The sequence below is a fragment of the Salvelinus sp. IW2-2015 genome, linkage group LG1 (genome assembly GCF_002910315.2).
Source record: "Salvelinus sp. IW2-2015 linkage group LG1, ASM291031v2, whole genome shotgun sequence".
Taxonomy (NCBI): Eukaryota; Metazoa; Chordata; class Actinopteri; order Salmoniformes; family Salmonidae; genus Salvelinus; species Salvelinus sp. IW2-2015.
Window position 1 is genome coordinate 17,069,537 of NC_036838.1, and position 111,120 is coordinate 17,180,656.

General features: G+C 41.3%; 2 protein-coding genes across 3 annotated transcripts; one reads left to right on the forward strand and one right to left on the reverse strand.

Annotated features, from left to right (window-relative positions):
- Nucleotides 1–13,813: 13,813 nt before the first annotated feature.
- On the forward strand, nt 13,814–74,580 carry LOC111961838 (eyes absent homolog 2-like). Of its 2 annotated transcripts, XM_023984415.2 has the most exons (16): nt 13,814–14,286; nt 46,374–46,443; nt 50,450–50,490; nt 51,686–51,810; nt 52,115–52,228; nt 58,723–58,799; nt 59,106–59,286; nt 59,423–59,562; nt 60,005–60,088; nt 65,824–65,913; nt 67,782–67,840; nt 68,770–68,930; nt 69,179–69,293; nt 69,684–69,805; nt 70,187–70,287; nt 70,763–74,580. In XM_023984415.2, exons 4-16 carry the CDS (start codon nt 51,708–51,710, stop codon nt 70,841–70,843), a joined length of 1,428 nt encoding a protein of 475 aa, XP_023840183.1. In that variant the 5' UTR covers nt 13,814–14,286; nt 46,374–46,443; nt 50,450–50,490; nt 51,686–51,707; the 3' UTR covers nt 70,844–74,580. The 2 variants fall into 2 exon arrangements, with proteins under 2 accessions (XP_023840183.1, XP_023840192.1); XM_023984424.2 differs by lacking the exon at nt 50,450–50,490.
- A 15,722-nt stretch (nt 74,581–90,302) lies between these two features.
- On the reverse strand, nt 90,303–98,914 carry tgm5l (transglutaminase 5, like). The gene is made up of 14 exons (XM_023984436.2): nt 98,818–98,914; nt 98,087–98,266; nt 97,663–97,896; nt 97,091–97,209; nt 96,698–96,826; nt 96,072–96,249; nt 95,717–95,852; nt 95,431–95,534; nt 94,893–95,132; nt 92,676–92,705; nt 92,250–92,459; nt 91,808–91,965; nt 91,417–91,553; nt 90,303–90,639 (listed from the first exon to the last, which is right to left on the reverse strand). The coding sequence occupies exons 1-14, from the start codon at nt 98,822–98,824 to the stop codon at nt 90,486–90,488; spliced, it is 2,016 nt and encodes a 671-aa protein (XP_023840204.1). The 5' UTR covers nt 98,825–98,914; the 3' UTR covers nt 90,303–90,485.
- Nucleotides 98,915–111,120: the final 12,206 nt, after the last annotated feature.

A 111,120-nucleotide genomic window follows, 5' to 3' on the forward strand; every position in this document is an offset into this window, starting at 1 on the left:
CATTGTTCTCTTTCATAAAAACAAGGCTCCCTCTCTCTCTCTCCCTTTTTTTTTTGGGGGGGGGGCGTTTAAGATTTAAAGTGTAATCAAAGCAGGCCCCAGGAGTAGTATAGACAGGCCAGATAGCCGGAGGCTGGTGGAGAGAGCATTTGAGATGTGTCTCCAGTGAAGAGTGCGTTCTGACAGGAAAGCCTAGAGCAGGTGGAACCAGAAAGAGATGAGAGGTGCTGTAAATCAGCTCTTTTGCTCTGTCTCTCTCTCTCTCGCTCTCTCACACACACTCTTCCTGTCTCTCCGTTTCTCTGTCTCCCTTCCATTTTGTTGTTCTCCTCTCTATTTCCCATTGTTTCGAGGACTGATAAAGGAATAGCACTAAGAGACACGCACACACAGAATGCCAATAGCCCTCTGCTACCTCTAGACACAAGAGCTCTGCAGCACAACAGACAGGAATCACAATACAGAATAGTTCAAATTAATACGATAACAGCTTTTCAGATATAGCATTCATTATGATAACAATGCAACCTATATATAGTATGGCTGTCTGGTGTTTTGGTCATGCACTGTTAAAACAATACATACAAAAAACAGTATCTTGTTGTTTGATAGTCAAAAAGATAGTACATCTACAACCTCTAGTTGTTGATGCAATATTTTTCATTAAGTTGGTTGGCTGTAACCCCAGAAGGGGAATTCCTTGTTTTTGATTGCATTGTTACAGTATGTTGCCACAACACTGCATGGGAGGGAGCTTGTTATTCATGTGGGCAAAAAAATCATATGATTAAACTTGGCAATAAGTATGGTAAGTTTATTATGATCATGCTCATATCATTGCCGGTGATTTTAATGCAYGGAAACTGAAATACGTTGCACCTCAATTTTTATCAGCATGTCACCTTTACAACTAGAGGCTACAAAACTTTAGATCACCTTTACTCTATACACAGAAACACATCCAAGGCCCTCCCTCGCCCTCGCTTTGGCAAATCAGACCATAACTCTATCCTCCTGCTTCCTGCTTGCAAGTAAGAACTCAAACAGGAAGAACAAGTGGCGTGCCCAATACGGAAGTGGTCCGATGAAGCGGATGATAAACCACAGGACTATTTCGCTACCACAGACTGGAATATATTCCGGGATTCAGCCGATAACGTTGAGGAGTTTACCCCATCAGTCACCGGCTTCATTAATAATTGCATTGACGTCGTCGCCCCCACAGTGACCGTACGTTCATACCCTAGCCAGAAGCCCTGGATTATAGACAACATCCGCACTGAGCTAAAGGCTAGAGCTGCTGCTTTCAAGGAGTGGGACACTAATCCTGACGCTTATAAGAAAACACGCAATGACCTCCGATGAGCCATCAAACAGGCAAAGCATCAATACAGGACTAAGATCAAATCCTACTACACCGGCTCTGACGCTCAATGGATGTGGCAGGGCTTGAAAACTTTTACGTATTACAAAGGGAAACCCAGCCGCAAGCTGCCAAGTGCCTCAAGCCTACCAGATGAGCTAAATGCCTTCTAGGCTCGCTTCAAGGCAAGCAACATTAAACTATGCATGACCTTTAAACAGGTTTCATTTGCAAGGCCATGGGGTCAGATGGAATACCAGGACGCGTACTCAGCTGACCAGCTGTCAGGTGTCTTCACTGACTTTTTCCACCTATCCCTGACCTGGTCTATAATACCAACTTGTTTCAAGCAGACCACCATAGTCTCCGTGCACAAGAATGCCAAGGTAACCTGCTTTCATGACTATCACCCTGTAGAACTGACATTAAGTCATGAAATGCTTAGAAAGGCTGGTCACGGCTCACATCAACACCATCATCCCAGAAACCCTGGACCCACTCCAATTTGCATACCCCAACAGATCTACAGATGACGCAATCTCTATTGTACTCCATACTACCCTCACCCACCTAGACAAAAGGAATACCTATGTAAGAATGCTGTTTATTGACTACAGCTCAGCTTTCTACACCATATTCCCCTCCAAGCTCATCACCAAGCTCAGGATCCTGGGATGAACACCTCCCTTTGCAACTGGATCCTGGGCTTCCTGAATGGCCACCCCCAGGCAGTGAGGGTAGGCAACAACACATTCGCCATGCTGACCATCAACACAGGAGCCCCTCAGGGTTGTGTGCTTAGTCCTCTCCTATGCTCCATTTTCACCCTAGCATGACTGCAAAACATCATCAAGTTTGCTGACGGCACGACGGTGATAGGACTGATCACAGAGAACAATGAAGCAGCCTATATGGGGGAGGTTAGTGTGGTACCAGGACAACATCCTCTCCCTAAACGTCAGCAAGACAAAAGAGCTGGTCTTGGACTATAGGAAACGGAGGGGCGCGCACGATGGGGCTGTGGTGCTCCAGAGCTTCAAGTTCCTTGGTGTCCACATCACTAAGGAATTAACATGGTCTACACACACACCCACACAGTTGTGAAGAGGGCACGACAGTGCCTCTTCCCCCTCAGGAGGCTGAAAAGATTTGGCATTGGATCCTCAAAAAGTTATTCTGCTGCACCATCTTGACTGGCTGCATCACCGCTTGGTACGGCAACTACAAGGCATCTGACCGCAAGGCGCTACAGAGGGTGATGAGTAAGGCCCAGTACATCACTGTACGAAATAAGTTCTGTAGTAAAAATATTAATTACACTTATTAATTTAACTTGGATGGTGTATCAATACACCCAGCCACTACACAGATACAGGAATCCTTCCGAACTCAGATGCCGGAGTGGAAGGAAACCGCTCAGGGATTTCACCATACTGTACGGCCAGTGGTGACTTTAAAACAGCTACATGGCTGTGATAGGAGAAAACTGAGGATGGATCAAAAACTGTCACACCCTGATCTGTTTCACCCATCTTTGTGATTATCTCCACCCCCATCCAGGTGTCACCAATCTTCCCCATTTTCCCCTGTGTATTTATACCTGTGTTCTCTGTTGGTCTGTCGCCAGTTCGTCTTGTTTGTTTGAGTCAACCAGCGTTTTGTCTCACCTCCTGCTTTTTCTAGTCTCTCTTTTCTTGCCCTCACGGTTTTGACCCTTGCCTGTCCTGACTCTGAACCTGCCTGCCTGGCCACTCTGCCTGTCCCTGACCCTGAGCCTGCCTGCCGACCTGTACCGCTGCCCCCCTCTGGATTACCAACCTCTGCCTTACCCAGACCCTGAGCTTGCCTGCCATCCGGTACCGTTGCCCGACCTCTGGTTTTCTGACCCCTGCCTGTCTTGACCTGTCTTTTGCCTGCCCCCGTTAAACTATTGCTTATTCGACGTGGTCTGCATCTGGGTCTTCCCTTCATACCTGATAAAAAACATTGTAGTTACTCCACAATACTAACCAAAATTGACAGAGTGAAAWRAAGGAAGCCTGTACAGAAAAATATATATATAAAAAAAATGCACCCTGTTTGCAACAAGGCACTAAAGTAATACAGCAAAAAATGTGGTTTTTGTCTTGAATACAAAGTGTTATTTTTTGTGGCAAATCCAATATAACACATTACTGAGTACCATTCCCAATATTTTCAAGCATAATGGTGGCTGCATCATGTTATGGGTATGCTTGTAATCATTAAGGACTGGGAGTTTTTCAGGATAAAAATAAATAGAATGGAACTAAGCATAGGAAAAATCCTAGAGGAAAACCTGGTTCAGTCTGTTTTCCAACAGACACTGGGAGAAGAACACCTTTCAGCAGGACAACACATAAGCACGAGGACAAATGTACACTGGAGTCGCTTACAAGAAGACAGTGAATGTGGAATAAGTCAAGGGGTATGAATACTTTCTGAAGGCACTGTATATGTACATAGCTAAGTCAATTACCTCGTACCCCTGCACATCGACTCGGTACTGGTACTCCCTGTATATAGTCATGTTATTTTTACTCGTTATTGTTATTCGTTATTCACTGTGTATTTATTCCTAATGTCACTATTTCAATTTTTGTTGTTGTTTATTTTTTTTACTCTACACCGTTAGTCTACACCTGTTGTTTACGAAGCAAGTGATGGTCTTGGAAGATCCTAAGTCACGCAATGCAACTGCCCCAGGCCATTCAAGTTGATTTAAGCCTAATTACAATGCGCTACATATTTGCAGAAAATGAATGTGTGTGAGATGTGTTTTACACTATATTTAAAGAGACAGGAGGGCAAAACTGACGTTTCCCTAATTTTACAGGAAAGCAACTATAAATGTCATGCCACAAGGGTGTAAGCTCATGGAACTACCACAATGAACTATTATCTCGAACACATTTTTTGAATATTGCCCCAAACATATGTTGACCTCATCTCAGTTCACCCATGTCATTGGCCAGGAGATAAATACGGAAACAAACTGTAGTTGTTATGATGGCAACTGCTTTGCTCATATGACCTATGCTGTTGTATTATTTCCAGAACAATACATTCTCCCACGAGCAACTCCATCATATTTTCCCATAGCTACTCAACAACAGCAGTGCAAGCAGCCTGACTAGGGTGGAAACCATAAACATAAGTCAAAAGCTACCTCACAAAGCCCTATTATCCCACCAACACTGCTGCCTTTGCCTGGAGCAGGATTATTCTCACCGTTCCAACAAACCATTATCTCAGGTGGCTTACTCAAAGAGACGTCGTCACCCAAGTATGTCTGAGCCATGTCACCGTCAGTACACACACTGCGTATTGTCAATGTAAACAGAGCCCGTGTTGCGTGTGAAACTATTTCACACTGTCTTTCTGGCCTATAGAGAGTTCTTCAGAAAGGTTATACGTCGACACGCCTTGTCCCCTTTAAGAATAAAAAATCCCCACTCATTCTAAAATATGCATGGGCCCTGCAGCCTGATGCATTTTTGACTGCCGTGGGAACCTGAAAATCTATGTGGGAACGTATCTTTCTCACCTCTGCGCCGACGTGGGAAATAAAAGTTGCAATTCTTGCAGGAGGTCATAAGATAGGGTGACTGGCTGGATGTGGCTAGGCTTTATAAGCATTCATGCGGGGGTTATAAATCTCTTGAGGCAAGAACAAGTGTCAATCATGGTCATCGGCCAGAGAAGCCCCTAGATTGCAACAGACCTCACACTTTGCCATAAAGTACTAACAGGGTTTTATGACTTCCAAGGTGCTCATAACCTCTTACATTGTTGTTTACATAGCTTATAGTGGGAAGTACCATCTAATTGTTACTGTTGATAATAATTTAAACATATTAGTATATACTGTAAGTGTTTTTGGAAGATTTTATTGTGAATAAAATATTGGGGAGTAGTATCAAGTTGTTTTTGTTGATATAACATACAGCATCAAATTGTTTGTTGTTTGCTGATTTATATGTGATATGACAGGTATGTAAACAATTTTAACACAATTTGACACAACTGGTGTAATGTGTATTTGCATTTGAAAGCAAGTACATTTATTAAATGAGTACCTGCCTCAAGGACATTCAATTCTACATTTCCGCAGAGACCTTCCTGTACATTTATGATGATGTATCATGGTTCATGTATTTGGTGATATGTGTGTCTTGTCTTAGGAGCACCCATTTTCACAGGGTTGAACAAAGAAACAATGGCTGGCAAGGAAGGTGTACTTAGCTCAGAGGAACAGTAGGGTGAACAAATATTATTATATATATATTTTTTTTTTGTTGTGATAACTGATCAATTAATTTATACATTTATAATTGGTAGGTTTTGTTATCTGTGTAACAAACTTTTTTTATTTTTTATCTTTGATGGTGTGGTTTTCATATAAGCCCTTGTTCTTCCAACCACACCTGCACACCTTTTTTAAATGTATTAGTTTTTTTCTGTATTGTTGTTTATCACTTGTTTTCTTTGGTGCAAATACGTTTTCCTTAAACTAAACTTAATCTTAACAAATTCAGTGTAGAATTAGATAGGATAACTTATAGATAATAGGCCAAATAAATGTAATAATATAATGTTGTTGACATTTTCTAAAAGCCCCAAAATCTAAAAGTCTAACCTACATAATTCTAACAATAATACTGAAAATATGACATTGCATAATTCACTATGATTATATTTTCAGAATATATGAGATGAAAAGCCACAGAACCAGTGACAACAGTTTTTAATGTATCACGTACATACGGTCCATCGTTTTATATAATTAAAAATTTATTCTCACTCTTTTTATTACTGCACATATAAAGTAAATTGTGGTACATACATCAGAAACCTGTTGTGTCTAGGTAAGTGGCAAGGGTGGCCTCACTCACAGGTTAAGAATTCCTCCCGAGAAACTGTCTCTATTGGAGGTTTACAGCCTGAAACATCTGTTGTAATTTTTGTCAAATTGAACTTTTATTACCTGGTCATTAAAGCCGTTGAAATGACAAAACCAGATGGGCTCCGCTGCTCTTACAACTGCAGTGTTTTTATGGTGTTGGTGAAAATTGAACCAAAGGGAGCCCTCTGCGTTATAAAATTAAGGCAATCATTCTCACATTCCGCAGACAAGGGGATCGGTATGGAGATTCGCAGCGTGGGGGCGGTCGGGGTGGTGGGCCACTCGGTACCGGGGTAAGGGGTGGGGGTCGGCTGGGTAACACACGCATCCAGAACCACCCTGAGAGAAAGTGCTCCCGTTCACTGGGAGGGAGGGAGGGTCGATCCAATGATGGGGGAGGAGGGGGAGGAGGAGGGATGGACTGGGAGTCACTTGGGTGTTTATTAGGTAACATGGAGGCAAAAAGTTAGAGGGAAGGATGGATGTAGGAGGAGAGAGATTTGGCCTAAAGAGAGAGGGGAGAGCAAGTTTGGGGGTTTGGAGGGTGATGGGGGAGTGGTAGGGGGGACACACAGATGTGGTAGTTATTACAGGATAGCTTCCACTGTGTAAACACCCTGTGAGGTGTACTATTACATCCGTCTTTCCCTGTTTACGTTCTCAGCATAGGCCTTATAAAAGCGTTTCAAGGCTCAATTGAGTATTTTATACACATTTTACTTGATGTAGCAAAGTATTTTGATACTTAAAAGGAGAATAGGTTTTCTGAGGGAGCAAGACCATCATCAGTGCCATTAAGCCTTGTGACAGGGCGACCATTGCAGTGAGCCAACCAATCTCTTTAGAGGAAGACAAGACAATGGTTGCTTTTATTTCTCCGCCGCACATTCCTATGGAAGAATGGAACTTGCCCACCCGCCTTGCAAATGAATCAGAGGCAGACAAACTCCATGTCTGGGTCACATTACATCCCAGAATCATAGGTAATGTTACGGAACTTTTCCATATTTCTCCCCGCACCACTTCCCTCTGCTCTTCTGTTTTGTTTTGAGTTCCACAATAAGTGAGAGAGTATCAATATAGGAAATGTACACATTTGTCAAAGGGCTATTGAAATTCATCACCAACGCATCAAAAGCGATGGTGAAATTGGAAAATGTACACACGGTTATACTCCTACTCCGTGTGCCAAAAATAGCAGTAATTGGGGATAATTTAACCTTATATTCCTTGTTTTCAGTCTCTAAATAGGAGTTAGCATGCACGAGAAACTCCTGCCTGCGTTCCTGCTGGTTGACTTTATCATTCTTGAGGTGTCAAAAGGGTGTCAGAGAGATCTCTCTATTGGAAACGCACCAGGAGACCTGTTTCCTCTTTTGCTAGGCCTGCAGTTCGCAGGTTCACAGCGACAGACTTGCTCATATTACAGGATGTACATCCAGACTGGGAAGGACACGACTCCGACACGACTCCCAGACAACCGCCTGCCCCTATTCTAACGTAGTTTACATTATGTGGCTTAGGTTTTGTGTCTGTGATATAAAATATATGCTTATGCTTATGTGATATTATATGCACAATGTAGCCTAATATCGATGCAATTGGTTGAAAAATGTTCTGTTGGTATATTGCTTATGCAAATTTGCTGATACTGTATGTGCCTGGAAATGCTTCTGCGCTTATTGTAGCAAATGTTAGGCTACACATAGGCCACTTGATGTTAATGCACACAAAGCATACTGAAACTGCGGTGGGATATATTCATTTATGTGACATAATGTCTATTATTTCTTTAGAGTTCTTGGGGGGGGGGGGGGGGGGGGTGCTAAGCTGACATATGGAATTGTTTTAAGATGGTCATACTATGGATCATTTAGCTATTTGATTTGGAATTTTAGGACCCCTTTAGGACCCCCCCCCAAAAAAAGTATTTGATAAAATATTGATTTTGGCCCATAGATTTTAAAGCCATAGAAACACATTGAATAACACATTCTAAATGGCAAAGTACAGTCAAAAATAAATGTCTGTAAGTGTCTGTCCTACATCTTGGAGATATAAAAAAAAAAATCTGGAAATATCTATACACTATCGGTCAAAAGTTTTAGAACATCAACTCATTCAAGGTTTTTTTTTTTTTTGACTATTTTCTACATTGTAGAATAATAGTGAAGACATCAAAACTATGAAATTATACATTACCAAAAAAGTGTTAAACAATCAAAATATATTTTATATTTGAGATTCTTCAAAGTAGCCACTCTTTGTCTTGATCACAACTTTGCAACATCTTGGCATTCTCTCAACCAGCTTCACTCGGAATGCTTTTCCAACAGTCTTGAAGGAGTTCCCACATATGCTGAGCACTGTTTGGCTGCTTTTCCTTCACCCTGCGGTCCGACTCATCCCAAACCATCTCATTTGGTTGATGTCAGGGGATTGTGGAGGCCAGGTCATCTGATGCAGCACTCCATCACTCTCCTTCTTGGTCAAACAGCCCTTACACTGCCTGGAGGTGTGTTGGGTCATTGTCCTGTTGAAAAACAAATGATAGTCCCACTAAGCCCAAACCAGATGGTGTATCGCTGCAGAACGCTGTTGTAGCCATGCTGTTTAGTGTGCTTGAATTCTAAATAAATCACAGACAGTGTCACCAGCAAAGAACCCCACACCATAACACCTCCTCCTCCATGCTTTATGGTGGGAAATACACATGCAGAGATCATCCGTTCACCCACACCGTGTCTCACTTTGGTCTGGAGCCAATTTTGGCTCCAGACAAAGGACACATTTTACTCCGGTCTAATGTTCATTGCTCGTGTTTCTTGGCCCAAGAAGTCTCTTCTTCTTATTGGTGTCCTTTAGTAGTGGTTTCTTTGCAGCAATTCCCATAAAGGCCTGATTCACACAGTCTTTTCTGAACAGTTGATGTTGAGATGTGTCTGTTACTGCATTTATTTGGGCTGCAATTTCTGAGCCTGGTAACTCTAATGAACTTATCCTCTGCAGCAGAGGTAACTCTGGGTCTTCCTTTCCTGTGCGGTCCTTATGAGAGTCAGATTCATCATAGCCTTGATGGTTTTTGCGACTGACCATGTCTTAAGTAATGATGGACTGTCTTTTCTATTTGCTTATTTGAGCATGAAGCTGGTTGAGAGAATGTGTGCAAAGCTGTCAACAAGGCAAAGGGTGGCTATTTGAAGAACGTCAAATATAAAATATATTTTGATATGTTTTACACTTTTTTGGTTATTACATGATTCCAAATGTGTTATTTCACAGTTTTAATGTCTTCACTATTATTCTAACATGTAGAAAATAGTCGAAATAAAGAAAACCCTTGAATGAGTAGGTGTTCAAAAACTTTTGACCGGTAGTGTATATAAAAAACATTTACACACATTTAACCCTTTTTTGGGGGTAGGCACAAAACTACCTTCGTACGGCATTCGTTTTTTAATCCGATACTGGTTACCTTTAGATGAGTGCCGTGCTACTTGTGGGGGTCATAGAGCAAAAAGGAGAACACCGTTGCTTGTAGGTCAAACCCTTTTTAGGTCAAACCGTTCGGACGCTACATCCAATGCAAAAAAAAAGATATCTCTAGCTTAAACTGATGGATTTTGATGAGGATTTAAAAAAAAAATAACCAGTGCGTCAATCGACTCTGGGGGGGGGGGGGGTATAGCCTCATATATTTGCAATTGGTTGTGAAATGTTTAGTTGAAATACTTTCCATACAGGGCCTCTACCGGGTAGCAAAGCCAGGCATGGAAACCCCAGAAAGAATTAGTGCCCCCCCCCCCAGTTATGTTTCTCAATTAACATAACAAATGGTATATGATTAACCATGCCAATATAGCGCTGCCGGGCCTGCCAGTAGCGCAGACTGGGACAGAGGCTATATGCCAGGTGTGTGCTCATGATATGAGGAGGTGTGAGGGAGATGTAATAATGTAATATTTAGTAGTTAGAATCTCAAAATGCATTCTGATTGGGCACCTAGCCATGCAATATAAATATATACWTTTTTTTTTAAATCTACCAGCTGGTGCTGAAACGGTCACAAATATACATATATTTGGATTGTTTTCTTTCATTGATCCCTATATTCTGCACCTGTTCTCTCGATGTATCGGGATTTTTTTTTAAATTAAAGTTACACCGTATTTAAAGGGATGGCCTAAGATAAATGTACTGAAACCCCTATTGAATGAAAACTCCACAAGAAAATCTGTTGACGAGCAAGTGGGAGGGTTTTCAGTGGTTTAATTAAATGTATTCAGCACACACAAGGGAACCACGCCTGCAAATCCCATTAAGCACCTAAATAAGGGAAGTCTGAATACCAACTACTGAGAAGTGCGTAGGAAAGGTGTGCATAGGAAAGGGCCCTCACAAAGCATTATTAAACGGCATTTGTCAAACTTTAAATGAAGTATATCTTGAAAAAGTCTAATTCAGCCTGAAAAAAATATATAAATGCAAAACGTAARGTGTTGGTCCCATGTTTCATGAGCTGAAATAAAAGATCCCAGACATTTTCCAGATGCACAAAAAGTGTATTTCTCACAAATTGTGCGCACAAATTTGTTTACATCCCTGTTAGTGAGCATTTCTCCTTTTCCAAGATAATCCATCCACCTGACAGTTGTGGCATATCAAGAAGCTGATTAAACAGCATGATCATTACACACGTGCACCTTGTGGGTGGGCCTACAACCTCCCAGGTCCACCCATGGCTGAGCCCCTGCCCATTCAGGTGAAATTCATTGATTAGGGCCTAATTAACTGATTTCCTTTTATATGAACTGTAACTCAGTAAAATAGTTGAAATTGTTGCATGTTGCGTTTATATTTTTGTTCATTGGGCATGTATAGTATAAGCCAATTATTATGGAAATACACTATTTTGCCTAGAGTGTATAAGCAGGTTATATCAAATGAAATGAAATGAAAGAGTTTTTGTCACGTGTGGACTAACAGTGAAATGGTTACTTACGGCCCGTCCCAACAATGCAGAAAGAAAGAAAATACAGAAATAATAGAAAAGTAAAGCACGTAATAATAAAAGTAATAATAGATGCACAATTAGTAACGATAACTTGGCTATATACAAGGACTACCAGTGCTGAGTCGATGTGCAGGGGTACGAAGTAATTGAGGTAGATACAGTTGAAGTCGGAAGTTTACATACACCTTAGCCAAATACATTTAAACTCAGTTTTTCACAATCCCTGACTTTAATCCATGTACAAATTCCCTGTCTTAGGTCAGTTAGGATCACCACTTTATTTTAAGAATGTGAAATGTCAGAATAATAGTAGAGAGAATGATTTATTTCAGCTTTTATTTCTTTCATCACATTCCCAGTTGGTCAGAAGTTTACATACACCCAATTAGTATTTGGTAGCATTGCCTTTAAATTGTTTAACTTTGGTCAAACTTTTCGGGTAGCCTTCCACAAGCTTCCCACAATAAGTCGGGTGAATTTTTGCTCATTTCTCCTGACAGAGCTGGTGTAACCAAGTCAGGTTTGTATGCCTGCTTGCTCGTATACAGTTCTGCCTAAAAAATGTCTATAGGGTTGAGGTCAGGGCTTTATGATGGCCACTCCAATACCTTGACTTTGTTGTCCTTAAGCCATTTTGCCACAACTTTGGAAGTATGCTTGGGGTCATTGTCCATTTGGAAGACCCATTTGGACCAAGCTTTAACTTCCTGACTGAAGTCTTGAGATGTTGCTTCAATATATCCACATAATTTTCCTCCCTCATGATGCCATCTATTTTGTGAAGTGCACCAGTCCCTCCTGCAGCAAAGCACCCCCACAACAAGCTGCTGCCACCCCCGTGCTTCAGGGTTGGGATGGTGTTCTTCAGCTTGCAAGCCTCCCCCTTTTCCCTCCAAACATAACGATGGTCATTATGGCCAAACAGTTATATTTTTGTTTCATCAGACCAGAGAACATTTCTCCAAAAAGTATGATCTTTGTCTCCAAGTGCAGTTGCAAACCGTAGTCTGGCTTTTTTATGGTGGCTTTGGAGCAGTGGCTTCTTCCTTGCTGAGCGGCCTTTCAGGTTATGTCGATATAGGACACGTTTTACTGTGGATATAGATACTTTTGTACCTGTTTCCTCCAGCATCTTCACAAGGTTCTTTGATGTTGTTCTGGGATTGATTTACACTTTTCGCACCAAAGTACGTTAATCTCTAGGAGACAGAACGCGTCTCCTTCCTGAGCTGTATGACGGCTGTGTGGTCCCATGGTGTTTATACTTGCGTACTATTGTTTGTACAGATGAACGTGGTACCTTCAGGTGTTTGGAAATTGCTCCCAAGGATGAACCAGACTTGTGGAAGTCTACAATTTGTTTTCTGAGGTCTTGGCTGATTTCTTTTGATTTTCCCATGATGTCAAGCAAAGAGGCACTGCGTTTGAAGGTAGGCCTTGAAATACATCCACAGGTACACCTCCAATTGACTCAAATTATGTCAGTTAGCCTATCAGAAGCTTCTTAAGCCATGACATCATTTTCTGGAATTTTCCAAGCCGTTTAAAGGCACAGTCAACTTAGTGTATGTAAACTTCTGACCCACTGGAATTGTGATACAGTGAATTATAAGTGAAATAATCTGTCTGTAAACAGTTGTTGGAAAAATTACTTGTGTCATGCACATAGTAGATGTCCTAACCGACTTGCCAAAACTATAGTTTGTTAACAAGACATCTGTGGAGTGGTTGAAAAACGAGTTTAATGACTCCAACCTTAGTGTATGTAAACTTCCGACTTCAACTGTATGTACATATAACTAGGTATAAAGTGACAGATAGTAAACAGTAACAACAGCATATGTGAAAATTTGACCAAAAGGGGTCAATGCAGCTATTTCATTAGTTTTATGGCATGAGGGTAGAAGCTGTTCAGGATCCTTTTGGTTCCAGACTTGGTTCATCATTACCGATTGATTTGCGGTAGCAGGGAGAACAGTCTATGACCTGGGTGGCTGGATTCTTTGCAGAGAGAACAGTCTATGACTTGGGTGGCTGGATTCTCTGACCATTTTTTAAAGCCTGCTTCATATATAAAATCGTTACTTTATATAAGCAGGTTATAAGTGTTACTTTAAAAGGAGAAGCCTAGAAGATCTCAAAACGTACACACATTAACGACCTATAGAAACCAGCCAAAAGCCTAGGGTCATTAGAATTGAAGGATCCATCCACACATTTGAAGTTGCCTACTGTCAACACCATCACAGACTTTCAGAGAAAAGCCCTTAGCTAGTGAGCTCTTCTTCTCTTTTTGTGTCAACAACAGTTGTCTTTGTGTAAACAACAGTGGAGAGAGGCCCTCTTGACCAAACAAAGATGTAAATGTGAGATAAAGAGATAAAGGAAGAGCTCAACTCTGCTTGAGCTATTTTGTTAACTGAAGAATAGAGAGCCAATTGAAAGCAACTCCTGCGTAATGGAACACGCACGGTCGCGCGCGGGGATCACAAACAAACACACACACACACACAAATGCACTGTACAGCACTCGGCTCGTGGGTATTGAGAACATCCTCAGGAGGAGGAACCAAGATTTTTCTATTTGCATAACATCACTTCCCTACCAGCGTCAAAGCAAACACGCTCCAGAAGGTGTATATGACACTAATCGAGAAACGGCGCAATGTTTTGGATGAAAACGTACCCTTAGATTTGGTCGATAGCTGCCATTTCGGGTTATTCGACCATACACGAACGATTCAAGAAGTCCAAACGAAGTGCGCATACAATTCTAAAATCTTACAGTCATCACTTTGAAGAAGATATATGCATAGACAGTGATAAAAGACGTGCTGTGACTTCAGCTTGACCATTGAGCGTTCCAGTTTCATCTGTGGAAGACGTTTTGCTCTAGAGTGTTGAACCCACTACGTGATATGGAGAGACAACACTGTTGAAAAAAATACCGGCATTTTCTTTTTCCTGACCTAAACACAAATCATGGTAAGTGGATTAATAGTATATGATTGAACGTATCATGTCATGCTGCTTTTCGAAAGTCTCATTGCCTGTTCAGAAAAAGTGTTATAGCATGTGTTCATTATGTGTGGAATTAAACGATTTTTTTGAGCACTTGAATTATCCGTGGGCCTATAGGTCAGGCTACAATGCTACAGAACACGTTTCAATTTAACTTAAAGTAGGCCTGTATGTTTTTGTTGTTGTCATAGTACACTATAATAAACTATACAAACAATACTTTACTAGAGCGAGGCAATGTGATATCAATATTAGTCTATTACATAATGTAACGATAATATGTGTTGCGCTTGTGCCTATTGTATTTTTAAACCAACAATTTATCAAATTTATCAAAAAATAAATCAGCAATTTTTTGCATTTGAGTTGATGACAACTCATGCCCTAGCCGTATCAACTGACGACAACGTAAGCCACCTGTATCCTGTTTCAGTAGCCACAAAATTTCATTTGGAACATTATTGGTAAAAATGTACAGCAGTTTTGAATCATTCTTTAATAATTATCGCTCTGGATAAGAGCGTCTGCTAAATGACTTAAATGTAAATGTAATACGCATTTGACTTTATAGCTCAAGCGCCAGTAGCCTACAAGCCTACCCGTTTGAAAACCAAACACATCCACAGCTTGTAAATGTGGCTACAGTATATGAGACAGTGACTGATATTTCTTATCAGCGTTTTCCTTTCTCTTACATGTTTGTATTTTTATTTACTCTAGTTAAATTGGAATGGAATTACAGCAAATTACTATGCATTTAATGAAGTAGCCCATCAGACAATTTCAAAGACATTTCAATCCTATTTCCAATGAGTAGCCTATGTACAGTAATCTATATTTTCCTAATTTAAAACTGAAATATATTGCACTGCAGGTTAAGGCCTAACGTTACTTGACAGCCAAATATTATAATATAAAACAATAGCTATGATCTATGAGTTATGATTAATATACTTCTATGCATATTGCATACAATACCCATTGCGCCATTGTACATTATATTATAAGCTATAGTTAAGTTTCCAGGGAATCCAACTTTTACATGCACCCATAATCTATTACCTAACGTTGCCTTTTTACTCTATGGCAGCAATTACAGTTTAAGGCAACATAACTTGGTGTGAGTTGTCCAGTTACTGCCTAGTAAGTTTAGAAAAATATACATTTCACAGTTAATTTCACAGTTATTCTAAATCACTTCGTTTTTCTCTGTGTGTGTGTGTGTGTGTGTGTGTGTGTGTGTGTGTGTATGTGTGTGTGTGTGTGTGTGTTTGAGGAAAGTGTCTGTCTGTGTACTACGGGGAACGTTGGGGGAGTTTACCATTCTGTCCTACTTTTCGTTAAAGTTCTTTGTTTTCCTTCGTGGCAGTTGAATCCTTTCAACACTTGTTCTTGGCCTAAGTACTGAAGATTACACCTAAATCACGGAGGCCCTTTCCTTGCCAGGAACCTAATTAAGTAATTTACGGGAACCACGCTAAGCATTTTTCAAAGACGGGTATTCATATTTCTCAAGGACCCCTTCATAGCTCCAATCTAAAATCGCCTCCTGTGTTTTGGTAGCCATTCCAAATACCTTTAAACACTCATAGATCATGAGAGCTTCAGTCAGAAGTAGCCATGTCTGGATCTCTCCTTCTTGCTCGCAGCACAAAAATAACAAAACCATTATTCGGTGTCTGAGAAATGCAGACAATGGTTCCATTGACATCTTGATCCACACTTAATAGTGCATGTGGCAAATGTTCAGTCATTGCTTGCATATGGATATTACATTTCTTTGACTTGTTGAGGTGATCAAATATGCATACCTTTCCATCAGAAAAATAAGAACGCTATTACAATACCCTTATTTTATTAAAATGAATATAATCTAGTGCTGAACACTAGTAGGCCTACTTAACTTAATCAGTTAACTGAAGATACAATTATTCAGCTGCTTTGGCTGAAATTGTACTCAATTGTGCCCTAATTCATATATATGCATGTGGTGTAGACCCAGGAAGTGTATTAGTTTTGTATCTGACCGATTACAAAGTTTTGAGCAAATCCACCAGAATTTTACATTTCTCATGTAACTGAATGGGCAGAAAGACTACAACCCACCATTTTGTATTTCAGCAAACAACCAAGTATTAAATCTAGTAAAATATGCCATATCAACTATTTCCCCCAATTTTATAAAAAATCTTTGACTTTTTTCAACTTTCRTCCAAGTCAATTAGTTATCTGAAATATACTTGTGGAGCAAATATCAGCTCAACCAGTATATTTTTTGTATCAATGCTGAATATAATATATACAACTGAATATAAATGATCAGGAACTTGCTCCATATCTGAATTTCTACCCACACAAACAACATCTGGGGAAATAAAAAAAAAGTGGACCACATACCGAAGGCAGTGTGTACTGGGGTGTGTTTGATTTAACACTCTGTTTCGTATCCTAATGATATTAGGCCCCATTTTTGGAATGGCCTTCTGCTTCGCGGGACCCTCTCCCTTCATGGTTCCTATTACTTGAGTCTAATAAATAGTGAATAAGCAGGAGCCCAAAGTCCTGGATCGAGGAGAATTCCCCATCCTGTACCACGAGGCACCCCCTCTTAAGAAAACACAAATTAATTCAAAACTCCTCTGTAGCCAAAAGTTTGTGGAATTATACATATTTTCATAGGAAACTCTGCTCGTCCTGACTTTATCTCCACTAATTTCATTATTTCACAGCTAGCACATTTGTCTCTCACTGGGAGTCAGGGGGCTTGAATTCTGGGACTCAGCCTGTATGCTCAACCAATCCTCTGTGCAATAGAGCCACTCGGGTTAAATTCAATTGAACCACTCGGGATAAATGCAATGGATTGGGACTGTCCTAAGTGTGTGCACTAAAGCAGCACGTGCAGATATTCTGAATAAGTCAAAAGATTGTGTTTTCAAAGGGACTAGTGAACTGCACTTTATTTGCAAAATCAATCTGTCAACCAGAATATAGTATTCTCTTCTATTCACTGTTCATCAAATGCAAATAGGGTTCTCAATAATCAAATTATTTAAATTACAGCAGCATCTCACCGTTTTGGTTGTTAACCCTCAACCCAGATGTCTTAATATTTATTTAGTAGTTCATACTGTATTTATATTCTGTTCACTGGGGACAGCTAATGGCCATAAAAGCAGCAAGCTTAATGTAACATACAGCTTGTTTTGGTCACATTCACTTATCAATTTATTTCCTCCAAAAACAAATTTTAAATCACGAGGCAGGTTTAATGCAACTCAGTCAAAGCATTGAACTGATCTGTGTGTAAAACTTCCATCAACAATACGCCTCTGGATTTAAGCCTTCGGTCCATAGGCTGCAACCAAAGAACTCTGACTACAACGTCCGTCTGTGGAACTATGATTTTAGATTTCACAATGAACAATTAGAACAAGAACAGCGTTTGAGATAAAACATTGAAGGACATTGTTTCTTGGTTTTTAAATATAACTATTCCTATTCTAATTGTAAAATCAAATGATTGTTCCCCTTTAACAATCAGAACCTAACTTCCATCTGTTGATTTAAAACCTTAGTAACACTTTACTTAAAGCTTGCAATTATATTGCCTGATGATGCAGAAATAACGCATTATAAGACTTATCATAAGCATACGACCCCCTTTATAATGTCTCATAATAATCTCATAGTTATCAAATCCTCATACCTCCGTGTCTCACTGTCTCTTTGCAGTGACCATTTACCCAATAACCCCTACAATGACCATTTCATTTAGGCTTTAGAAAGAGAGAGGCGAATGCAATACAGGTTCACTGTAATCCTTGATTACCACGAGCAATGGATCTATTGTGTTGGATGAATATGGGGAGTGTGAGGAGGTAACACTGAGTGAATGTGGTGAAATGAGGAAGGGAGATTTGAAGGAGAGGGTGGGTCTCATTTGCTCTGCTTGAGCAGTTTGTGGAGAAGCTTCCATACCCCCCCCCCCCCACACACACACACACACATATGCGTGCAGATACACACACGCACACACACCCACACCCACAACAAGCACACACATACGCACACATCACACGCATAAGGAACACACACACACAATTCCTCTAAATACTACAGAACACCTTGGGAGGCCTTCACATTCTAATTCTGACAGACCAGGAGAGAGGACACACACACACGCACACACACAAACACACACACACACACACACAAACACAAACACACACACACACACCATGCTGTTGTGTTCAACCTGTTCACACCTGTTGCTTTCCTCTTTCACAATTTCCACTAGAGCCTAGCTCCAGATTTGAGGATATTCACATATTCTGCTCTGTATCGGGAATTCTGACCTAGCTAACATACATCATACATTATTAGTTTTTATACAGTAGCTGTATCATTGACACCTGTGTTATAACATCCAGTTGCACTGGGCTGTTTACCATGGGAAAAAACACATTCAGATATTAAGTTTAAACTGATGAGTTTCCCCTACAGAGAGTCATTTAGCTGTTACTCCTAATGTGGTGGAATGGCAAGTTCTGTCACGTCAAGTAAACTACAGGTAAATCATTCAGCCAGGCACTAGCTAATGTTGCCACGTCTTTGGGTAATGGCTGTATGCTTCGCTCCAGTGTGTGTGTGTGTTTGTGTGTGCTGGTGAGCTCTGGACAGCTGCTGGCAACTAGGGCGGGCGTTGTCATTGAATGTGTAGACAGAGGGGAAAGGGTGGAGGGCAGCGCTTTTTGTCCAAATGACTAATAAAGAGGCCTGCTCAGTCTGTGTGTGTGTTCCTATGTGCCTGCCTGCCTCCCTGCTTTTTGCATGCATGTATGCCTGACTGTGTGTGCGTGTGCCTGCGCGTGTGCCTGTGTGTGTGTGCCTACCCCCCTCTCCCATCAGTGAACCAGATGTTTTACCTGAGAGCAGACCACCATCTGACTGGGGTCACCCACCGCTCTGGCCCACACCTTCGTTTTTAAGGGGGCGTCCGGTAGGTCTGCCAGCTGTCCCTCTCCCTGACCCTTGTTCCGGGGCACTGATTCTGGGCAAGAGTTGGTGGGGGGGGGGGGTCGGTGATGGTAGCGGTGGAGGTGGAAGGGGCTGTTTTAGGACGGGGTATTTAGGGGTGGATAGATAGCAAGAGAGTGGGGGGGATAAGGACAGACAGAGAGAGAGAAGAGAGAGAGAGAGAGAGAGAGAGAGAGAGGGAATGAGACAGAGATAAAAGAGGGAGAGAGATCCATGGTAGCTTGATTGAATGAAAGGCGGCTCGATTACGCGGGGTAGGGGGGTGCAGACCCCCGTGCAGCTGGCATAAAAGCAGGCTTGTTGGTTGGAGTCCGCCAAGTGGAAAGGAAAAGGCCACCAAGTCTCTCAGCTAGTGTTACACACGCACAAACGTGCACACGCACACACACACACATATACAAATGGCAACAGGTACGAGAGGGAGGGACCTTTTATGAGCTCAAAGCCACTTAATTGCCATTTTCTCTTTTCTTTTGAATGTTAAATTGGATTTTATTGGTTCATTTGTTGTTTTTGATGGACCATGGAGCATAGTAGCAGCTTGTTTGAGTTGAGTACATTTGTCACATTTATCCCTGGGTTCATTATTTAAACTTTTTCTTCGATTATTTCAATGAATACTTTCAGTAWTATTGGCCATTTCATATGATTTGTTATGCTTTTATTTAGATGTTTCTTCCACTTAGGAATCTTTGTCATTCCTGCAACTATCAGCATAGGCCTAGTCAGTTTGATAGTACATTACTGAGGCAAATTCAAGCTCGGAAATGAACTTAAATCTCTCTCACCTCACACATAGCCTGACTTGGCTTGCCTTGCTCCACTCAGCTGTATCCGTGGACATGTGGAGCAGGTTTTCCAAAAACAGGAGATGATTTTGAGCCATAAAGGTGGCCTATATGTATTTATTTGTTTGTCCCGATCATATGGTTCAATCAATGAACACATAAATCAATAAACACATCCCATTAACATTATTGTCAATAACACTTTCATCTTTCTGTATGTCCTTCCCCACACCAACAGCGATGGTTGTCTCATAGCAGACTTGCTAATTACACTAGCAAAGATTATCTGACCATCTGACTTTTGACAGAATCAACTTTTTAAAGATTGTTCACCTCTTAAAAGAGAATTTCAATGACTGCCMAAAAAAATAAATGTACAGCATTCACGATGATTCAAGTTATTTTGAATTGAATTCCAGAAGCAGGGATTAGGACTGGGGAAACTAGGGTACATATCTAGGTACAGATCTAGGATAAGCTTTCTCTCCCAAAATCCTAAAATTAACCATTAGTGGGGAAGCACAAAAATTACCCAAGACCAATGTATAGGGGCTACTTCCTCCTACTGCCAACATGGGGGGGGGGCTCTGTTCTAGTGTGTGTTTGTGTGTGTTCAGTGTTCTAGTGTTAATGAAATCCCTGGGCTCGGAGGTCATCCCTGTGTAAGAGTCTTCTCTCTCAGGAGCCCATTACTGGACTCTAATCGCCCCTCACATCTGCTCACAGTCTCAGACACACACATGCGCAGGCATGCACACACACAAGCACACACACACACACACACACAAGTGTGGCAGGCAGCCTTATTTACGAGCCATGCGGTTCAAAGGCTGCAGACGGGGTGAAGCCGCAGGCTCTGTGTGCTCTGAGTGGGGACAGGTCCAGTGAGCATGTGTGTGTGTGTGTGTGTGTCAGTTCCTAGGGTATAATATATAGAATTACATTTGAGTGTCTATGTGGAAAGTTGCCCGTGTGAATAATAATGGTAATTTTCTATTCTGTTCTATTGTGTTCTATTATATTCTATTCTATTGTGTTCTATTCTATTCTATCGTGTTCTACTGTACTCTACTTATTCTACTCTAGTCTGTATGTGGGTTGGCTATGCAGAGCCTGAGAGGATTGTTGGGGTATGACAGTTTTGTGTTGTGTTTATATGACTCCCTTAGCAATTTCATACCCAATACCGCGACTTGACTGTACACTTTGTAAACTCTCTGTGATTATGTTGTCTCAGCTGAACATTACCTTATTGCTTGTACGCGCCTCTCTAGTTAATGTCAAAATAAGTATTGATGCCCAATTACTCCCGAATGTACTGTCGACAACCTAGATGATGCACACTTGACTTATTACAGTACATATTTTCAGATAGGCTTATCTCTTTGTACTATTCTTTACTGTTCTTAGTGTTTTTTCTATCTAATTGCTCTGTAGTTCTGTGCCAAAGGGCAAACACAAGGTCATAGAGGTTATTACGGGCAGATGGCACTAACGTCCAGAACGGAGTCTGTTTAGCCATGGCAGGGCTACAATACTGAAGTCTTGTTCAGGGGCCTTTGTTGAAGAGAGAGCGGGGGTCTGTCTGTGTGAGACAGTGTATTCAGTACCCCCAGGCAGTCGGTGGTGCAGAATTTAGGGTTCCAGGTGGAGGTCCATATGGTGTCATTAAGAGGTATTCGGTCACCTTCTCCACCTTGTAATGCATGTCACCTGGAGCCATTATGTTGCAGGGAGAGGTCAGCTCATTTAGAGGTCATTGCCATTGTGCGACTTGCCTGCCATCCATCACACTGGCACACACGTACAGACACACGTGCACACACACACTAATCCACTCATGCATTCATGCATGGATGGATGCACGAAAGGACACGCACACACACATTTCTTCAGACTAGACTAGATGCATATTTTCGTATAGTACCTTAGGATATACTGTTCATACACATTTTTAAAGCAAAAGTAACCACACTTTCATTTATTCAGGCAATGAACCGTTCCGAAGGACAATTTAGAAATATCTTCCATTGTCATTCCAAACGTCAGAGAGAGATATATATACTGTATGTATGATGCAACGCGTCATTCAATGCACCAGAATCCGATATCCGTGAAAAAAAGCCAGCTCTTGCAAAAATGAAGTCGGGAAGGTGAACCAAGGCCGACCGAGGCCAATGGGGCCGTGGCCCTGTTGAGGTTTGTTTTATCTTCGGTTTCAATTGGAACCGTCCAGATCTCCTTGTGTTCCCATGCCCTTTTGCTCCGCTGCTGGGCTCCTCTGGACTCTACCAGGAAGCACCCTGCACATCACAGGGATGAGAGGGGAAGTCAGGGGGCTTGGACAGGGCTGTCACCGTTTACTTTCCCATGTTCAATTCCCTACTAGCATGGTCAGTCTGCTATGTAGTGCGTACTGCTTAGTATTATATCCTCTTTGTACAACCGTGAGTCAACAAGTGTGTTTTCCTTGTACTGTGTGGTGGGATTACTTTTTACGCTTACGAATCAGCTGACTGGAAGAGGTCAGATTTGGGCATGATGATTCACTGCTAAGGCTTCTAGTCATTGTTTCTGGTTATTATTTTATCCCTAATGTTTATCTGGCGTTTACTGAGAATAGAATGGTATATAATAGAATGGTAATGACTCAGTATGACATAATAATGAGTTAGGTTACTCTGTTTTAGGATTAAATTCAAACAAGAACCGTTATGAATCATTTTATGCAAGTAGTTTGGCTCAAATAATGTATACTTTTTTAAAGTAAGCACCAAAAAGTACTCATAGTTACCAAATACTTTCTCCGAAAATACAGAGAAGATACCAGGTGAAATGGAGTTGTAAACTAAAGTGTCACCTTTCTTACAGTATATGCTTCAATGTGTCTATCCAGCCTCGCGGCTTCCCTGTCCAGTGACATCAGTCTACTATATATCTACATGCAGTGTCTTAACAAAGTATTTATACCCCTTGACTTATTCCGCATTTGTGAACCGTTTCAGGAAACTAGGCGTATGTCGTGGGTCACTACTTCACAGGAGAGCCGTTTGAACGTAAACTTAAAAATAAAAAAATAAAAATTGTTATAATAATAAAGAATGTACGCATACCACACTGCGCCTTGGTCCGATTCATACGACAAACGTGACATCCCTCCATTTTGCTGTGATGTCTTACGAGGGTCCTGAACCTCCCTATTTGTAACATTTCTACCGATATTCCCCTAAAAATAAATACTTTACCGAAGACTATAATGATATTTCCCAATGACTGATCATGGTTTTTCAGATCCCTTAACAATACAGTTTGCAGGTCTGAACCCTGATATTATGACATAACAACCATTCCTGGACCTGACTCCAAAAGCGAGATACCGATGGACAGTACCAGAAAAGATGCYCTGTTGATTATTTTTCCTTGTGGCAAAGGCTGCACAAGGCTGTTTCCTGTAAACAATTATTTTTGTAGCAAGTCTTTTAGATAATATCTAAAATTGGAACGAACGGATTGTTGCGTCCATTTTTGTTTTTTATATCAGTTCATAGACCAGATGCCAAGGTATTGGGACATCAAAGACCTGTTCCCAACTATCTTGAATTTTATATGGCATTGCTGTCAGACCTTTTACACATGATTTTTAATGGGTGACTAATTCTGTCATTTCTTCTTTAAATTAATTGTCTCTTCCAATTTTGTGTCAGTACCACGATGAGTTGGTTATAATATTGTATTTAGCGTACACCTCCATACACGGTTGTTAGTTGCTTGTGTGACGTAATTTTACCGTCCTTGTTTACAATGTCGTTCATAAATATTATCCCCTTCTTGTACATTTTTCCAAGAAAATTTGTTTTTTCTCTATCAGTACATTGAAGTTTAGCCATATTATTTGCTGTAATATTAGAGCTGCCTTTTCTGGAGGATGAAATTAAAATGGTATCAAACTGACTTTAAACAGCGATCCATTATCAATCCCCTGAAAATGTAAGGTTTTAATCTGCAAAAAGGCTAAGAATCCACTCTTAAACATAGGATTGGACTCTCTTAATAGCTTGCTAGAAAACCAGTTTGGATTTAGATACAATTTCACAACAATGGAGCCTTTAAGAGAGAGGTTTAATGCCTTAATATTTAATAGTTTAACCAATAAATATGCTTTTTTAACGTTACCTGGTTTGCCATTCCAAATAAAGTGAAATATTATTTTCTCGCATTATTTGAAAAAGGATTCTCCAGGAGTCGGTAGAGCCATGAATAAATATGTAAACTGCGATATCACTAGAGAATTAATCAGGTAATTTTCCCGTAAATGGATAGGAGTAAGTGTTTCCCTCTCCACGGTTTCAAGATTCGATCTAAACTCAGCGAAAAAAAGAAACGTCAGTTTTTCAGGACCCTGTCTTTCAAAGATAATTAGTAAAAATGTAAATAGCTTCACAGATCTTCATTGTAAAGGGGTTAAACACTGTTTCCCATGCTTGTTCAATGAACCATGAACATGCACCTGTGGAACGGTCGTTAAGACACTAACAGCTTACAGACGGTAGGCAATTAAGGTCACAGTTATGAAAACTTAGGACACTAAAGAGGCCTTCCTACTGACTCTGAAAAACACCAAAAGAAAGAAACCCGGGGTCCCTGCTCATCTGCGTGAACGTGCCTTAGGCATGCTGCAAGGAGGCACGAGGACTGCAGATGTGACCATTGCAATGTCCGTACTGTGAGACGCCTAAGATAGCGCTACAGGGAGACAGGATGGACAGCTGATCGTCCTCACAGTGGCAGACCACGTGAAACAACACCTGCACAGGATCAGTACATCCGAACATCACACCTGCGGGACAGGTACAGGATGGCAACAACAACTGCCCGAGTTACACCAGGAATGCACAATCCCTCCATCAGTGCTCAGACTGTCCGCAATAGGCTGAGAGAGGCTGGACTGAGGGCTTGTAGGCCTGTTGTAAGGCAAGTCCTCACTAGACATCACCGGCAACAACGTCACCTATGGGCACTAACCCACCGTCGCTGGACCAGACAGGACTGGTCGGTGGTGATGGTCGGATTTGCGTTTATCGTCAAAGGAATGAGCATTACACCAAGGCCTGTACTCTGGAGCGGGATCGATTTGGAGGTGGAGGGTCCGTCATGGGGCTGTGTGTCACAGCATCATCGGACTGAGCTTGTTGTCATTGCAGGCAATCTCAACGCTGTGCATTACAGGGAAGACATCCTCCTCCCTCATGTGGTACCCTTCCTGCAGGCTCATACTGCAGCCATACTGCTCATTCTGTGCGTGATTTCCTGCAAGACAGGAATGTCAGTGTTCTGCCATGGCCAGCGAAGAGCCCGGATCTCAATCCCATTGAGCACGTCTGGGACCTGTTGTATCGGAGGGTGAGGGCTAGGGCCATTCCCCCCAGAACTTGCAGGTTCCTTGGTGGAAGAGTGGGGTAACATCTCACAGCAAGAACTGGCAAATCTGGTGCAGTCCATGAGGAGGAGATGCACTGCAGTACTTAATGTAGCTGGTGGCCACAACAGATACTGACTGTTACTTTTGATTTTGACTCCCCTTTGTTCAGGGACACATTATTAAATTTCTGTTAGGCACATGTCTGTGGAACTTGTTCAGTTTATGTCTCAGTTGTTGAATCTTGTTATGGTCATACAAATATTTACACATTTTAAGTTTGCTGAAAATAAATGCTGTTGACAGTGAAAGGACGTCTCTTTAATTGTTTTAAATTAAGTTTAATTTAAGTTTAATTGCTAAGTTTTCTATCAAAGTTAAAATTTGCAAGATCGCTCAACATATCCCTTGTCCGGGATACATATACCAAGCACATTGATTTCATCATCCGCCCATTTAATCGGGGGACCATAAGGCAATTGAAAGTTTGATTTCAAGTTTGTATCTTTTAGAGACCCTATCCATAATATAGTATATTTATCATAGTTGGGTTTTAGTCCGGAGAAACTGGATAAATGATCCAGGTCCTCAATGAGGCCCTTCAAGGTTGAAGATTAAGAGAAAACTTGAATCATCGGTGTACATTGATACATAAATGTTTAGACCCTTACGTTATCATTGCATTTTTAAAGCTAACAGTTCAATGGCCATAATGCATAGGTATGGTGACAGAGGGCAATCTTGTTTTACTCCTCTTGACAATTCAAAGTTCTCAGAAAATGAACTGGTATTTATTATTTTACATAAAGGATTGTTGTACATGAGGTATACCCATCTAATGAGAGATTCTCCAAAGAGGAAAAAAAATCCAGGCACTTATAAACAGATTCTAGATGTACTGTATCAAAGGCTTTCTCAAAATCTGCTAGAAATATTATACCTGGTTACCCTGCATTCTCAAATTTTGTAGTAGTTGTCTAAAGTTTTCTCCAATATATCTTCCTTTTAAAAATCCCATCTGATCGTGATGAGTGATGTCCGGTACGATCTTTTTTTATTTTTTGAGCAATACATTTTTCCAATATTTTTTCTTCTTTGTATTGCCCCCCTGGCTCCTGCTTCAGTAGGAGAGAAAATAGCACCTATTTTTGTGTGTCCAACAGTCTGCCATTTATATATGAGTAATTAAAACATGATAATAATGGCTCTTTCAGTATTTCATAAAAAGTTTGATATATTTCTATTGGAATGCCATCGAGTCCAGGTGTTTTCCCCGTCTGAAAGGAGTCAATCCAACCATGGTTCGTCGTGTGTAATTAGGCCTTCACGAGATTTTGTTTGTGTCGCAGATAGTTTAACATGTTTTTTGGGGGGAGAAAGATATCACAAAACCCATCGTCAAGTGAGCAACTTTGTTTATGAGATAAGGATTCGTTTCTATATTGAAGGTTTAGGAATTTTTGGGGATAATGTGCTCAGTTCTTTTTAAATAAATGGAACTCGATCATTCCTGAATAAGTTCCTCAAACTCCTTTTGTTTTGTGTCTAGATTATTCAGTGCTTCTGTATTACATGTATCTACATCATTCATGTTTAATGTTAGATTTTATGTTTCTGTTGTACGTCTTTTCTCTGTTGACCGATATCGTTTTTGTTTTTATGATGAAAATTGAAGTGAATGGCTTCTAAAGGCTGATGTGGGTTCGCTGAACCTGTATTATGCAAGAAAAAGTCTTTTGAATTTAGTTTTTGTTAAGTAGTGTCAGTCAATAAACCCTGGTAAAATGTCCAATATACCCATCCTTGTGGAAAGTCTGTCATAGCTATATGGAGGGATATAAGTTGATGATTGATCACATTTGATCGTTAAACAATACCTTTTTCACTTTTGGCACCATAGAAAAATATCCCAGAAAATAATCAATCCGACTAGCTTGATTATGCCTTCTCCAAGTATATCTTACGAGATCCGGGTTTTAAGCCTCCAAATATCCGTCAATTCCAACGTGTCCATAATATTTATAATCTCTTTGAGCGCCAGAGGGTGATAGTTGGTAGTAGGGTAACATGGGGTAAGACAACCCTCCCTAAGACCAATGTCTAATTGCTGACATAAAAAAGCTTAGTTTGGAAAGAACAATTGTAGCTGGATGATGGCCATGCTTAGGGTAACAAACTATAAAGGAAAATAAAATGGCTACAGTTAACAGATTTGTAGTTATTTAATCAAATTATTTTTTTTAGGAAAGGGGCATTTTGTCCAGATTACCGGGGTAAGGTTAATCCCACGCCAGTTAAATTTGAGCATAGCTCGTTAGCCCACCTCTGACACTGCTCGCACCGTTTCCAGTCCCCACGGTAACAGAGAAGAGCTCGTAACAGAACAAGCATTCTGCATCCCCTTCTTTTAGGGTGTTTGTTGTGGTTTTGGAACCTGGAACAACCTYTTTCAGTGGCGTCACAGCTTTCTTCAGTATCACAGGTTTCTTTCTCCCTTTGCTTTCTTCCTTCTCTCTTATTTGTTTGCCTTGTTCTCCAGAAACCTCGTGGGGTGAGGCTGTTAGGACTGTAGCCGACTCAGCCTTTCTTTTCCTAGGCCTCACGTCCTGTATCCTTGGCCTGGGGGACAACTCCAAGATGACCTCTGCCACAGTTTGTTGTTGTAGAACTGGTACTTTAAACAAAATCAAACAAACTAACTAACAAATAAACAACAACAAGAACTCATGCATATTGGTTTAATAAACGAGTATTTCTAATCACTCTATATGCTACTATATATTTCCTAAAATGAATGCTGATGTTTTTTCTTACCAACATTCGGAGCAAGGTCACTGAAGACCTGTGGGTGCTGGGCAGGCTGTGGGATGGAGGTTGTGGCGGAGGTTGATGTTGTTGGCRGAGGTTGTGGCGGAGGTTGTGGCAGGGGTAGAGGTCATGGTGGGGGTGAAGCCAACAGCTCGAGCCAGACTGGTTGCTTGCGGGATACGGATGGATACTCCTGGGTGCCGCTTCATAAAACTGTAAAACCAGGCTATGCCTGCCAACCGCCTTTCTTTATTGAATGTGTTGTGGATTCCAAACAACACATTCAAAGGTATGTTTTCGGACATCCCAAGATGTAGTCCGAAAAGGGCTCGTCCATTTTTGGGATATGACACACCAGATCACATTCGAAAGAGACAGTGGAGACTGGTAACCCACCCAAATGGCTGTGGCCTGGGGTTTTGAGTTGCTTGTCTCAGTATTGGGTGGCACATTTAAAGCATGGGCAGCTGCCTTAATGTCCTGCCCATTTCATTGTCAAATAGACTGACTTTTCTGCCATCTTCAAATATGAACATTCTATCATTAATAGGAGGTTGGGGAAGGACAGAGGAGTTGATCCTGATTCGATAACCCTCACAGCTATCCTCCAATCACAACAATAATCCAAATATTGGAACTCTATCACTAAGCAACTGTTTTTGTTTTGTCCAGACGAAACTAGTCTGTCAAAAGTTGCTAGCTCACATCTAAACGCTCAAACTATATACATACTGCAATTCCAACCCAAAAACCTCTTTGCTTTGATTTTTTCAATCCCAACCTGGATCAAGATCCCTGTTTCCTAAATTGTTTTGTGCGCCCCTTGTGTGCACTTCTGGTAATACTGTATACCCCAATATGGTACAGAAATGGTATGACGGGATGAAAATCGGGATACCACCCAACCCTAGCTTCAACTGGCTCTAAGTCAACCTCCAATTTCCCTCCCACAGAAACCTCCCCTCCCACCATACACATGAACCCTAGGGCCCTAAAGAGGTTGGGGCCCATCCCTTGAAAAGAGCACGAAGTGGNTTTCCCTCCCACAGAAACCTCCCCTCCCACCATACACATGAACCCTAGGGCCCTAAAGAGGTTGGGGCCCATCCCTTGAAAAGAGCACGAAGTGGAAGAAGTTTGGAACCACCAAGACTCTTCCTAGAGCTTGCCGCCCGGCCAATCTGAGCAATCGGGGGAGAAGGTCAGGGAGGTGACCAAGAACCCGATGATCACTCTGACAGAGCTCCAGAGTTACTCTGTGGAGATGGGAGAACCGTTCAGAAGGACAACCATCTCAGCGGCACTCCACCAATCAGGACTTTATGGTAGAGGGGCCAGACAGAAGCCACTCCTCAGTAAAAGGAACATGACAGCCCGCTTGGAGTTTGCCAAAATGCACCCAAAGACTGTCAGACCATGATAAACAAGATTCTCTGGTCTGATGAAACCAAAATTGAACTCTTTGGCCTGAATGCCAAGCTTCACGTCTGGAGGAAACCTGGCACCATCCCAATGGTGAAGCATGCCGTGGGGATGTTTTTCAGCGGCCGGGACTGAGAGACTAGTCAGGATGGATGCATCGAGAGATCATTCATGAAAACCTGCTCCAGAGCTCTCAGGACCTCAGACTGGGGCGAAGGTCCACCTTCCAACAGGGCAACTACCCTAAGCACACAGCCAAGACACCCTAAGCACACAGCCAAGACAACGCAAGAGTGGCTTCGGGACAAGTCTATGTATGTCTTTGAGTGTCCCTGCCAGAGCCCGGACTTAAACCTGATCGAACATCGCTGTAGAGACCTGAAAATAGCTGTGCTTCAACGCTCCCCATCCAACCTGACAGAGCTTGAGAGGATCTGCAGAGAAGAATGTGAGACACTTCCCGAATACAATTGTGCCAATCTTGTAGGATGATTGTGCCAAGCTTGTAGCGTCGTACCCAAGAAGAATTGAGGCGGTAATCGCAGCTAAAGGTTCTTCAACACAGTACAGAGTAAAGGGTCTGAATATTTATGTAAATGTATTATTAGAGTTTTTTTCATTTTTAATAAATTAGCAAACATTTCTAAAAAACTGTTTTTGTTTTGTCATTATAGGATATTGTGTGTAGATTGATGAGTGAAAAAGTGATTCAATATGTTTAGATTAGATTAAGGCTGTAAACTAACAAAATGTGGAAAAAGTCAAGGGGGTCTATATACTTTCCGAAGGCACTGTGTATACAGTACCAGGCAAAAGTTTGGACACACCTACTCATTCAAGGGTTTTTCTTTATTTTTACTATTTTCTACATTGTAGAATAATATTGACGACATCAAAACTATGAAATAACACATATGGAATCATGTAGTAACCAAAAAAGTGTTAAACAAATCAAAATATATTTTATATTTGTGGATTCTTCAAAGTAGCCAGCTGATGACAGCTTTGCACAATCTTGGCATTCTCTGAACCAGCTTCACCTGAAATGCTTTTCCAACAGTCTTGAAGGAGTTCCCACATCTGCTGAGCACTTGTTGGATGCTTTTCCTTCACGCTGCGGTCCAACTCATCCCAAACCATCTCAATTGGGGTGAAGTCGGGTGATTGTGGAGGCCAGGTCATCTGATGCAGCACTCCATCACTCTCCTTCTTGGTCAAATAGCCCTTACACAGCCTGGAGGTGTGTTGGGTCATTGTCCCGTTGAAAAACAAATGATTGTTCCACTAAGAGCAAACCAGGTGGGATGGTGTATCTCTGCAGAACGCTGTTGTAGCCATGCTGCTTAAGGGTGCCTTGAATTCTAAATAAATCACTGACAGTGTCACCAGCACAGCACCACCACACCATCACACCTATCCCTCCAGGAGGCTTCACAGTGGGAACCACACATGCATAGATAATCCATTCACCTACTCTGCATCTCACAAAGACACGACATTTGGAACCAAAAATCTCCAGTTCGGAGTCATCAGACCAAGCACAGATTTCCATCGGTCTAATGTCCATTGCTCATGTTTTTTGTCCCAAGCAAGTCTCTTCTTCTTATTGGTGTCCTTTAGTAGTAGTTTCTTTGCAGCAATTCGGCCATGAAGGCCTGATTTACACAGTCTCCTCTGAACAGTTGATGTTGACGTGTCTGTTACTTGAACTCTGTGAAGCATTTATTTGGGATGCAATTTCTGAGGCTGGTAACTCTAATGAACTTATCCTCTGCAGCAGAAGTAACTCTGCCAGTTTCATCATTGCTCTTGTGGTTTTTGTGACTGTGTCACGTCCTGACCATAGTTCTTATGTGTGTTGCTTGTTTTAGTGTTGGTCAGGACGTGAGCTGGGTGGGCATTCTATGTTGTGTGTCTAGTTTGTCTGTTTCTGTGTTCAGCCTAATATGNTACCAACATTTTGCAGGGATGGGAAGATTTGTCTAGTCCTGGCTGATGGAACTCGGACCCCCCCCCCCTTCTCCCCAACACCCACACTGGTCCCCCATAGAGACGCTTCTTCCCCGGCACCTCTGTGCAGTCAGACCATTATTATTATGCTGTGCCACAGTATTTTGCCACCTCTCTGATTGTCCGAGTGCGACCCTCCCCCAATGGGTTGCTGCAGCCAGTGTTGCCAGCACTGCCATGACCTGGGTGGGGGTACTCCACCAGAATTCCCACCGGCTAGGTACGAAGGTTTTCTTAGCAGCTTTAAGAATTTCCTTTCATATTATGCTCACCGATACGGGGGCTTTGGCTTAGATTGGACCAACCCTGCCATGCAGGCTCAGAGTCGTGAGGGGGTGGTGCTGCTTTAGTTGGTCTCTGACTGGATTCATCTTTCTTTCTTGGCTATGTAGGCTACTTGCAGTAAGCCTATCAAACGGGTAAAGACGTCTCATTAGTGGGTGGGTGTGGGTGTAATTATTTAGGTATGGAAATATATAATATGATTCCAAATTTGGGTGAATAGGTTTATTAGAATGCACATTTTACTCTCTGACAGCATGTCTGCTTCCATGCATAGACAGATCTAAAGAAAAATGTATTTCATATATTTCAGAAGAACAGAATAGCATACTCTAAGTAGTTCTTATGTTAGGCCCTGATCTGGCTATGCCATATGGCTGTGGGCTACATCTAGTTCCTTTAGCAGATAAGAATTGCTTAGAATTCTGTGGCATTATTTTATATTATTTTATAGTATGGAGAATACAATTCAACATATCGTAATAAATTTGAAAGGATATTTTCTCCAAATGATTTCTGAGGGAGTGCGCACATGCGGCTAATCTGTGTTGAGCGGTTAACAAAAAAAACAGGTCCTCCTATATGTTTAATAACTTTTGTTGTGTTACAAACTATGGGCTATATGTTTTCATTTTTAGTACATTCTAAGGCTGCATGATGCAACTCTAATGATGATTTGAAGTCGCATGAAAGGCATGTGCTCTGCTTAGTTTTTTGCACAGGCTGCACACCCTTCATCAGTCTCCCATTCACAATTTGACAAGCATTTGGTAATGGCTTGAATTTCCCGGCAGCATCCCCCTTGTGTGGCCGTAATGTCCCCTTAAAAACTACATGTGCCCTTGGACTGAATATAATAATTATGATTCCCCTCGTTGGGCTGTGTGTGCCAAAGCACCACTCACTCACATGGCTCTCTCAGATATCTAAATACTTGAAAACCTGCTCAGGACCTCAAACTGGGGGCGAAGGTTCACCTTCGAACAGGACAATGACCCTAAGCACACAGTCAAGACAACGCAGAAGTGGCTTCGGGACAAGTCTCTGAATGTCTTGAGTGGCCCAGCCAGATCCCGGACTTGAATCTCTTGAGAGACCTGAAAATAGCTGTGCAGCGACTCTTCCCATCCAACCTGACAGACCTTGAGAGAATCTGCAGAGAAAAAAGGGAGAAACTCCCCAAATACTGTTGTTCTGAGCTTGTACCCAAGAAGACTCAAGACTGTAATCGCTGCCATAGGTGCTTCAACAGAGTACTGAGTAAAGGATCTGAATATTTATGTAAATGTGATATTTCAGTTAAAAAATTATACATTTGCAAACATTTCTAAAAACCTGTTTTTGCTTTGTCATTATGGGGTATTGTGTGTAGATTGATGAGGGGAAAAAATATTTGATCAAACTTAGAATACGGCTGTAACGTAACATGTGGAAGAGTTTACAAAATATTATGAACACCTGCTCTTTTCATGACAGGTGAATAGCAAAAGCTATTAGCAAAAGCCAAGCCATGAGGTCGAAGGAATTGTCAACAATTGTCAATTGAGACAAGATTGTGTCGAGGCACAGATCTGGGGAAGGGTACCAAAACATTTCTACAGCATTGAAAGTCGCCAAGAACACAGTGGCCTCCATAATTCTTAAATGGAAGAAGTTTGGAACCACCAAGACTCTTCCTAGAGCTTGCCGCCCGGCCAATCTGAGCAATCGGGGGAGAAGGTCAGGGAGGTGACCAAGAACCCGATGATCACTCTGACAGAGCTCCAGAGTTACTCTGTGGAGATGGGAGAACCGTTCAGAAGGACAACCATCTCAGCGGCACTCCACCAATCAGGACTTTATGGTAGAGGGGCCAGACAGAAGCCACTCCTCAGTAAAAGGAACATGACAGCCCGCTTGGAGTTTGCCAAAATGCACCCAAAGACTGTCAGACCATGATAAACAAGATTCTCTGGTCTGATGAAACCAAAATTGAACTCTTTGGCCTGAATGCCAAGCTTCACGTCTGGAGGAAACCTGGCACCATCCCAATGGTGAAGCATGCCGTGGGGATGTTTTTCAGCGGCCGGGACTGAGAGACTAGTCAGGATGGATGCATCGAGAGATCATTCATGAAAACCTGCTCCAGAGCTCTCAGGACCTCAGACTGGGGCGAAGGTCCACCTTCCAACAGGGCAACTACCCTAAGCACACAGCCAAGACACCCTAAGCACACAGCCAAGACAACGCAAGAGTGGCTTCGGGACAAGTCTATGTATGTCTTTGAGTGTCCCTGCCAGAGCCCGGACTTAAACCTGATCGAACATCGCTGTAGAGACCTGAAAATAGCTGTGCTTCAACGCTCCCCATCCAACCTGACAGAGCTTGAGAGGATCTGCAGAGAAGAATGTGAGACACTTCCCGAATACAATTGTGCCAATCTTGTAGGATGATTGTGCCAAGCTTGTAGCGTCGTACCCAAGAAGAATTGAGGCGGTAATCGCAGCTAAAGGTTCTTCAACACAGTACAGAGTAAAGGGTCTGAATATTTATGTAAATGTATTATTAGAGTTTTTTTCATTTTTAATAAATTAGCAAACATTTCTAAAAAACTGTTTTTGTTTTGTCATTATAGGATATTGTGTGTAGATTGATGAGTGAAAAAGTGATTCAATATGTTTAGATTAGATTAAGGCTGTAAACTAACAAAATGTGGAAAAAGTCAAGGGGGTCTATATACTTTCCGAAGGCACTGTGTATACAGTACCAGGCAAAAGTTTGGACACACCTACTCATTCAAGGGTTTTTCTTTATTTTTACTATTTTCTACATTGTAGAATAATATTGACGACATCAAAACTATGAAATAACACATATGGAATCATGTAGTAACCAAAAAAGTGTTAAACAAATCAAAATATATTTTATATTTGTGGATTCTTCAAAGTAGCCAGCTGATGACAGCTTTGCACAATCTTGGCATTCTCTGAACCAGCTTCACCTGAAATGCTTTTCCAACAGTCTTGAAGGAGTTCCCACATCTGCTGAGCACTTGTTGGATGCTTTTCCTTCACGCTGCGGTCCAACTCATCCCAAACCATCTCAATTGGGGTGAAGTCGGGTGATTGTGGAGGCCAGGTCATCTGATGCAGCACTCCATCACTCTCCTTCTTGGTCAAATAGCCCTTACACAGCCTGGAGGGTGTGGTTGGGTCATTGTCCCGTTGAAAAACAAATGATGTGTTCACTAAGAGCAAACCAGGTGGGATGGTGTATCTCTGCAGAACGCTGTTGTAGCCATGCTGCTTTAAGGTCCTTGAATTCTAAATAAATCACTGACAGTGTCACCAGCACAGCACCACCACACCATCACACCTATCCCTCCAGGAGGCTTCACAGTGGGAACACACATGCATAGATAATCCATTCACCTACTCTGCATCTCACAAAGACACGACATTTGGAACCAAAATCTCCAGTTCGGAGTCATCAGACCAAGCACAGATTTCCATCGGTCTAATGTCCATTGCTCATTTTTTTTGTCACGCAAGTCTCTTCTTCTTATTGGTGTCTTTAGTAGTAGTTTCTTTGCAGCAATTCGGCCATGAAGGCCTGATTTACACAGTCTCCTCTGAACAGTTGATGTTGACGTGTCTGTTACTTGAACTCTGTGAAGCATTTATTTGGGATGCAATTTCTGAGGCTGGTAACTCTAATGACTTATCCTCTGAGCAGAAGTAACTCTGCCAGTTTCATCATTGCTCTTGTGGTTTTTGTGACTGTGTCACGTCGCTGACCATAGTTTATGTGTGTTGCTTGTTTTAGTGTTGGTCAGGACGTGAGCTGGGTGGGCATTCTATGTGTGTGTGTCTAGTTTGTTTTTGTGTTTGTGTTCAGCCTAATATGGTTCTCAATCAGAGGCAGCTGTCAATGCTTGTCCCTGATTGAGAATCATATATAGGTGGTTGTTTTGTGTTGGGGATTGTGGGTGGTTGTCTTCTGTCTTTGTGTTCTGCACAGAATAGGACTGTTTCGGTTTTCACATTTCTTGTTTTGTTGTTTGTAGTGTTCTAATATATTCTTTATTAAATCATGTTGAACACTAGCCGCGCTGCGTTTTGGTCCTCTCCTTCATCCCAGGAAGAAAACCGTTACAGACTTCTCTTGAAGAAACTTTCAAAGTTGTTGAAATTTTCCGCATTGACTGACCTTCATGTCTTACAGTCATGATGTACTGTCGTTTCTCTTTGCTTATTTGAGCTGTTCCTGCCATAATATGGACTTGGTATTTTACCAAATAGGGCTATCTTCTATATACCACCCCTACCTTGTCACAACACAACTGATTGGCTCAAATGCAATTTTAACTTTTAACAAGGCACACCTGTTCATTAAAATGCATTCCAGGTGACTACCTCATGAAGCTAATTGAGAGAATGCCAAGAGTGTGCAAATCTGTCATCAGGGCAAAGGATGACTACTTTGAATTATCTCAAATATAAAATACATGATTCCATATGTGTTATTTCATTGTTTTGATGTCTTCACTATTATTTTACAATGTAGAAAATAGTAAAAAATTAAGAAAAACCCTTGAATGAGTAGGTGTGTCCAAACTTTCAACTGGTACTGTATATATATATATACAGTTGAAGTCGTACGTTTACATACACCTTAGTCAAATACATTTAAACTCCGTTTTTCACAATTCCTGAGATTTAATTATAGTAAAAATCCCTTTCTTAGGTCAGTTAGGATGACCACTTAATTTTAAGAATGTGAAATGTCAGTGTTATAGTAGAGAATTATTTATTTCAGCTTTAATTTATTTCATCACATTCCCAGTGGGTCAGAAGTTTACATGCACTCAATTAGTATTTGGTAGCATTGCCTTTAAATTGTTTAAACTGGGTCGAACGTTTTGGGTAGTCTTCCACAAGCTTCCACAATAAGTTGAGTGAATTTTGGCCCATTCATCCTGACAGAGCTGGTGTAACTGAGTCAGGTTTGTAGGCCTCCTTGCCTCGTACACGCTTTTTCAGTTCTGCCCACAAATTTTCTATAGGATTGAGGTCAGTGCTTTGTGAGGCCACTCCAATACCTTGACTTTGTTGTCCTTAAACCGTTTTGCCACAACTTTGGAAGTATGCTTGTGGTCATTGTCCATTTGGAAGACCCATTTGTGACCAAGCTTTAACTTCCTGACTGATGTCTTGAGATGTTGCTCAATATATCCACATAATTTTCCTTCCTCATGATGCCATCTATTTTGTGAAGTGCACCAGTCCCTCCTGCACAAGCACCCGCACAACATGCTTCACGGTTGGGATGGTGTTCTTCAGCTTGCAAGCATCCCCCTTTTTCCTCCAAACATAGCAATGTCATTATGGCCAAACAGTTCTATTTTTGTTTCATCAGACCAGAGGACATTTCTCCAAAAAGTACGATCTTTGTCCCCATGTTCAGTTGCAAACCGTAGTCTGGCTTTTTTATGGCGGTTTTGGAGCAGTGGCTTCTTCCTTGCTGAGCGGCCTTTCAGGTTATGTCGATATAGGACTTGTTTTACTGTGGATATAGATACTTTTGTACTTTTACAAGCTGTTGAATTTTACAAGCTGTTTAAAGGCAGACAACTTAGTGTATGTAAACTTCTGACCCACTGGAATTGTAATACAGTGAATTTTAAGTGAAATAATCTGTCTGTAAACAATTGTTGGAAAAAATACTTGTGTCATGCACAAAGTAGATGTCCAAACCGACTTGACAAAACTATATAGTTTGTTAGCCAGACATTTGTGGAGTGGTTGAAAAACGACCTAACCTAAGTGTATGTAAACTTCTGGCTTCAACTGTATGCAAAAACAAATTATTTTAAAACATTCCCAGACTTGAACAGTATAGCATATTTTTGTTTATATCTTCATCAGATCTTGTATTATATAATTACATTTTCTCATTTTTAAAGACAATCCCAGACATGGATAGTGAAGGGTGTTTCTTTATTCATTCCTTTTATGGAAACTTTCTATTTTTTAAAACAGTAGTTTTGGTGTACTGGAACATTTGGTAATATACATTTTATCGACTACCAGAGCTACTATTGACCATACATCACCCCGGCTCCCTAACACATTTACGGTCTTACCGTGTTTATGTTTTCCTTTCGGTCATTAACGCAGGCACATAAGTGTTTTTTTGAGTCCTTTGCCCTCTCCACAGTAGGAATACTATGATTTACTATGAAAACAGCCTGTACTGCAATGACTCACGACACCGTGTTTGGAGAAGCTGGGAGGTCGGCTGCGTCAGCTGGAGTTGCCAAAACATATGATTCATCATTATGTGCAATGTATTTTTTGGGGCTAATGTGCTAACATGAAAAGCTTTAGCCTCTGTAGATGTAAAGTAGACCCTACACAGACTTTTTTGGGGTCAAGTCTGCTGTTCAATATTATGTGTCACAACCTATGTAACTCCAATCCTCTTTCAAATGTTCTAGTTATAACAATTTTTGCTTTCTCTTTCTACGTGATGAGATGTCTTAATTTAGCTTTTTTCCATTCTCTCTCTCTCGCGTGTACGCCCGCCCTCTCTCTATCTCTCTTTCCCTCCCTCCTCTTTCTCTCATCCCCTGGGGCCCTATCTCGTTCTGCTGTGCAGTTGCTAATATCCCTCTTGTCCCCATCTGTCTTGCCTCTCCTCTGTCTCTGTCAGTCTTATGTCGGTGATGAGGCCACAGTAAGCAGTAGTGTTCTGCATGGCCAGATTAAGGTGCCCTAAAGGCACTTATAAACTGGGTGGTTCGAGCCCTGAATGCTGATTGACTGAAAGTTATGGTGTATCAGACCGTATACCACAGGTATGACAAAACATGTATTTTTACTGTTCTAATTACATTGGTAACCAGTTAATAATAGCAATAAGTTACCTCGCAGGTTTGGGCTGAGGGCTGTGTCCAGGCGTTGTGTCATGTCCGCGTTGCGTCGTACCTAAGAACAGCCCTTAGCTTTGGTATATTGGCTGTATACCACACCTCCTTGGGCCTTATTGCTTAAATAGACCACTGTCAACATCAGGGGAGTGGAAAGAGCTGTTGCTTTTTGTCCTCAACCATGACGAACCCCCTTACTCGCTCTTACTTTCAACCGTTCTTTCACTCTCAACCTTACTCTCTCTTTCTCTCTTCCTATATATATACACATCTCACTCGCTCTTACGCTTCATTTTTTGTCTTTCTTACTGTCAACCTTCCTCTCTCTCACCGTCAGTTATTCTCAGTTAATATCTTAACTTAATTGCCACAAACAGGTTGAACAGTTGTAAGGGCTATGTACCAACATGGATATGTGTCTACATTGAAATTCCACTGTATCCACGTATGTAATTGCTATGTAAATAAACCGTTTTCAAGCCACTTATTGAAAAGTGGGTCTGAAACTTACGGGAGAAAGTGACAATTGTTATATTATATTTACAGTTACATAATATGTCAAATCAAGGCAGGAAAACTCATGACTGAAAACACATTGGAGGTACTCTGTCGGGAGGATAGCACTACATCACATTTTTAAGTTAGGTCATTCACTCTTCTTGAGCTGCAAGATGAGAGCATGTTCAAGTTGTTACGCAGTGAGGTTCTGTCCGCAGTCCAAACACTTAAAAGACACACCCTATCCCCTCAGCCCTCAAATTAAGTGGACACTTTTGATGATGTATCATGACGTCTGACGAGTATACACTTGCAGGACAAGGGGCGAGGGAGGAAGGAATGATTTTTAAATGGCCCGGAAATTCAGCACTTTCTCATCCCCACCGGTAGCTTGTGGGTGCTTTATATGCGCTATAGTCAATTATGATTGCATGTCTACTTATATTAACTATATAATTATTAATATACGCCTGCTGTATAATAGCTAGCAAATGAATTAGCTAACTAACGTTACCCTGCCTAGCTGGAACTTGTTTAAAAATGTTTAATTCATACAATTTCCAAAAGATAACCAATCAAAAACATATTTACTGTTTACGAGACGTGTTTGTGCCGTCATGTGCATTAGTAGCACAATTTCTAACTTATTTGCATTCGTTTTTTCTTACACTTGTATGTTGACTTCTCCATTGATGTTGTTTTTAAGTTTTGGCGGACTTTTCTTAGCGGGAATACAATCGTCGCGAATTGAATTATGGGTCGTTTCAGGCCACGGATTGAACATAATTGTACACTCGCAAACTCGACTAAAAGCGGGGGCTGAGGGGCTTACGTTTTAAACTTCCCATGCTTGGCTATTCATTTGGACGGCCCTTCAAGATGGTGACGGGGATTCCCCCAAGGTCATAAGGCGAGGGTAAGTGAACCGCAGTCTCTATTTCTTTCAGACAGTAATTACATGAATCCAAACCCTTCCTCACTATGTTTTTTTATTTATTTTTTCTTACCAAGGAAACCTGGACACGGGTTTTGATTGAAAACAGTGCTTAGAAACACACTTAGGAAATCTATTCCTTTTTTAATCGTTTTGATTTAAGCGGTTGTAGGGTTACACATTTTAGGGAATATTCAGAGGTGGAAACGTTCCGTGGGAATTAACGGGAATATATGGGAATTCATGGGAATATATGGGAATTAACGGAAATATATGCAAATTAATATTAATACGATTTAAATGTAGATGTTTTTTGCATTGGATATATTTACCATAACATATGGTAAACCTTTTACCTTATCATAATTAGACATAATTAATAGAAAAAATATATATATATTCCAATAGAAAAAAAAAATATATATTTAGTTATGAATGTTGCTTTAAATAAATGAGTTGACTCTTCACATGGGATAGTTTCACTGAACAACAAAATAAATGGAATATTGAATGATCCCCAATGATCCATCGCATCTCCCAAAAACGTTTTCAACATACATCTGTAAAATGATAGTCTAGAAACTAAAGCTTTGGTTGTCATCCTCTCAGGCTTCCATGTCTTCTCCCTGGACCTCCTCAATGTCCACCTCTTGAACATCAGACTCTGAGGCCTCATCTTCACTGTCACTTTCCAACCATGTTGAGGATGGCTCGTTGTCAGGCTCAAACAGCCTCACATTTGCCTCAGAGCCTCAGATYCACAGATCCACAAAGGCCCTTCCACCAGGTGGCTGATGAGATATGTTGGCACGACTGCCATATAGCATCTCCATCCCAAAGCCCTTGTTTAGAAGTGTACTTCGCCAGACTGCCAAGAACCTTGCCCTCATCCAGGCCAAGGTGGCGAGACATGGTAGTGATGACACCATAGGCCTTGTTGATCTCTGCACCAGACAGGATGTTCTTGCCAGCATACTTGGGGTCCAACATGTACGCTGCGGCGTGTATGGGCTTCATGCTTTTTGATCTATTTCAGAACTGCAGTTTCCTCTGCTTGGAGCAACAGTGAAGTAGGCAGGGCAGTACGGATTTCTTCTCTACCATCTGTAAGCCGAGTCCGAACATCAGACAGGATGGCAKTGTCTCCCTCAATCCGTGCAATGGCTACTGCTATAGATTTCAGGAGTTTCAGGCTGCTTACCACTCTCTCCCAACATACATCATCCAGGAGGATCCTCTTGATGGGGCTTTCCATATCGGCAGACTGTGATATGGCCATTTCTTGGAGAGACCACTTCCCCTCCAGGAGACTGTCAAACATGATGACAACACCACCCCAACGGGTGTTGCTGGGAAGCTTCAATTCTTCTCACTTTGCTTGGTGAGGTAGATTGCTGCTATAACTTGATGACCCTTCACATACCTAACCATTTCCTTGGCTCTCTTGTAGAGTGTATCCATTGTTTTCAGTGCCATGATATCCTTGAGGAGCAGATTCAATGCATGAGCAGCACAGCCAATGGGTGTGATGTGAGGGTAGGACTCCACTTTAGACCAAGCAGCCTTCATGTTCGCAGCATTGTCTGTCACCAGTGCAAATACCTTCTGTGGTCCAAGGTCATTGATGACTGCCTTCAGCTCATCTGCAATGTAGAGACCGGTGTGTCTGTTGTCCCTCGTGTCTGTGTGTCTGTGTGTGATCTCAAAAATGTAAATGTAATGTAATGCTCTTGTAGAATACTGGTTGAGGGGTAGAGATTATGTAGTTAATTATTCCTTGCCCAGGAACATTCGACCACCCATCAGAGATTATTGCAATAGAGTCTGCTTTCTCTATGATTTGCTTGACCTTCACTTGAACTCTGTTGAAATCTGCATCCAGCAAATGAGTAGATAAAGCATGTCTGGTTGGAGGGGTGTTTGCTGGGCAAAGAACATTCAGAAATCTCTTCCAATACATATTGCCTGTGAGCATCCGAGGTGAACCAGTTGCATACACAGCTTGAGCAAGACATTCATCAAACTTTATCTGACTACGTTCCTCCATTGAGTCAAAAAACATTCTGATTCCAGGAGGACCATGAGCTGTTGCTATCAATAAGGTGTCTGATTCATAATTTTCACCTGGAATAGAAGTAGAGGGCCTTTTGTCAGATGTTGCTTGTTGTGAGCGTTGAGGGAACTTGATGCACCTGGCCAGATGATTCTGCATCTTTGTTGCATTCTTCACATGTGATTTGGCACAATATTTGCAAATGTACACAGCTTTTCCTTCTACATTAGCTACAGTGAAATGTCTCCACACATCAGATAGTGCCCGTGGCATTTTCCTGTAAAGATTAGAAAAAAATAAGTAAAAACAAAAATCAAATACAATTCCATGTACAGATAAATAGTTAAGCAGTTAGATAAACAACTCCTTTGTAAGATAAATGTTTTAAAATGAAACATGTATGGAAACAGGTGAATTAACACTCATCAGTTAGCAGGCTCAAACAAGCTAAAACCTACATGGTAGCAAAAACTAACTAGCAGAAATTAACAAGTTAGAAATGATTTAAACACACTTTGCTGTAGGCCACTATTTACTAGTTTACAAATAATCATGTATGTTATAAAATATATTCACCCAACCCAGTATTGTAATCAAAACTTGCCAGAAAGCATGTAGTCCTTAGCTCAGACAGTGTAGTAGTGTGGGCTCAATAGCGTCTCATTAGTACGCAAGATCTTGAGAATCAGCTGTACATGTGATGGAAGAGTGCACTGCACATGTGATGGATGAATGCACTGTGCATGCAGAGGGTTGCAATTCCATTGAATTGGGGATAGTTTAACCAAAATATTCCACAACACCTAGAATTGCCTTATGTGTATCCCACAAAAAAGTAAATTTTTTGACGAATTTAAGCAAAATTCCCCAAATTCCCGGGCTTAACTTCCCATGGAAGATTTCCGAAAATTTCCTGGAAATTTACCCAGAAAGTTGCCAACCCTTTGCAACCCTAAGCGCTTGTCAGTAGTTGGTATTCAGACTTACCTTATGTAGGCCCGTGATGTGCTCTGCAGGTATGGTTCCCTTGCGCACACTGAATACATTGAATTCAACCGCTGAAACCCTCCCAGTTGCTGGCCGTCAGATTTTCCCGTGGAATTTCATTTGTTAGTGTTTTCAGAAAATGTTTCTAAAGCCATCCCTTCAAATACGGTATACCTTTAATACTGTATATAGTATCAAAATAATGGGTTGAGAATATTAGGGCTCAATGAATGAAATCCATATATGCATATTTGTCTCCGTTTCAGCACCAATTGGTAGACTTCAAAATACTCTGATCTTGGAGATTATTTAGGTTTCGAAAATATTTATGAATAAAAAAAAAACGGGTTTGGAGAGTCTTTATGCACAAAATATATTGATGAAACAAAAATAGAGTGGTTTGATTCATCCTGAATGTTACCATATTCAAATTGTTCAATCCATGAAATATTGGAACGTGAGAGAAGTGTACCATAGGGGATGAACAATAGTCCTATAAATCTACCCTAATAATCCTCACTAATCATGGAACTATAATGACAACGGTCCAGTCATCTTGAACCCATGCGCTGGGCTCCAGGTTTAAACGGCTAAGTGTGATCTGCATTCCATAATGATTCAAAGAGGCTACAGACATGTACTGTATATCTCAAATTATTGCTAGAGGAAAGAAAGGTAAACGGAATCGAATGTTGCAAAATGTACAGGCTAGAAATGGAAGACAATGAACACTAAATGACAGTTATGAGTGTATGTGAGTATTACTGACGGTGGTTACCAATAATGGATCATATTTAACATGATACAAATTGTAAAAAAAAAAAATACAAAAAAGGTACAGCACAGCTATTTATAGCCTACTGGAAAAAGGGCCAAAATACATGTTGATATGATTTTCAGTTTGCTTCCATATGACTGGTTTCACATTTGTATCCAGCGATCATAAGGAAAAATCATCTACAACTATTTATATTTGTATTTACAATCTGCTTCTCCAAACGGATTACTCATTTGCCTAGCTCTTATTAGTTTTTAAATTACAGTACATGGAGAATGGTGTTATTTCTATCAGAATTTTTTGTTGTTGTGTTTTTCCACTTGGAACCGACAGGTGCTCGACCTTATTCATGGTTTGCTCGCGTGTAAAGGTTGTGGAATTATGAGGGAATTAAGTCAAGGTCAGAATTTGTGTATCTGAAGACACACCTCTGTCACACCTCCATTTATGTGATCTCCACCCCAAATGTATAGCTGACTGGTCCATGCTTAAGTTCAAGGTCAGAATACCCGTAGAGAGAAAAGTGCATAAAAAGGGAATTAAGTTCTATTTACATGCACGTAACTCTGGTCTGAATTCCCCCATCGAGCACATAGTCAGCGCATAGTTTGGAGAAGTTTATGTCCCCGTTAGGGCTTTGCAAGAGAGAGAGAGAGACAGAAGGACAGAGAAAGAGGGGGTAGGGAGGTAACAGTAGGGACAGGACGACTCCAGGAATAGCTTGTTGGCTTTAACTCCGTCCCTCCCTCCCTCACTCTCACACACTCTCCCATCCTTATCTATTGTAGTCAATTTTAATGCTTGTTTATTGTTATTTGTTTATTAAATATATTAGGATAGCTACATATTAAGGTGAAGGTGTCATTATGCTAAACTGAATTGGGATACATTACCAGGCAAAGGTTTGGGCACATCTACTCATTCCAGGGTTTTTCTTTATTTCCTACATTGTAGAATAATAGTGAAGACATCAAAACTATGGAATAACACATATGAAATCATGCAGTAACCAAAAAAAGCATTAAACAAATCTAAATATAGGTTACATTTTAGATTCTTCAAAGTAGCCACCCTTTACCCCGATGACAGCTTTGCACACTCTAGGCATTCTCGGAACCAGCTTCATGATGTAGTCTCCTGGGATACATTTCAAATAACAGGTGTGCCTTGTTAAAAGTGAATTTGTGGAATTTCTTTCCTTCTTAATGCGTTGAGCCACTTAGTTATGTTGTGACAAGGTAGGGGGGTATAGAGAAGTTCGGCCTATTTGGTAAAATACCAAGTCCATATTATGGCAAGAACACCTCAAATAAGCAAAGAGAAAGACATGAAGGTCAGTTAATCCAGAAAAGTTCAAGAACTTTGAAAGTTTCTTCAAGTGCAGTTGCAAAAACCATCAAGCGCTATGATGAAACTGGCTCTCATGAGGACCGCCACGGGAAAGTAACTTTTGACTGTTACTGTATATTGGTACTTTGTGTATATTGGCATTTCACACTTCTGTACAACATAAATGTTACAGTGTGCCTGAGTTTACGTGTGCTTCCAGGTCATTCTAAGTAAGTGCTTTACATACAACTCTGTTCTGTCCGATTATGCAGTTAACTTGACCTAGTTTACCTCCGCAGTCATTGTGATGTGACACCTCTGTACAGGTGCCAAGGTGTTGAGACAGAGAGAGAAGCAAAGAAGTCGGGAATTCTTCTGTGCTTTCCCAGGAAACTATGTCATCCGTCAAGCTCTTACTAACAAACAGCCATTTTGATTGACGAGGAAGAAAAAACGGGTGTAATTTGACTGTTGTCTGTCAGTGGCATCCCTTATGGTGCATTCTTACACTGTATCAACCTCGTCAGCTCTCTCCGACTTGTAGCATGCCTGTCTGTCAGCCTGTCTGCCTGTCTGCCTGTCTGTCCGGCTGTCAGTCTCTTTTTCTCTGTCAAAAACTCCATTCTTTCCTAAACCTAAATCACTCTGTGAACTTTCCAAGTACGATAATTATCCCCCTGCTCTTTTGGCCCAAATTTGAGTTCTGTTCCAACTTTTAAGTAAGTCAGTGCCCGAGGCATGTTGCTTTGTCCGGCACCCGCATACTTCCAATGCTTATTCACTGTTGTTTCCACAGGAAAGCTGACGGCGAGGACCTTGAGTGACACCCTTTGCCAGGGAAGAAAACCCTCTCTTTACAGAGTCAAGTAAGTAGTGCAGACATTTGCAAAATATACAGTGCCTTCAGAAAGTATTCACACCCGTTGACTTATTCCACATTTTGTTGTGTTACAGCCAGAATTCAACATGGATCAAATAAAAAAAAATCTCACCCATCTACACACTATACCCCATAATGACATGTTTAAAAAAATAAAAAGCACATTTATTGAAAATGAAATACAGAAATATCTCAAAATCACAATCAACTTGACAGAGTTTTAGGAATTTTTTAAAGAATAATGTGCAAATATTGTACAATCCAGGTGGCAAAGTAGAGGTCGACCGATTATGATTTTTCAACGCCATACCAATACCGATTATTGGAGGACCAAAAAAAGCCGATGCATCGGCCGATTTTTTACATTTATTTGTAATAATGACAATTACAACAATACTGAATGAACACTTATTTTAACTTAAATAAAATAAGCCTTAAATAGCCTTAAATAACTAATGAAACATGTTCAATTTGGTTTAAATAATGCAAAAACAAAGTCTTGGAGAAGAAAGTAAAAGTGCAATATGTGCCATGTAAAAAAGCTAACGTTTAAGTTCCTTGCTCAGAACATGAGAACAAATGAAAGCTGGTGGTTCCTTTTAACATGAGTCTTCAATATTCCCAGGTAAGAAGTTTTAGGTTGTAGTTATTATAGGAATTATAGGACTATTTCTCTCTATACGATTTGTATTTCATATACCTTTGACTATTGGATGTTCTTATAGGCACTTTAGTATTGCCAGTGTAACAGTATAGCTTCCGTCTCTCTCCTCGCTCCTACCTGGGCTCGAACCAGGAACACATCGACAACAGCCACCCTCGAAGCAGCGTTACCCATGCAGAGCAAGGGGAACAACTACTCCAAGTCTCAGAGCGAGTGACGTTTGAAACGCTATTAGTGTGCACCCCGCTAACTAGCTAGCCATTTCACATTGGTTACACCAGCATAATCTCGGGAGTTGATAGGCTTGAAGTCATAAACAGCGCAATAGCTGCTGGCAAACGCACGAAAGTGCTGTTTGAATGAATGCTTACGAGCCTGCTGCTGCCTACCATCGCTCAGTCAGACTGCTCTATCAAATCATAGACTTAATTATAACAACACACAAAAATACGAGCCTTTGGTCATTAAAATGGTCAAATCCGGAAACTATCATTTCGAAAACAAAACATTTATTCTTTCAGTGAAATACGGAACCGTTACATATTTTATCTAACGGATGGCATCCCTAAGTCGAAATATTGCTGTTACATTGTGCAACCTTCAATGTTATGTCACAACTATGTACAATTCTGGCAAATTAATTACGGCCTTTGTTAGGAATAAATGGACTTCACACAGTTCGCAATGAGCCAGGCGGCCCAAACTACTGCATATACCCTGACTGCTTGCACGGAACGCAAGAGAAGTGACACAATTGACCTAATTATAAGAAATTCATGTTAGCAGGCAATATTAACTAAATATGCAGGTTTAAAAATATATACTTGTGTATTGATTTTAAAGAAAGGCATTGATGTTTATGGTTCGGTACATTGATGCAACGACAGTGCTTTTTTCGCAAATGCGCTTGTTAAATCATCACCGTTTGTCGAAGTAGGCGCATCGATTATATGCAACGCAGGACACGCTAGATAAACTAGTAATATCATCAACCATGTGTAGTTAACTAGTGATTATGTTAAGATTGATTGTTTTTTTATAAGATAAGTTTAATGCTAGCTAGCAACTTACCTTGGCTTCTTGCTGCCCTCGCGTAACAGGTAGTCCGCCTGCCACGCAGGCTCATCGTGGTTATAAGGCTATATAAGGCAGGTGGTTAGAGTGTTGGACTAGTAACCGGAAGATTGCAAAAACGAATCCCCGAGCTGACAAGGTAAAAATCTGTCGTTCTGCCCCTGAACAAGGCAGTTAACCCACCATTCCTAGGCCGTCATTGAAAATAAGAATGTGTTCTTAACTGACTTGCCTAGTTAAATTAAGGTGTAAAAAAAACATTTTTAAAATAAATAAATACAATTCGGCAAATAGGTGTCCAAAAATACTGATTACCGATTGTTATGAAAACTTGAAATCGGCCCTAATTAAATCGGCCATTCCGATTAATCGGTCGACCTCTAGTGCAAAGCTCTTAAAGATTTACCTAGAAAGACTCAAAGCAGTAACTGCTGGCAAAGGTGATTCTGTTCACTCAGGGGTGTGACTTGTTAAGCACTATTTAATTTACTCTTGAACTTATTTAGGCTTGTCATAGCAAAGGGGTTGAATACTTATTGACGCAAGACATTTCAACTTAAATTTTTTTATTAATTAGTAAAACATTCTAAAAACATAATTCCATGTTGACATTATGGGGTATTGTGTGTAGGCCAGTGACACAAAACCTGAATGTAATMTTTTTTTTTATTAAGGCTGTAACACACTGTATTTTCCATTAAAGAAATAGCAGGTATTTAACGTAACTTAAACAGAGGAATCAAATCAAATTGTATTTGTCACATGCGTCAAATACAACAGGTGTAGGTAGACCTTAGTGAAATGCTTACTTACATGCCCTTATCCAACAATGCTTATCCAACAATACGTTTTTCCTGTAGTCCACAATCATCTCCTTTGTCTTGATCACGTTGAGGGAGAGGTTGTTGTCCTTGCACCACACTGTCAGGTATCTGACCTCCCTATAGGCTGTCTCATCGTTGTTGGTGATCAGGCCTACCACTGTTCTGTCATCAGCAAACTTAATGATGGTGTTGGAGTCGTGCAGTCATGAGTGAACAGGGAGTACAGGACGGGACTGAGCACGCACCGCTGAGGGGCCCCCGTGTTGAGGATAAGCGTGGTGGATGTGTTGTTACCTACCCTTACCACCTGGGGCGGCCCGTCAGGAAGTCCAGGATCCAGTTGCAGAGGGAGGTGTTAGCTTATTAATGAGCTTTGAGGGCACTATGGTGTTGAATGCTGAGCCTTAGTCAATGAATAGCATTCTCACATAGGTGTTCCCTTTGTCCAGGTGGGAAAGGGCAGTGTGGAGTGCAATAGAGATTGCATCATCTGTGGATCTGTTGGGGCGGTATGCAAATTGTAGTAGGTCTATGGTTTCTGGGATAATGGTGTTGATGTGAACTATGACCAGCCTTTCAAAGCACTTCATGGCTACAGACGTGACTACTACGGGTCGGTAGTCATTTAGGCAGGTTAGCTTAGTGTTTTTGGGCACAGGGACTATGGTGGTCTGCTTGAAACATGTTGGTATTACAGACTCAGACAGGCAGAGGTTGAAAATGTCAGTGAAGACACTTGCCAGTTGGTCAGTGCATGCTCGGAGTACACATATTGGTAATCCGTCTGGCCCTGCGGCCTTGTGAATGTTGACCTGTTTAAAGGTCTTACTCCCATCGACTGCGGAGAGTGTGATCACAAAGTCATCCGGAACAGCTGATGCTCTCATGCATGTTTCAATGTTACTTGCCTCGAAGCGAGCATAGAAGTTATTTCGCTCGTCTGGTAGGCTCGTGGCACTGGGAAGCTCTCGGCTGTGCTTCCCTTTGAAGTCTGTAATAGTTGTCATGCCCTGCCACAACCGACGAGCGTCGGAGCCGGTGTTTTACGATTCGATCTTAGTCCTGTATTGACCCTTTGCCTGTTTGATCATTCATCGGAGGGCATAGCGGGATTTCTTACAAGCTTCCGGGTTGAGTCCCACTCCTTGAAAGCGGCAGCTCTACCCTTTAGCTCAGTGCGAATGTTGCCTGTAATCCATGGCTTCTGGTTGGGGTATGCATGTACAGTCACTGTGGGATCAAACTGGTTTTATCAAATGTCATACTATGGCATTATGGTTAAGTGTTGAAATTGGAATCGTATAAAGCCTTTTATCACTGTGAAACCATATCTCAAGTTATTTATTGCCCTTTTCATTTCTCAGTGAATATGATTTTTTATTGGTATTTATACATGTTTCTCTGTTTCTTTTATTTGTTTTCTCATCTAGGGACACTAAGACTCCATATCAGACTCTTCCTTCATCTGCAAGTGAGTGTTGTTGAGGTTTTAGTCATCATTGTCTTACGTTAGATAGCACGATTTGATGATTTCGCCTGCACTGATCTGTCTTGTATCTTGCAACGGGTAATAGGATAGCTCAAAAGTAGTTATGCTACAATGTGCTGTCTACCATTTGAAAATATTACCAAGGTGACATCTGCTGAACCCCATTTCTGCATCAAAACTGTCTGAAAAAATATAAGCTAAAACAATTAATATGCCAATAATGTTGATGCTTTTGTGGTGAGGAAGTCTTAGTCGCTCCATTTTACATATAGCTAAGAACTATAGTGCTTCAATGAGCAGTATTTCTGAAGTTTGACTATGGCACAAAAGCTAGCATAATATGTCCAACATTAACGTTAGCTTGCTAACTTTAGCTGAGCCAGTCACTGATGCTGCTAACCAACCAGCTACCTACTGCACACACAATGTTGAATCTTCCAACAAAAGCTAGCTAGCAAGCTACAGTAGCTAGTAGTGCTAATGCTTACAATATTATGAGTTTTCATGAAGCAGCTGTTCTTCTGCCATGAGTCATTGCAGTAGCCTCCGGAGTCAGCTGCTGACTGTGCTCAGCTGACCTAACGATACGATCGCGGAGAAACATGCTGATCTACGGGCTGATTTCTGATAACAGTCAGTCCCTCTTAATTGTGGGGCTACATGTCTACAACTTCAGGGTAATTTAAAGAGGCTAAACAAGCTTTTTATGTAAGTGAAGGAAGAGCTAGCTAGCTAACTGTGTCAGTAAAGTAGCTAACTACAACAGTTAGCTACACAGCTGATCAAGTCACAGCACTGGTGACCAGAATTTGTGCCGCAGATCGCCACCTGCTTTTTTTATATTCATATGCAAACTATTAAATCACTGCCACAGCGTTTGTAATAATTTAGCTTGCTAGTTATTTTGTCTATTTCATGGAGAGTCATACGAGAGTGCAGTGATATTGTGAAATTTGGAACTATGTTTTACTTTTTTGAATTGTCAATATTCAGAGTTCCAGGTCCTACAAGACAGATTGGTTGAGGGACGAGCGTCCTGGAGGAGTGACGCCATCTGATGTGTGTCTTAGTCATAGCTTAGCATAGCATAGGCTAAGCAGCCAACATGGCAATTTGGACAATACATATAGTCCCCATGTTGCTTAGCAACTTACCAGTCTTTAATTCCTCCTTCTAGATCAGCTGACCTAAGAGCTGTCATGGCGGCGTACGGACAGACCCAGTACAGCCCTGCCCTCCAGCCTGCGGGACCCTACACACCGTATACATACCACACCCAGGGCTACAGCATGCCCTCATACAGTAAGTACCGTCATATCATTCAATACGGGGGTGAAGAGGTGGGGATATGGCTGTTTAAAAGTTGTCTTGAAAGTATGGCATCTAAGGCACCGTGAATAGGAACCACAACTMCACATCCATTTACACCAGGGTCTCAAACTACAGGCCCACAGGCCAAATGTGGCTCGCAAACTGATTTAATGCTGTCCGCATTTTACAACACACCCAGTTTTACACCATGTCCCTCTGTAAAATACAGTGTAATCAGTTTCAGTAACTGAATCCAGTGTAGATCATTTATCTCCTTATGTCCTTTCCTCTGCAGACATTAAGACAGAAGATGGCCTCAGCCACTCTCCAGGACAGAACAGTCTGCTGAGCTACTCCAACTTCAGCAGCACTCCCCCCAGCCAGGGCCTCTACAGCTACTCCACACACGGTCAGTCACACACACACACACACACTAGGGTTTAATATCGGTAACCGGATTACCAAGTTTTACTGGGATATCCTGCCCAAACCCATTCTCGTTTCCCGAGATAAATAATGTTGAGAAACTAGTAAATTATAATACATTATTTCTATGAACAGCCTGGGAAATGGAACTGTTAAATTATATGCAATGTCTAAATATGACTTCTCTGCTTTGCTATCTGCATAATTAACGCTCAGTGTGAGTGTGTGTGCTGTTGTAGCCTACCGTTTTTACTTGCACAAGGTCGCTGCGTCCTACAGGTTCTCCTACCATGCCATTGCAAACAGATGTAGGCCTACAGGAAACATCAGATCAGAGCTAAAAAAAAGGATGGCCATAGCCTACCCTCCCCAAGAATCCCTTGAACATATCACAACTGGTGAGAGGATATGCCGAGAAAGAGAGGAGCAAATTAGCTGATGGAAAAATACAACATTTGCATGTGTGACATATAAACTCTCTGGCTTCATAGGTTACATGACACCAGTCATCACAACGCTAGCAGCCTACCATATTTACTCAACATAAAGTCCCCAATAGAAAACATCCTTTAGGCTACTTGCATTGCTTCTATAAATGTTTATGCTTACTWTATGCCCACATAAAAAAATACTATGGTATGCTATAAATACTATATAGTGACTATATAGTGTATAGTATGTATAGTATAGTGTATAGTGTTTTTAAAATTTTTAAATTATTATTATTATTTTTTAATATATATATTTTAAATTTTACCCCCGTATCCAATCGCTAGTAATTACTATCTTGTCTCATCGCTACAACTCCCGTATGGGCTCGGGAGAGACGAAGGTCGAAAGCCATGCGTCCTCCGAAGCACAACCCAACCAAGCCGCACTGCTTCTTAACACAGCGCGCCTCCAGCCGCACATGTGTCGGAGGAAACACCGTGCACCTGACCCCCTTGGTTAGCGCGCACTGCACCACAGGAGTCGCTGAAGCGCGATGACGCTAGGCCAATTGTGCGTCGCCCCACAGACCTCCCGGTCGCGGCCGGCTGCGACAGAGCCTGGGCGCGAACCCAGAGACTCTGGTGGCGCAGCTAGCGCTGCGATGCAGTGCCCTAGACCACTGCGCCACCCGGGAGGCCCCATAGTATAGTGTTTTTGCGGACTTTACTGTAGTATTTACTATAGTGTTTTTGTTTTATTATATTTCACATCGAAGTGGAGGCTTTCTCCTTCAGGAGACCTACTGGAGAAATACTGAAAGAGCAAATTTTCCGTAACCTTTAGGTAGGTAGGACTGAGGTTGAATTGCGATATAGGGAGGGGAATGAGCAGTGTACGCTGCATTCAGAAAGTATTCAGACCCCTTGACTTTTTCCACATTTTGTTACATTACAGCCTTATTCTAAAATGTATTAAATTGTGGGTTTTCCCTCATCAATCTAAACAAAATACCCCATAATGACAAAGCAAAAACAGGTTTTTAGAAGTTTTAAAATTAATTTAAATAACACAAAACTGAAGTATCACATTTCCATAAGTATTCAGACCCTTTACTCAGTACTTTTTTGAAGCAGCGATTACAGCCTTGAGTATTCTTGGGAATGACGCTACAAGCTTGGCACACCTGTATTTGGGGAGTTTCTCCCATTCTTCTCTGCAGATCCTCTCAAGCTCTGCCAGGTTGTATGGGAAGCATTGCTGCACAGCTATTATTAGGTCTCTCCAGACACTGAGTGTATAAAACATTAGGAGCACCTGTTCTTTCCATAACATAGACTGACCAGGTGAAAGCTACAGTATGATCCCTTATTGATGTCACATGTTACTGTAAATCCACTTAAATCAGTGGAGATGAAGGGGAGGAGACAGGTTAAAGAAGGATTTTTAAGCCTTGAGACAATTGAGACATGGATTGTGTATGTGTGCCATTCAGAGGGTGAATGGGCAAGACAAAAGACTTCAGTACCTTTGATCGAGGTTTGTAGTAGGTGCCAGGCGCCCCGGTTTGAGTGTGTCAAGATCTGCAACGCTGCTGGGTTTTTCACAGGTTCCCATGTGTATCAAGAATGGTTCACCGCCAAAAGGACACCCAGCCAACATGACACAACTATGGGAAGTGTTGGAGTCAACATGGGTCAGCATCCCTGTGGAATGCTTTTAACACATTGTAGAGTCCACGCCCCAATGAATTTAAACTGTTCCGAGGGCAACTCAATATGAGGAAGATGTTTTGTACAGTCAGTGAATGCTTTCAAATAGCACTGTTGGTTTTCACGGTAATACCAGGATGTCTGGTAATATTCTCAATTTTCTCGGGGGAAAGAATGTGTTGATTATCTGGAAAATATTAAAAACACACACACACACACCACACACACACCACACACACACACACACACACACACACACACACACACACACACACACACACACACACACACACACACACACACACACAATTGCCCAGCACTGGTGGAACTGTGATGCTTGGAGCCAAAGTGCGCTGCTCAGACCACTGCGCTACGGCAGTTCAGAATACTCTAGCAAGCCGTGAGAATACTTGATGATACTTGATGGTATGAGGTCGGTAGTTTTGCAGATCCTTCCCCAAACCATAGCCCTTGCCTTAACCACTCTGAAATAATGCCTAAACTGTTAACCTTTGAATTGTTTCTGTTTTAACCCTCTAACCAAGCAGCATGAATGGGTAAAAAATAGACGTGCATACTTCGAGTTTCAAATGGAAACAATGAGATCTTGATGAATACAGACGGACACACAGATGATTGCATGCACACATACTGGCACACAAACACCCAAATACACATACATACAAGGTCAGTACTCCACCTCTCGTTGTGCCTTTCGCTCTGATCTCTTCGCTACTTTACAAATGGCTAGCCATCCTACCCTCTTTCATTCCTCCTTACTGTATCCCTCCCTCTATTTCTCTCTCTCTCACACACATACACACTCACTTTACCTCTCTCTTTTGCTGAGATCTATCCTTTTTTCTATGGCCAGTCCTTTCTCTTACAGTGCCTTACAAAAGTATTCACCCCTCTAGGTGTTTTTCCTATTTTGTTGCATTACAACCTGTAATTTAAAAGGAATTTTATTTGGATTTCACGTAATGGACATACACAAAATAGTCCAAATTGTTGAAGTGAAATGAAAACAATAACTTGTTTCAAAAAAATAAAGAAAGAAAGAAAGAAAGAAAAGTGGTGCGTGCATATGTATTCACCCCCTTTGCTATGAAGCCCCTAAATAAGATCTGGTGCAACCAATTACCTTCAAAAGTCACATAATTAGTTAAATACAGTCTACCTGTGTGCAATCTAAATGTCACATGATCTGTCACATGATCTTAGTATATATACACCTGTTCTGAAAGGCCCCAGAGTCTGCAACACCACTAAGCAAGCAGTACTATGAGGAATAAGGAGCTCTCCAAACAGGTCAGGGACAAAGTTGTGGAGAAGTACAGATCAGGGTTGGGTTTAAAAAAATATCCAGAACGTTGAACATCCCACAGAGCACCATTAAATCCATTATTWAAAAAATTGAAAGAATATGGCACCACAACAAAACTGCCAAGAGAGGGCCGCCCACCAAAACTCACGGACCAGGCAAGGAGGGCATTAATCAGAGGCAACAAAGAGACCAAAGATAACCCTGAAGGAGCTGCAAAGCTCCACAGTGGAGATTGGAGTATGTGTCCATAGGACCACTTTAAGCCATACACTCCACAGAGCTGGGCTTTACAGAAGAGTGTCCAGAAACAAATAAGCAAACATGTTTGGTGTTCGCCAAAAGGCATGTGGGAGACTCCCCAAACATATGGAAGAAGGTACTCTGGTCAGATGAGACTAAAATTGCGCTTTTTGGCCATCAAGGAAAACGCTATATCTGGCGCAAACCCAACACCTCTCATCACTCCGAGAACAACATCCCCACAGTGAAGCATGGTGGTGGCAGCATCATGCTGTGGGGATGTTTTTCATCAGCAGGGGCTGGTAAACTGGTCAGAATTTAAGGAATGATGGATGGCTCTAAATACAGGGAAATTCTTGAGGGAAACCTGTTTCAGTCTTCCAGAGATTTGAGACTGGGACAGAGGTTCACCTTCCAGCAGAACAATGACCCTAAGCATACTGCTAAAGCAACACTCGAGTGGTTTAAGGGGAAACATTTAAATGTCTTGGAATGGCCTAGTCAAAGCCCAGACCTCAATCCAATTGAGAATCTGTGGTATGACTTAAAGATTGCTGTACACCAGCGGAACCCATCCAACTTGAAGGAGCTGGAGCAGTTTTGCCTTGAAGAATGGGCAAAAATCCCAGTGGCTAGATGTGCCAAGCTTATAGAGACATACTCCAAGAGACTTGCAGCTGTATTTGCTGCAAAAGGTGGCTCTACAAAGTATTGACTTTGGGGGAGTGAATAGTTATGCACACTCAAGTAAAAAAAAAAAAGTGTCTTATTTATTGTTTGTTTCATAATAAAAAATATTTTGCATCTTCAAAGTGGTAGGCATGTTGTGTAAATCAAATAATACAAACCCCCTAAAAAACTATTTTAATTCCAGGGTGTAAGGCAACAAAATAGGAAAAATGCCAAGGGTGGTGAATACTTTCGCAAGCCACTGTACCTCCCTCCCTCTCGCTTTCTTTTTCTCTCTGATCTCTCCATCATGATGTGGCCCTCTGACTAGGAGCCGAGTGAGTGGGGTCCTGTCATTTCCAGGTGGGTGTCCGTAGCAGTGCCCGTCTGTCCTCCTCCACGCCTGTTCTCCATTAGCTGCGGTCTGGGTGCCTGGCGTCAGCAATCTCTCTCTCTCTCCTCTCTGGAGGTCAGGCCCCTTCATCCCCACACACCCACACCACGGCCCGGCCCGAACCAGCACGCTCTTGTGTGTGTTTGTGTGTGCGTCCGTGTGTTCCACGTGTGTGTGTCTGTGCTCCACACATTCCCCAGTTCTTCGGCACCCAAAGCATGCTTGGCTCAGTAGGACTTGATGGCTTTCAAAGCAGCGTGAAATTGACCTTGCTCTGTCAGAGGTTAGAGGTTAAGGTGCATGTTGTGGTGCTGGGAGGGGAGGCTAATGAAGGAACTGCATGGACATACTGACAGGGGAATGCAGGGCCACTGTTAACATAGTCGTATTCATGAGTACGCACTGTAGCAATGGAAAACCGAAATGAGCGTTTTTTATTGGGCAAGTTCAGTTTTCTTCTGTTTGATCCTAATGAATACGACCCAAAAGAGGAGACTCAAGATGAAAAAAACTTGAGAGATGAGAATATGGCCCTATAGCAAAGCAGGTTTATAGAATCCACATTGATCTTCAAAGAGAGTTTTGTATATTTGTTATATTTGTCTTGCTCTGTATTTTGTAGCAGATTCATAAATCTAAGCTTGGACGAAATGTCAGTCTGTTCCAGCTTCAGCCAGCTACCGTTGTTGTCAGAAAGTAAGACTGAAACACTGGTATTCTAACAATGGAATACATGGGACGACTCTGCTTTCTTTCATGTGTTTCAGTACAGGTAAACAAAAACCTAGAGTGGCTTGAAACAAACTCCCATGGCAACTCCATGTACAAGACCACCAGATCTTTCATCCCACATACACACGCACACACACACACACCACACACCACACTACAAAGGACAGACCAAATCAAAACCAGAAACTCCACTGTTTATTTGGAGACCTTCTGGTTTCTTTGTGTTTTTGCTTTGAAGACTATGTTTTGTTGTCCTGGGAGACTCCCGGGTGGTTCTGGGTAGTCATTCATCTAAGGTTAGGTTTTGGGGTGGTGGGATGGAGGGAAAGAGGGGATGTTGAGGGGTAACAAACGAGTGTGGCTGGGGAAAAGAGCCCAGAGGAAGGTATTCCTTCAGCAGAGTTGATAACACTGATGGAGTAGCTAGCTAGCACACCAGGCTTCCCCCCCAACTGCATTGTTCTTGTTGGGACTCATAAATCAAGCGCCATACTCCCTGGAGGGGTTGAGGCAAGTCAATGTTTGAAGGCCATGTTGTGAAGCTACTTCTGTGATTCATGTTGAGTTGATTACATTACAGTAGGTGTTGTTTCCTGCTTATTCTGAAAATCTTCCAACCGGGATTTTTGGAAAACCTGTGAATTTTACCAGAAGGTTACCATAATTTTGCAACTCTAGGGCTAATGCTGTCTCACGATCCACTTAGTACACATCGTTACAAATGCATAGTTATGCCCATTAATGAGGGGTAATTGACTGATATACTTGTACGATAGGTGTGCAATTTCTGTTGAGTTACGTTTAACTGCCTTGCGTTCTTAAATTTGCCTGTTTTATTTCCATTTGTGAAATTTATTGGTATTACAATACCAATAAAAATATATTTTCAATGGAGCTTTCAATGCAAGTCCAACTTCTGTAAATGTCAGTCAATGTGAGTCCATTTTTAACGTTGGTTTAATGTTGTTTTCCAGGTAGCAGTATTTCTTCTGGGATTTTCCAGGGAGCCAACCCCATCACAGGCTCAACTCCATTCAACCCCACACAACAGGTCAGTACAGGATGTAATACGCACACCATTATGGACGACATCTTTTATACAAATAAAAACAGCTCTCGCAGTACAARAAGTTTCCAAATGGCTGGGATGGCATTAAATGGGTTTGGAATACTGCAACATACAATAGAATGTGCCACTCATTTGGCTTCAGTGATAGCCTCTTTCATGACATGGTAGATATATATTTTTTATAAATCTGTGAAGAAAGAGAAGCCCAATACGTGATCATTTGTAATATGTATTTTTCTTTCATACATCTTATGAAGTGTTTAATATTCATCCTATTCCCTCTGTCAGGACTTCTCAGCGTACTCTAGCTACAGCCAAAGCCAGTACTCGCCATACTACAACACACACTACAACAGCCCGTACCTCGCAAGCAGCAACATCAGCCCTAGCGCCATCACCACGCCCATACCCTATCAGCATCCAGAACACCCTGCCGTGGTGCCCAATCACAGCCCTGAGTCCCACCCAGGTACAGATGGTTGGCCCGCCTCGTCTCTTTATTTGAGAATGATTTATTGTCCTATTAACATTCTATTTATCTTTCTGTCGTATTCTTTGGTGTTTTAGACATTTTCATTGACGGGATGTGTGTGTGTGTGTTCCAGGAGAGTACCATCCGCCCCCTAGCCCCCCCACCCCAGGGAAAGAGCCAGAGGGGGTGCCAGCCAGACGGAGCTCAGACGGGAAACTGAGGGGCAGGAAAAGAGTCAGTGACCCACAGCCCCCCCTGGACTCAGATATAGAGGTAATGTTACAGTCCATGGAAGTCACAAACACGTGCACACACACACACATCCCGTCAATGGTAGCCATTGACACAGTGAGCTACAATATGACCATAGACACATAGGCACACAACAGACATACTGTTATTAAAAAGGTAAGAACATAGGTTACTGACAGTTAGACAGCTGGTTTAAAGTGAAGTTGCACTTTCATAACTGTAAAGAAATCATCAGTAGTGTCATTTATAGACCTCGCTCAGTAAAAGTCATAAAAGAGTGCACAACATTTACAAATAATGGCAGAACAGTTTAGTAGCTCTTGGTGGTCTTTTATGACTTTCCAAGTCATTTTTCTACTGATTGATCAGTTTGTATGTGTAGCCCGCACTGTCATTTTCTCTTCAACGTAGAGATTATGTTCTTTTTCTATTTGGCTAAATATGTCTTTGTCTTATTTTCCAGCGTGTGTTTGTGTGGGACCTTGACGAGACCATCATCATTTTCCACTCTTTGCTCACAGGGAGCTTCTCCACACGATTTGGCAAGGTATAGAAAATGGACTTATGACTTAAAACACTCTCTCCCATATCACTTTTCAAATGAAATAACCCTGAAAGTATTTGACGGCTTATTTAAACTAATCCTTGATAGAGTTGCAAAGCTACTGTTAATTTAACAAAGTTAGCGGAATCATCTGTAATTTTGGTGAATAACAGGTCATTTATGGTCATTGGGTCATTTATACTTGAATAAAATGTAATTAGCATAACATTAGCATAACACATTCTTATTTTGTCATTTGTATATATAGTGGGGGTTTTTCTCTTGTAATTTTACCCCCTTTTTCGTGATATCCAATTGCGATCATGTCTCATCATTGCAACTCTCCAACGGGCTCGGGAGAGGCGAAGGTCGAGTCATGCGTCCTCCAAAACATGACCTGCCAAAACGCGCTTCTTAACACCCGCCAGCTTAACCCAGAAGCCAGCTGCACCAATGTGCCGGAAGAAACACTGTTCAATTGACAACTGAAGTCAGCCTGCAGGCACCCAGCCCGCCACATGGAGTCACTAGAGTGCGATGAGCCAAGTAAAGCCCCCCCGGCCAAACCCTCCCCTAACCCGGACGACGCTGGACCAATTGTGCGCCACCCTATGGGACCCCTGGTCACGGCCGGTTGATCGAATCCCAGGCTGTAGTGATGCCACAACACTACGATGCAGTGCCTTAGACCTCTGCGCCACTCAGGAGGCCTATTTGTATATATTTTACATTTGATACGGCCAGAGATAATTAGACACCTGTGATAATCTGAAGTACCCAAAAAGGCCACTAGATGTAATCTGATCAAATAAAAATACAAACTTGAAAGTTACCAAAATTCTGGTGGTTTACTAGTAAACTTAAAATGTTTCCAGTAATATTCTCTCCCTTTGCAACCCTAATACTTGATGATATAAACTATGTAATATCAGTTAGGGGTGAATCCTAACTTCCAGTGGAATTGTGTGCGTTGATGTCAATGGGACTAAATTAATATTCTACTGGAAGTTAGGATTCACTCCTTAAAGCCTAACTTTTTAAGAAGTGTTTTTGTCCTTTGCTCTCTCCTTGACTTTTCACACGCTTGGTGTTTTCCTTCTGTGCCCTCTTGTCTCTTTATATAATCCAGGGGACTTGTTTGGCCAACCCACGTCCCACTGTTTGATTGACAGCTGATTAACCTTTACATAATAGACAGGCAGCTGATGAGGGCAACAATAGTCATGTTTCTTTTTTTTGGCCACAACAGTGTTTTGAATTCTCACGGTCCCGCTGCGGTTTGACACGATGTAAACGTGGAGTTGGAGAGAGAGAGAGCCAGAGGGGGAGAGAGTAACAAGTATTAGGCCTAAGCGCTCCACCATTTCGGCACTCCGTTGTTTCTTTTTCAACATATTGTCGGGCAGAAATGAGAGGATGGAAGTGCTGACATTTGACTGATGTGCCAAATTCCTGATTCCACCCACCCAGCTTCCCCGCTGAAACGGCAAACTTCAATCCGACATGCTCTGACATCAAAATTTAGACATGCCAGAGAAAAAAAAGGTTTTGGGTAGGGGGGGGGGTAGAATCCTCAAATCCCCCAAAAAGATTCCGACCAAAGGCCTAGTGGGATTATTTACGAGCCAGGAATTGGTTTTCAATTAGGTAGGAGTGAGTTTGATATGTCTTCTCACAATAATGCTCACAGTCAGGCAATGACCAATGTTTATGTTAGCTTAGGTTTCCCTATATTAAAGAAACAGGATGCCAACTTTTCTTAAAAAAAAAAAGAAATGCTGTGTCTATACCAGACAGACTATATTGTAACTCCTTCCTTATGACAGTCATTGTATCATGACCAAACTCATTGAGGTAAACAAGTGTTTGGCCTGTGTTCAGGCAAGCAAGGGAAGCCTGGACCCAGGAAGGGGTAGAAAACAAATGGTAGTGATGAAAAACTGTTTTCACTGCCTTTGAAAAACCAAGGTAAACTCTAGAGCACATAAGGAGTTTATTCCCTACATTATTGGTCCAATGGCATTTTATTTTTCATACAGTGCCTGCGCCATCTCTCTCTCTTGCTCTCTCTCTCTTTCTTAGAGAGTGTGAATTTCCTCTATGCGTAAACGATTTGAATACAAAAGTCCACCACTGAAGGCATCAGTGAAATTGTCTGGATTTTGGATGTTTTTGTGCTTTATGATATTTTCTTGTTCCTGCCTGTATTCCTGCCTGTAATTAGCAAGAAGAGTAAGCTGGACCTCTAATTGTTATTGCTACCTCCCTCCGCATTGAAGAAGACTTAGCAGAGAGTGTGATTACGGATAATTATCTCTATTTAAACTAAACACTCCCTCCCTCTCCTCCACCTCCCCTCATTCTCATCATCCCAACACTCTCTTTCTGCCCCCCTTCCTCCCTCGCCCCCTCATTCACCAAATCCACTTTGCTGTGGATCAATTGGAGGTGGGAGGAAGGCTGTCATTTTTCCAAATCTAACACTCCCCTTTGAATGATGCCTCACTCCTCCAATTTTGTCACACTGCCAAGTTGTAGAAGCACCACTACAGCCACAGCGCCAGTACAGTATAGCACAGCCACAGCGCCAGTACAGTATAGCACACAGCCACCTGCCCTGCTGGTGCCCAGCCACTCCCCACAACAACAATGTACTGGACTGTTTTCTGACAAACTGATTTCTCTGTTCTCTGCGGAAGATTTGTAATTCTCCCATCATTAGAAAAGCGTATCTTCTTCATTCCTGAATTCTTCAATAACTGTGTGTGCTTGCGTGCGTGCGCGCGTGTGTGGGTGTGTTTGTGCATTTGTACATGTGCGAGTGTGTGTTGTGTGTGTGACAGAAAGAAAGAGGTAGAGAGAAAGAGACAGAAACAGAAAGAGAGAAAGAGCAGGGTGCAGTTTGGTGGAAAGAATGAATGACAGAAAGGTAATCAGACTTCCTGCTCAGGTGATAGAACCTGTCCTGTCAATCTGAGAGAAGGGCTGCCAGTGTCTTTAGAAGGCTGTTTGGACAGGGAGAAAATAATGACTGTTAGGGGGGTTGGAGTTTAGAATGGCACCTGGCACACACGCGACTCAAAACAAGTGCATCTAGAAGTATTTCTTCTGATTACAGTCTATATACCATAGCGGTATACAGTTGAAGTCGGAAGTTTACATACATTTAGGTTGGAGTCATTAAAACTCGTTTTTCAACCACTCCACAAATTTCTTGTTAAAAACTATAGTTTTGGCAAATCCGTTAGGACATCTACTTTGTGCATGTCACAAGTAATTTTTCCAACAATTGTTTACAGACAGATTATTTCACTTATAATTCACTGTTTCACAATTCCAGTGGATCAGAAGTTTACATAAACTAAGTTGACTGTGACTTTAAACCGCTTGGAAAATTCCAGAAAATGATGTCATGGCTTAAGAAGCTTCTGATAGGCTAACTGACATAATTTGAGTCAATTGGAGGTGTACCTCTGGATGTATTTCAAGGCCTACCTTCAAACTCAGTGCCTCTTTGCTTGACATCATGGGAAAATTTAAAGAAATCTGCCCAAAAAATTGTCGACCTCCACAAGTCTGGTTAAGGTAATTTCCAAATGCCTGAAGGTACCACGTTCATCTGTACAAACAATAGTACGCAAGTATAAACACCATGGGACCACGCAGCCATCATACCGCTGAGGAAGGAGATGCATTCTGTCTCCTAGAGATGAACGTACTTTGGTGTGAAAAGTGCGAATCAATCCCAGAACAGCAGCAACGGTCCTTGTTAAGATGCTGGAGGAAACAGGTACAAACGTATCTATATCCACAGTAAAACGAGTCCTATATCGACATAACCTGAAAGGCTGCTCAACAAGGAAGAAAGCGACTGCTCCAAAACCGCCATAAAAAAGCCAGACTATAGTTTGCAACTGCACATGGGGACAAAGATTGTACTTTTTGGAGAAATGTCCTCTGGTCTGATGAAACAAAAATAGAACTGTTTGGCCACCATGACCATCGTTATGTTTGGAGGAAAAAGAGGGAGGCTTGCAAGCCGAAGAACACCATCCCAACCATGAAACACGGGGGTGGCAGCATCATGTTGCGAGAGTGCTTTGCTGCAGGAGGGACTGGTGCACTTCACAAAATAGATGGCATCATGAGGAAGAAAATTATGTAGATATATTGAAGCAACATCTCAAGACATCAGTCAGGAAGTTAAAGCTTGGTCGCAAATGGGTCTTCCAAATGGACAATGACCCCAAGCATACTTCCAAAAGGTGTGGCAACATGGCTTAAGGACAACAAAGTCAAGATATTGGAGTGGCCATCACAAAGCCCTGACCTCAATCCCATAGAAAATGTGAAAAAAAGCGTGTGCGAGCAAGGAGGCCTACAAACCTGACTCAGTTACACCAGCTCTGTCAGGAGGAATGGGCCAAAATTCACCCAACTTATTGTAGGAAGCTTGTTGAAGGCTACCCGAAACGTTTGACCCAAGTTTAACAATTTAAAGGCAATGCTACCAAATACTAATTTAGTGTATGTAAACTTCTGACCCACTGGGAATGTGATGAAAGAAATAAAAGCTGAAATAAATAATTATCTCTACTATTATTCTGACATTTCACATTCTTAAAGTAAATTGGTGATGCTAACTGACCTAGGACAGGGAATATTTACTAGGATTAAATGCCAGGAATTGTGAAAAACTGAGTTTAAATGTATTTGGCTAAGGTGTATGTAAACTTCCGACTTCAACTGTATATTGCCTCTTATTTTCCTCTGCAATTCTTTTAATGTAATTCCTGTCTAGCAAGCAACCTTCACTTGGGAGAATACTAAATCCATTTCAACTAACCATTGTTGGATCCCTGAGAGATATCCCTGATGCTAGCTGGCTAAAGAAATTAGGGGCTTTTGTTATTAGCAAAGTTATTAGATCATAGGCTATTTACTCACCTCACTTCAATCATGTCCATGTAAGCTTGCTACTGTAACTACCAAGGCGCTTTCGCTCTGTGTCAGAGACATGATGGGGGTCCAGTCCGTCCAATTAGCATGTGTTGTGAGTGTCACTATTTTCACAAAGATGCTGTAGGGAGTAAGACATGCACTACTGGCTCACAGACTTGGCAGAACCGAGTGAATTGATTACCCATCCTGTGGGCTAGGGGAAAAAATATAATTATGCCAAGGCAGCTTGGTAGCAAACTCTCTGCAGCCCGGTACCCGTCCGGGGCTCAGTGGTAGGGAAACCCTGTGTTAGATAATCAGACTAAACACTTTGTCATAATTACATACCAAACCTCTTATGACATCTCAGTCAGGTTTATTCAACTGAACTTCAATTATATCTGTGTGGATATGGAGTCAAGTTCATTTGCTATTTGAAGCTTGGTTGTGTCCTGCTGATTCGACGGTGTGTCGTGCAGAAAATCAACATTTATTATATATTCATACATCCTTTACCACTGTGCCAAACGTTCTACCTGTTTTATACCCAATAACATCAAGAGACAACATTTTCTTTCCTGAGATGAACAATGACCTATGTAAGTAATGTTACGAGAGTAAGTCCTCTTAAACACATGTAAACAACTGGTTCATGAAGGGGCGAAACCTAACTTCCACTTTAGTCAAATTTTCACCTAGTTATGCATTGGTGTCAATGGGAGAGTAGATGAAAACTAAGTACATCCTTGTATAAACAGCTGTATTGACCTTTGTAATGTCTTTGTGTCTCCTGGCAGGACTCATCCAAGGCAGTGTCGCTGGGGCTGTGGATGGAGGAAATGATCTTCAACTTGGCCGACTCACGGCTATTTTTCAACGACCTGGAGGTGAGACTCATTTACCTAATGGATTAGATCATATATTATCCATTCCTTTGCTCATTATCCATCCTCCGTTATCCATACTGTTGCTCATCCATCATCTAACATTAACATTTGTGTTTATAATCTATCATCCATATTTGTGCTTGTTATCCATCATTGATCATGATTATGAATCATACATACATCATCCATCCTCTTTATTATGCATCATTCATAACATTGCTTATATCCATCATCCTAAATTGATACTATCAGTAGGGCCAGGAGTTTTCCCAGGATTTATGTGACAATCCTCATGACAATATTACATAACGTTTAAAAAAAAAAAAGATTCCCTTTCATATTTTTAGGGTTACTCTGTCATATTCTCAAAAGATTTGAGTTGAAAGCCTAACTGTTTAAGTGGGCTAGGGTTAAACTTGAGCATTTTTAACATCATGAACAACAGGTAGGTTTTTCTCTGTGCATTCCACGGCCTTGTTCTAACAAAGACCAGGCTTAAATTTGGTTTGTGGTGAGAAGGAACACTGAGTTGTTAATTATAGGTGTGTGTCTGTCTCTTAAAGGGAGATTAGTTGTGGGGAGGAGGAACAGCTGAGGGGAAGAAGGCAGAAAAAGCAGTTTTCAAACCCGCTTTTTAAGTTCCTTCCATTTGTCAGCCTCTGTTGTTAGTTCCCCATACAAACAGTAGACTAGTGTCGGCCATCTTTGTTAGTCATATGCTGTGGTTGATTTATGAAGGAATTTTCCTTCAGGTTTGTCAGCTAATAGAGCGTCAATAGATGCCACAGGCTGAGTAACCTGTACGCGACGAAGAGATACGAGCTAGGAAAGGCTCTATGATAACCAGGTTAGAGACACATGCTTTCAGAAGAAATGGAGGCTAATTTAACTAACTCCAACAATGTGGTGGTCTTGTACTATGAGAATAGCCTAAAATCTGCCACTGTTCATTTTGCACGTCAGATATGTACTTGTCCTTACATGCCAATTCATGTCATTAAATCACTATTAGTTGGAGAGGTGTTGAAATGACTGCTGCGGGGTCTAGAGCTGCCTATAAAAAAAACTAGCTTAGCCTATTGCGTTCTGTGGGTCGTGTTATCGATTCCCTCTGTGTCTGTGGGAGCTGGGTCGCAGGGGAGCATTGGGGGAATGAGGGATGCTGATATGTAAGTGTGATGAGTTAGCGTCTTCCTGTGTCTCAGTCCGGTGTAGCTGTGTGAGAGAAGAGATTGAAGTCAGTAGTTACTGAAGTAGGTTTCAGGGGATAAAAGAAGGGAAGAAATGAGAAGAGCAGATCAGAAGTGGAGATTCAAAGGGATTTGGTGGAGAGGAGGTGGGAGGATAGTGCATCTATTGTATAGTAGCGTCATGGGAAATTCGTTTTTAGGATTTGTTTGAGGAAGCTACTTTTTGCACAGTAGTTCACTACCCTGCCTTATATCTACTATAGACCTTACTTCCAATATATCAAAAGTCCAGAAATCTTAATAATTTAATAATAATACATGAATACTACACAAAATACTGTTCAGCGGATCTTGTTTTTAGTGGGCATATATCTGAAGGTTCTTTGGCAGTTGGCAAAAGGTGTTGATGTGGTGTAAATCTTAGTGGGGTTTATTAGTGGAGTGTGGTGGTGTCAGGTAGAGCTGGTACGCTCCCATATTCCAAGTACATTTTTTTCGTCTTCTGGCGCCTGGATGTCCCAGCAGCCTATTTCCGCCTCCCTGTTGTCTTTTGTTGAACATGTTTTATTTTGTTCTATCGTTCCCCTAGGCTCCCTTAAGAAGAAACCTGCCCGTGCACAGCTCTGAAACGGATCTCCCTCTCTAATATATCCGCTTTCTTTCCCTCTCCTTCCCCAGGAATGTGACCAAGTTCATATTGATGACGTGGCGTCAGACGACAATGGGCAGGACCTGAGGTACTGTACAGGTTTTCCTCTTGAACTCAACTCGGCCCCACACTTAAACCAGCACTGAGTGGGTTTAGTAAAGGAGGGGGGTATGTTGAAAATATGTCCTGCTCTCTTTCTTGAAAACGTCTCCCACTGGGCACACACACTGGTTGAATGAACGTTGTTTCCTCGTCATTTCAGTGAAATTACGTTGAACCAACGTGGAATAGACGTTGACTTGACATCTGTGCCCAGTGGGCTGTCTCTCTCTCTCTCTCTCTGTCCCTTTCTGTGTGTGTGTTTTTCTGTGTGCGTGCGTGTATGCGTCTCTCGCTCGCGCTCTCCATGGCAATTTAATAACAGTATCATCATTCTTCAACGTCTCATCAGAACAGTACTGTCATTCTCTCGGTCTGGCTTATTCCAGACATTTTACTACATAAATTGATGAAGAATTTTAGGATAGATTTCAAAGAAATAGTTGAAAAAGTGCAAGACGTTGCTCAAAATGTGTATTCCTTACCGTTTAAGTGCTTTTGGACATGTTACCCTTTTCCACACAAAAATATTTATGAACCTCATTACATTGGATTCGCAAACTGCATGTTCTCCCACTTAAATATAACGCACTTATAATATTGATGTATTCTATATTCAATTTGTTTGATTTATTGTGTCAATTATACTGTTAGCTATTGGTCTTAAATCCAAAGGCCTCTCTCTCATGGTTGGCATCTTTCTTTTTATTATTGGTCTCTTTTTTTTGTTGCATAATGCATTAATCCATTATTTCGTTACCTTACTTCAGTTATTATATTATACTAGGTCTACTCCATGTAACTACAGGTTCTGGTCAAATCCCACCAAACATCAACTAAATGTATACATTGATTAGGCATTAGCCATTGGCATGCTTCTCGCTCATGCTTAGCTCTCTCCTGGTTGTTGTCTTGCAGCATGTATAACTTTGGCACGGACGGTTTCCAGAGCCCTGCGGGTGCCGGCACTCTGTGCCTGGGCTCAGGTGTCCATGGTGGGGTGGACTGGATGAGGAAACTAGCCTTCCGCTACCGGAGAGTAAAGGAGATCTACAACACCTACAAGAACAACGTGGGAGGTGGGTTCTGACAGGAGCTAGAAGAGGGCTGTGTGTGTGTGTGTGTGTGTGTGTGCAAAATATTCTCTAGCGGTTAACTGATATACAAATCACAATGTAAATGTAATTTGTTCATTCTGTATAATCATGATCATAATAAATAATGAACCTTGCATCTTCATATACTGCTCAGCTATCAATTGGTGTTTTGTTTTTGTATACCAATCGATGATGAATAATGTGTTAGTGTGTGATTGTGATTGTGTCAGGTTTGGTGGGCAGCCCCAAGCGGGAGGAATGGCTGCAGCTGCGGAGGGAGATGGAGGTCCTGACAGATCTGTGGCTGACCCAGGCTGTCAAGGCCCTGGCCCTCATTAACTCCAGGTCAGGACACACCCCTTCTCAACTGCCTAGCTACTCTATGGTGGAACTATTTAGAAAATAATACACAATGTAAAGTGATATTAGCCTATGTAATCCATAAAAATGAAACGGACAGTACTCCAAATGTATTGACGATTCATGTTTTGCATGGTTAATAAATATAATAAATAAGTATTGAAATTAAACCTGGAGCTCTATAGAGCTACAGTATATTCACAACCAGGAAATATTGACAAGACTAAGATCGGGAGCTGAAATACCCTTTGGCTGGTATTTTTTCCTTGTTGTCACACTTTTTTTTGTCTCATTCAAACTGACACAATGCAATTATCGTACTTGTTTGAACATGACACACATATTGACATCATGTGTTGACATCTCTGTTTCCAGACCAAACTGTGTGAATGTGCTGGTGACCACCACCCAGCTTATCCCAGCCCTGTCCAAGGTCCTGCTCTACGGTCTGGGCTCAGCGTTCCCCATAGAGAACATCTACAGTGCCACCAAGACAGGTGAGGTAGCACACAGCATGTGGCGTAGCACACTTGTCAGGGTTAAAAAGCGCAAGTCATTGTGTCAAGGAAGGAATATTATATTTACAGTTGGGCTGATTGTGCACAGATAGTAGTACCCGACAGAAAATGTTTCCCAACCACGGTGCGAAAACAATCTAGTACTAGCAGACTTTGGTTTTGTGCGATCCTTGTTTATGTTTGTGAAATTTTTATTAAAAAGGGTTATTTAAACACGTATTTGTTAACACTTACGTTTAACACTTTTAACGCTTAATTTGTAAACAATTTGAACACTTACATATGTTTAACACTTATTTGTTAACTGTTACTTTTAAACACTTAACATTTAAAAAAAGTAACACAACACTTATTTTCCAGGGAAAGAGAGCTGCTTTGAGCGTGTGGCCCAGAGGTTCGGCCGGCGAGCAGTGTACGTGGTCATAGGGGACGGAGTGGAGGAAGAGTCTGTAGCCAAGAAGGTGAGACGCACATGTAACCAGGAAAAGGGGTTGGGGGTACACAAGATATTACCCCCTGCCTTATTTTTCATGCTAGGAAGTCAGATTAAATCGAATATGCACCCACACATTATTTGATGCGTTTGCTTATTATTTGAAAAAAACAAAATAATGTTTATATCCTGCAGGATGAAATTGTGTTCGGTATTATTTTGACTGAACCCTCTCCAACACTGTCTAAGATTGTATTAGCTCGCCAAGCTTAGGCAACTTGACTGTGGTTAACCGAACAATAATAGCCAGCTAGTTACATTAGTCAGTGTTCAGCTAGTTACATTAGCTACCTAGTTTAGCCAGTGTTCAGCATTTAAAAAAATTCTGTTTGTGTCTTTCAGTATGTAGTTTAGCCAGTGCCCTACATGTTAAACATGTCCTTTTGTACCTTGCAGTAGCTAGTATAGTCAATGTTCTAAACATGTCTGTTTGTGTCTTGCAGAAGAACATGCCTTTCTGGAGAGTGTCGTGTCGGCCTGACCTGGAGGCTCTAAGTCATGCACTGGAGCTGGACTACCTCTAGTGGGCGCTATAACAATCCCATCATGCCTTTAGCCAGTTCCTGCCTGGTGATGACGCTTTCTGTCCAATGGACCAATTGGGTTGAGGGCGGCGACGATTCACCACCACACAAAAGCAAAGAATGACGGACCAATCTTTGTATCAGCAGGGAATCGCAATTGTTACTGGAAATTTTACATGTGCTTTCACCCGTTCACACAGGGACTTTTACATGTGAAAGGTATCCCACTTTGGAACTTTAGAGCGTTGCACTGAAAATAATGACCAAGGTCAGGGATGGGCAACTGGTGGCTTCAGCAGTTTTTCTCTTGTTATGTCAATTAGCCCATATCAGCTAAAATGTTTTAGATTGGTAAGTTCGTCTAGCGGTCAGCTATCTAAACCAGCAATCATGGTTGAATTACCGGCCGGGGGCCACCATTGATCATATTAAATACTGCAAACATTTCTCTCCAGCCTATGGCAAAATGTGTAGAATTACAAAAATGTTGCTGTAAAACAGCAAATGTTCTTCTCCGCCCATGGCAAAATGAGTAGAATTGCAGGAAATGTGTTACAAAATTGCTAAATCTTCTATCCGCCCCATGGCAAAATGTGTAGAATTGTAGCAAACTTTCTTTAAAGCTCCACATTTTCTCTACGCCCCATGGCAAAATGTGTAGAATTGCATGAAATTAACTATAAAACAATGTCTCTCCGCTGTCAAGAGGAAGGCTGCTAAAATGCTTTGCTATCAATGTGGTTGGTGTGACCCGCAAGCAACTACCATCCCTCATAATGAGTTCAGTTTTTTGTGTCCCCCAGACCCATCAAAGTTGCCCATGACTGACCTAGGTGATCTACAGTTGAAGTCGGAAGTTTACATACACCTTAGCAAAATACATTTAAACTCTGTTTTTCACCATTCCTGACAATTAATCCTCGTAAAAAAATCACCGTCTTAGGTCAGTTAGGATCACCACATTATTTTAAGAATGTGAAATGTCAGAATAATAGTAGAGAGAGAAAAAAAATATTTCAGCTTTTATTTCTTTCATCACATTCCCAGTGGGTCAGAAGTTTACATACACTCAATTAGTATTTGGTAGCATTGCCTTTAAATTGTTTAACTTTGGTCAAACGTTTCGGGTAAACTTCCACAAGCTTCCCACAATAAGTTGGGTGAATTTTGGCCCATTCCTCCTGACAGAGCTGCTGTAACTGAGTCAGGTTTGTAGGCCTCCTTGCTCGCACACGCTTTTTCAGTTCTGCCCACAAATTTTCTATAGGTTTGAGGTCAGGGCTTTGTGATGGCCACTCCAATACCTTGACTTTGTTGTCCTTAAGCCATTTTGCCACACCTTTGGAAGTATGCTTGGGGTCATTGTCCATTTGGAAGACCCATTTGCGACCAAGCTTTAACTTCCTGACTGATGTCTTGAGATGTTGCTTCAATATATCCACATAATTTTCCTCCCTCATGATGCCATCTATTTTGTGACGTGCACCAGTCCCTCCTGCAGCAAAGCACCCCCACAACATGATGCTGCCACCCCCGTGTTTCATGGTTGGGATGGTGTTCTTCGGCTTGCAAGTCTCCCCCTTTTTCCTCCAAACATAACGATGGTCAAACAGTTCTATTTTTGTTTCATCGGACCAGAGGACATTTCTCCAAAAAGTACGATCTTTGTCCCCATGTGCAGTTGCAAACCGTAGTCTGGCTTTTTTATTGGTGGTTTTGGAGCAGTGGCTTTCTTCCTTGCTGAGCGGCCTTTCAGGTTATGTCGATATAGGACWCGTTTTACTGTGGATATAGATACTTTTGTACCTGTTTCCTCCAGCATCTTCACAAGGTCCTTTGCTGTTGTTCTGGGATGGATTTGCACTTTTTGCACCAAAGGACGTTCATCTCTAGGAGACAGAACGCATGTCCTTCCTGAGCGGTATGACGGCTGCGTGGTTCCATGGTGTTTATACTTGCGTACTATAGTTTGTACAGATGAACGCGGTACCTTCAGGAGTTTGGAAATTGCTCCCAAGGATTTTTTTGGCTGATTTCTTTTGATTTTCCCATGATGTCAAGCAAAGAGGCACTGAGTTTGAAGGTAGGCCTTGAAATACATCCACAGGTACACTTCCAATTGACTCAAATTATGTATATTAGCCTATCAGAAGCTTCTAAAGTCATGACATTTTCTGGAATTTTCCAAGCTGTTTAAAGGCACTGTCAACTTAGTGTATGTAAACTTCTGACCCACTGGAATTGTGAAACAGTGAATTATAAGTGAAATATTCTGTCTGTAAACAATTGTTGGAAAAATGACTTGTGTCATGCACAAAGTAGATGTCCTAACTGACTCGCCAAAACTATAGTTTGTTAACAATAAAAAAAATTGTGGTTGAAAAAAGTTTTAATCAAGTTTTAATCACTCCAACTTAAGTTGATGTAAACTTCCGACTTCAACTGTAAGTGCATTTAGTCCTTACGTGGGGGATGATTAGTTTATTTGTTTGTTGTGTGCTCACTTTTCTTATTAGGAATGGGATAGAGGAAATTGTTAAGATAAGAGACCTTCTAGTAGACACTACCAGCAAGTTATTAAAGATAAATCCTACCTTGACTTGATCTTTTCACATGGCTTTTTTGATATATTGTACATTTCTATTACAACTATGGCCCCAATAGTAGCTCTGTCTCATTCAGCAGGTTATTGATTCATTCAGTCTAAATATTTATATTTTTTTACCTATAATTTGTGACCTACGGTATTTATTGATCAGTTCAGTTATGCCTGATCAAAATGATATTGTAGATGAAAATACAAATCAGTCAAGTGTCCAATCACAAAATTATGAGCTGAGACCTAAAAGAAAGAAATGGGAGAGGATTTTCGCAAAACCTACCAGTGACAATTATCCAAAAATGAAGATGGAGATAGCAACCATTTTCTGATTTTACCATACCATTTGATTCATAGTCCATTGACCCATGATATGTCATAAATCATTTAATTGAATATTCTATTGATTTGCAACAAACACACTTATGCAGTCAATCTAAACCGGACAAAATACTTCCAATCCTACCGGAGATGACTGTTTAATGTTATCTAATATACCAAAGATTAATACTCAAATATCTTATCCATTCCATGCCATTCTTTTAAAAAAAGTGGTAAAAGCCAACTCTGCATCCTTCATTTGCAACTAAGCAAAGAGGTTCAGAAAGACAAACAGACAAAGCAACCTGACAAAGCACAAGGAAATCATATACTTAACTTAAGAAATATAAATTCCTTGTGAAAAGTCTTTTTAGCATATACGTTTGTCATGGAGAGGACTTAGGGCTCTATTCAATCCGCATCGCGGAAGTTCAGCTTTAAAGCGTGACTGAAATTTAAAAGGCAATGTTCCTGCTTTAGCGGGGATTGCATTCACAATGGGTCGGCTCAATCGTAAATGACCTTTACATTTCTATCCCAGAATATGTAACACTTCAGGTTTACAGATTGAATAGAGCACTTAGTCTGGTGATTGAATCTTATTCTGTTTCATGAATTGATGGGTGTACAATTGTTGTTATCTTTCTCCATGAATGTTTATATAGCCTGTATGTAATGAAAATGGTATGATTGTCTTTGGACATGCATGTGCCTATTACACTGCCTGTCAGCTTAGCTATGATTTGTATATAAGGTTTTATTGTTGATTTGTTTTGACGGACAATTATAATAGATTAATAAAGATAAATTAATTACATTCTGAGAAAAGTGTATCTTATTTAAGATCGAATTGCTCACTGACTACACATTTTAACTGTATTCCAGAATTTTCAGCTATTAGGTCATTTGACATCTACTTTTGCCTTCAGAACACCCTCAATTTGTCGGGCATGGACTCTACAACGTGTCGAAAGCGTTCCACAGGGATGCTGGCCTATGTTGACTCCAATGCTTCCCACAGTTGTGTTCTTGAGACACTCAAACAGGTGTGACTCCCACCTACTACCATATCCCATTCAAAGGCACTTAAAATATTGTGTCCTGCACATACACAATCCATGTCTCAATTATCTCAAGACTTAAAAATACGTCTTTAACCTGTCTCCTCCCATTCATCTACACTGATATTGAAGTGGATTTAATAAGTTACATCTGTCACAACGTGATCTGTTTCACCTGTCTTTGTGATTGTCTCCACCCCCCTCCAGGTTTCGCCCATCTTCCCCATTATCCCCTGTGTATTTATACCGGTGTTCTCTGTTTGTCTGTTGTCAGTTCGTTTTGTTTCGTCAAGCCTACCAGCGTTTTCCCCTCTGTTCCTGTCTCTCGATTGTTCCTGTTTTCCCGGTGTTGACCTTTACTGCCTGCCCTTGACCTGTCTTTTGCCTGCCCCTGTTGGATTAATAAACTGTTGTTACTTCGACGTTGTCTGCATCTGGGTCTTACTTGAAATGTGATAACATCAATAAGGGATCAGCTTATGTCATAGAAAGAGCTTAATGTTTTAATGTTTTTTGACATTGGATAAAAGTAGAGACTCAGAGCTACAAAATTGTATATCATGCACTGCATTTGAGGAAACAACGGGAGAGTAATTCTGCTTTTGAAAGTTGATCAACTTGTAAACTCACTTTTGAGAAAACCGTCTTTCAATGTTATGGGTCAACTATTGGAGAGCCCTTCTTTGTCTACACCCATTCAGCATTGTTCGCACCCTTTTAAGCCTTAGCCCCACCCATCTCTTTAAGGGTTGATCCAACTTCCTAACTTGCCAGCTACTTCCAGATATCTAAGAGAGAGAGAGAGAGAGAGAACAGCTCACTGAATATTACTCGCCCTATTGCTCTATCTGTGGTTTCACGTTCAGAGCGCACACTGGACGCTCTAGCCAATAAGTAGGGTTGTTCCGAAAGCTCTGACCTCACAACTACAGTCAAGCACCCAAGCTAACTGGCTAACATTGGCTAGCTACTTCCAGACACACAATGAGAGAACACCCCACTCAGACCATTTTACTCGCCCTAGCAGAGCTGGTTAGGCTTTTTTCATGTTATCCAGAGAGTTGGTGACCGTAACTGTGCTGCTGGCAACAATTGAATTACGCTTTGTTGCCGACGTTTACTGACACCGGACATATTCAACTGGTGTTATTCTGCGCTCTGGCACACTAAGACGATAGTCTTTTGCTAAGAAATGTAGCTAGATAGCTAGTTAGGTAAACAATGAATCCCAACGCATGAAGTAATGTTAGTTAGCGAGCCAGCTAGCTAACAGTACACCAACTTGAAATTAAAACACTTTGTCAAAATTAGAGTGGAGTCTTTTGTTAAGACATATAGCTAGCTAGCTAAACAATGGCCCATTATCACAACTCATGACGTTACTACCCTGCATGAATCTGCAGTTAGCTAACCAACCAGGTTATATGGCTATAACTAGTCAAGCAAATGTGTCTGAGATACGAAGAATAAGATCATACACATAGCGTTAGCTAGCGACCCAGCCAGCTAACGTTAGCTAGCTAACAGTACACTTGAAATGAAACCACTTTCTGTCAAAATTAGAAACGTGTAATATCTGAAAATATAACCAGTATACATCGTGGTTGGATGTATCTGATCTCCTATCTGATGCCATGTTTGCCTTAGTTTGACAAAGTAATCCAGACTGGTGTTTTCTCCATCTCCTTAGCTATCATACTCGAATTCCAATGATTTCAAAACTCGGTCCTCCAGAAAGTGGAGAGCATACACATAACGTTAGCCAGCGAGCCAGCCAGCCAGCTAACGTTAGCTAGCTAACAGTACACTTTAACTTGACATTAGGTTTATGCAGTTGTACTAAACGTTTTTTTTAAGCCGCGTTCGACACGATTACCTAAACATACTGACCAGCTCCAATAGACAGACACGTGCTATATGGTAGACCAATCCAAACTCATCTCTCGGCATGTCCAACCCACTCATTATCTCAGCCAATCATGGCTAGTGGGAAGGTTGCTCCCTTTTCTGTGGCTGAACCAACTAGGCTTCGTAATTTAACAATTTTATTCGCATTTACAGATGGCATATGAGTTTGATATTAACGCACATGAAAGTTCACGTGATCGAGAAGGCATTTCTGCCAAAAAAAAGCATTTTGCTAAAAAAACATTTTTACGTTCAAACAGCTCTCCTGTGAAGTCGTTACTTGCGATATACGCCTAGTTTCCTGAGTCGGGTCACATATTTCCATGAAATCTGTACACCACCAGGGTACAAAGATTGTCTTAGGGTAATTTTTGACCCGGCAGTTCTACAAATATTTACACACCACAAAAAAACACACACACATGAGAAATTGAGATTATGTGTGCTACTGATTGAACTCAGCCAGCAGCTCCTGAAGAGGAAGATCACCATGGTTGGCACAGTAAGAAAGAACAAGCCTGAACTCCCCCCTACACTCCTCGCAACAAGGGGGAGAGAGGCCTTCTCATCAAAGTTTGCCTTCACCCCCACCACCACTCTAGTTTCTTACCTCCCAAAGAGGAACAATAATGTGGTCCTCCTGAGCACACTGCACAAAACAGCTGAGATCAGTGATCATGAGGACAGGAAGCCAGCCATCATTCTGGACTACAACCACAACACAGGAGGCGTGGACAACCTGGACACGGTGATTGGAACTTACAGCTGCAGGAGGATGACTGCCCGCTGACCCCTGGTCATCTTCCATAACATCATTGATGTGTCCTCATACAATGCCTTTGTGATCTGGAACAAGATCAACCCTACCTGGATGCCTGATTGACGGAACAAGAGTAGGGTGTTCCTGGAGCAGCTGGGAAAGGCACTTGTAACCCCACACATTCAAAGAAGGGAGCGCCTCCCCCGCACAGCAGCCTCTGCAACGCTTGTGAAAACTGTTCAGGGGGCTGAATCTTGTCCTGATCCACCTGAGACTGCAGCTGGGACAGGCAAGAAGAGGATATGCCAATTCTGTCCCCCAAAGAAGGACTGTAAAACAAATACTATGTGCTGCACATGTGAGAAATACATCTGCAAAGTCCATGCACACGCGTGCATACTGTCCTACATGTGCTTATTAGAGTTGATAGATTTATGTTCTTCACGTTGTTGTTTTGCATCTATTATCTTATTCTTATTTATTGTTGTTGTTTATACACCTTGTGGGTGTGGGCAATGGTTAAAAAAATGGGAGAAGACTAGTATTTTGTAGTTGAATTCCTCATTGTACATACAGTATATAAGAATATATCACTATGTTGCCAAAAAGTTTGTTCCCCTTCAATAAAATGCATTCCAAACTACTTTCTGCACATTTATGCTACTTTCTTAGGCTATACAATTGATATCTTTTGCTATAAAATGTATGTTTACACCTTTGCAGTACCTTTAGCAATAATAATAATAATAATAATAATAATAAACCTCTACTTTAGTAAAGAAAACAATTATGACAGGTGTGTTGTAATAAAAATGAGTGTTGTCCACTGATTAAATGCAGTCTTTCTGCATTGTGAAGAGGGAAAACCCAGATATTCACAAAGTTTGTGATGAATGACAGGTTGTTTCTTCATGCAAAATAGATTTGTGGTTTAAAATAAAATGAAGCTGCTTTATTTTAGGGGTTTAGTGAAGGTGGGTAATTTTTTACTCTATCGCACAATCTGTAACATTTCAGACCTTAACTGAATGTACATTTTTCTGACATTGAACGATCCCATGAGAAGACAGCACAATAACTTGTATTTCAAGATGCCATGAATGAACAAATTGAAGACAAAATGATGTACTCATATTCAACCAGAACGCATTCAAACCAAAAAATAATTTTGGAGAGGAGGTTAGCGTACAGATACCTCAAGCAAATAAAATGATTAGGTCATGTATTTAACTAACTTAGATTTTTTGATTGTCAGGAATACAAATTAGAAAATGTGGGCCAATACCACCCTCAAGTGGATGCTTACTGCACTGATCTCAATCAATCAAATGTATTTATAAAGCCCTTCTTACATCAGCTGATGTCACAAAGTGCTGTACAGAAACCCAGCCTAAAACCCCAAACAGCAGCCCTTCTTACATCAGCTGATGTCACAAAGTGCTGTACAGAAACCCAGCCTAAAACCCCAAACAGCAAGAAATGCAGGTGTGAACTCAATAATGTTAGGAAATATTTTTCAAATAATGCCAACCACCAATTGTCTACCAAGATATAAACCCATTTAAAAGTACAAGGAGTAAAAGAGAAGAGCATAACATAAAAATGTTGTAAACATTTAAAGGTAATTTCCAATTAAGCCAACATATGGGTGCTCGGCGAGTGGATAATGTGCCTTTACCATCCGTCCTACTGGCGAACGTACAATCACTGGAAAATAAACTGGATGAGCTTCATTCGAGACTATCCTACCAACGAGACATTAATTAAGGCTTGAACTATTTTTTTCAATTTCCGCCTAAAATGACACRCCCAAATCTAACTGCCTGTAGCTGAGGACCTGAAGCAAGTATATGCATATTCTTGATAACATTTGAAAGGAAACACATTGAAGTTTGTGGAAATGTGAAATTAGTGTAGGAGAATTTAAGACAATAGATCTGGTAAAAGAGAATACAAACAAAAAAACATGCGTTTTCTATATATTTTTTGTTCCATCTTTGAAATGCCAGAGAAAGGCCATACATTGAGATTGGATTCTAGGTGTGATTTAGATTTTGTCCACAAGATAGCAGCAGTGTTTCAGAGTGATCTAGTGAAGAATTACATCACTACACAATATTTTGTATCAAGTCCGCCATGAGTTTTCCCAAATTGGTCAATTTATACATTTTCAAGTACATAACTATAGAGAACATACGAAAATGCTATGGTAATAAAACATTTAAGTTTACACACTCCCAGGAATGTCATACATGATGGATCATTAGGTAGCCTACAGAAAATACACTAACCTTCACACATCTACAGTGGTTGCTCAACTAAAAGTTTTGAGATTATGCTGCAGGATTTAGAGGTAATTTGTGGGTTAGCACGGCACCCTGCGTCACCACTTCATTGCTCCAGACCAGCACAAGGGGGAGTTAGAGCACTGATTATGCTTTTGGGTCCCAAGGCGCTAATGTGTCTAACTGACAATGAATGGGTGACATAAACCAAATAGAAACTGATCATTGTGCACGACTTCAAAATTGAATTTCAATTAACTGAATGATGATGAAAAAGGTGAATGAATTTAGAATAGTGTAAGAATTATTATCCCTCTGTCCTGGGAAAAATACACTTTCTTTTGTTACTACTCGTCAGTATTACTTACTAAAACTGTTGTTACACTAAAGTTTTTATTCTAAGAGAAATTTTCAATTATATTCCATGATATTCTTAAAATATATGTGTTGACTGAATATAAGGAAGTGATGTCTGCTAAATAATCAAGTTGGCAGCGCAGTCATATAGCCTCGGCACCTACATAAAGCTGAGTGACTCACTCATTCATGGCTTTGGATCACAATACAGCAGTGGCGCAGCGGTCTAGGACACTGCATTACAGTGTAAACTGTGTTGCTAAAGATGCTGGTTCGATACCCGTGCTGGCCATGACCGGGGGACACAATTTTTTTAACAAAACAATTATTATATTTAATTTAGAATTATATAAAAGCAACAGGATTTGAAGCAATAGCCTACCCGCGTTAAACTCAAATATACTAATTGATTAAAAAAAACTTTATAAATTGGAACCTTTAACAAGAGGAAGGGGGAAAAAGTATTGTTCTTATTATTAACCCTGTTTTTCACAAGCGAAGCAGGCTGTGAATTCTGTAAACAACGTTTCTAGGATGGGCTATTAGCAGGACAATATATAATGGTCATGTTGGTCATGGCTCCTGAGTGGCGCAGTGGTCCAAGGAACTGCATCTCAAGGCAAGAAGCATCACTACAGTCCCAGGCTGTATAACATCCGACCGTGATGGGAGTCCCATAGGGCGGCGCACAATTGGCACAGCGTCGTCCGGGTTAGGGGAGGGTATGGCCGGCCCGGGATGTCCATGTCCAAAAAATAGGCAAGGTAGGCTTTTGGTTTCTCTCCCTCTAAAAACAGAAATAAATATTTGGCCTTTATTCAGATTACAACTGCTGACTTTCGGTTATTTGAAAACCAAATAATCTCCAAAATATCGTTATTTTTTAAACAAGGATTTGAAAATGAGATCGTGAACTCTGCAAACAATGTTTCCAGTCCGAGAATGAGAATAGTAAATGACTGTAATTAATACATTCGTTCAATGCATTGGATTGCAAAATAAGACATTATGAGCCAGAGCTGAGAGGATCACCAAAACTAAAGGTATTTTGGTTTCAGTGCCTTTTCTTAAAAAAAAAAAAAAGTATACAGCCTATCAATGTGTAGGCATACTGTGTAATAAAATCGATAATTGTGTGCTAAAAACGAGAATGTGTTTCTGCAGAGCATACAACCATGCCGACAACCATCCGTGGAGATCAGTGGACAAAGGGCTGGACAACGGACCGTACCGAAAAATGCATGGTTCAACAGAATAACAACTGCGATGGATCCCGAGGCAAATGTGGCTTCTTCATCAACATCTTTATGCTTTGGTTAATAAAATAATGATACAAATACTCTCACCAGCTTTGATCCATGCCTGGGCCTGCAGGACGCACATTTCTTTGTTTGTCAGACAAATCATTGGGTCAAAACTACAAAACAAGAGAACACACATGGTTAATGTTCTGAAAAAAATATATACATTACCGTTCAAAAGTTTGGGGTCACTTAGAAATGTCCTTGTTTTTGAAAGAAAACCACATTTAGCACCTCGGACTCAGTGACTACCTACAGGGAGAAACTTTGTAGCAGGGCATGGGGAAAAAGAGGAAGAATCATCAGGGCTAGTCGCATTAAAAGGGGTGGGAGATGTGGAAATGTTGGACGGCCAAGGAGACATGGCGGAGGCAAATAGGAATCCTGACTTAATGAAGTGATGATTAAAGAGCTCAGCCATGTGCTTCTTGTCAGTAATAACCACATCACCAACTTTAAGGGACATGGGCAGCTGTGAGGAGGAGGGTTTATTCTCCAGGTCTTTATCCGTTTTCCAGAACTTCTTGGGTTTAGAACCACAGAGAGAGAACTGCTCCTTAAACTAACTAAGTTTGGCCTTCCGGACAGCCTGAGTGCACTTATTTCTCATTTGCCTGAACGAGAGCCAGTCAGTATGCGTGTGCCGAGCCTTTCGCCAAATGCAATTCTTGAGGTGGAGTAACTCTGCAAGATCACGGTCGAACCAGGGGCTGAACCTGTTTTTAATTCTCATTTTCTTTATGGGGCGTGTTTGTTAACAATATCACTGAAAATATAAAAAAATAAGGTCCAAGCTTCTTCGACAGAGGGGATCAAGCTGATTCTATACAAATTTACAGAGGCCAGGTCATGAAGGAAGGCTTGCTCATTAAAAATGTTTAGCAAGCGTCTATGACAAATCGGGACAGGACGTTTCATTGAGCAGCCATTACGAACAAAGGCTGAAAAACAGTGATCACTAAGGTCATTACAGAAAACACCAGACTGGTAACATCGAGGAGAGTAGCCTTTTCTGGTTGTTTGGAGTCATACCTTGTGGGATTGGTAATAATCTGAGAAAGATTTAGGGAATCCCATTGCTTTAGGACTTGGTCAGGTGGTTTAAGCATGTCCCAGTTCAGGTCACCCAGCAGGAAAAATTCAGACTTAGTGTAAGGGCCAGGAGAGAGCTTAGGGCAGGTAGGGTACAGGCCGGTGCTGATGGAGGACGATAACACCCCACAACAGTCAACAAAAAGCAATTTGAAAGTTGAATGCTTAAAACCAGTGAATCAAATTGTTTGGGGACAAACCGAGCACTGAAGGTGATCCTTGGTACTGATTGCCACTCCCCCACCTTTGGAAGACCTGTCTTGACGAAAAAGGTTATAGCCAGAAAGAGTGTTTTGAATACTGATGTTAACCTTTCTTAACCACGTCTCAGTAATGACCAACACATCTGGATTGGAGCTGTGAACCCACACCTTCAATTGATCCATTTTAGGTAATAAGCTTCTGGTGTTAACGTGCAGAAAACTCAGGCTTTTACGAGAGCAGAAATCAGTGAAAGAGATCAGCGCACAAGTCAGAATTGGGGCTAGCAACAGTAGATGGGCCAGAGTGTACATGCACATTTCCAGATATCATCAACAGTAATACAATCAAGCACAGCAGAGGACAGGGAGAGCTCTGCAGTGTTGATTTATGAAATTTGAATGTGCATTAGACGGCAACAGGATCATATTATACAGCAATTTCATCAGGTAACATGAATACAAAGCCAGCGAGAGGTGGTTAGAATAGAATGGCGGTCAAAATTCAGTGTAACCAATAGAGAGCCAAAGTCCCGAGTGTGGGAACAAACATAGTCTGTCCCACGATAGGGTAAACAAGAAAGTTCATAGTCAACAAAGCATGCAGGAGTCATGAGACAAATAGCAAAATGCACAAGAAAAAAACAACGACTTAGGGCTAGCCATTGTAAGTTGAGTCACTCACCCCAACAGTGCCTGTGTGCTCGAGGCGAGCGAAATCTCGGTAGAGAGGGGGGAGTGTGGTGGGGGTACTTGTACCAGACACGGGTAGACAAGCCAGGGCAGACGGTGAACAGATCGCCAGGTGGAATCCAAGCAGGAGTGCAGCGGAAGTAGGTGTCACACCCACTTGGGAGAAGCTTTATTTCTGGAGGCAGATTTCTTGGGAACATTGACGAACCCCATAAAGTGCTCTTCAATGGCAACACCATTGTATTGCACACACAGTGTATGATACAGCTGTTCAGTATGGTTTATATCTGGCGTGYMGTCCATGATGACAGCAAATAATTTTACCTTATTAATCTTCTCAATTCCCTCTATGGTTTTATGYGCAACCAGAGTTATAAGTTCATTTTTGATACTCTTGCTAAGATAACAGTCACTTATTTCCTGATTTTCAAACTTTCTCAAACGTTCACTCATTACAGGGTCAAATTGTGCCATTAACTCCACCTGCCAGTGATTTACCTCAAGTGCCATTAACTCTTGGTTGATTGCGTCAATGATTGTGCATGTTTTCAATCTTTCCGCAAGGTGTCGCCAACTCTCCATGTTTTGTAAATGCTCAGTATAACACTCATGTGCTTCTAAATTGGTCCCGATATTCTTCCAGTAACAAAAACCATCACTGCTCAAATAAGTCACTTTTTCCAAAAATGCGACAACAAAAACAAAAAGCTGCATCAGCTCTACTTGAATACAGAAGCCATGTCTGTGTGAAATATATATTTTTTCAAAGTTGTCACTGCTAAATCTTCAAGGGACTGGGTCCCCACTTTGAGGGAATACAATATCTCTGATCTGTTTTGGTCCCTTTTTGACAAGATCACACCTATGTTTGTCAGACAGCACCTCTGGCCACAGTGCCTCAGTCTTCTAAATACCTAACCCTGGGATAGAGTTGTATTTTTCAGTGGGACAATTACACTAATTTTAATGCCAAAGACTCACCAGAATGTTTTTCCAAGAGGTGTTGAGTGTTCCTGAGGAGTCTAGTCTGTCCTGTTTTAAATCTGCTTGAAAGTGTGGGACAAGGTTTGAATATTGCTGTCCAGCAATGATTCCTAACCACATTTACTGAGCTTAAGCAATTTTGAGAAAAACAATGGATATACACTATATGTACAAAAGTACGTGGACACCCCTTCAAATGAGTTGATTTGTCTATTTCAGCCTCCTCCATTGCTGACAGGTGTAAATAAATCGAGCACACCGCCATGCAATCTCCATAGACAAACATTGGCAATAGAATGGCCTTACTGAAGAGCTCAGTGATTTTCAACGTGACACTGTCATAGCATGCCACCTTTCCAACAAGTCAGTCACATTTCTGCACTGCTGGAACTGCCCCGTCTAGGAGCAACAACGGCCCAGCCGCAAGGTGGTAGGCCACAAAAGCTCACAGAACGGGAAGGCTGAGTGCTGAAGCAAGTAGCGCGTAAAAATCGTGCACAAAGCGAGGTCCATACATAAATGATTGGTGTGAAAGAACTTGACTGGCATGCACAGATCCCTGACTTCAACCCCATCGAACACCTTTGGGATGAATTGTAACGCCGACTGCGAGCCAGGCCTAATCGCCCAACATCAGTTCCCAACCTCCCTAATGCTCCTGTGGCTGAATGTAAGCAAGTCCCCACAGCAATATTCCAGCATCTAATGGAAAGCCTTCCCAGAAGAGTGGAGGCTGTTATGGCAGCAAAGGGGGGACCAACTCCATATTAATGCTCATGATTTTGGAATGAGATGTTCAATGAGCAGTTGTCCACATACAGTACTTTTGGACATGTAGTGTATGTTTCCCTAAGACTTGTACAGAGTTGGTAGTATCTTATTCAAAACTATTTATTGCTGTAATTTAGGGCCGGTGTTATGGGTAAAATATTTAAATATTGATAATTTATTTGACGAGACGCTCGCCGACAGAAAGACATCAATCTCATTTGAAGCATCCGAGTGAGCGAAATAGCGCCCCTCTGTCTCACTATGTGTAGACCATGTTAAATACATGCTTAATCATGTGGACAAGTATCCTGCCTCTATTGTGTTTTGGAGAAAATGGGGGTCATGTTAGCAGTAACTGCATACAGTTACTGTGAAACCAAGGTAAATAAAAGCCMTTTTTCTTAGTTCCACGCTATGAGCAGTTACTTCCTTTTTGCTTGGTAGGGCAGTATAGAGGGGCGCTGCTTCGCTCACTCAGATACTTTCTCCTGTGATTTAGTTTCAGTAGAGAGGAAGAGGCAAAGCGAGAGGGCTTACTCTCGCCAAAATTTGTCCAGTATAACCCCAACGCGTTTCTATAGGAATAATATACAGACCTAAGCTTGTCTCCTGCCTTCCCGCCTCTGGGACAAAGACTCCCATTGTCAGGGCGGAGACATGAGCATCTCGTCATTACATACGGACCTCTAGTTTCCACCTCTTGCGAATTGGAAAGGAAAGTTGGCGAGTGAACAGTGCACTGTTAGGATGCTGRATTGCCCTAAAGTAAATTCATGTTTTGCCAAAATTCTATAATTACTCCTGTCCAGGGTCGAAAATCTGATATCAACTTTGGAGGGGACAATTACATGACATTTTCTCAAGAGAAATTCCTGAGGGGGACACCAAAAGTAGAGCTGTAACACATAGCCTACGTTGTAATACGTTAAATGTATATTGTGGAATCATAATTACTACTACTGGATAATTGATAGGTAGTTAACTGATTTTTAAATCATTATAATACTACTACAAATAATAGTTATAGCAGTGTTCCTTATCAGTCCAGTATGTATGCAGGTATTTGTATTTACAACCAGCAATACCAAGAAAGGCCAGTAGGTGGCAATGGTACTGTACACTRTGTATGGGTGCAGTTTTCGTAAATACAATGAGCATCGTGCGATCTCATCTAAAATAATCTCCATTGAGAACCATCACAAAGTTGGTCTCAGTATTCTGCAGTGAAATGTTTAGGCGCATTCCAGCGCTCCAAGAACAGCAGAGGCAAGTGTGAGGCCCAACACAGTCTTGCCTTTGCTGAAGTGCTCAAATAAGCCACTGGCAGTTGAAGCTGTCTTGGATGCAGTTTTTGCCCTCTCCTCTAGGCTGTTWARWACCCGCTCATACTGCCCTAGAACAGCTCTAATAGCAGTATTCCGCACAGTCCACCTTGTTGGACATARRGGTTTCAGGGTGGTCAGATGTGTATCTTCGGACATGGCAATTGATTCAAACATGCTCTTAAACTTTCCTGACTGGACATAGAGGACACCTAACTGATGGACCCAAGAAAGGGAATCCCGGATCAGTGTGGAGGCTGAGCAGCCAGCCTGTGTAATCAGATTTACACAGTGTGCTCCACAATGCACATAGAGGGCTAATGGCTGCTGCCTCCTCACAATTGCGTGTGCACCTGTGTATTTTCCTGCCATGTTTGAGGTACCATCGTAACTCTGCCCACGTAAGCCAGACATGGGCAAATTGAGCCTCAACAACACATCAGTTGCCACTTTCGCAATGCCCTCGCCTGTTGTCTCCGACACCCTGTATAGCCCAATAACCTCCTCGTGAGGGACAAGGTCATGGTCAACATAACGCAGGCAGACACTCTCCTGTTCAGCACCAGAGACATCTTGAGTACCATCAACAATTAMTGAAAATTGTACAATCGGAAGAGACCTAATCTCAGCTGCGATGCCTCGAATGACTGTTATGATGTTCATMATTTCATTCTGTGCTTTGGGGCCTGTGTACATTGTGGTATGGTCTGTTAACCACTTCAGTAAAATGGGATCATCCTCTTCTGCCCTATGTTTCAAAAGCTGGTATAAATTCCCACTGTCATCCGTGTGGCCTCTAAAGGCTTGTCCCTGTCTTGCTACATGCCGCACCGAACTAACAATTTTCATCAAACAATGCCTTGCGTCCTCCTGCTGTTTACCCCACGCGCTGGATAACTGGACACTGATTGGATTTAGCTGCTGTGCTGTTACAGTTACAAAGTGGCGGTGGGTTTGGCAGTTTTGATGTGCTGTGAATTGTACAATGGCTTTTCTCCAGTTCCTAAATCCTGCACTAATGAAGGCAGCATCCGCTCTTTGGTCAAAAGATGGCTGGCTTGAAAACGCTTGGCTACAGTGAAAACACAACACTCCTTTTATTGATGGATTATAATGTAGGCAGGGGAAATCGCAAAACCATCTCTCTTGAAACGTCAACACTGTTGACAAGAGTTTGCGGTTCTATAAATTGCGGGTGTGGGTGATATGCTTTTGTGCCATCACTGAGGTAACTGGACAATGCTGTGCCACTGTCCCCTATACTGGTGCTGCTGACAATAAGGTTGACACCTGGTCCTGCCCTGGCTGTGACACGGTCATCTGAAGTCTCTCTCCCTGGCTCTTTCCCTTTCACCACCCTCACTGACACGCTCAGTCTGTCTCCTMGAAAATAAATRAGATGTTTGCCATACTCCTAACTACCGGTACCCAAAACTAAACAATTAATCGCAACAGCAATACCATTGCCTTAAACAAATYGTGGTTCAGTCACCAGTTTAAGTTGAGCRTGGGGGTATCCATGTCATTGTCCAATTATGTCCCTATTTTACAAGTCTAAAAAAAGAGAGAACTCAAAATGTTGCCAAACAAAGACACAACAAACTTACCTGAGACTCCCTGTCTCTGCCAGTCTGTCCCTGCCTATCTGTCCCCAGCTCTGCTGTCTGTGTGCCATCTGTTGCCTGCTCTGCCTAATGACATCATGAAACATTTCCATTAGCATTTCACCTCTTACTTATGAACATTTTATCAACTAGTATTTGAGATATTAGGCTACTGGTTCTTCCTTTGCGTTTTGGTGTACTGAAAAATTCTCTGATGTCTTTTTTCTGCCACGTTTCTACCCGGCTGGCTGGCTACACACACACATAGTGTGCAGGTTATTTACAGTAGGAGATGGGCTTCTATCATATATTATCGTCTATCATTCTATAATGGGCTTCGATCTATCAGGTAGCTAGTCAGCTAGCATATGTGAAACGGATTGCAGTGACAAGGGTTCACCATTTAAGCTACAACCTTTTGTAATTGTAATATAGTTTATGTTTTAGTTTTATATTGACTGKCTTCCCACAATAGCTGAATTTGCAGAGCTAGCGARCGCCAATTCGATTTCTGTGGTGTTTGATATCTTTGCTATTGTCAGTTTACGCCAAGATCGGCACACAGGTGCTTCAAAGTCCCCTAGCGACAATTTAGCTTTTGCAGCGAGACCATTAAAGACATTTAAGACAATGCTAGAAGAGAGTGTAGTTCTGTTCAGTTTGGAGTTCAGTTTATCGCTAACCTTATCACAGGGACTTCGAAGAACGACGCTGCATGCTGGTCTTGGAATAAACTGACGATAGCAAAGATTCCATCTTTGACGACGCCACAYAAATGGAATAGGTKCTAGTTAGCTTGATAGTTAATGTTTGCTTTAGKTTGCTCCATCGGTTTGCTCGCTAGCTCTGCAAATTCAACTATTGTGTGTGTGAACCCTGCCTACATAAAACAAAATTGCTATSGTGCGATTGACTGGATTAACMTTGAGTGCCTTACAGACGGTAGACACTAACCCTCTGTCACCTTGCCAGCTAAGGAACACTACKTTGCATTGCTAGCTTTTCTCATTGACTCGAATTCAAACAGCYRCAAACACTGGTTGATGTTACTGTAGCTAGCTAGAAATCGTCAGCTAACCGCTAGYTAACATAAAGAGTGACCTGTAAATCAATGCAGCAAAAATGAAGACTTGTGACGGTTATAAATGTGTTTTATTGTATTGAGTGGTAGAAGTAAAGAAATGTCTAACATATCCTTTGTTTGAACTACTTACTGGAGGTCAGCCACCAACGACAGACTTGTCAGATTCCCACACATGCACTGTACCAACATCATGTGCCACTGTTGAGGGCTGGGGGGGCAGTGGATCAAACCATTGTGAGGCAAAGGGCGGGGGTTTGCAAACTTTTGAAACTTAAAAACGCGCTATTAAGTGTCTGTAATCAGCACAAGTGCTTTCATTGCGTATTATTAATATTATTGAAATTATATAGTTATGTTTACAATTATATATTGGGTGTGACAAATCATATTCCCCTGTCCCCCCTGGGATTTCAGCCTATGGTACTGTCTACAAAAAATCATTCAAAATAGGCTAGTTGCTACAATGTTGCAATTTTGTTAGCGACATCTTGGGGTTGGACCCTGCCCACCTATGACAAGCTACTGTGGGGGTATTTGAGTTAGAAACAAATAACGTTTTTCAACCATCTACAGAAGGACTAGTAGCTATGCACTACAGTTTGGGGGTTATTTAGCCAGGAGATTACATAGGAAGTATCCAAATACTGACTAGCTGATGTGGTTACGGTAAATATTTTCCCAAGTTTCTCTGTTTAAAAAAGTGTTTTAAAAATATTTATTACATATGACTGTATTAAAATACCTGGTTTGTAGAAATACTAAGAAGATATTGAGGTGATGAGGATGTGGTTTCACTTGACAATAAATCTGTCTTTAAGTGATCTACAATACAGGACAAAGATGAAGACTTCAACTTGTAAGCTTTGTCACTCAGAATTCATTTATCTGATTTGTATACAGATTTGTATAAAAAGTAGTTGCATTTGATAAAAACTAAATTCAATAGACTTGAAACAAACTGAAAACAAACAAAATTAAACAAACAAAATGAAACCTTAACTTGTTCACAGGCCAATGTCAATTGAACAATTAAACCTCATTCTATGTAAAGTCATAAGTGACTATTCAGGTATTGATTACCAACCATACATAAAAAAATAAAAAAAAAATAAAAAAATCAATATAATAAACATCAAACAACAAAGAAAGTTATTATACGAAAGAAAGAAAYACATGTTTTAGTTAAAAATACATAAATATAAATAATATATATAATATATATAATACTTAATTTGTACATGAAATTCCTACCTGAAATACAAGTATATTTATTAGCACCACCTGAATCACTGCAAAATGACTAAGCTGACTTCACAGAGATCATTCTGTAGCCTATAATTTTTGCAGAGTTGTTTTTGAGGACGAGAGTAGCCTGCAACATCTTTTTTCCCACCATCCTCGGAATGAAACTGACGCTCCTCTCCATAGTGCCCCCTGGCTTTAACAGTTGAATACTGCAAGATAGGAAGGCATTTTTATGTTAGGTATTTGTCTGAATGAYGCAACATATGAATTGACAAGACTGGTTATTCATGTGAAGGTTAGGTGAATGGGGGTTAAAGGGGTAGTTCACCCAATTACAAAATTACATATTTGTTTCCTTACCCTGTAAGCAGTCTATGGACAAGATAAGACACTGGCAGCAATCCAGGCTTTGGTTTTGTTTACCTATCTTTCCATGTCAATAGCCCGCTTACAGGATAAGGAAATCAATATGTCTATTTGTAATTTGAGTGAACTATCCCTTTGAATCTAGTGAAGTTAATCTACAGCGTAACATCTCATAATGAAAATGTTGAAGTGCAAAGAGTTTACAGAATGTAGTTTTGCCTCTAAATCTTGTAAAGTTCCCCTGTGGATATCACTCACATTGCCGTGGCTCATATTGCCATGGCACCAAGTAACCATGTACAGTATAGTTACAGCCTTTAGATAAGAGTTTCAATTGTTTCTCCAAATGATCTTATACTGGCGYTTAGGTTTACACAGCGTTACGTTCTGAGCTTGACTAACCATACAAATATTTAAGGACTTATACCTTACGACTATGCCACTCCTTGTGCTTGCACATTCTTTTGCCAATGCTCAATGGAATGCACATTTTTTGTTGTTGTTGGCAGTTACCATCACTGCCTTCCGTCACTCCTTACGTAAGAAATGTTTTCGAGTTGACGTCTGAGACACCCAAGAAGGAAAATCATTCAAAGAACACTTAAAGAACATGTTCTTACCTTGAGTGCATTTCCCCCTCGATCAAACCAGAGCCAGTCACGGTTAATAGGCCGCTCACAGGTACAGAGAAGGGGTTGCAGAAGACTACGAGGGCTGTGTGCTCCTTGTGTGGCATGACGGAGTCTTCATCTGCAATCTAAAGAATAAAAAGGTTAAAGCTATGTCCTTCGTCTGCACACATAGTACACAGGATTTTATCAACCCATTTGTTTTAGGTATAAAACAAGTAATGGACCTATTTCACATAGCAAATCACTGTCTAAACATAGCTATATTGTTTAGTCTAGGACTTAATTGCTTGAATGTTGACGCAAGATGTATAACAGACGTTCAAATACCCTGTGTGAAGTTAATTTGGTGTGTAGAGACTTTCTGAAGAGATGTCTGTACCTGTATGGAGAGTTGAGGGCTGGTGATGTTGAACTCCTCTGAGGCCAAGACTCTCTCCTGAGTGTACTCGTCCTCCATGACCACAGCCAGGTTGACCAAGTCATCTCCCATCAGAGACTCATACTGGGCATGGTCGATCAGGTGATGAATGGCCTTAGCTGGAGGGAGGGCGAGGGAGAGGGAGAAAAAGTGAGGGGGGAACCAATTAGTGAATACATGAGGTAGGTTCAACAAAATGGTATGGTGTCCCTGAATTGTTCCATATGACCAAAGACAGAATTTTAAGGAAAATTACTACTTTTAAGTGGTATAGTAGGCATGTCAAGAAATACAACACATTTCATTTCATAGATCTGTGTGGAGGGAGTACAGTATCTTTAGGGTGCTAGCCATATGACATTATGCGCCAATATTAACGTTAGCGATGCGTTAAGGTTCCTACCTTCATGCGGCGCTATCCGGATGACGTTATGGACCTCCCAGAAGGTGTCTGAGGGACTACGGTTGTACTCCTTGGTCTGAGCGTTGACATGCTCCCTCAGCACCTTGGGGATGCTGTCCATGTTGGTGACCATGACTGTGAAGGTTATGTTTTCCCCAGCCACAGGCACTTTAGGGAGGCTCAGAGACACTAAGAGGCCCTGGGTTGACCCTATGAGACACATGTGAATGGAACATTAAATGAAGTGTATTATGTCAATGACTCAAAGAAGTGTAATATGTCAAGGACTCAAGGAAGTGTATTATGTCAATGATTCAATTAAGTGTAGTATGTCGATTACTCAATTAAATGTATGATGTCAATTAAATTTGTGGACAGATGGAATATAGACAGAACCATATAGAAGATCAAATAATCAACACTCACCTCTCTTATGTGTTGATTCTCCTGAAAATGCTAGAGAGAAAAAAACATTGTTAGACATTTGGAAATAGGAATAGGCTTGTAATAAATACTGTTGAATAGTGCTATTTTTTCATACACTGAATGAATAATGTAGCTAGTAAGTTAGCACTTGCACTCTTGCAAATKAATTACTTMAAAATCATACAATGTGATTTTCTGGATTTTTGTTTTAGATTCYGTCTCACAGTTGAAGTGTACCTATGATAGAAATTACAGACCTCTACATGCTTTGTAAGYAGGAAAACCTGCAAAATCGGCAGTGTATCAAATACTTGTTCTCCCCACTGTATATATATAGTAAATATACATATATATATATWCACATACAGACAGTGTATTCGGAAAGTATTCAGACCACTACACTTTTTCCACATTTTGTTACCTTACAGCCTTAATCTAAAATGGATTCAATATTTTTTCCCCTCATTAATCTACACACAATACCCCATAATGACAGAGCAAAAAAAAAATCTAAATGTTCGAACATTTATTTAAAATAAAAAACATAAATATCTTATTTACATAAATATTCAGACCCTTTGCTATGATACTCAAAATTTAGCTCAGGTACATTCTGTTAACATTGATCATCCTTGAGATGTTTCTACAACTTCATTGGAGTCCACCTGTGGTAAATTCAATTGATTGGACATGCTTTGGAAAGGCACACACCTGTCTATATAAGGTCCCACAGTTGACAGTGCATGTCAGAGCAAAAAAGTCATGAGGTCAAATGAATTGCCCGTAGAGCTCCGAGACAGTATTGTGTCAAGTTACAGATCTGGGGAAAGGTACCAAAACATTTCTGCAGCATTGAAGGTCCCCAAGAACACAGTGGCCTCCATCATTGTTACATGGAAGAAGTTTAGAACTACCAAGACTCTTCCTAGAGCTGACCGCCCAAAACTCAAGCAATCAGGGGAGAAGGGCCTTGGTCAAGGAGGACCAAGAACCTAATGGTCACTCTGACAGAGCTCCAGAGTTCCTCTGTGGAGATGGGAGAACCTTCCAGAAGGACAACCATTTCTGCAGCACTCCACCAATCAGGCCTTTATGGTAGAGAGGCCAGATGGAAGCCACTCCTCAGTGAAAGGGACATGACAGCCCCCTTGCAATTTGCCAAAAGGCACCTAAAGGACTGTCAGACCATGAGAAACAGGATTCTCTGGTCTGATGAAACCAAGTTTTAACTATTTGGCCTGAATGCCAAGCATAAGGTCTGGAGGAAACCAGGCACCGCTCATCACCTGGCCAATACCATCCCTACGGTGAAGCATGTTGGTGGCAGCATCATGCTGTGAGGATATTGTTTAGCTGCAGGGACTGGCAGACCAGTCAGGATCGAGTGAAAGATTAATGGAGCAAAGTACAGAGAAATCCTTTATGAAAACCTGYTCCAGAGTTCTCAGGACCTCAGACTGGGGCGAAGGTTCACCTTCCAACAGGACAACAACCCTAAGCACACAGCCAAGACAACACRGGAGTGGCTTCGGGACAAGACTCTGAATGTCCTTGAGTGGCCACGCAAAGAGCCTGGACCTGAACTCGATCTAACATTTCTGGAGAGACCTGAAAATAGCTGTGCAGCAATGCTCCCGATCCAACCTGAAGAGCTTTAGAGGATCTGCAGAGAAGAATGGGAGAAACTCCCCAAATAGAGGTATGCCAAGCTTGTAGCGTCATACCCAAGAAGCCTTGCTGCTGTAATCGCTGCCAAAGGTGCTTCAACACAGTACTGAGTAAAGGGTCTGAATACTTATGTAAATGTGATAATTCCGTTTTTCTAAAAACCTGTTTTTGCTTTGTCATTATGGGGTATTGATGAGGGGAAAAAATGATTTAATACATTTTAGAAAAAGGCTGTATCGTAACAAAATGTGGAAAAAGTCAAGTGGTCTGAATAGTTTCCGAATGCACTGTATTTATATATGTATATATATATATGTGTGTGTGTGTGTGTGTGTGTGGTGTGTGTGTGTGTGTGTGTGTGTGTGTGTGTGTGTGTGTGTGTGTGTGGTGTGTGTGTGTGTGTGTGTGTGTGTGTGTGTGTGTGTGTGTGTGTGTGTGTCTTCATAGTCTACAAATAGTTTATTAACGCTTATCCATGATAGTTACTACAAAGTCTTACCGATTTGATATTAGCATTTGATTCATGGCATCACTTCCTGTTCGACTCACCTTTGGTGGGTTTGTAGTTCCCTGTGATGTTCTGAGGCCTTGGTGAGCCTACGGTCTGGGTGACGATGAGGGAACCAACTCTCTCTGTGTCTGTACTGGAACTCAGCACCTGGCCCTGCTTCACAATGACCGTGTAGACGTCAGCATTCACCTCAGCATACACAAAGGGGATGTCGTAGACCAGGTCCACACGCCGGTCTCTGATAGCCTTCACTGGGGCTGGGCCACAGCAGAAGATTCCTAGGAGGAGGAAATATATGGTGGAGCTTTAGAACTAAAAGCAATAGTAGCCATACTCTTTGATTGATTCCAGTCTGGATGACGTAAAATGTGTCATRAAAATAATAGAAACAGGTAATAGACATATATTAAAAAAAATCTCTGGTTATCAGTGTCGGTGGCTTGTGACAAGTGCAGGGTCTGAATATCATAAAAACTAAAATAATCGTTTTTTACTTGTTATTTATGAATGGACTTTCAGTTTTATTTCATCTAACTTGTATTATGGAGTTTCTATTTAGTCTGTTTCGACTCTGACCTTYGCTCCTCTCCTGCGGGGTTGGATCCAAAACCTGCCATCCGTCAAATCCTGCACCCAGGTCTGGCCGGGTCATCCAACACTCCACCCATACATGGAAATTCCTGAAATGGGGAACAAAACAGCACATTTTAATACCAAAGACTGATTGATTTTTACATGCAATTACTTACATGYTACTTAAAATACTTCTTGCTATCATATAATCTACTTTCATATTATTTAATCTACAAATAATATTTAATACTCATGGTGTGGTAATAATGTAGACTAGATATCTGCTTACCATATGCTGTCTTTACTGTGAGGTAGTTTCTTGCCCGTCTCAGAGTAAAACTCCTCGATGACCAGGTTGCCGTTGGTGTCATGGGCTGAGTTGAAGTTGGTGATGACACGGGATGGAATACCAAAAGCTCTCATGACTAGGAAGAGATAGAAATACAAGGATGAAGAATTTGTCAATGATTTGACCAATGATTTTCTAACTCGTTATRTTCCTAACAGAAAGACAATCCTGTTCAAATATTCCATTACGATTGTGCCATGATGAACATATACAGAAATTCAGCCGGGAGTGAWATTATTCAATATGCATTGATAAWWYWTTTTTACAATACATACATTTCCAACATATTCATTACCTGTGCACATCACAGCAGCAAACACCCAGCACTGGCCGTACATCACTGGGCTGAACTTGGACTTGGCCCACTGTCTCAAAATATCCGCACTTCCTGTCCACTTGGAGGGGGGCACCCCGTTCTTGAAATCGCCCAACCAGTTCCCTCTCAGGACTCCTCGGTCRTCCTCGCAGTTGATCTGATAGAGAATGACACAATTATCTACCCAATGTTCCCTCTAGGGATCAACAATGTTTATTCGGTAACCATTTATTTGACATTTCTGAMATACCTGGTAACAAGGTACTTACATGGGAATTTTTTCGAGTCCAAAAGTTAAGTACAAAGTACCATTTATTAAATTCAGAGTGAAATCATTTAAGAAAGGTTAACATAGTAAGATGACTCAGCTACATAGAAACAATATTTTTTAATGGCCTTATCACGTAACCTCACTTCAAACCTCATTGCTTGAACTGAAATATAAACACATTGCGTGAGCGTATTATCAGTATTATAGACTGCCAGACATTTCAAGCCAGGACCTGTTTTGTGAGCTCCAGAGCTCCTGAGCTCTTATTCTAATTTCAACACAAAGCGTGAGAGATTAATTTACTATCTGAGGGATCTGAGGCATTGTCACTCACCATGGCAGACACCACCCTACTGAGGTAGATAGGATCAGCGTGGCCTAGGTAGTCCTTCTGCCAGTTCCTGCCGTGCTGCGGGCTGACCTGGAGCAGCTTCAGACAAATATCCAGAATCTCTGGCTCGTACTGCATTGATAGAAACAAAATTGAATATTTATTTATTTATTTACTTTTTTCATCTATGTTATACATTTTTCATTTATGTAATTATTTTGTCAACTTATKTCATTATTTATTCATTTATGGAACAGATTTTTCATTTATTCCTTTATTTATCTTTAGTCATGTATGTTGTCATGTCAAGCCTTTTTGTAGATGTCTCTGGAAAATGTGGTAATTGACTGTGAATGGTATCGTAAAATGTTTTGAAGCTGGTCAGGAGATGCTCACCTGATCGAACGACCAAGGTTTTGATTGAAGGTTTTTAGGGGTCCCCATGTACAATAAACCAGAGTCATTATTTACATATTCCTCTCTCTGGTCTTCGAAGGGAATGTACACTGCATCCTCTGGAGGGAGAACACTTTGATTACTTTAACATCAAACATGTTTGTATCTTATATAATTGGTACTTACTTTGAGAAYGGATCGATGTAGAAATTTGCCAATATGAACCCTTACCTCTCCACCGCAATAACGGAGGTAGGATTCAAAATAGCTGCCATGCATCACCAACGTGATCACACTTAGTAAAGCACTTTTGATGAAAGGCACTGCATTAATGCAGTGTACCATTATCATTTCCAGAAATCTTATTATCCTATYTAATCAAGATTAAAGTTTGCATTTGACTCAAGGACAATCTGTGTTGGGATAAATTCCATTTCATTTTGTGTCTTGAATCAGAATTTCTATTCACTTCTATATTGCTATGAAGCGAAATGGACTTGACCCCAAACCCGGCTACAATCAATACATTTAATCATAGGAGCGGGTTTAAGTCGTCCTGTAGATTAACTCACCGTGGCACCAGGGGTTGCAAAGGAGAACAAAGTCTCCCACCACGTAGCCCTGCTGACCGTGCTGTGTGAGCACGTGGAGCTGAATACTGTAGCGCCCTATGGAGGAAGAGGCAGGGCTGGATATGTACAGAGAGGGAGAGTTGGGGTTCAGGCCTTTGGGGGTGAAGTAGGCACTCCATCGGGAGGGGGATCCCTCCCTGGAGAAGGTGACGGGGAACTCTGCGTACAGCCGACCTGTCGGGAAAAAGGAATGAATATGGGTCAGATAACGCAATGCACACCACCACTATTGTCTCCTTAATTCTCATGAATGGGTGTACTTGAGCTTTCTACAGAGTTAAATACATCATCCATGCTCTGACAAATGTCCTAACCGATTATTGGCAAAACAAATATGACTTGAGCAGTATGTATCACAGTGTACCTAGGAGGATTCTGAACATCAGGGTGTCAGTGTGTGGGTTGAAGGCTCGTCCCTTCAGGAACAGGGTGATTTTGAATGGTGCTCCTCTCCGCACCACCAGGGTTTTAGAGTTGAACCCCTGGGTATAGTGGCTCTCGTGGTTGCCCTGAAGTTCCAGGTTGACATATTGGATTCTCAATTCTGGAGGGAAAGAAACACTGGGCGTTTGTCAATGGAATACTGAAGACTTTAATGTGAGTCAAATGCAGAGATCGGAAACCACATCCAAATGYGGAAATACCAAGATGTTCCTTTTTGCTATTCAATAAGATATCTCGTCTGAATAGTAAATTCTGCTTAGCAGTGCTAATAACACATTTAACAATTCCATCTAGAATAGAAGGATTTAAAAAAAAATGTTTTTTTTTACAGATAATAAAATCATTCAGTTTTGCGTGATGATTTACACTAGAATAATTTCAAGGATTATAAAAGCATACTGATTCAATTGTGGTGTCAAGAGCTCACGGGGKTGCAATGTTGAATTGCCTCGAAAGTGTTATTGCGGATTTACCATGTGACCACAAAACTACAGTTTGACAGTTGAGTAAATCTGAGTTGTGAATCAAAGAATCATACCACTAAACTTTTAATGTCACAGGACAATAAATTGAGTAGTCTAAAAAGAATATAGTGCAATAATAGTCATAAGACATAGCCTAACGATAAGCATAACAAAAGCAGTATCTCACCTTCCATTTGTGTGTGCTCCAGTTCGAAAGGCTCACTGTTTTAGTGATATGGGGAACACTTTCCATCTCTACCTATTTAAACAGTCTCCTCTGCCCCACCCACTGGAGTGTCTGAAGAATTACTGTACAGGGTGTTTGCAAGCAGATTAACTGGTTTCGCCTATGATCACTGACAGGTTTTTAATCRGACTTATAACCTTTATGTGATCGCCTAGGGAAAGAGTTGTACAATAGTCAAGGACATAGGTGTGTTCTTGCGCAGATGACTTACCAATCTGCGTGTTTAGAATGTGAGTGACTAACAGTACCAAAGTACCARCCCACTCAAAAGTACAGTACATCTCAGGTAGCAAGATATGTCCCCTGCTTGCTATTTTCCACTGACACTACGACCAAGGCTATAAATTYGAGTTAGCCACTCAAGACATGATTTGCATTTCTGGCGGGTAGCCCCCATTCAGAGGACCACTATAAGCCCTTGGCAGACAGCTTTTGCATCGCTGGTATTAARCCTCCGCTCAGAGGACAGCTATTTAGCCATGCGTTAATTTGAAGGACAATGGCAAGGAATTTCTCTCATCTCAAATTCGGCCTGCCACCCTTCGGCTACCATAGCCAGCCAGAGGCTGCAAGCTGTTTTGTTGTTTCTATAAATACCTTATATCTGTTGTGATTTTAATTAGATGTAATTTATTTGCCAATTTAAAACACAGTACAACCACACATGGGGACATAATCCATTTACAATCATTACTGATTACACAAAAAGTGATAGGCCTACATCTAAACATTTACAGTTTAAGTTAATGATAAAATGATTATACCCAATAATAGCCTACATTTTTACCATTGTTTTAATATAGGCTACTATATGTTTGAGGCACTAAAAAATGGTTCCTTCTTAGCAATAAATGCCACTACCTAAACTGCCTCAACCACTTGAAGAAAAATGTTAATCACAATGTACAGCAAGTAGGTGGCGGCGCCTCTTCAACCCACAGAAGAAATAGCTACCATCCTACATGGTCATCACTAGTTACCACAGCCACAAAGTCATAAACCCCGCCTATTTCTATAAACTATACTGAACAAAAATATAAACCAACATATAACAATTTCTAAGATTTTACTGAGTTACAGTTCACATAAGGAAATCAGCCAATTGAAATAAATTCATTAGGCCCTATTCTATGGATTTCACATGACTGGGAATACAGATATGCATCTGTTGGTCACAGACACCTTAATAAAATGTAGGAGCGTGGATCAGAAAAATAGTCAATATCTGGTGTGACCACCATTTGCCTCATGTAGCTTGACACATCTCCTTCACATAGAGTTGATCAGGATGTTGACTGTGGATTGTTATCCCACTCCTCTTCAATGGCTGTGCGAAGTTGCTGGATATTGGCGGGAACTGGAACATGCTGTCGTTCTCGTTGATCCAGAGCATCCCAAACATGCTCAATGGTTGACATCTCTGGTGAGTATGCAGGTCATGGAAGAACTGGGACATTTTCAGCTTCCAGGAATTGTGTACAGATCCTTGCATTATGATGCTAAACATGAGGTGATGGCAGTGGATGAATGGCACGAYAATGGGCCTCTGGATCTCGACAGGGTATCTCTATGTATTCAAATTGACATCGATAAAATGTGTGCGTTGTTCACAGCTTATGCCTGCCCATACCATAACCCCACTGCCACCATTGGGCACTTTGTTCATAATGTTGACATCAGCAAACACGCTGTCTGCCATCTGCCCGGTACAGTTGAAACCTGGATTCATCCGTGAAGAGCACACTTCTCCAGCGTGCCAGTGGCCATCGAAGGTGAGCATTTACCCATTGAYGTCAGTTACGACGCCGAACTACAGTCAGGTCAAGACCTTGGTGAGGACTACGAGCACACAGATGAGCTTCCCTGAGACGGTTTCTGAGAAATTCAACGTTTTATCAGCTGTCCAGGTGGAGATCCTGGGCTGGCGTGGTCCACGCCACGTCATCGCTGTGGTATGACTTAAAGATTGCTGTACACCAGCGGAACCCATCCAACTTGAAGGAGCTGCAGCAGTTTTGCCTTGAAGAATGGGCAAAACTCCCAGTGGCTAGATGTGCCAAGCTTATAGAGACATACTCCAAGAGACTTCCAGCTGTAATTGCTGAAAAAGGTGGCTCTAAAAGTATTGACTTCTCGTTGATCCAGAGCATCCCAAACATGCTCAATGGTTGACATCTCTGGTGACTATGCAGGTCATGGAAGAACTGGGACATTTTCATATGCAACACAGCGTCTAGTCTGCCGGAAATACAAACGAAGAAGAATATATTACGCGTTTGTTTACAACCAGACTGTTCGGTTTTTCTCCTTCAGACCAGTCGAAGAAGTTACTTTTGTGCTATTTGTTAAAATGGGATGTGATGGTGGAAGGTCCGAGGTCCCATGATCTCCTGGCTAGCTCGCCAAGTATGTGGTGGAAAATCGTCTTAGAAATATAACAATTACAAGAACTCGTGAATTCAATAAAGGCTTTTAATACAAAATATCATAAGCCGCGCTGGTCCGCGGAACAACCAACTTCCCTGAGCACTGGCTCTGCTTTTATACACATACGAGTCCATCCCACATGCAAATGAAGTTACTTCCCTCAGTCCATCTGCTTTCGGTTAGGTTATAATGGTGGCGGGACCCTTTCATGTCATAAAAATAATATATTTATTATGACTATAGTCCATCTGTTGGTCAGTTGGCTGGCACCCTCCTTTGTGTGTCCCTCTGACATTGGTATTTACAGTTGTCCTATGGGCCTATGTACTTCCCTCATCAGAGCTAGCARATGCACCAAGTGTCATCTTCTCCTGTGGTCTGATGAACACATGTATGTTGTCCTCATCAAAGCTAGCAGATGCACCAAGTGTCGTCTTCTCCTGTGGTCTGTTCACGCTTCTCCTCCTGTGGTCTGAACTAGCAGATGCACCAAGTGTCATCTTCTCCTCCTGTGGTCTGATGTACACATGTCCTTGCTCTATAGTATTACATCTGTCCCTACATGTAACATTAACTCCCACAGGCGTGGGCAATTTTGTTGAGTTTTTCACTCACCACGTTTATTCCCGAAAAATGTCTGTCCTCACTCTGGTTAGCCTATGGACAAACATTAAGAATAAGCTACGTGGTGAGTTGATGCCTGTTCGGCAGCTAGTTAGCTAGATGAATTGATCATGCTACTTTGTATGCGTTGTTTGTTGGAATCCTTGTTTTTGGAACAGATTCCTGTTGGAACGTTCCACAAATTATACCCACCCATGGGGACCGGTTAATATATTTTTTGTTTTTACATTTTGAGGCATTTTTTTCAGTCCCACAAAAAAATGCCAAAGCCCTCACCCTGTCAAGCAGAAACGTATTATGGTGCATGCCTKCCTGTAAGTCTTTGCTAGTGTCTGTGTGATGTGTGTTAGAMACGTGATTTATGTTTCTAGAACCATAAACWGAACATGTAAGGTTCTTGGACTATAACATTAGATTCCTTTAGTCCATTATTGGGCTAGCTAACAAGGAGCTTTATGGCACAGGTGGTAGTCAATCACATAGTTGCACCATGGCTGTTCCCTCTCTRTCACTATTCTTGCAAGCAAAGTATTTCAGATATAACCAAATGCAACTGAACAGTGCCGTGGGCAGGAGMTAAATTGAACGTGTAAATCTTTCTGCACTACAGGTTGACAAATGCAGAGCTGCTGCCCGGTGGAAGTACTGTGCTCTCAGTACAGAGAAATTCCGGCGCCCTATTGTTGCTTGTGATCTGGGAAGGTGAGGACATTTTAAAATCAGTTTGTTGTTGTGAACTAGTATAGTATGACACCATTTTGTATCTAGCAATCTACAATATTTTGTGTTGGCATTATCAGTCTCCTAGGTGTCCCTATTAGATAATTGGATATAATCTGCATTTTAATAATATGAAAATCAGGAAGTAAGTGCTGCTTGTTGATTGGGTGCAGTTAAGAATTAAATGRCGCTGAATATTAGTAGCTTAGTTATAAGCTGCTCTTAGATACTTCTATCACACATGGATTTCATAATCAAAATGCTATTCTTGCTTACAGACTGTATAACAAAGATGCTGTGATTGAGTACCTTCTGGATAAATCTGCAGATAGACCCAACAGCGAGGTTGCATCACACCTTTGTGGCATTAAGGTATGGTAATTTTCCATGATTTCAGCTGAGGCCACATATCATTGCATTATGTAAAGTGAATCAAAGGTGTGTGTGTGTGTGTGTCATTCCACGGGATATAAAGGAGCTGAACCTGATTGACAACCCAGCCTGGGAGGGCGAGAGGAGGAACACCAAAGGGGACCGCTATGAAAACATGGCACAGTGCCATGTTCATCTGTCCYGTGGTGGGCCTGGAGATGAATGGCAAACATAGGTATGGTGTGTGTGTTGCTATGGTGTGCACTAATGAATATGACTATATACAAGCATCTCTACATCTTATCAATGTCTTTCAATGACAAGCGTAGAGTGGGGCATTTTGACCCGGAAGTGTCATCTCACAATGTCTGCATTTTGCTGAGTTCTGGCACTGAATCATGTGCATTAACCTACAGCCTGAGTGCCAGCCTTTCTGTGCTATAATTTTTTAACTCCGTCACAAACCGATCTGGGACCAGGGTATGTGCAGTAGGCCTCAGTGCTAAACTATAGAGATGAGATTCTGAGTGATGTGAGCCACTATTCTATTTGTGGATTGCATTTATTTAATTTTTTTAGGTCCAATGCAGCCTTTTTTTAAATGTATCTCTATTTAAATCATTTCTGGGCAATAATTTAAGAACCGTACTGTAATTGTTTTCAATTAAAATTGTCAAAAATGAACAAAGCTTCTTAGAAAATAGCAATTTCTCAAGCAAGAATTTTACTAGACTGTCTGAGAGTGGTCTAGGTGGGGAGGGGGGGAAATGAAAACGAGTTCTTATTGGCAGAGAGGTTTGGAACTCTTATTGGTCTGTTAACTAGTTTCAAGTATTGTGCACAAGTACAGTGTTTTTGAAATCTGACACAGCGGTTGCATTGAGAAGTTTATCTAAAGTTCCATGTTTAATACTTGTATCTTTTATCAATGTTTCTTATGAGTATTTCTGTAAATTGATGTGGCTCTCTGCAAAATCACCGGATGTTTTGGAGGCAAAACATTACTGAACATAACGCGCCAATGTAAACTAAGATTTTTGGATATAAATATGAACTTTATCGAACAAAACATACATGTATTGTGTAACATGAAGTCCTATGGGTGTCATCTGATGAAGATCATCAAAGGTTAGTGATTAATTGTATCTCTTTCTGCTTTTTGTGACTCCTCTCTTTGGCTGGAAAAATGGCTGGGTTTTTCTGTGACTAGGTGCAGACCTAACAATTGTTTGATGTGCTTTCGTCGTAAAGTCTTTTTGAAATCGGACACTGGTGGGATTAATAAGTTTATCTTTAAAATGGTGTAAAATACGTGTATGTCTGAGGAATTTTAATTATGAGATTTCTGTTTTGAATTTGGCGCCTTGCACTTTCACTGGCTGTTGTCATATCGATCCCGTTAACGGGATTTCAGCCGTAAGAAGTTTTACAAGTAAGTTTAAATAAAACGTTAACACCATGACTACACTGTACTTTATTATTCATAGTGAATTTTTCCTTGCCAGTTCAGTACTTTACCAGTTCAGTAATTTGCTTTTGGTATTTTGAGGAAGGTTAGAGATCTATGTAATCGGACCGACTTGTACTCTGTTTACACCAGGGTACTCCATCTGTCTGCTAGTCCATCCGTCTTCTAATTTGAAGTGTTAACAGTCAAGCGCATAGATATCCAGGAATAGAACAGTTTAATAAAATATTCTAAAACTATATAAGTACAATGTTGAAAATATGCTAAAGATAAAGAATGCACAATTATTGTTCCTCACACAAGCTTCTTATTTATATGATTTATATGTATAAAAAGTTTGACGCTTTGCCTGTTATAGGTCCACCTCTTTCAACAACAATTCTGAGTACTCTGTATGTTTTCACACTTCTAGTGACAACCGGGAAAGCTCCAGTCCTTCCCAGCTCAAAGATGTGCTAAACTGCATCCTGTGCTGAATGGCAACGTCTCCTCAAAGTTGTAGCAGCTCAGAAGTTGTAGCAGCTCAGCCGTTGTTGGTGGTGGCACTTCAGGGAGTCTTTTGTCATCTGATCTCAGGATAATTCCCGGTCTTTACACTACTCTCTGAAGTTCTGGGGTGTAGTCATTTGTAGTTTTCAATGTGTAGAAACTTCACCTTTGAGACTTCTTATTTTAGAGTCTCCTTTAGCTGAAAGATAGAATAATATTTGGTGAGTTTTGTGTCTATAGAATGTCATTACTATCAGTGCAGAACTGTAGTGTTGACATCTGTTGAAAATATAACAGCGATAATGAGTTCTAAGAAATTGTACTTTTAGGGTTTTAGTTCATACAAATATTTTTCACAATTGAGAGGACAACTAACACTTACATATTGTTGTCCTACGCATTATCCAAGGCTCCAAACCATGTAAGTGATTCTGGAAGGACTCCAGCTCAGACGTAGACCTAGATCATGGATGGGCAACTTTGCTTACCGATCTGATTCTGCTCCAATACTCGACATTGGTGGGGGTGGAAACACAAGCTTGCCATCCATTACAAAAAAGATTGCCGTTTTTAAACTGCAGTAAAAGTGCAGTAACTGCAGTCGACTGTGGTATTTTGGACACAGTAATTGTATACTGCAGTTGAACTGCTGTTATATTGTATAATGGCGCCGGAGGGGATGGCTGCTGTTTTACGGGCTCCTAACCAACTGTGCTATTTTGTTTGTTTTTTCGCGTTGTTTTTAACTTCTTTTGTATATAATGTTGCTGCTACAGTCTCTTATGACCGAAAAGAGCTTCTGGACATCAGAACAGCGATTACTCACCTCGAACTGGACGAAGATTTTTCTATAATGAGTCCGACACAAAGGATATATTGCTTTCTCGAGACAAGCCAAAATTTGCGTGAAGAAAAGGCGGAGAAAAAGGGGGTGGAGGTCGTGCTGCCTTCTGAGAATTTGTAGGCGAGTGAGTAAACCTCCACTACCATCTGTTCTATTGGCCAACGTGCAATCATTGGGAAAGAAAATGGATGATCTACGATTAAGACTATCCTACCAATGGGACATTAAAAACTGTAATGTATTATGTGTCACCGAGTCGTGGCTGAAAGACGACATGGATACTATAGAGGTGGCTGAGTATTCCGTGCATCGGTAGGACAATGAAGCTACAACCGGTAAGACGAGGGGCGGGGGTGTGTCTATTTGTAAATAACAGCTGATGCGCGATTTCTAATATTAAAGAAGTCTTGAGGTATTGATTGCCTGAGGAAGAGTACCTCATAATAAGCTACAGACCACACTATCTACCAAGAGAGATCTCATCTATATTATTCGTAGCCGTCGATTTAATACCACAAACCGATGCTTGCACTAAGACCGCACTCAACGAGTTGTATAAGGCCATGAGCAAACAAGAAAATGCTTATCCAGAAGCAGCGCCCCAAGTGGCTGAAGACTTTAATGCAGGCAAACTTAAATCAATTTTACCTAATATCTACCAGCATGTCAAATGTGCAACCAGAGGGGAAAAAAAATCTAGACCACCTTCACTCCATTATAAGAAAATCCCGCTATGCCCTCAGACGAACCATCAAACAAGCAAAGCGTCAATTTAAGATTGAATCCTACTACACCGGCTCTGACGCTCGCTGGATGTGACAAGGCTTGAAAACTATTATGGACTACAAAGGGTAACCCATCCGCATGCTGCCCAGTGACGCGAGCCTACCAGAAGAGCTAAATGCCTTTTACGCTCGCTTCGAGGGAAGCAACACTGAAGCATGCATGAGAGCACCAGCTGTTCCGGACGACTGTGATCACGCTCTCTGTAGCCGCTGTGAGCAAGACCTTTAAACCGGTCAACATTCACAAAGCCACGGGCCAGATGGATTACCAGGACGTGTACTGGCAAGTGTCTTCACTGACATTTTCAACCTCTCCCTGACCGAGTCTGTAATACCTACAGGTTTCAAGAAGACCACCATAGTCACTGTGCCAAAGGAAGCGAAGGTAACCTGCCTAAATTGTTACCGCCCCATAGCACTCACATCAGTAGCCCTGAAGATCTTTGAAAGGCTGGTCATGGATCACATCAACACCATCATCACGGAAACCGTAGACCCACTTCAATTCGCATACCATGCCAACAGATCCACAGATGATGCAATCTCAATCGCGCTACACACTGCCCTTTCCCACCTGGACAAAAGGAACACCTATGTGAGAATGCTGTTCATTGACTAAAGCTCAGCATTCAACACCATAGTGCCCTCATAGCTCATCACTAAGTTAAGGACCCTGGGACTTCGTGACGGGCCACCTTTAGGTGGTAAGGGTAGGCAACAACACATTTGCCACGCTGATCCTCAACACTGGGGCCCCTCAGGGGTGTGTTTTTCATCCCCTCCTGTACTTCCTGTTCACCCACGACTGTGTGGCCAAACACGACTCCAACACCATCAAGTTTGCTGACGACAAAACAGTGGCAGGCCTGATCACCAACAACGATGAGAGTTTCAAGTTCCTTGGTGTCCACATCACCAACAAACTATCATGGTCCAAACACACCAAGACAGTCGTGAAAAGGGCACGAAAACACATTTTCCCCTTCAGGAGACTAAAACAATTTGGCATGGGTCCCCAAATCTTCAAATATGTCTACAGCTGCACCATCGAGTGCATTCTGACCGGTTGCATCATCGCCTGGTAGGGCAACTGCTCGGCATCTGACCATAAGGCGCTACAGAGGGTAGTGCGTACGGCCCAGTATATCACTGGGGCCAAGCTTCCTGCCATCCAGGACCTATATACTAGGCGGTGTCAGAGGAAGACACAAAAAATGGTCATGACTGTTCTCTCTCGTACCAGAAGTCTTGGACCAAAAGGCTCCTTAACAGCTTCTAACTCCAAGCCATAAGACTGCTGAACAGTTAATCAAATGGCCACCTGGACAATATATATTTACTCCCCCCTTTTATATTCTTTCACTGCTGCTACGCGCTGTCTATCTATGCATAGTCACTTTACCCATACCTACTTGTACAAATTACCTCGACTAACATGTACCCCCTGTATATAGCTTCGTTATTGTTATTTATTTATTTTGTAGGGGGTGAATCAGCTTTATTGCGAATAGATTGTAGCTTCCATCAATGTAACTGTCTGCATCATTTCCAATCCCCCATATATTTATTGGATATATACACTGCTCAAAAAAATAAAGGGAACACTYAAACAACACAATGTAACTCCAAGTCAATCACACTTCTGTGAAATCAAACTGTCCACTTAGGAAGCAACACTGATTGACAATACATTTCACATGCTGTTGTGCAAATGGTATAGACAAAAGGTGGAAATTATAGGCAATTAGCGAGACACCCCCAATAAAGGAGTGGTTCTGCAGGTGGTGACCACAGACCACTTCTCAGTTCCTATGCTTCCTGGCTGATGTTTTGGTCACTTTTGAATGCTGGCGGTGCTTTCACTCTAGTGGTAGCATGAGACGGAGTCTACAACCCACACAAGTGGCTCAGGTAGTGCAGCTCATCCAGGATGGCACATCAATGCGAGCTGTGGCAAGAAGGTTTGCTGTGTCTGTCAGCGTAGTGTCCAGAGCATGGAGGCGCTACCAGGAGACAGGCCAGTACATCAGGAGACGTGGAGGAGGCCGTAGGAGGGCAACAACCCAGCAGCAGGACCGCTACTCCGCCTTTGTGCAAGGAGGTGCACTTGCCAGAGCCCTGCAAAATGACCTCCAGCAGGCCACAAATGTGCATGTGTCAGCATATGGTCTCACAAGGGGTCTGAGGATCTCATCTCGGTACCTAATGGCAGTCAGGCTACCCCCGTACGGGAGCCCGTACGGGAGTTGTAGCGATGGGACAAGATAGTAATTACTAGCGATTGGATACCACGAAAATTGGGGAGAAAAGGGGATATAATTAAAAAAAAAATAATAATAATAATAATAAGTGTCCCATACAATAAGGGGATCTGCACCTGTACCTATGTTATGTCGGAAAAGTCAGAAATAACTTATTTTTAACTAGGATAGAATAATTTATCTAGTAGGCTTTGATTAAATTTCCAATATCTTCGCCCACGTGAAAATTCTGTAGAGTAATATATGCCAATTATGTGTTGGTCCGACTGCATTCTGTCCCCTATCAACACTTTTTTCCACTTTTGGTGCCAGAAAGAATGACATAAGAAAGTAATCAAGACAACTAGCTTGATTGAGCCTCCGCCATGTATATCTCACTAGATCAGGGTATTTTTGCCTCCATATATTCACTATTTCCAATATATCCATGACATTCATGATTTCCTTAAGTGCATGAGGGTGATAGTTTGTAGTGTGATTTCCTTTACGTTCCATAGAGGTATTTTAAACCGTATTATAATAATATAGTCTTGTATTGTTTGTAGGGTTGAAAAATGATTATATATCATTATGTGGATCATCAGTATTTGGACTGAATAGGTTAATAAGCCATATCTATTTATGGTCCAATGACCAATTTTATAATCATCCATCTACCTTGAGGATCTGTTTGGCCAATTTGTAAATTTGGATCAAAATTACTATTAATTAATATCATCACCCCTCTTCAATTTCTTTGCCCATGGGAGAAAAATGTTTTGCACCCCCCCCCCCCACACTCCTTTTTCCACACTTCATCTAAAATTGTTGAATGAGTTTCCTGTAAACAATAGATATTATATTCCTTCTCTTTTAGCCGGGTAAATACTGACCGTCTTTTCTTATTATCTGCTAAGCCATTACAATTATAACTGGCCATACTTATTTCACCATTTACCATAATAAAATACAAGTTTCATATATATTTATCATCATATATGTTTGTAAACTCACCATTAAAAAGTTCTATAGTGATTGAGTGTCCATATAGCTAACCCTGCAACCCACTGCTGGCTTGCTTCTGAAGCAAAGAAGGGTTGGTCTTGGTCAGTTCCTGGATGGGAGACCAGATGCTGCTGGAAATGGTGTTGGAGGGCCAGTAGGAGGCACCTATTCCTCTGGTCTAAGAAAATATCCCCAGGGCCCTGTGTAGGGTGCTGTCTTTCGGCTGGGACGTTAAACGAGTGTCCTGATTCTCTGTGGTCACTAAAGATCCCATGACACTTACTAACCCTGGTGTCCTGGCTAAATTCCCAATCTGGTCTTCATACTGTACTGTCATGGCCACCTAATCATCCCCAGTTTACAATTGGCTCTTTCATCCCCCTCCTCTCCCATGTAACTATTCCCCAGGTTGTTGCTGTAAATGAGAATGTGTTCTCAGTCAACCTACCTGGTAAAATAATGGTTAAAAAAACATGATATTTGCATTGCTACTAAGTAAACATCCAATTGGTCCCCACTATTTCACCTGCTAAAACCCCTCCCCATCCTGAGTTGGGTTGTCATCCCAGTGACCAGCAGACTGAACCCCCCCCCAGATCCCATTGCCCCAGCGAGACTGGGATCCATACTTCAAAAAGAGCACAGTGCCACCTGCAGATCAGTCACCAAAAGCATTTCCATCACCCTCACCTTGATTTGTATTATATATAGCTGTTAAGCAGGATTTTTTWAAACTTAATTTCCATAATGAACTATTAATATTTGTAATAATGTAGGTAGTTCATGCAAACAATTGTTACTTCTTACCAGTATTGCCATGACAAAAAATACTTTTTGGCAAGCAATTATTTTATCAAACAATTATTGTGATTCATCCTATATTGTCCCTAACATCTTTACTCCCTAGCAACAGTTGTGGGATACATACACACAAACACTCAGACACACTCAATCCCTTTCCCCCACAAACAACCATAAACTCAGATACTCAACAATTGTTCCATCCCAGAGTTCATCTCAAGAAAGGCCTTGATTTACGAATGCATATACAGTATGAGAAGGCATGCAAAATTGAGGATTTTTTTTTGATTAACCATCGTCAAATCCTAGGTGATAGAGATCAGATATACCCCCATCCCCTGAAACACCCACACGCGGTCCCCCGTTGTGAACATATTCACAAGCATCTCTGTGCAGTCAGACCTTTGATGATTTTGTGCCGTCAGGGCCACAATGATATGCCCCTTCTCTGAATGTCCGAGTGTGACC

Bases quoted from the DNA above. Each gene is read 5' to 3' on its own strand.
- LOC111961838 (XM_023984415.2), top strand. From the start codon at position 51,708: ATGGCGGCGTACGGACAGACCCAGTACAGCCCTGCCCTCCAGCCTGCG. The intron at 68,931-69,178 runs GTGGGTTCTGAC...TGATTGTGTCAG, and splicing joins CTACAAGAACAACGTGGGAG to GTTTGGTGGGCAGCCCCAAG. The intron at 69,806-70,186 runs GTGAGGTAGCAC...CTTATTTTCCAG, and splicing joins CTACAGTGCCACCAAGACAG to GGAAAGAGAGCTGCTTTGAG.